The 144,179-nt window shown below is 34.7% G+C and overlaps 1 protein-coding gene across 3 annotated transcripts; it reads left to right on the forward strand.

Moving 5' to 3' along the window:
- The first annotated feature begins 34,618 nt into the window (after positions 1-34,618).
- Positions 34,619-100,782, forward strand: LOC129750960 (chondroitin sulfate synthase 1-like). Of its 3 annotated transcripts, none has more exons than XM_055746200.1 (9): positions 34,619-35,709; positions 70,168-70,836; positions 95,455-95,643; positions 95,697-96,011; positions 96,080-96,192; positions 98,607-98,919; positions 99,021-99,166; positions 99,225-99,543; positions 99,603-100,782. In XM_055746200.1, exons 2-9 carry the CDS (start codon positions 70,701-70,703, stop codon positions 100,667-100,669), a joined length of 2,598 nt encoding a protein of 865 aa, XP_055602175.1. In that variant the 5' UTR covers positions 34,619-35,709; positions 70,168-70,700; the 3' UTR covers positions 100,670-100,782. The 3 variants fall into 3 exon arrangements, with proteins under 3 accessions (XP_055602175.1, XP_055602158.1, XP_055602167.1); XM_055746183.1 differs by having other exon boundaries at positions 34,620-35,709; positions 99,009-99,166; XM_055746192.1 differs by lacking the exon at positions 34,619-35,709 and adding an exon at positions 56,356-57,093 and having other exon boundaries at positions 99,009-99,166.
- The last annotated feature ends 43,397 nt before the right edge of the window (positions 100,783-144,179 follow it).

Here is a 144,179-nt window from a genome sequence, read left to right on the forward strand (position 1 = left end):
GAGTTCAAAAAGGTTTTTTTTTTTCTTCTAAATAGATCGTGAACATTATTGATTACAAGATTACGATTATTTATCAAATAACTGATGTTTATACGATAATTGTCTGGCAAAACGAGCTAAGGAAGTTGATTTTTCCCATGAATTCAATGAAACTAGGGTTGCGACATAGTTTTGAAATTTTCTTCTTCTGACATTTATAAATTTCAAAATGAGAAAAAACATGACCAAAATAGTCAGTTGGCATTCTTTTTTTAAAATTGGTTTGATTTTTCCCAAGGACTAGGGCCCACGGAATGAAAGATCAAGTCAGTCTTAACTTCAAAAATTTCAGGTTCATCTATCGTTCCTTCTTGTGGAGCATATAAACTTGAAATTACAGGCTGTCAGAAAATGCAAAAAACGGTCTGTTGCTAAATTTTTCTAAAAAATGATGAATGATAAAAAATTAGAAAAGCGTTTAAAGTATCCCTATTGTCCCTTATATTTCTCACTTTCATCACTTGCATACTTGAAGTAATATTAAATATTTTTATATTTTCATCAAATTCAATTCAATCAATAATTTCATCATCATCAACACATTTCAAATCGTATTTTTTTATCAAGTTCAAATTACACAGTTGCATTTTGAAATCAACCTTTAAATTGGAAATAAAGTAAAGAAATGTAAATCAAGATAAATATTCAATGACATTTTACAGTTCTTTAAATTCTTCGTGCTCGTGAATCAGTTTTCATGAAAATGGTGTTCAAGTTGCTCGAGTTTTGTCCCGTTTCCAGTAGATTTTGTATAGGAGCCCCCTTTCCATAAAAAGTAATAATCTCTAAACTATTATACAAACCATCACTGGCCCGAAAAACCCTCGGATACCAAATTTCACTTAATTCCGACCGACCATTCATACGTGAAGGTGTTACAAAGAAAACGCCTCCATTTTTATTTATTAGATACGTACTACCACTTTTTCTATACAATAGCTGACGGTTGAGTTATTTCAGTTAAACTAAAGTTTGTTAAACTTAACCAAAAAAAGCCTATTGTAGTCCAAAATACTTTAAAATTTAAAGTTTTGTGTTGATTGAATGTATATACATAGTAAACTTATGAAAAAACAATTTTTTAATTGGTAAGAAAAAATAATTGGTTTTTCAATTAAGCCATTTGAGAGTCTTTGACGATTTTAGATAAAAACAAGGTATTATAAATTAAAAATTAAACTGATACACGCCAAATTAACTTATACACAAATCGATCGATTACTATTGCTTGTGTCTTATAGTAAATAAACTTTGCTGAATTAATCGGTGCCATATAAGATTTTTGTGCTGACTAATAAAAGTTATAAATAAAATAGATTCCTCAATTTTTTTTAAATATTGTACGTAAACGAAAAAAAAAGTGATGAAATTTAATTTGCACGACATCCTTGATCAGCACTTTTTGCGAATGTCCAACAGAGTTTCCAGACGGTTTGGTAAAAAAAAACAGGATTGGTTTTATTTTTCGGCACCTCACTAGATTGCATAAACAAACCATAAACTGATGATCTAGACGCCTTAATATGAGCAAAAAAAGTGAGCATCTTCTTGACTAGACTGCAGTTCATATCGAAAAACACTTTTAAAATATCATCTGAACCAAGCATTAGTATTGGTTCGACTATTTTATGGCAGATTCGTTTGATATTCTCATAACTTAACAACAAAATCCTTTTCGACTTTTTTTTTCAAAATCAGGACAATTCATGACATCCGGCCGAGAGTTCGATTCGAGAGTTTTCGATACAGTCCATGAAAACAAGAACGAATCCTGAAGAATCTGGTCACCTGGCATCTCCGGCAAGCTCCGAAAAAATCCTGTAATACTGTAAAAAAAATTTGTATTACTTTTTTTTCTGTCAACAGATAGCGCTATTCGTTTCTCCCGTTTTCTCGTTAAGTGATGTACATATATCGGTTTAAGTATAACGGGTTTTTCTAAGTATGGCTGAAAGAAGTAAGCCGAAACGTTAAAGACATTTTTTTATTTCGATTAACAACTCACCGAAAATAATAAACTCGAAAAGTCAACAACTCCAACCTAACACATTTTTTTTTTGCTCGTGTCATCTTTCGGATATGAGACCAATTTTATAAATTTCCAACTTTAAAACATCAAACTTTATTCACTTTCCCTTTCGTTTGTTTTTCTTTTTAAAATTTCCTAATAAACCTAAATAATAGCTTTGGCAAGCTCCAAATATAACATTTAACAAAATTTTTGGTGTAATAAAACAAGTTTTTTTAAGAATCGTTTTTCGGAGGCTCCGTCAGTTTTGAAAGGATATCAGCTTTTTCATATAATCTAATCGTTATAGAGTTAGTTGCCCTACTTTGGATCCTTGGAGCGGTGGTTTTTAAATAAACATGTTTTTCTCATAAATGGACCGGAGTTTTATATCTTTCAGGTAATTGATTTATATTTTATATAGGTTTGACGTCATTTAAGGATTTGCAATTATATGGATGATCAAAATTTCTATATTTTATCCTAATGTTCCTATTCTAGAAGTAAATTGATACTTTCCATTGGATCATAAACTAAAACTCCTATAAAAGTATGACTTTTCGAAAATAAATAATTAAATTCATTAAAAAATTAAATCCTCTATCAAATATTGCTGTAAAAAACTATAACAGCTTTTTAACGTTTAAAACACATAAATCTTTTTTTTTCAGAACATTCACCCTTAAGGATGATTAAACCCCTTTTAAAACCCAACACATAAATCTCTGTAATGAATATTTTAAACACTCTCACTTTCCATCAGCTCTATGAGCAGAAAAATAGTTGAAACTTTTTTTATGTTTACATACTTGTAGTTTATTTGTGTAAAGCTGACAAAAAATGTAAAGAAGGTTCTATGTTGGTTCTGAATTAAGTCCCAATTAAAAATTCGCACCTTTGTTGATTTTTATGATTGAAACAAAGTTTTGGTAATGTACGGTCTAAAAATGGAAAATCAAAGCCGAAAGCCTCCTATTTTTGGAATTTTACAAATTTTCCAGGTTTCTCATTAATTTTGATTTATTTTAGGAAAAATATGTAATTTGTTTCATATTCTTCACAGTTAAAGTAATTTCGCTTTAAACTTTGGTTTGGGCATTGAAAAAACGTAATGTTTCCCTTTTCACTCTGACTTCTCAAAACGCGCCCCACTAATTGAGCTGTCTAATTTACCAAAGATGAGAAAGTACTTTTTGAAAAAACGTTGAAAATTTTAAAAGGAATACTTTTTATGAAAAAAAACGGTAAAGTACAATTCAGAAAGTATAAGAGTTCATTGTGTGCATACGAGTGTCTGTAAACTATGGTACCGTAATCCGGGATAATATTGATCACTTTTTTTCAATATATATATCGATTATTTTTTCTGTTAAGGAGAATGTGGCATGTTTTATATTTTTAAAACCAGTACTGGACTCCTATGAACGTAAAACATGCATGAAGAAATTTTTTAGACCTCTTTAAATTTGATTTTAAAATATTTTTCGTCTCTGTTCAGAATTTAATGTTTTGGGGTGACATTGATCAGTCTCTATTTTGACGGTATTAACGAGTTTTCTTGATCATAAAGGATACAATACACCTTCATAATATTTACAAATGCTAGTTTATCAATAAAACCTTGATTTTTAACGTTTTATTTTAAAAATATGTATAATGGAAAAAAGAACTATGATGCTGCCTACATTTAGGGGCAATAAAAAATTATATTTGCTAAATAGTTTGAACTTCGAAATACAAATGAAATTTTTACTTCACGCATTCCCCTAGGCCCTCCCACTATTTCCATTTTAATTTTTTCTTCAAATTTAACGATGTGATAGGGTTCCTATCCATTTTTCCACTACGGGCTTACTCTTGGAAAATGTCCTTAATTTTTAAATATCAAAAATTTATCATAAATGACTATAAAAATAGCACTATAACTGTTTATATACAAAGAAAATAAGTTGTTCTTTCACATTAAACAACCCGTTTGCTTCGAAATGCTTTTAAAAATCATCAGGAAAGCTGTTTGTTTGCGAGCCTTGGAAAAATAGATATTTTAAGATTTTGAGATTAGATTTTTTTACTAACAGATAAAAATGTCAAATGCAAACCAAATTTTGCCAATTTGATACTCAACAAATAGGCTTTCAAATGTAGAAAACAGTTTTTAAAAATTCAAACTATAGACTGAGTTATTGATGATAATGTGGAAGAGTTTATTGTTGGTCAAATTTACCCCGGTGATCAAAGTTACCCCGTTTTACGGTACCAAATTGAATGATATACAATTTTCAGCAATTTAGGGCTAAATAAGGCTTAAGGTCCAAAGTAGAAGCAATTACCCTATGTACATTTGTATTATGAGCGATTTGTCATGTAAATTTCTTAAATATTGAAAATTATCACTTCACTTCATTAGCAAAACATCAAAGGTTTCAAAGTTTATAATTTCAATATTTACAAAGAAAGCTTAAAGATAAATCTTTTAGAAATGGGACACTTTCTTTTGCAAACATCTCGTTTTATAATAATCGGACATGAAAAATTTTGAAAGCGTTTTGCTAAATATGAAAAGCTAACAGACCTATTTTTGTCAAAATTTTAAAATTACGCGTTTTTGAGATATTTAAGATGTAAGAGAAAAAGAAAAAAAACATATTTTGCACAGTTTCCTTCAAGACCTGTCATTATCAAATTGATAGCTGTACTAGATAGAATTACTGTGTGTGAGTGGTAGTTGTATACTTTTCCACCACTCACACACAGTAATTCTTAATCGAAAATAATCAAGTTTTGTTAATTTCGAAACAGCTGTATCCACTAAATTGCTCTCAGTTTCTTTTAAATTAAGAATTTTGTACCAAAAGTAGCAGAAATTGAAGGACGAGGATTCAGCCATCTAAAAAACAAATTAGACGAAGTATAAGTTTGGAAAACTGATCAATTTCATGACTGAAAAAAGTGTGCGCCCGGCCGATGGGAGGTACCAAGAATAAAGTAGAAATTCATATTACAAAAAATGATAAAAAAAAAATTCAAACTTTTACATAAATTCCCAAGCAACCAAAAGTCTCGTTAAAAAGGTCGAACACAGCTTAATCAGCATAATCAATGAGCTGAAGTTCCTTTTATTCAGCCCAAAATTTAAGTTCTTATTGAAACTTTGAAGTTCCATTACAAATTTGAACGGCCTTCTATTCAGCCCACAAGTAAACGTTCAATCAGCGAAAACAAAAAAAAAATTCTCCTCTCCTCTCTTACTTTGGCCACCACCATGAACATTGGCCATGTGGTGCTGCCGGTTTCTCGGCATCCATCTTTATTCCTCCCATCACCTCCCTCAATTGATCTTACTTAATTGCTTTGTATTTAACTTAGTTCGATACCTGTCAGCACGCAAGCCAGTTCCTGCTACACAATTATTCGATTCGCTTACTCAAGCAATCAAACAACCTAATGGAAAAAATTAGTCCTGGTACCAGATTTGAACCCGATCCTCCGAGATGATAGCCAAACACGCTGCCACGACGCCACGCCTAGATGTTGCCTTGCCGGCAGCTAAAATTCGAAGTGGTTATAAGCTTCCTAGAATACCCGCAAGGGCAGCCAGCCACCAGCAGCAAAGACGCCTGTTGATTATTACTAAGAAACATTACGAAACGGCATATCAATCAATCATCGGTTGAAATAATATCGGTTTAAAAAAATGAAATTCCATGTTTATAACTGTGAAGCATAAAATTATACAAATTCTTGAGTTTATCTTGATATTTAATTAATGAATTGCTTCAACTGACTTTCTATGTGTAATAAATTCGTGGAAAGTAAATTTTTAAAAAGTCAAAATATTTACTCTTTTCAAAAACAATCATTTGCGAGTAAGCTTCAAGTTGTTCTGAGTTGATGTTTCAAAATAAATTATACATTTCAACAATTTCCAAGCTCCAAAAAATGATTTATTTATTATATGGCCTTTTGTTATGTTCGTTCAAATTTCATATTCATAAAATGGTGGACATGTCTCAAAAAAGGCTATTAGAGGAACTTTTTGGAACTTCGAGTCCATAGAATGCTATTTGAGACCCAATTTGTAACTTTTATTCTGAATGATGCGATTGACATGTCACAGAAAAGGCTACTTGAGGAACTTCTTGGAACTTGAAGTTCACAGAAGGCTATTTGAGAAACTTCTTGGAGCATAAAGTTCACAGAATTTGTAACTTTTATACTGTGTGGGTGCGATTGACATGTCACAAAAAAGGCTATTTGAGGAACTTCTTGGAACTTGAAGTCCACAGAAGGCTATTTGAAACCTGATTTGTTACTTTTATACTGTGTGGATGCGATTGACATGTCACAAAAAAGCTATTTGAGGAACTTTTTGAAACTTCAAGTCCATAGAAGGCTATTTGAGGAACCTTTTGTAACTTTTATGCTCACATTCGAGAAAATTCGGTACCAATTCTCTTTGAAACCTTTGTTCAGCGAAATTCGAACTTAGGAGGAACGAGCTCAAGTAGATATGAGACTTTTGGTTGCATGGGTTATTATAACATTACCTTCATTTGCTTCATACAGAGTATTTCGATCAAACGAATAGTTTTTGAGATACACGCATTCGTAACTGTCCCATTTCTTAAAGAACTTTCAAAAACATAAAAAAAATTCACTTCATGTGTATATGATAACCATATGATAACAGCAACGAAAGCTTATTATTTTTCATTCTTTATCGAGAGGTGGATCCATCAGATAAATGTTGAAAATTTGAAAGTTGATGATTTTAATGTTAACAAAGCTGAGACGCTAGAAACACGTTGTGTAAAAGGTATTGATCAATGAAAAATTAAGGATGACCGACTCAAGAGTTGAAAATTTTCCTGGCTTCAAAAATGATTTTATTTTGTAAAGATTCTTAGAAATTGGTTCCATCACTAAGCCTTAAACCTACACCTTTGATGATCTTTTTTCCTGATGATCATCCTCATCAGTAAAGTTTTAAATGAGTATTATATCAAACAACGCTCCTCTACGGTAACCACCTCTCGGGAACACGTGGGCCAATTTTGATAGGTTATGGTACCGTGGTGCGTGGCTTTGTCACCACAAGAGATCACTATTTAATATCATTATCCACAGCATGACTCTCGGGCAGTAAACAGTAAACACCGCGGGAAATCAACAGAGAAACACAAAAAACAAAAGCAGGAGTGAATGAAAAAACAACAACTGTACCCAAACACAGCCAAACTAAACAAAAAAAAAAAGGCATAACTCATAACAAAGTGATCAGAAAGAAAGGACATTGGTCCCTGGACGTATTTTTCGATGGGTGCTGTCGTGTCAAAAATTCGGTCATAAAAACCAACTCATCGAATCACCACTTGGGCTTCGTGATGGTGCAGATTTTTTTTCTATTTTTTTGGTTCTTTGTTTTCGAATTAATACTCCCCCCTCTTTTTTGGTTTTGGTTTTTTCCTGGGTGCTGTACCGAGACCAAGGGCCTAATGATGATGAACACCTGGCAGTTGTTTCAACTTTTTTTCCTCCCCTGTTTCATCCTGCACAAGGGCGAATTGCAATGTAAACACGCATCCGGTTGGTGTTATTTTTATTTTCCATTCGAAAAACATACACTTTTCGAAGGAGGGAATTCGGTTTGGTTGCTCACAGCAAGATGCCAAAAGTCGAGAGACATATTTGGGCTATTAGATGGAACTTTTCAGATTCCGATCTCAATCGGATAAAGTTAACTACATATCATAGAGTCCTTTTTACCCAAGTTTGTAGTCAGTGTCAACCGTATGGAGTTCGATTCTAAACTTTTGATGTAATTAAGATATGTTTTAGGGTGACATTTTTTTGTCCTTCCGTGTATGATTTTTTCTCCATAGGGTGACAACAGGATTCCACTTCTTTTCGGTTTGATTATAGTCTGAAAAAACAGCTTGGCTCGTTACCATCGATAAAAGCTGTTTTTTTACTATCTTGAACTGAGGGTGTCCTTTCGACAAATGGAAGGGCTGATCGAAATCACCACGGTTCGGACAAAGCTTTAATGGATTTTTATTGTGATTAAATAGCAGTGAATTTATCATTGCATCCATTAATGGGACAACTGGGATCATTGTGACAGCTTAGATCAATCAGAAGTGCTTTTGGATTCGTGATTACGAATCCAGTTTACAACTATGGTTTTTGAACAATCATAAAATTTCTAACAATCTTATATACAATATATTTCAAAAACAAAGTTTTTGTTACAACTCAGACAAAATTCAATCGGCCACCAGGGCCAAAAACCGCGCAGTAACGTGCTCTTGTCTCCATCGAAAACATTTTCTGTTTACTTTCGAAACAAAAAAAAACCACCACCCACCCAAACATAAGCAGCTTTCACATTTCTGAACAATACCAAACACTGGAATGCAACAATGTATGAATGACAGAAGGGCGAGAATGAATTCACCACCCGAAAAAATATTGCTGCTGTCGGAAATTGGAACAGCCAAGGGGTTAGCGGCTGCAGCTTTCCAGCAAGTGCAGTTTTTCCATTCATTCATTCATTCAGTCTCCAAATTCTGGAAATGCTACGTGCGGTTATGAAAGTATTCGGAGAGTTTTGTGGTTTATCTCGTTCCATGGGTTCAGGATGAGTCCTGGACCGAGCAGCCATTCACAACAGTGTAAAGTGGATCGCATACTGTTCGACAAAATTTGAAAATCGAAATTTTTTAACAATTTAATTTAAATCCCAAGTGTGTAATGAACGGATATTTTAAAAGACTTGCAAAATTAATAGTAAAAACTTACCCACAAGTTAAGGGAAAGCTTCTCAGATGCTACAAACCGAAACTCACCATGCCTACCCAAGTAACAATTTTTGCTTTATTATAGTCAGCAAAATTACGTTTGAAAAAATCAGGCTATTTGGCCCTATCCTAGAAACGTCATAATAACCAATTATTATGGTATAACATTTTGGACACCAAAGCCTTTAAAAAGCTATTATTAAACATGTTAGTAAATTTTGTATTTTTCGAATTGAAATCTCGGAGTTATTTTTTATTTTTTCCAGCAACCTTGATGGTTGATGAACAAAAATTTCATTATTGAGATAAGATCTGGTAAAATTAATAGCCAAAATACCAATGTTTTAACCATATTATAAGCATCTACTGCCAGTCAAGATTTGAGGTAAAATGTGTTTGAAACAGAATTCAAAATAAATGCGCTTTGTCTAATTTGATGGTCAATCATGATGGGATTGAAGGAAAGTAGGCCTGAAAAAATATTTTCAACTGCTTGCATTGTGAATCCATCAACACTGCGTCATTTTATGCCCTTCGATTTTGCAACCAACATGACGTTAGTCAATTCAATGCTCATTAGATTTTTATGGTCAGATAAATGGCTAATTAGTTTTATTATGGTTTAATGATGGCCACATGAAAAGCTTAAATTTGACACAGGGCCGTGGGAAGAACCGCCTCTGGGGGGGGGGGGGGGGGGGGGTGGGTTTTTGGATCTGACTTTTAATATTTATTTTTTGCCTCAACAATGCTTTTATAAAAAATAAGTTTTTAGCATTTTTTAGTTCCTACATGATTATTCATTTTTAACTATTTTAAATTAATAGTTTTTTGTATAAAATCATAACTTAAGAAAATAAATCATCAAAACTTTTAAATGGTAAGCTGATTTTTTTAATGAAACCTTAAGTAACAAAATATGGAATGCACATCATTGAATTTGTTTAAGAGTTTGGTAGATCCAGGTTATTTGATTTAAGCATAAAATAAGTTTTTTATTCAATTTCCTTGTAAAAAACTGATTCTACACTGTAAATTTTTGACTCAATTTCCAGCAAAACGTTCAGCAATCCAAATTTTTGCTGGAAATGAGCAATCGGTTTCCGAATTGCTGGATTTTTCATCATTCGGTTGTGTTCTTGTCATTTTAGCTGAAAAATCAGCAATCGCTTTTCATATTGCTGGACTTTCCAGCAATTGATCTAGTTTGCTGGAAAATCAGCAATCGAATTGTCAATTTGGAGTTTGTTTTTGTTTCGTACGCTGAAGCAAGGTGAGATTCTATTTTACGAATTTTGGTTAAATTTATATAATTATTTTATTTTCCTCAATATTCTAGCAACCAGAAAACAAGTCAATGGTGAGTTTTTTTGGTTAGATAGATATTCTCTAAAATATTCTAATCAAAACTTTTTTTAAAGGTGGCAGATGATCAACACTTTTGCACAAAGCTGCCAGCCCAGAGCCGGTGTTATAGAATATTGGAAAAAAATATCGTGTTTCTGAATATAAATATATCCTTTTATTGAAAAAAGGAAGGAAATAATTGTTTTTATTGCTTATCATATGCACAGCCAAATCAAAATTTAATTTTGAATTAAAATATAAATTAGATACTAAATACAGCCTGTTGTGTTGAAAGAAATAGCTGGTTTCCAGCAAGCTGGACTGCTGATTTTCCAGCAATTTAAATTGCTGGAAACCAGCATTTACGTTCGCTATCTTTTCCAGCAATTTAAATTGCTGAAAATTTTGCTGGAAAGTCAGTGGGACAAAAAACAGCACAATTTTGCTGGTTTCCAGCAAAAAAATTGCTGTGTAGGCATTCCAGATATCACGGTTTTACCTTGGCCCAGCCCGTATATTCAGTGAAAAATTCGACAGAAGTTCTGTCCGGCTCGGACGTTTCCGGGGTAAGTTTTGATTTTTGGAGCCAAAAATGTTATCTCTTGATCTCCTCAACGAAATATTCAATATAATATTTTAATCTTGATTATTAAACCCATTTACGAGCAAATTTTTATTCTGAATTAAAAATCTGCATTACGAATCTGAATTTTGAACCTTAATTGAATAATTGAATTTTGAATCTGTTTCCGAATTTAATTTTGAAGCCTTGTCATGATTGAAATTTGTATGAGAATTAATTTTAAGAGCTGCAAACCTGGATAAGAAACAAAAATTTTCGTTTTTTTTTTCAAATCCGGAAAAATACTATCAAAATATTGAAAATGTATTTGATTTTCAAAAACTATGAATCAAATTCGAGAGGACTAATGACCTGGTTGGTTAAAATCCTCAACGAATATCAAAATAATAGAATAAAATAGGTGTAAATTTAAATGAAATGAAAACCAAATTTGAACCAAGATTTTAAAGCAGCTTTTCATTTCTTATCTTTTATGATTATTTGAATTGAAAACCAAGAATCCATAACTGGATTCGAAATACGAAAATAGAAATACAAGTTTTTACTATTAATTTTACAAGTCTTTTAAAATATTCGTTCATTACACACTTTGGATTTAAATTAAATTGTTAAGAAATGTTGATTTACAAATTTTGTAGAACAGTATGCATTCTATTTTACACTGTTGTGAATGAAAAACAAGATTATAAAGCAGCTTTTCATTTCTTATCTTTTATGATTATTTGAATTGAAAACCAAAAATCCATAACTGGATTCGAAATACGAAAAAAAAATACAATTTTTGTAATAGTAATATGGAACTAGAACCTCCTAAGTGAGTTGATTTAATTTGAAATTAATTATTCAGGAATCAATTCCTATTAGAAGTGAGAAATTTTTGAAAAACTGTAGCAAAATTCTGAACTTGGAATGCGGTTTCGAGGTTTAGGCATTAGTATTTTTAGTCTAGATTGTTATTCTTGAATAACCTTACTCTATCATAAAAATTTGATAACGAATTGAAAACTTTGAGTGGTAGAGTAAAATACATCGCTTGCTTTCCTGGAAACTCATGGGGGGGTTTAACCCCCAACCCCCCCCCCCCCCCCCCAGTTCCTACGGCCATGGTTTGACATTTCCCTCGCAAGCCAATCAATTACACGCTTAGGATGAGTTCCTCATTTCTGAGTTGTTAAACATTAATACGATAAATGAGGACAGATTTTATGAATAAAAAGGGATTGGTTGTGAATGAACCGTGGAATAAACCATGAGTTGAAACCCAATTTCGTTGTCTGACGCCATCTTAAAATTCAAGATGGCGGCTTTCGATGAATTTGAAAATGTTGTAAATAGCTTAAACTCGTATGAAACGACCACAATACTGATATTTGGTGAAAGGGCTAAACGAGTAGAAGTCGAATTTTTTTTTTCCGACGCCATCTTGAAATCCAAGATGGGGGCTTCCACTGAACTTTAAAATACTGTTAATCACTAAAAATCGCATTCTCACAAAATGTGGGTATTGGGTGAAAAGGCTAAAGTCTGCTTCATTTAATATTGGAACAAATTCTTTTGCTCATTGTGGCGCTCCTAGTGGACGGATTTGGAAACTTTTTTCATCCACGTGTCGGGAAATTCATTACCTTTCACCATGTATTTAAATATGTCATAACACCAAACGATAGCATTTTGTAAACAACCGCCATGGAAGCCGAACGGAGAGATCAAATTGTGCACAGTTTACTTGAAAATCCATTGTTGTCGGCATCGAAGCTAGCTAAACAGCTTAAAATGCCCAGAAATACCGTATGGCGTGTTATCAAGCAGTACAAGGAAACATTGACGACGGCTCGGAAGCCGCATTCGAAGCGTCGGAGTGGAACTGTCGACCGGAAACTGCGTGGGAAAGTCATCAAGGCCGTCAAGAGGAATCCCAATCTTTCAGACCGCGATTTGGCCAATAAGTTCCAGGCCGCTCACAGTACGGTGCGACGAATTCGTCTCCGGGAAGGAATAAGGTCATTCCGAGCCAGCAAACAGCCAAATCGGACGCTGAAGCAGAACAATGTGGCCAGAATCCGTGCTCGAAAGCTGTACGACCAAGTGCTGACCAAGTTCGACGGATGTATTCTGATGGACGATGAGACCTACGTGAAGGCGGACTTTGGGCAAATCCCAGGTCAAAAATTTTATTTGACGACGGCTCGGGGGGTGTACCTGCAAAATTTAAGTTCGTGTTTGCGGATAAATTCGCCCGCAAGTACATGATTTGGCAGGGGATATGCAGTTGTGGACAGAAAACCAAAGTCTTTCTCACTGACAAGACAATGACATCAGAAGTCTACAAAAAGAGTGCCTACAGAAACGGATTCTGCCGTTTATTCGTGCCCACGACCGTCCAGTAATGTTTTGGCCGGACCTCGCAAGCTGCCATTACAGCAAAATGGAAATGGTACGCAACGAACGGGGTCAGCGTAATACCGAAGGACCTCAACCCCTCAAACTGCCCCCAGTTCCGGCCGATAGAGAAATACTGGGCAATCACGAAGCGGAGGCTTAAGGCAAAGGGAAAACTTGTTAGGAACATGACTCAAATGAAGAACTGGTGGAATCAAATCGCCAAAACGGTGGACGAAAAGGGTGTGCGCCGCCTAATGTGCCGTAATACGGGAAAAGTACGAGAATTTCTTCGAAACAGCAATGAATAATTTTTTTAATTTTTTTTTATGAAAGAGTAAAGAAAATGCTACATTTGTATGAAAAACAAATTATGAATTCGTTGATAAATGACTGAACTACACGCAATTGTTTGTGTTCCAATATTAAATGAAGCAGACTTTAAACGAGTAGAAGTGTAATCCAAGATGGCGGCTTCCAGTGAACTCTAATATTCTGCAAATGACTAAAAACCGAACGAAAGCTTTATATTAGTATTATTTGGTATTAGTTGATATTAGTTGAAAAGGTTAAACTAGAAGAACCAGATGCACGAACATTTTCTGTTGTCAATATCGAACGATGTTTTACTCAACATTGTTTTTACTTAGTAATACATTTTTTATCTTGTTTCTGATGCATTTAGCACTTTTCGTGTTTTGTTTAAAGTTTTGTTTTTTTTGTCATATTTGCTATTTATGTCATGATATTATGTCTATTATGCTATTATGTCTAAATTGTATTGGTCCTTTTCTAGCAAAAACTTTAAGGTAACGATGTTTCTGTTATTCGTTCGATTTAGGCCCATTTGCCAAAATCGGATGTTGCCAAAATCGAATGTTGCCAAAAACGAACGGGCTGTATTGTGATTGTTTAATGTGATTTTGAGTCACTTACAGCATTTCAGAGTAAAGCGATAAGAGAAATTCGACTACTACACGTTTAACCCTTTCACCCAATACCCATATTTTGGGGGTTTGATGCTATTTTCAATCATTTACAGCATTTTTGAGTTCAGCTGAACCGCCATCTTGGATTTCAAGATGGCGTTGAAAACGAAAAATTCGATTTCTTCTTGTTTAGCCCTTTCCCCCAATACCCATATAGTGGCGGTTTAGTGCGATTTTTTTGTCATTTACAGCATTTAAAATAGCGAAATTCAACTTCCACTCGTTAAGCCCTTTCACCCCATATCAATACCGTAGAGGTTTCATAAGATTTTAAGTCATTTGTAACATTTTAAAGTTCGGTGGAAGCCGCCATCTTGGATTTTAAGATGGCGTCAGATTACAAAATTCGACTTCTACTGGTTCATCTCTTTCAACTATACCCATATGGTAAGGGTTGTATGCGATTTTCAGTCATTTACAATATTGTCAAGTTGAGTGGTAGCCACCATCTTTGAATTTAAAATGGCAACGGAAAGCGAAATTCAACTTCTACTCGTTCATCACTTTCACCCAATCATCATATTATGAAGATTTCATGATATTTTTGTAATTTGAAAGTTTCAAAATAAAAGCGGAAGGGGATTAATGATAGCGTCAAGCTACAAATTTTTTTCCTACTATTTGCGCCCTTTCACTCAGTACTCATATTGTAGGGATATTATACCCCTTCCGGTAATTTGAAGTTTTCAATTATTTTCATACTTTTTTTTTATTTAAATTCAAAACCAACACACATAACTTACCAAAAATGTGTAAAAATGAGAATTCCAATTCAAATATGTGCTATCCATCCTGAGCGTGTCCTGTGTTGACATCTTGATCGAGAACTGTCACTAAGTTCTATGGCGGTTTAATAATCAAGCACTGGGTGCTATCTTAGAACATGCAAAACGAAGCATGGAGCAAACTTCTATTATAGTTTAAACAGAGCATTCATAACTCTTCCAAAAGAACTAAAACCGTATGTTTAATAAAACCTCTATGAGCGTTTTCAAAACTATCTGTAAACATACATATGGTCGATTCAAGAATATAAGCATTCTGCACGACCATATCGACCAGCATCATTGAAAGGTCATGGGCATTCGTGACTTGCATCCCTCTCTGAGACGCGTCGATGTTATCAATAGTTGGTACAACGAAATTTTTCAGTATCCACTCATTCGTAAAGTCAGTTGTGCTCCAGAATGAACCCTTGTCCGGTTCTTAATTGAAACTCCAAAGCAAATTTATTGTTCTGTCGATTTAAATTCAATTATATGCAAAAAAAACATTCAGTAAAAAAGAATAAGATTCAGAACAGTGTAACTCCAGAATATTTGAATCAGTTTAGCTCGTCATAGTAAAGCTTTTCTTGCTGCCACCCATATTTAGGAAGCTCTGAAAAGCTGCTGGCAAGATAGGAAAATACATTGGTCACATGGGAAAACCGAATACTCTGGAAAGTCTGTCTTCCAGAATGATTGTTGCTGCTGTGGCCTGGCGGTGCGATATTCCGTTGTTTGCGATTCGGCTTTGGCCATGTTGCGGGCTCTCTCCGGATACCTTCCATCCAATGATGCTGCGCCATTCACAGGATTCGAAATCGACTCCCGGTCGGATTACCGGCCATCAAGTGGAAGTAAATTGAAATCAACAACATGCATTGGCAATGTTTTGCGTGGGTGGACTCTTCCCATATCTATTTATGTGTGTACAGGCTGCTGCCTGCAGCCGGGTGAAATCTTTTACGTACACTCTGCTTCTACAAGTTCCATAGAAGACGGCAAGACGAATGTCCTCCGGGGAGAAATCCCTGATTCCCTGTTCCGAAGCCAAACGTCCTCCAGAACGAAAGTTGCTTTGTTTTAGACTTCTTCAACAACATCCAGGCGTAATTCGTGTGATTGTACCTTACTTGTGTTCGGGAAAGGTGTTTGCGCACCGATGCATGCCAAGAAATCTGACAGATTTATTTGAATCTTGATAAAAGATGTCGACAGCCTTCGGTTTGAGGCGTGCTACGCGTTCGGAATCGTTAGTTACGGATTAGCAGCAAGGCTAGTTGATATCAACCGGAGTCGATTCGAAGAAATAACCTTGCAGTGTTTGAGGGAACTTGGAACAAGATGTTACCATTCCATCCAATGGCTCCGGAAAGCTAGGATTCGATTTACACCCCTCGGGGCTACACTATCAGACGTATCACAATTTCACACATCAGGATTAACGAGGAATTACTCAGTCCCCGAGTACGTAAGAGAAACGCAAAGGCGTCAAACAAATAATTAAGGATTATATTAATGCATCTTTTACGGTCGTTTGTGACCGACATAATCAAAATCCAAACAGCCATCCGTCAAACGAAAAGGAAAGGAACGGGAAGGAGGCGACTCGGGATTGGACCTTCCGGTCAGAAAACAGTTGGTGGAAAAAATAAATATGCGAGGGAGTGTGTGATATCCTAATTTTCCCGGTTAGTTCCTGGTGGATGGGAAAAACTTTGCTGTGCTGCTATCGGAATCATAATTCATAACCATAAAAATGTCCAAACGTGGACTCCCAAGTCTGGGCGTTGACTTTTGTTTTATTTACCTTTTTGCCTTTGTGAGTGACTTTTATTGTTTTTGCTTTTTCTCACCAGGGCATCGTGTCACAGAGTGATTGTGAATGATTCGTATACGATATTTATTGCCACCGTAAATAAATACGTTTTTTGGGCGTTATTTGCAATCACATTTTTAGTTTGGAGCCGCTTTCAATAAAGGATGTTTTGTCATTCTTAAGCCTTAAAAAATTATGGTAATATCGGGTTTGAGGTTGAAGTCAAAATTGGTGGTCATTCTTCTCAAAGCTTAACAATTGTAAAAAAAATAGCAAAATAGCAAACCTTCTTTTCGAATTTTTTTAGAATTCTCAACTTTCTGTTCATTGCCGGAGAAATAACCGTTAAAAAACCAAGAAATGCGCTAAATTTAGTTCAAAAAATGGGACTTGGTTTTTTGCTATCTTCAAACTGAGTTTTGAGTTCAATTGACCGTGCAGCTACACGACAAATTTCGCCGCAACCCATTTCTTGTTCGTAAAATTTAGTAAACAGCTGGGGGAGGAAGTCTGAAATTTTCTGTATCGTTGTCTGTATCGTTTTTTTACTGTTCGGCAAAAAGTCAGCAATTGTTGAAAAGATTTGTAATCGTTCAAATTTTAACTTTAGATGATCAGTTTCGTGTAGCGAGTCATGTAACTCAGTTGTTTAGGTGCTAAATTTAGATTTAGCTAATTTTAGAACAACCAATCATCAAACCATTTTTATGAATCAGCTTCAAAACTTAAACGAAATTTGAGCGACTCATAACGCCTAATCATGCAAGAATTTATCAGAGCAAAACAAGATCTAATTAAATCATTGTTTTATGCAAATCAAGTGCTTTTCAGTATCAAACAAGTTTTACTAAAAATCACTAAATAAGAAAGTAAAATGTTGAACCTTTTGAACAGGTCGGTAGATTGATGAGAGAAATTTGACGTTTGAAATATTTTTTTTCTTTTTTTTCAGTCTTCCTCCCCCAGGTAAACAGGATGTGCGAACTGTCACCACAAAAGGGAATTACGTCATTGTGAATCGACCCATGATGATGACCATGGCCGTAGGAACGGGGGGGGGGGGGTTGGGGGGTTAAACCCCTCCTCCATGAGTGTCCAAAAAAGTAAGCAAGGTATTCTACTCTACACTCAAAATTTTAAATTCCTAATAAAATTATGACAATAGAGCAAAGATATTCAAGAGTAACTATCTGAACTTAAAACTAATAAAAAAAACCTCAAAAAACCATTTCAAGTTCAAAATTCTGCTACAGTTTTTTTTTAAATTTTCTAAATTGTTCATAGAATAAGGTTGTCAATTTTTTTCAGCTCGCATCCAGGCCAGACAATTCCCGGCTGTTTTATATAAAAACCTGGCAAAATACAGGTATTTGATTTCAATATTGTCAACCAAATCTAGGCAAAACCGGGCAATTTGGTAACACAACTTGTTTCCCTTTAAGTTTGATTCAAGAATGAGAATGAGAACAAACCCGGGCACAATCCGGACTTTTCCAATAAAATCTGGGCAACTGGGTCTGACTGGACTTTTCCCAAATTTTATATTAAATATCCGGGCCAATCCGGTTGGCAATTAGGCAACCTTATCAAAGAAATTCAGGTTTGAATATCAAATTTTAAATAAAACCCCTTTTGGAGGCTCTGGTTCCATGTTCTTAAAACCAAAATTTTATGTTTACATATTTTCGCATTTCTCATTTTGTTTCAAGCTTAGGATTCTTGATTTTCAGTTTGAATAATCATAAGAAATTAGGAATGAAAAGCTGCTTTGAAATCGTTGTTCGAATTCGGTTTTGCAATTCATGTAAAAATTGAATCATGTATTTCGGAAATTAAATGTATTTTCAATATTTTGATAATAGTTTTCCGAATATGGAAAAAGAAGAAATTTGTTTTCTATACAAAATTCGAAGTTCTTAAACTTTATTCGAACACAAAATATAAATATTTAAAGCTTCTAAGTGGCGATCCAAAATTGAAAATTCATCCTTCGAAATTCACATTTTGAATCGGATTCACAAAACAGATTTAAAATAAACAATTAAAATAATGAATTGAGATTAAACCAGCACTACAGAATTTAAGTAACAGATTCATGAATGAGGCTCATGGAATTCTGATCTGGAATTAATATTTGAAAATCATATTTTTTGTACATTTCGGAAATCGTATAGAAATTCGGAAACAGATTGAAAGTTCAATTTTTGAATTCAGGTTAAGAATTCAGGTTTAAAATTCAGAAAAACATTTAGCTTGTGAATGACTTTTTCAATCAACATAAAATTGCTGAGAAATCCGAGAGAACATAAACTTAAAATTTTGCTTGTCAATTTAATTTCCAGGTTTCAAAGTTTTTAAACAGAATAAGTTTGTACACACAATTCAGATGAAAATCACAAATGAAAAGTAGAATTTGAGTTAATTTTCTATGTTTTGATTCATGCATAATATCCCAAATTATATCATTTACACGATTTTTAGTATGGAATTGATTCTTTATGAAAAATATTTCCTATTTAAAAAACAGGTACGTGATCTTCACCTAAAAAATCTGCACATTTTTTTTCGGTATGTTGTTTAACATTATTGATATTGCTGCTTGTTTAAAGCCCTCCTAAATTTATTTCAAGTTCGCATCAAGCAATTTTTTTCTGGAAAATTTTATTTATTTTCATCAAATGTTAGAATCTTGGAATTTACAAAAGAGTTTGGAGAATTGGGCTTGTTTGATTTGAGTTTGTAATAAGCTTTTTTTCAAGAAATTGAAGGCTACCCCCCAGCAAACATTTAGAGAGGTATATCGCAGGAACAACAGATTGTATTAAACTTACCAAAATAGCATATAGCTACAAAAGTGGAGGCGATATATCTACAATGACAAGCCCCACAAAATGCAAAATAAACGATTTTTAGTAATTTAAGAACCGGCCAAAGGAAGAAAGGGAGAGATCGGATAGAGTTTCAATCGATGGACCGCCCATTTATCGTAAATCAGTCCACTCAAATCGTAAATGTCGAATTAACATATTTCCAACTTTTTGGAAACATATTTACGAATTGACTAAACTGCTATCCGACTCAACTATTTTTGGGCAAAGCTTGTCGCAAATGAATGGTAGAAAATCACTTAATACCAACTTGTTCACGATGGTTATTGAAAATGTCTTAATATTCGATTTGGATTATCATTTCTATTACGATTTCATGTTAGCTGGGCCTAACAAGAAAAATTTAACCATCTATGAAAGCAAATTTCATTTTTTGTTTCTTGAGGTTTCATTAAAAAAATAAGCTCACCCTTTAGGCTAAGGACAACTTTTCTAATGTTACTTTTCCAAGGTTGTATTAATGTCACTTTACGATCCTTGTGGCATTCGTGTCTTCTCTTAAATTACAATCTCATACAAAAACTTTTCATGAGTACTCAAAAATGAATGATCATATAGCTTCAAACATAATTTGTTTTAATTTTTTCGTGTGTTGTTAGACAAAAAATCATAGGTAAAAATTATTCACCAAATCCCCCATGAGTCGGTTCTTCCTACGGCCCTGATGGTGACAACAATATATCATAGTGCTGGCTGTTTATTCTGGGTGGTTAGCCCAGAATATGATAGAATTTAAGGAATAAATCAGAGTTGAGAACAGGTTATCGTTTTGTCAAAAATCAGTACATCGCGATGAAAAAAATCAGGATTTTTCAGGACACCATTAAATTGGTGAAAATAACATGCAGTTCTGCTTAAATTGCATAACTTGAGGCAAAATATAGGCGCTAAAGACGCCTCGAGCTATGCAACTGAATGCAACTGCGAGAATAACGTTGGCTGGCCTGCAATTTATATCGAAAAATATCATATAAATATCATTTGAACCGAAAATTATCATTGGTTAAACCAGTTAAACTGGTTTATGAAAGATTATTTTTTATGTTCTCATCATTTAACAATAAATTTAGTTATAATTTAGATATTTTTAAAAAATCAGGACAAATCAGGACATTTTAAGGGCCATTTTAAAAAAATCAGGACAATCTAAGCGTTTTTGAAAAATCAGGACGGCTTCGCGAAAATGAGGACAAACCCTGAAAAATCAGGGCACCTGGCACCACTGGTTGAGAATAACTTAGGATAAGCGACCAGATTGTAATTGCCATAGTTCTAGGCTAGCTTATAAGGACTTGACAAACTGAAATGAATAAACCATATCTCATTTTCAAACCAAATCGTCGTTTTTAAGTCATTGAGTTCAACACTAATAAAATTTGCAGTAAAACATCAAGACTTGGTTCGACCTATTCCACCATCATCTTATAAGCAGGAACTCTTCCAACGTTTCAAAATACAAAAATATTTGAGAATACACAGCTTGCTTAAGCGCGCAAAGGCTAGCTACTATATGTGAACTTTTCAATTGATTTTTGAAGGACAAATGTGTGGTTTTCTATTGACTACTAGCAGTAAAAGTTTCTCAAAGGTCAAAAAGGCCTTCAGATCCAAAGAGATTTATGTGCAAACTTTATCAATCCGAATTTAAAATGCCACACGAATGAAATCACTTTTTCAGGCTATGAAATTTATCAAAAACGAATGATGAGAAATCACTGAACAAGAAAAATTAAACGGAGGAGTTGATATTCAGTTTTTCATGGATATTTTAATAAGCCAAACAATGTCATGTTTTGCACCAAATTGCACAATTATTTTTCTGACAATAACACATTAGAATAGTTTAAAAGAATAAAAAATTTTTGAAAATGAGTGAAAAAGATTCTGAACTTTATTCTAAAGGGAAGAAATCACTGTAAATTTCTTTTTGATCTATAATTTTAAATCAATAATATTCACCGATAAAGTCACTTTCAATTTCCAAAAACCATATTCTGAAATTTTGGCGTCCTGAACTCGTATCATTTGCTAGATTTTACTTATCAGCACATGTTTTAGTGATATGATGTGTGAAAATCATGACATTGATCGATCTTAGGTTAAATCGATAACTGATTAACCAACAATCCTACAAAACTAATGAAAACTGAATTTGAATATTTATTATCCTCCATTTAATCGAGTATTAAATTTTTTCCTAGATATTAAAGATTGCCAAAGATGCCGAAGACCATTAAGTTGAAAAAAAAAAATCAAATGAAATTTACCTTACAGAAGAGCTGTTATCAAATTTTCTAAAACTAAAATTTTTCTAATGTTCAAAATGTAATAGATCGTTTCAAATCTAGATTCAACTTTTAAATTTTAAACAAAATTAACAGGCAACATGCAAATTATACATTCCAAGCACTTGCCTCCTGAGAGTCGAAATTTTCAAACGACTCCTACACCTCAAATTTGTTGGTCATATTGAAGGGAATGATTAAACGCTTTTGAAAATGTAAACTGTAAACATTTAATAAATTAAATTCGCTTCATATATTTCTTTTATTTATCAAGCTTTCAAAAATTTAAAAAAAAACTTACATAATTAAACAAGCACGCGCTAATTGCATCGAAAAATATGCTCATACGTTTATGGTCTTGTTTCTGTCCTGTTCTTTCACGTGGAAAAGGATTTTTTGATGAAACATCAATAAGTCACACAAACGCAACCAATTTGCAAATCTTAGCTTGTGGGGAATCGTGTGCCACCTATATTTTGGTGTTTTTAAACACATTCAGAACTAAAAATACGTTTTTTTGCAGCTGTTAATAATTCTTTTGCCAAATGAAGAGTAATGAACAATATTTTGTACATTCTATACTAGGAATTTTTCAGAAACGTTCACAAGCCAGGTTTTCGAAACTATTCGATCATACACAATTCTCTTTTTTAATTTCATCATCTGAATTTACTTGAAAACAACTTAATGAATTATGAAATTACAGTTTTCGGTCAGCTTATAAACTTTGCATGTTTTATTGGTCTATTTGGATTTGGTGACCCACAGTTCTCCAAGATTTTTCAAAATCCTACAAATAATTGCTTTTTTTAAACAGTCAGAACTCGGGGTAAATAACTTATTTAAAATGAAAAAATGCCTATGATTTTTAAGAAATATTGAAAACTATACCATTATTTTTTTTTCATGTTATCTTTTATAACCAACAAGTTATGGAGCATGGGAAAGTGGCCCATGATTCCGCACTCTCCCATATATTTAGCTATTTTATATGTGCATGAAATAAGTTTTTATTTTCAAGGAAACGCAAGATTCAAAAAAAAAACTTTCTCTTGCTCAAATCAAAAACCCTAGTCTACCAGATTCTTGAGCAAATTCAAAGCCTTTAACCATCGATGAAAGTTGATGTCCTTTTTTGTCACTTATTGCTCCAGTATACAAATATAGCTTACCGTTTTTAAGAATCTAGGACGTATTTTTACAAACTTTTTTTTTTTTTCATTCATGCATTGTTAAGGCAAAAACATCATTTAAAAAAATAAGTAGCCAAAACCCCCTTTGACCCGAAAACATCAAAAAAAATTAGGTCCTATCAAAGAATTTCAGACTATTCTTTAATGTCTTCTAGTTTATTCAGATCATGCCATGAATGTTAAGCTCTTAATGATAGGAAGCAATGTTTTAAAGACTATTCTTATGCATTTTTAATTTAATTTGCAGCCCGAGTAATCTTAAAAATCTTTGATGCCGAGAAAAAAAAAATTATTGGAATAAAGTTTTATAATTGTTATGACTTGAGCAAACCTTTTCACGAACCAACCTATGAATAATTCCTACATAAATAATCTTAATTTTTATTGATTAAATATTTGATCTATATCTTTAAGAACAATATTTCCCATTCAATATTGAAGTAATTCTACATAAATGCTATTCCCTTTAAATGAATTCAAGTTTCAAAATGATTTTAAGTTTTTAGAAATAAATTCCAACAAATTACCATGCATTGTTCGCTTAAAATTGCCTATGATTTTCTATACCAGAGTCTTATACCAGACAAAGCTTTCGCATTCATATTCTTGATTGAAATATATAAACTGTTCGCCAGTTAAGCAAAATCGTGACATAGGAATAAAATTCACGATTGAAAAACAAATGAAATTTTATTTTCTTCTTGGTAACCTCATTTGCAATCTGATTGAAATCGATCATGTCACAGTTGACTTGTACTGGAAGAACACGTGTGACTCGGTCGTGTTTCATATTCCTTTCTGTTGTCTACATTAAGGCGATTTTTTTTCCGACTGAATGGCTACGGTAGAGAGAGCTATGGCATTGACCAAATTGGAAGATGTAAAAGCAGATAAATGAAACAAGTGCTTGGAAAGTGAAGTAATAATAATATTTAAGTATTTTACAAACTTTAAAATCAGATGGATTGCTTGAAGTTAATATTTTCGAAAAGGTCGATCTCGCAAATGAATTTGGAAATCTGTAAATTGAATTTCGCTTATTTTTGGGTTTGAAATGAAAATATTGGTTTTAAATTCTCAAAATTTTATATTCAACTCTCTGTTCCTGTTTTTTTTATTTATTTTATTCCGATAGCCCAAAAACAGTCACGCTCGGTGTCGGTCGTAAAAACTAGGTCACACACATTTCGGAAACGGAATCAATTTAATTATCACACATTATTTCCCTGCTTACATCCTGCAGGAAAATCACACATGTCCAGTCCCTATCAGCGAACCTTTTCGATTTGGGAAAAGAAATCATAATGATTTTCAGGAAAAACGGCTGTAACTTGGTCAGTTCAAATCGTACTACGCCACGGTGATGAGGCAAGTGTTAAAGTCGTAAAACTCACCGATAAAGGGAAAGAAAATCAAATTTAGGATCCTTTCGTATGTTTTTTTCTAAGCTGTCAGGAAGCAGAAAAATTTGGTGGCAACAAGCTTGTCGAAAGTGTGGCGGAACATGCGGAAATTGTGTGTTTATTACCTTCGGATGGCGAAAATGAAAGATTTCTCACTTGTTTATTTTTTTTTTGGGCTCCCACCCAAATGTTCCACATGTGAAGGCTGTCGGATAACACATATGGTTGGACTTGAATTGATCTTAAATCAGGGACGTTTTACGATCTTGGCAACACGCGATGTTTCGTGATTGGAAAAGTAATTTAAGTTTTTTTTGCTAGCCTTAAATTTAATGTCTTACTTCAATGTGCGTGTTAGGTGTGTACTTTAGGGTGTTTAGCAATTGGATTTGGAGCGAATGTTCATTGAGTTTTGAGAGAGGAGGGTTGAATTTGTCACTCACTTCTTCACTTCTTCACTTCTTCACTTCTTCACTTCTTCACTTCTCCACTTCTTCACTTCTTCACTTCTTCACTTCTTCACTTCTTCACTTCTTCACTTCTTCACTTCTTCACTTCTTCACTTCTTCACTTCTTCACTTCTTCACTTCTTCACTTCTTCACTTCTTCACTTCTTCACTTCTTCACTTCTTCACTTCTTCACTTCTTCACTTCTTCACTTCTTCACTTCTTCACTTCTTCACTTCTTCACTTCTTCACTTCTTCACTTCTTCACTTCTTCACTTCTTCACTTCTTCACTTCTTCACTTCTTCACTTCTTCACTTCTTCACTTCTTCACTTCTTCACTTCTTCACTTCTTCACTTCTTCACTTCTTCACTTCTTCACTTCTTCACTTCTTCACTTCTTCACTTCTTCACTTCTTCACTTCTTCACTTCTTCACTTCTTCACTTCTTCACTTCTTCACTTCTTCACTTCTTCACTTCTTCACTTCTTCACTTCTTCATTTCTTCATTTCTTCACTTCTTCACTTCTTCACTTCTTCACTTCTTCACTTCTTCATTTCTTCACTTCTTCACTTCTTCAATTCTTCACTTCTTCACTTCTTCACTTCTCCTCTTGGGACAAATTGAAGATTTTCTCTTAACTACAATTTCAAACGCTAAGTTCCATAAACCGATTCAAAAATGACCAGCGCACAACTTTTACGATTCCTACACATGTTTCCCTTCTTTTTCGTTGAAGCAACAAACGGTCAACCCAACAATCCGAGTCAACATCAACAGCAAAAAAAAAGGACACATCACTTGAACGGGAGACATCAACTTTGTAACTTCGAAACATATTTGCTTCCCTGATTTGGACTGGCAGATGTAGAGAAACAAACGAAAAAAAACAAGTGGTGTACAACAAAATAAGCTATACGTTCCTACTTATGATAATAAAACCTAACTTTACCATACACGGATGGTTCCCGTTTTATGACTCAACTCTTTACTCTAGAGCTACATCAAAGTGACTCCATGAAGTCCGTGGGACAAAGTTCTGGACTCTGGTGAGGAGTAAGTTTCGATGTTTTTACCCAAAGGTACACTTTAGTCACGATTTCAAGCACAGTTGTGTATTCAATACAAGGAAGGATAATATGATAAGGGAAACTTTCTAGCTGTTCCGACTCTTCTATAGCATAAAATATTAGTTTAACATGACCAGTATTTGAACCATTTTCCCCTTTTCATTCAAAATGTTTAAAAATGGAAAATCAAAATGGCACGCTTTAAAAAATAAAACTCTAAATTATTTTGAACCCCATAAAAAAGGGGAAAATGGGAAAATAGACAACTTTAGGCAAATTGGGATATAACATTAAAGTTCATTATAATTTTTGCCAATATGCACATTCGAAAACATTGTAAATGTACAGCCAATATTTATATAGGGTGTCTTATTATGTCTTGGCACGATTTTAAACGAACAGTATAAGCTCAATGTGAGAGCATTTTAATTTCACTTCTATATTCAAATTTTCTTTGCCTGATTCATAAGTGCAAGCATAAGTTCTGTGTATAAAATAAAAAGATGATCGTTCTCAGTGAATCGAAACGGGAAAGTTCAATATCCAAAAAGCTTCTAAGGATTTGTGAGGAATATACATATGTTGTGATATCAAATAAAACAGAGTACTCTTTGTATCGGAAACTAATAATACAATCACATTTTTCTCGTCAAGTCATGATTAGAGATCTGGTTACAATAGTGATTGATATATGCTTGTGTTATCCATCCGTCATATTGGCAACACTAATGATTTCCAATCTGTTTAGCTGGCAACAATTCCAATGAACACTACGAATTCGGTCTACGTCAATTCGAGAACAATAGCAAATTGACCTTGTTGTGGCGGACCATTTCGGAGGAACAGAAAAAAACACTTGTTGTTTCGCGAACAGCTTGCCAGAAAGAGGAATTTTATTTCGTCATTATTTAAAATTACAGCTTTTCCCGCGAATTTAAACAATAAAAAAAAATACAATAAAACTAACATCTTGGCAACATTATAGCGGCGGTTGAATTGTTCCGTTTGATAGTATACTTTCAGGCGTTTGAGAAGTATATCAGGGTGACCAATAGTCGTGAGATCGATCAAACATTCTCTCTCACTTGCGGCTCTCTGCGTTTACATTTCCCACTCGGTTCGTTAGTCCGGATCAATCGCCTTAGTGATCAATTCGCACGTTCAGTAACTCGAACAGCTTGCGATGCTGTTCCTTGGGAAGCCCCTTGGTGAATGCATCGGCAGGTTGGTCCTCCGAACGGATGTGTTTGATTTGGACCTTCCGAAGCTTGGCCAGCTCGCGAATGAACATGTCCAAATGCTTCAGCCGTTGATGGCTCCTAGGTTCTCCTGTGAATTTAATATTGTTTTCTATGATAAGAAAAGAGTCGGTGTTACAAACACCTAGTTCGCCAAGGAAGTTTGTTAACCACACTACTTCCTTTATTGCCATACAGAGTAAAACTAGTTAAGCTTCTAAAGATGACCGTCTGTTGACGTTTCGTTTCCCACAAAACCAGATTACCGAATACCTTGACTTTCTGTCAGCGACATCGTTTGTGAAGTCTGCATCGGCGTATCTGTTGTGCAGCACTTGGGCAGTGGAAAGGAGGGACTTGTCTAGTTGGTGGTAGTACTATTAGAATACTTTATTTCTATCTAATTCTCTACCTTTAATACTAAACCATTTCCATGGTTACGATTACTTATTGTTTATTCATTATAAACAAACATCATGCGTATGTTGCTATTCATCTCATCGATTGCTTCGATGAGACGAATCTTAACAATGTCCCATTAAATTAGGGTTATTTATCCCCTTAGTGTAGACCAGCTTTGTCTCCGTCGTACCCCGCAGATATCGTAAAATCCGCTTTAGTCTCGCTCAATGTGCATCGGAAGTATCAAGTATTCATAAATACCTCCGTTCCTGTAAGTGTTACCGTTGCTTGCGATCAGATTCCAATTGTATGCCTTACAGTTGCCGTTCCGAGGTTCACTTATGCCGAGAGTTTTATTTTAGCAGGTAGATATGCACTTTATTTTTGTTGTTGATATTCGCTTGGAAAAAGATGATTCGATCCAACAATCCAGTGCTGCCACTGTTTGTAGATTGAACAAGATCATTTTGAATTCTATCTCTACTGTGCGTGAAGACTTGTTGTTTAACCTGTGGCCATTGTTTGCGAAACCCGCAAAGATAAGTCTCTTTTTCTTTAGATCCAATTTCTGCCTATTCTCTTTAGGTACTCGTGCATACGCATTGCAGCCAAAAAGTCCGGCTTCTTGTCAAACCACATTTCGAATGGCGTCTCGTTATCTACAAGAGCTCGTATCGGCGATTGATTTGTGAGATAAACAGAACACAGCTTCTCCCTATAACGATTTCGAAGATCGCATTTGTAGAGCATTGCTCGTACTTTCTCTATCAACCTTCTGTTGATTTTTCCGCTCATGTCATTTTGCAGAGGAGTATACGGTACTGTTGAAACCAAAATTCTTTAAACACTCGTCCAACGTACTCACGACCATTATCGCATCTCAGCTTAGCAATCTGTTGATTAAAACGAGCCGTTGCCATCGCTTAAAACTCCGCGAACTTCTAAAAAACATCGATGTTCCGTATCGTTAGGTAGATTACTTTGAATTGTGAGTAGTCATCCGTGAACTTTACGAAATATCGATGACATGAAACGTGGTTCTTCCATGTATCCGCAAACGTCAGAGTACACTAATTCAAGTGGCCTACTCGACTTCGGTATTTGCAGACTCTTGAACGTTTTGCTTGACTGTTGTCTAGCTAAACATCTTTCGCAAACTTCGTTTTTGTTGGAAGTCTCGACGCAAAAATCTACTACTTCTACCATCATCTGTGCCATAAGTGTTGGAGTTTTCAATATCTGAAAACAATTCCAGGGAATACAAGCCATCAATTACTGGCCCTTGAGAAATGACCTCCTCCAAGTCTGTTATTGTGACCTTATCATCAGAAAACATGATTCTTTTTCCCTTTGTGGAAGCCTTTCTAATCGAAAAGAGATTTGTCGCTGGTTCAGGAATAATAAGAATTTTTTTAAATAGCTTTATTATACAGATTTTCAGCTTTCAGCTGGTATGATTTAGCGGAATAATAAGAACATTAATCAGTTTAATTTTCTTTATTTAAACATTAACCAAGGTTTTTAACGGTGCTGTGCCTTTTTATTAGCCTTTATTAACTCACCAGTCTTGGCTGTGGACAGCTCGATCGGTGTGCCCAGCTTCAGAGTGTCCTCCACCAATCTTTCGTCACAGACCGCTGCGGAATCCACCACGAAACGAACACCTTATGCCAATCGTAGTGACCTTGGTGGGAACCTTTGCCAGACCGAAGACCTTTTTTCGGGTTCCACCAACCTGCGGAGGAGCCTACCTCAGAATTCCGCCAGCCTACGGAGGTGCGACCTACGATGTTGTGCTTGCCTTCGAGATTCTGCTCAGCTGCCATCGTAACTTCCAGCTGCTTGTGACCTGCACCAGCTGCCTCGCCAGGAATGTCGACGACGATCTAAATAGTCTCTTCTCCGCGTTGGGCAGCTGCACTTGAGGGACCAAGAGTGCTCACCGCCCGTACGCACGCCTCTTCTGAATGCATGCGCTTCACGTGGGTGAAAATTGCGTGAGCGCTCTCTTTGTCACGCCTGCACCCGTTCTTCTTGGCCGCCTTCAGCTTGGGAAAGCGTGACTTGAAATTCTCCTTCTTGCCGCACCCTAAGCTCCAACTGTCTCCTTTCTTCGGCGCAGTCTGCAAAGCGTGGTTTGCTACCACTGGCTCATCTCGATGTTGGCTTAATGACGTGCTGGTGTTTTGGAGAAGCTCGGAATTTAGGAACAACCGCTTGATGTCGAAGATTGACCTTGAGTTCAGCTCCTCTGGCAGCAGCACCCTAGATTTTGCTTTAACCTGGTAGTATTGCTAGTTGCAACGAGTGTACCTTCTCGCTTCTGCTCAGATTTGCTCCCATCCGATCCATCTCTCATAAGATAACATAAAAAAGTGACGACAATGAGTCAAACTTCTTCATAGAAAGATTGTTCAGTCACCCTTACATACCCTTTTCAAGATAGGAGTCGCAGAGTATGTCCATGGCGTCTGACCCAAACTGACCCAAAAAATTTGTTCAGGACATCTTTGTTGATGGCCATCACAAGCCCGTCCATCGCAGCGACCGCATGTTCCATCCACCTCTGGAACCTTACAGCTCTGGTTACTTCCTCCTAAATGCTCTTCAACGGCAGCGAGTCCACCTCCTCCGTCTGAATTCAGAGAGCTTCAGCCTGGTCAGACGCATCTTCCAGGCTCCGAAGATCTCCGCTCGACCGTCGAACAGCAGTTATTTCGAGAACCAGGCTGCCGTGTGCGGTAGCGCCAAACCAGCCTCGGCCTAAGGTTAATGCTGGCCTCCAAGGGTCGGTTAACCGCCAACAGCTGGTTGACCTTAAGCCATCGCAATGCATAAATCAATTTTATATGAAAACTGAAACAAAGCTACAGCTAGTTAACTACCGGGTTCATAATTGGTTGTGAAATCGAATATAGCAGAGTACTATTTGTATCGGAAACTGATAATACAATCACATTTATTCTCGTCCAGTAATGTTTAGAGATCAGGTTACAATACTGATTCAAATATGCATGCATTATCCGTCATATTGGCAACACTTCACTAATGATTTCCAACCTATTCAACTAGCAACAATTCTAGTGTGCACTACGATTTCAATCTTTGTCGATTCCAGAATACTAGTGAATTGACGTTCTCTTTCACTAGCTACTTTCTGTTATTGTTTATATTTGCCTCGCGGTTCGTCAGTTCGGATCAATCGCCGCGGTGAAACGTTCTGTCGTCGCGAGTATCATTCAACAATATAAAATCGATTGTACCACTACCGTCAAGCGATGAAGCTGTTCAAGATTGTTCGGAAAATGACTTTTTTAGTGCGACGTCAAGTATTCGGGGAATTCAAAGAAATTCTGAAAAATCCTGGTTTTTATCAACGAAAAATCAAGTCTCTATTTCATCTAGAAATATTTCGAAGTGCAAAGCTTGGGTGAATGATGAGGACATCATCAAACACGAATTTTTATGATGATCCGAACTTGTTGAGGATTCCCTCAGTCTATCGGAAGTTATGGAAGAGGCTACAAAATTTGCTGTTTTTCGTACTAAAGCTGGAAATCGTTTCCGGGAAATATTCGGTCCAAGAATGTCTTTCTATTTTGCACCTTGCTCTGTTCAATCAAAGGGATGTCCGTGATAGAGATGCTCGTTCTACACTATCGTGGTCGTCGTTTGCTGCAACTGGAAGCTCTCAAAGCCAAAGCGAGCACATAGTCGATTGCTCCGGTTTGCTGCTACACAGCAAAAAATAAATAAATTCACATGCAACGTAATTGCATAAACGATGCGAACATTTGAAACAATAAGTTTTGGCTGCCATAAATTTGCATCGAAAAGCATTTAAAATTAAAAGGAATCAGAAAGATTTTATTTTCAGTGTGGTTCGATGTTTATTTTACATCGCCACGCTTAAAATTACATCGCCTCGCTATATTCGCTCAGCTGTCCTGTCACCTTCACATCAACACAACAAAAACAAAATTAAAAAAATAACTCGCATTCCACCTACTGCAGTGAATTCGGCCGTGTCTCTAGGAATGAAATCACCAATGTATCCGAAAATTGTTTTAGAAATGCAGGAAAGGTTCATCACAGTTATTCAGCTTTTGTGTAAGTATTTTGATAGTTTTTTGCTACACTTATCACTTATATTTTAACATCCATTTTAGGAGAAACAGGACATGATGCGCTGGCAGTACAGCAAGATGACCAAATTCGACCGGGCCCGAGGCCAATCTCCTCGGACTAAGTCTGTCATCTCCCCTACAAGGCCTAGCAGGTCTTCTTGATCTGGGTGCGCCGGAAGTCATAAGCAAACCGAAGAGCGATGCAGTCTATCTGAAGAAGCCGATTCCGTGCCTGCTATTGACTTGGGGCTCCCGGGAGCTGAGCTTCATCTTCCAAGATGCCACCTTCAAGAACTAAGATGAGATCATGGTAAATATAGTGTACAATAGCATCCGACGTAGACCCAAGGTCAATGGATAGTCAGTGCAATTTAAAAGGACCGTGAGTTGTGCGGTCTGGACTCTGCCGGCAAGAGCGGAAGCGACCTTGGAAAAAGCTATCCCAACGGACTGGCATCGTCTTAACCATCCGCACATGATATGTTCCCGTGAGGCAGCCGGCCATGGTCGCTGGTTTCTCCTTAGGATTCAATGATAGGGCAACAGTTTTTACTGGAAATTGATGTTTTTTTTTTCTAAAGAATCTTAAAATTGGAAGAAACAGAATGTATAGAAACTTATGTTCATTGTATCCGTTCATTCCGTTGTCTAAATAAAAAAAGTGAGAATGAATTTCAAGTCGCTATTTTTACATTCAAAGAGACACCAACTTACAAAACAAGAAACAAAAAATAAATGTAAATTTAAATTAATTCGTTTTCATCAGTAATTGTAATTTCACAACTAGTGATGTAAATTCAAAAACAGAACCTAAATTTGCGTAAAAAGCGATGGTCCAATAATTTGCATCGTATTCGATGTAAATTTACCCGATTGAATTTTTGCTGTGTACTTACGGTCATATGAAGAAGCAATCAGTGCTGCTAAAGGTTTCGAGTAGACCAGTCACACAGGAACGTGTTGCTCTGTTGAAATCAAATCTTATAATTTTAATTTCTCTTGGTACATTTTTGTACCTGAAAATGATCGCCATGTGCTCGCTAGGCTAAAATCCCGAAACGCTGGGTGGTGATAGAGAAACAACAGAGAGATCAATAGTGAGCGAAGAACACGTGCGAGATGTACATCGATAACTTCCCAAGCAACCAAAAGTCTCATAAAACAGGTACAAAAACGCTAACTCAGCCCCATCATTGATATGAAGTACGTTCTATGGAGCTCAAAATTTAAGTTCTTATCGATACTGTCAAGTTCCAAAACAAGTCTTAATGATCTTCTATCCAGCCTTTTTATTCAGCTTCCAAAAAATCGCAAAATGAACAAAAAATCTCTCTATAACTCAACTGCACCCTTGGCTTCGGTTCATATCATCTTCTTTTGATTATTTACTATGTTCTGTACATGGTGCCGCCATGATGCCACGCGCCGGATTCAAACTCGACAAATTGCTCAATTGCTTCTTTCCTACATTTCCTACATATATCGCATCAGAATTATTTACCAAATTACTTATCGACAAAAAAACTTGCCCGGCTTCGGGATCGAACGCCGACCTTCGTGGTGAGAATCGAACACGCTACCACAAGACCACGCCTAGATGTTGTTCTAACTGAAACTAACACTCGAATTGGTGATGCACTTTTTGTGACTTACCAAATCCCGTTTTGAGCACTTTTGTGCCCTTTATGTGACTTAAGTCCCGTATAACGTACGTATGCACCACTTTTGCAACTTTCAAGTTCGTTAATGAGTACATATAGATCACTCATGGGAATTGGGCAAAATAAGTCACAAACAAAGTACATATTGAACACTTTTGCAACTTTCAAGTTCATTAATAAGTACATAAAGCTCACTAAAGGGAATTGGCAGTTGAATCTCTTTGTCAGCCAATATGTAACTTTTAATGCCTTCTTTCAAGTAAATATGTGACTTTTGGTTGCTTGGGTTGATTTAAAGTCTCTGAAAAAAAAGATAAAAATATACATCCATAGAAGATCCAGCTTATGACCGAAGGAGCTTGACCTGTACTCATATTGTAGCCTATTTCGTCACGTTCACCGTAGTGTAATTGGCTAACGCGCCGTAGTACTGAAACGAAAATTGCGGGTTCAAGTCCTGCAGATGAGCGTTGTACATTTTTCGAGAAGTTTATGATATTTACGGCTACTGTTCTTTTTTTTTTTGATATCTCATGTTTCTTTATTACTTCTCATCACCTTTGAAAATGTTATCATTTTTAGGTAGAATGATGTACCAAGACGAATTAAAAACATTAGATTTGATTATAATTTGATATTTTTCTCTGAAAAAAAAACCTGCTCAGTATTTGGTAGTCTTTCTCTCACTGTGCTTTCCTGACTAAGACCTTACTTATACATGGTCGGAAAACATTTGCATATTCAATTTGTCCTGTACTGTACCCAGAGAGAGAAAAAAAAAATGAAGACGATCCACTTCACAGGCGCGGGTCATGAACGGTGTAACTACCCAACCCAGCGGTGATAAGTGTCTCCCAGTGAGCAAAGTCGTTCCCGTCGCCGGTCGATGTGAGTCGGTTGCTGTTGTCTGGTGCGCGTCGCGTTAAGCTTGATTTTCCTCGCCCGGAGAAGAGGAAACAAGAACCGGTTTGCTCACGTCGTCGTCGTCGCCGTCGGCTTAACCAAAAAGATGTTCGCCCGCTCCCTCTGGTTGTAGTCGCTCTCTTCTACATTTGCGTACCATCCAAGGCGACGACGCTCTCTGGTTCCGGCTCAGGAAAGGCGGCGGTACGACTTAAATCGCTCCCGCCGGGGTTTTTATTTTTTCCCATTCCGTAGCTTAAGCCGTCGCTGCCGGTCGCGCGTAATTATCCACTCACGACGGGTTTTTTCGGATCAGTGGAGAATTTTTCTTTGAGGCTGAGTCGCTCCGGCGAAGATGCTGCAGCGATCAGTACGTCTCTAGATACGAAACCGATCGCGCGGGCCGCCTCCAAGATAACGTGACGTCGCGAGAGTGTTCGCAAATTTCGGAAGAGTGCTGGGCCCATGGTCGTCAAATAAGCCGAAATGCTTGAGTCCGGTGAAATTAAGTGAATAATTGAACGAGTAATTGTAGAAATTGCGTGCGGAGATTCAGTTGGCGATTCGTACCGAAATCGGGCTAATCGTGTGCTGCTTTCCGAGTTTGAACGAGAGACTTCAGTGTGGGATGTTTTTCTTTCTGTATTCGGAGCATCTCTTGCACCTTTTGAGGTCGATTTTCTTCGGGGGAGGTCGAGTTGCGGTAGAAAATTAACCGCGTGTGCTTGCACTTTTCGCCTGTTTATTCTCCCGGTGCGTAGTGGCCTTCATCTGCCAAGCCAAGGGTGTACGCCGAAGATGCAACAGGCCTAACTATACCGGTTTGTTTTTTTACAGTTTTTTTGTTCCGTCGTTTCGCGTTTCCCAAGTTCAATAAACATGTAATGTACCCCGGCGAAGAATCGGGTCTTCTCCCCTCTGCTTCTTCGAAGATTTCTCTCTTTCGCTTAGACAATCGTGACACTCACCGGTGCTGTAGCAGAACTCGGTCATCGTCATGTGTTTGTTGAATGTGCGTCACCTGGATGGAGGTTACCTGAGCAAAGCGAAGAAGAAATAAGGCCGAAGCCAGAAGCCGGCAAACGGAAGAAAAAAAACAACGTACCAAATTCCAAGATCCATCCGCGATCAACAACAACAACAAGTCGAAGCAAAAACTGAATACTTACATTTAAAGTGCGCAAAGATGCCTTTTAAAGAAGAGTTCCCGCGAAGCCAAATGAGGCATCTTGTCTACCAGAACCAGAAATGAAGCTTGCATTTGATGCATTGATGGTTGACTGCATCGATCAATCAGCAAAAGAAAAGTAAATCGATGGGAACAAAATGCAATTATGAATCGAGCTGCATCTATCGGAGAGCACGGTAAGTTTTAAATCAAAGAACATGACGATACAATCACATTAAATTTGGAATTGAAAAATTATTCCAAAATATTACTGTACGCACAACAGAGAGCATTCCATATGGTATGAATGACTTCGCAGTTGACTGCCAACAGCAGCAGCCTCTTTGAGTGCTTTCGGTACCACATCATTGATGCCCCCTATGAAGAAAGCTGAAGATGCATATCATCACTTGAATCGTTTGGATTTCTTTCCTTCCAGAAAGTATCAGTTGTTGTAGGCAAGTTTTTGAAGGTACCTTGCATTATTTTTCATTTCGCAGCTGTGTGTTTCTGTCTTCATCAAATCAGATTTGGCATTGAACTGTTATTTATATGAGACTGAAGTGTTTAGCTTTCAGTATAACATGCATTATTTAAAACACTGTTTTTGAAGCAGCATATTTTTTTGTTCAAAACTATAGAAAAGTTGCTAGTCGGAACCTTTATACGAATATTCCTAACTAATCGCCAGTGTAGAGTGTAGTTTCGTAAGGACCTTACTGAGATAGCAAAATAAGATCAATTATATTCCACACTGTGGAACAATTCTATCCATTTTCATGCATCAAAAATTTAGGTAACTACTAAATATAAGACCTGAAAATTGTTTAAAAAATTGATCACATTTCTTACACTATTTAAAACTATTAAAAAAACAATATGTATTTTTGGCATAGATTGTTTAGTAAGAGGTAGTAAGTAAGAGCTTACTTACTACCTCTTACTTACTACCTCTTACTAAACAATCTATGCAAAAATACATATTGTTTTTTTAATAGTTTGAAATAGTGTAAGAAATGTAATCATTTTTTTAAACAATTTTCAGGTCTTATATTTAGTAGTTACCTAAATTTTTGATGCATGAAAATGGATAGAATTGTTCCACAGTGTGGAATATAATTGATCTTATTTTGCTATCTCAGTAAGGTCCTTACGAAACTACACTCTACACTAGCGATTGCTAGCTAAACCAACGATCGTCAGTACATCGACTGTCGAGCTCTCCCACAACATCAAAAACATCCAGCCATTGGTGTAGTGAGCATCTCATTCCAATCTCGATCCCCGGCAGAAGTCGTCGTCCAGCTTTGCTCTGGACGCGACAATAAGGTGAGGGTGGAAACTGACTGTCGTATCTTCTGGCCCACGTTATTTTTTCTCAAGACAACCTATACCGCTTTTACTTAACGCGTCCATGTCGTCCAAAATTGCTCGATAAACTGCCGTGTTGAGCTCAATCATTCGTTTGCTCAAGCCGAGTTTCTCTCGCTGTTTCGCTCACTCTAGTTCGTTCATTTTTCCTCTCATCTGGTCGTGTCAAAGCCTACTACGACAATTTTTGCTGATATTCCATCCAGTCCAGAAACTGAGCAACTCACTTAAATGTGCTTACGATGCACTCTGATGAATACGCATCTAATTTCCTCAATCATTTTCATTCAATTATATTTCACATGCCTATACTCTACACTGACCATCGCCTAAACAACCTTCACCAAAGTGCCAGAATGCCCTTCCAGCAGTTGCATGCGAGCTCACGCATGCTGACCGCAACGTAACACCACACCACGAGAGTTACCCTCTCGGTGATAAGCTGCATCCAAATTTCTTTCTGGACCTTTTGACCTCTGCGCTGGCCAATGTTGATTTCGAATAACGAGAGTCCTCCTTCCAGCCGTGGAAAATGAACTCACCCTGCTAATCGAAACATTGAGAGTAACCTTTTCGGGCCCCAGCTTCCCGGTCTAGAATTCCAGCGGCACCTTCATGCTGAGCTGAAGCATCTCGTAGCCTCTTCACTGTTTTGTCTCTTTGATGGCTGGCTTCTGTACGCAGGTTGGCTCCTGTGGCGGGCTTACTCTGCCCTTGCTAACCACAAATATCTGCACTGGTTGCCTCCTCTAAGCTGGTATCAGGCTCACTTGCTTTCCGCAAGTCTGGAACTTGAAAGTACCCCTTTCACCAACTCTTTCTTCCTTCCAGACGTGTCTGGGCCCATAACCTGCTGAAATGAGTTATTCAACGCAGGATTCAGTGGTGGCATAGAGTAAATCTTTATTTGTTATCTCAGTAAGGTCATAACAAAACTACACTCCACATAAGTGATTGCTAGTTCCACCTACGATCATTCAACTCATAGTTATATTAGATACTTGTTTCAATAAACACACTCTTTATTTCTTATAGATGTGCCGTATAATCAAATCTCCCAAAACAGTAAACTAACTTACAGATGTAAAAACCTCAACACCATCTTCGTCTATGTATTGAATATCTTACACAAAAATAATTAAAGAAAATAAACCGACAAAACCTCACAAATATCGATAGCCACAAAACACCGGAAACAACGCATCATAAAGCTGAAGGGTGTCCCATGATGAAATTGCCACACACAAAATTGATTCCCAAAATTCGAGATTTCATCTGATTGCCATCAAAATTTCAGGGATTGAAAAATAACTATTATCCTTTATTCTACCATTTTACCAGTCCATACACAAATGCCCGCACCCTGGCCTTAACCCCGGCTATAAGATTCTGCACAACCTGTGAATAAACCGTTTTTTGTAAGTAAACCCATACTTTCTTCAGTTCCTCGACTGTTTTAACTACCTTAGGTCGTTTAGGAAGGTGCTGCTTCATAATCACCCAGTACTTCTCGATGGAGTGTTAGGAGGGTTTAACATTTTCGGCACGAAATTGACCTTTTTGTCCGCGTACCACTTCAGCACGTCCTTGGAGTAGTGGCATGAGGCCTAAATCCAGCCAGAAGATTAAGATTGTTGGGACGTTATGGGCCTTCAGGAGAGGAAGCAGCCGCTTCTGGAGGCACTCTTTCATGTACACCTTCATGTCCGTTCATCGTGTCCTGGGTCACGAAAGGTACACTCCATTTCCCGCACGTGCAGATGGCTTGCCAAACCAGGAATTTATTCGCAAATTTTGACATCTTCTGAGTGCGGACGTGCTCCGTATCGCTGAACTTATTCTTGGCCGTGAAAAACAGGCTGCCGGGGATTTGTTTGAAGTCGGCCTTCACACCTGTTTCGTCGTCCATGATGAAGCATTCAATTTTCGACAGCATGTGAGGTACAACTTCCTATTATGGCTTTTGGCGGATTTTATCTGCTTCTCGTCGTGGTTAGGAGCTTTTTGTACCTCGAACGTTCGAAGCCTAGCCTTAGTTTTGACCTTGTGGACAAAACGTCGGCTTAGGTGCAGCTTCTTAGCCACAGGCTTGCAATTTCTCTAACGAGAATCACCGACGTGCTCGGTTTTCGATTCACGGTAGAGATTCTCTGAAACGCACCGCAGAGATTTTTAGCCAAACCTCTGTAGAGAATCTGTAAATCAACACGACACAGCAAACACACACTACGGTGAAAAATGTTTTCACCACGGAAAACGACAGCGACGGCAGCTGGATTGGCTTGTTGCGTTAACCAGCACATACGAAGCTGAACCACTCGCATGAAACGCCTGAAACAGGACCCGGCAACTTTACACGTTTTGTCTATGTATCGTGTGACCAACATCTTTTAAATTATTTGCTCGTGAATCTCGCTCAAATCTGAGGAAAAAAGCTTAAATCTGTCAAGAAATGGGGAAATCTAAGAGATGTGCTCTATACGGTTTGAATAAAATTGCCGGGATGTGCCTGAAACATTCATCGTTTGTTGATGCTGTTATTATGCACACCGTAGTGTTCGTTTTTGTCTTTGTTTTTTCGTGGCTTGAACCAGTCGGTCTTGTGTTGGAGCCAAGGTTGCCAACTGTTTTTCGAAAAAGTCTGGAAGATTTTAAAAAAATGTCTGGAAATATCTGGAAAAGTCTGGATAGCTAAGTTTTGGGAATGTGGTGACCTTTTTTTTGGTCCCAGTTCCCAATGTTGCAGATAGCCACTAATCGTTTGTTTCTGACACTATCACTTATGTGTTCTGTTTTACTCTCAATTTAACGCACAACTTCAATCATTTGCCATTATTCCTAGCTTTCATCCACTTCTGCATTCAAAATTCATTAATTCTAATCATTTACTGCCATATTTTATCATGACCATTTAGAATTTTCATAGTTTCATAGAACAATTTACGCCCTAAGCGAAAAGTCTGGAATTGTCTGGAAGAAATATCAAAAGTCTGGAATTGTCTGGAAGAAATATCAAAAGTCTGGAAGTCTGGAAACCTGAAAAAATGTCTGGCAAAAGTCCAAAAAGTCTGGAAGATCCAGACAAAATCTGGAAGGATGACATCACTGGTTGGAGCACCCCGATGACAAATTGTCGCACGCCGGAGCTATGGGAATTAGGTGTATGTGGCTTTCGAAACCGGGGTGCGAATAATGTGTGGAGAGGAACAAAAAATCTCACTCGGGTGATTTGCAGCTATCGCACGGGGGTGTTTTATTCTCCGTTCTCCGTCTTTCTCGATAGAGAATGGCATCTCTGCTTAGCCACATCTCGAATGACGGCGTTGAGGTTTCGGTTGAAGGCCACAACTACGCGGTTGTGATTTTTGGTCACTTACTTTAAAACTTGCAGGCAGTAAGCAAAACACAGTTCTCATTCAATTGGTTTCCCGTTTCCTTCACTCCCGTTCAAAGGACTCCATTAAAAGGCGGCCAAACGCCAGGAAGCCACCGTTGAGCGTTTTTTTTGTAATTGATCGGTAGATGAGAGAGAAAGCCTATGACAAATTACCCTCATCCTGCATGAAGCTCAAATAATACACTGGTTAAGATGTCAGACTGGCAAGACGATATTCATAGTTGGTGATGTGAGTTCGACTCTCCCTACGGCGGTTAAAAAGTTAGAGTTATTTCATAGTGTGGCAATTTCATCGTGGACACTAGAGTGCCCCAAATGACCCGACTTTTGAAAAAGTTATGCGCTGCAGGCTGAAATAGATCCTAGGCCTTGTACAAGATCTCATGCCAAATTTGGGCCAGATCGGATCACGGGAAGGGGTCGGGATGATGAAATATTTGTCATAAATTGGGCTTTAAGAAATCTCGTTTTCAAAAGAAATTGGCCGAATGGAATCAAAGTTATTGTATAACGGATATTAAATAAAAAACGAGAATTTTTTAAATCACATATAAAAAAATTGTTTTTTTTTTCATCGATTTCATTTTTTTTTTTAATAACATAATGTATTTTCTTCAAAAAAAAATGTCAGTGAATGTTTGAGTAAGGGCCGTGGTCTGATGTTTGACGCAACTTTGTCGCGATGCTCTCACAAGAACGTTGTACGGCACTTACGTCCATTTTCCGGATACAATTCCGAATTCTTGTAGTCAGTTGCTTCGTGTCCTTGGCCCTCTAATTGTTTTTATACACTAGGGCACTGAGTGACCCAAAGAAATCCTCTATTGAGCGGCACTGGGGCTAGTTTGTTGGATTACGATCTTTCGGCACGAACGGTGTCTTTTTCTCCTCAAGGTACGCCAGCCAGCCAGAACGAATGACGTCCCGCGGTATTTTTCGGTCATCCACCGACACTGTGATTTAACCGTCTCAATCTGCTCCTCCGTGTACTCTGGCGACCTCGTCTTCTTCCTGCAGACGATTTCTTCCATCTTGAGGGTACGATAGATCAATACGTGGGAGCAGCCATATTTCCGACCGGCGTCACACCGGCTGGTTGCGTCCTTGTTGTCAAACAGCTTCTTTAACGATGTCTTCCTCTGCTTCGTCATTATCGTCATCGGACGACCACTTCCGACCTTCCGCTCTACGTTCAAGGAACCTAGGATACGATATACCGTACTGACAGGTAGATTCCTTAAAATGTGCCACCGTGAACTTTTTTCCTTGCTGGAAATGCATTTCGTAGAACCGTACAATGCGTTCGCGGAGCATGTGCTGTTTTGACGCCATCTTGGCTTTGACTAAATTAAAACTAGCAAAACCAAACACGCCGAGAAAGAAAATTTTACGCTCTTTTTTTTGAGTTACTGAAAGATATTAAAAACATTCTCATTTTTTATTTAACACCCGTTAGTCATTGTATTATCACAAAATCCCATACAAACCTTGGGCTCGTTGAGCGACCCCTTCCCGTGATCCGATCTGGCCCAAATTCAGCATGAGATCTTGTACTAGACCTAGGATCAATTTCAGCCTGCAGCGAGCCGGATGAAAACTATCGAACCAAAACAATGTGTTGACTTCGAGGAACAGCAGATGTCCTCTGATGGAGTTGAGGAATATTCCAGACCTATCCGAAACCATAAGTATCAACATAAGTAAATCATTAGGCCAGGTTCAAATATGCGTAACACTTGTCAATTGTTAACTGTTTACTGCTTAATAAATTCCGTGAGTTCATTCCATGAGTTAGATTTCGGGAAAAACATGTGCCATTTTAATGAAAATAATCCAAATTGAAGTAATCGTACCAAATATTATCCTTATTAATGCCTACTTTGAATATCTGAGCTCTCAATCAAGGTTAGCTTTTTTTTTGCTAGTGAAACCTTGCCACAAAAAAAAACTAAATAAAACAACGGATCACGCCACCAATTTCGTGTTGCAGCGATTTTTGATTGTTTTCAAGTTCTATGAACCGATTGGTTTCGAATTACCAAAAATAAATTGAAACATATTTCACTCCACGACCGTTCCCCGGTGCTACACGATTTATTTTGTTTTGGTTATAGCATATCCAGTCCACTCTTTGGGCAACACTAAAAGTTCGACAATCGATACGCCCGATGGTTTCTATCTGAACCTACCGAAACCGCAAAACCTCTACATCCTTTTTCTTTCAACTATCTAGCACTTCTCCGCCGTTTTGCTCTCCGTGTTCATTGCCCTGCAAAATTTCTGACCTTCTTCGAAACAAACAAACTGCTGCTCCTAGTTTCTATTTTCTCTAGATCACCTATTTTTCAGCACCTTGCCACTGAACTTACACAACGCTGCCCTCATTTTCAGCAGAGCTCCTCGTCCGTTTGCCAATGTTTATTTTTTCAACTTTCGTCTCTGTTTATTCGTAGTTTCGAGAATTTCACCTAACAAGTCGGTCATGTACCTTTAGCCCGACTTGTTAGGTGAAATTCTCGATTTTGGTTTAAGATAGTCTCTCTAATCTTAAGCGTTATTCTCAAGTTATATGAAGAGAATTACCGTAATTTTCGTTTGTAACTTCATTTGTCGGCTTTATCTGTGTGAAATGAAATCCTTTTTACGAAGAACTTCTTAAGATTTTTGAAATTTTATAGAAGGTTAAATGATATTGAAGATGGTGAAATTAAGCGGGTAGAATTTATTAGAAGCATTGAAATCACATACCAAATTTTTGTTTCTTTTTTATCCTCAAGTTGTGAAATATTCAGTTATGAAATGTAATTCAAACTTAAATTGAAAGAAGCAAGTTTCATTAATTGATTTTGTTTTTTTTTTTCATTTTAGACATAAAATGCTTCGTTACCCCTTCTGAAATGTCGATTCAACTTTATAGTTCAGCAGTTTTTCTATGCGCTGTCCGTAGTTGATTTGCAACCACGAGTAGAAGAAAAACGCTGCCAAGAGATACTTACAGTACCGTTCATAATTGTATAGAAATTGGAAGCAAGCGCACTGTCACTTCGACTTTGAACTTCCATAACTTTTTACTCTAATGATATTTTTTGATCAAACTTTTTGCGTTAGATGGATCAACTATCACACTATTATCACACAAAATTTGAGCTTTCTCGAGTTTGTGTGGCCTGAGAAACAGTAGTTTTACGAAAATCGGACTTTTTGGACTTTTCTCATTCAAACTACAATATCTCTGGAACTACGTAGTTCATACTGAGTTACAAGCTTACATGAGTGGCATTTTATGGGGAAACAAATGAGCTATCTCTCTTATGGATACAAAAAACGAAAGCCTGCTCCTCAAATTTGATTGGAACTGTTATTTGGCAATCATAAAGCAAGAATATTGGTGAAATCAATCAATCATGTTCAGGATGTTTTAAATTTAAAAGACTGCAAGAAAGACAAAACATAAAAAAAACAAAAATGACAAAACCGATAAAAAATTACAAAAAAAACAAAAATGACAAATGTAAGAAAAATGACAAATGTGACAAAAATGACACAAATCTGTTTTAAAAATGACTCAAAAATGACACAAAACATAAACAAAAATGACACCAAAATGACACAGAATGAAACAAAAATTACATGAAAATGGCACAAAATAGAAACAAAAATGACACAAAAATGGCACAAAACATTAAACAAAAACTACAAAAATGACAAAAATGACAAAAATGACAAAAATGACAAAAATGACAAAAATGACAAAAATGACAAAAATGACAAAAATGACAAAAATGACTCAAATGACAAAAATGACAAAAATGACAAAAATGACAAAAATGACAAAAATGACAAAAATGACAAAAATTACAAAAATTACAAAAATTACAAAAATTACAAAAATTACAAAAATGACATAAATGACAAAAATTACAAAAATGACAAAAATGACAAAAATGACAAAAATGACAAAAATGACAAAAATGAAAAAAATGACAAAGATAAAGAAAATGGCAAAAATGACAAAAATGACAAAAATGACAAAAATGACAAAAATGACAAAAATGACAAAAATGACAAAAATGACAAAAATGACAAAAATGACAAAAATGACAAAAATGACAAAAATGACAAAAATGACAAAAATGACAAAAATGACAAAAATGACAAAAATGACAAAAATGACAAAAATGACAAAAATGACAAAAATGACAAAAATGACAAAAATGACAAAAATGACAAAAATGACAAAAATGACAAAAATGACAAAAATGACAAAAATGACAAAAATGACAAAAATGACAAAAATGACAAAAATGACAAAAATGACAAAAATGACAAAAATGACAAAAATGACAAAAATGACAAAAATGACAAAAATGGCAAAAATGGCAAAAATGGCAAAAATGACAAAAATGACAAAAATGACAAAAATGACAAAAATGACAAAAATGACAAAAATGACAAAAATGACAAAAATGACAAAAATGACAAAAATGACAAAAATGACAAAAATGACAAAAATGACAAAAATGACAAAAATGACAAAAATGACAAAAATGACAAAAATGACAAAAATGACAAAAATGACAAAAATGACAAAAATGACAAAAATGACAAAAATGACAAAAATGACAAAAATGACAAAAATGACAAAAATGACAAAAATGACAAAAATGACAAAAATGACAAAAATGACAAAAATGACAAAAATGACAAAAATGACAAAAATGACTAAAATGACTAAAATGTCAAAAATGACAAAAGTGACAAAAATGACAAAAATTTAAAAATGACAAAAATGACAAAAATGACAAAAATGACAAAAATGACAAAAATGACAAAAATGACAAAAATGACAAAAATGACAAAAATGACAAAAATGACAAAAATGACAAAAATGACAAAAATGACAAAAATGACAAAAATGACAAAAATGACAAAAATGACAAAAATGACAAAAATGACAAAAATGACAAAAATGACAAAAATGACAAAAATGACAAAAATGACAAAAATGACAAAAATGACAAAAATGACAAAAATGACAAAAATGACAAAAATGACAAAAATGACAAAAATGACAAAAATGACAAAAATGACAAAAATGACAAAAATGGCAAAAATGACAAAAATGATAAAAATGACAAAATTGACAAAAATGACAAAATTGACAAAAATGACAAAAAATGACAAAAATGACAAAAAAGACAAAAATTACAAAAATGACAAAAATTACAAATAATAAAAATTACAAAAATTACAAAAAATGTCAGAAATGAAAAAAATTAAAAAAAAAATAACAAAATATAGAAAAAAATATCAAAAATTAACAAACAATTTATTCAAATATTTACCACAATGGATCCAACCTTTAAAAGAAGGGTGCCTGTTTCAACCCACCTTGGGATGCTCATGTCATTTTTAGTCGGTAAGTTTAAAATAAAAAAAAATAAATAAACGCAAATCATCCAATTTTTTTATGAAGGTGAAATTTCATTAACAATGATGGGTTCTTATCGAAAATTTATTTTTTTTTTAAATAAAGCTACTCTTGGAAATTGTTTCAAGAAAATGCGTATTCGTAGAAAACAAGAGAACTTCTGCAAATTTAACCACTCCGTATGGTATATTTCCTAATCAAATCCGAAGGCAAATCCACACAGTATAATTACCCAAGCAGCAACGTCTGGTTTCAGTGAATTTACTACCCATTCCAACTTAAACAAAACTCATCAACGGTACACAAGAAATGGTGGAAGGAAGAGACAAATAAACAACATTTATTGAAAATTTCTTCAGCTTCCAAATGCACTTACTCAATTTGTTTGGGTGAACCCTGCAAATTCCACCTCCAGGCCTGGTGGCCGAAATTCGGCGCGAAATTTCCTTTTCCCGCAAGTTTCGTAGTAATTTTGCCTTTTTTATGACCCGGATTTCTCCTGACTGACTGAACTCCTCCATCGGATCTGAAAATTTTGCGTTTATGGGGTTTCATCTTTCTGGAATCCTCAGCTTCGATAGACATTTGCCGGCACATTTTGTTTTCCGGAGGCCAATAAATTGGCTTTTTGGGGGCCAAACATTCCATCATTTTTGGGTTTGTTTTTCTTGGAACGAGTGATTTTCTACGAAGGAAGTCTCCGAGATCAGGCGACCTCGAAACGGGATAGCAATTTTCGAGGAACTTTTCCCAGTGATCAAAGCAAAAATGTTTGATCTTTCCTCGATTAATCGATCTTTGCGATTGGGCACTAGGGGTGATCAAAATTGTTTCTAATGAAAAATTTGGCTAAGAAAAAAACTAGTGTGACCTGAAAAAAATTCAAATCAATTTTTATAATGGTTGGTTCAAAATGTTGGCTTCAGTCTGACGGAGAGCAAATAAACAATTTCAAGATAACACAAGATTGAGTGGGTGACAATTTTGGGTCAGAGGTGTGTACGATTATACTGCGGAAACTTCAAATCGGTCACAATCATCCGCATTCTACCTTCAATGACGTACTAAAACAACGGCATTCGTGTTCAAAGGTCATCAAAATAGGACTATGATTGCCCAATCTCAATCGATTCGTAACCAATAAAGGAAAAATAACCGAAACAAATGCACCAATCAATCACCCTTAAAACACCAGAAGACTTCCGTTCAAAGTGAAAAAAAAACTGGAACGAACAATAATTACAATCGCTGGACTGGACAAATGTCGTGGAAGATTAAAGTCGACCGTATCAACAAAACGAGCAGCTGGCGACGTCCTGTTCAGGCTGATGCGCTTCAATCATAATGACAACAGATTGTAATTTTGCACTTTTTGCTAGATTTCGTCTCGTGCCCGGTCAATCAAGGGAACGGTCACTTGACGGGGGACGTCCAAAAATAACGTAAAAAATAACATTACCAAAAAAAAACTGTATTAAACTGTACAAAGTTTTTACATGAATTAGTTTAATGTCAAGCGAGAAACCCCCTCAAAATTTAAATCTTTCTAAGTCAATGCAGGCGATCCTCATCATCTCAAATAAACGTAGCAAATTAATCTTACTCAAGTGTCCGGACTCTAATGGCCGGATGTTTCGATTATCATTTTTTTACTGCCCCGGTGATCTTCTGTCAGTTGCATTTTGGCTTTAATTTTTCAGCAACTTCAGCTGTGTCAGGAGGATGCGTGGGTGGGTGAGTGCCAGTGTATCATCGTTTGAGGTTCAGAATTGAGTGTCTAGGCGGCCGCGTGAATGAATTGGAAAGGTCGTCTCGCCAATCACGCATCACGCATGCAACAATGTATGAATGGTATGGGTTTAGATTCCCTGCGAGGAAAGTAGAGAGCGCCAGCTCAAGTAAGATAACCTTCGGTAACCTGGAAGCTTAGCGAATTAAATGAAAAAAAAAAAAACAAATTAGGCGATAATGATAATTGGTCTTTTTTCAGCAATGCATTTTGCTGATAACATAGCAATGGCTTTCGCTAAAATTTCAGAAATGAATACCCCCGTTAGGGCACTGCTAACTTATGTTCTCTAAAATTCTGCATGAGACCTGAACATAAAAAGTTCATGGAATAATTCAAAAACCTTTTAATCAATGTTATCTACACAAATTTTATTAAAAAAAATCGAGTTCAAACAAACAAGCTTAATAGAGAACAAAATTCAACATGAAGATCGAAAAATCGTAATAAAAATTTGTACAATACTTGCTCGTTAACCTGAAGCTGCTTCAACCAAAAGGTACGTATCTTCAAATTGGTAAACAAATTCGCTAATAGGATGATTGCCTCAGTTCCGGATGTTACAAAAAAAAGTGAGATACTGCCATAGCATCGTCCATCATACCAAGGTAAGATTGGATGAAAAATGCAGAAGACACCGAAGCGGAGTCAAAAACATGTTGATCTTGCCAAACCAAGAGAACGCATACTTATTGTATGATCAACTGCAGTGTTCGGCACAAAGGGTACAGTATTGGGTGAAAGAGAGTATCAAATAGGTAAAATTTGGTTTTTATTTGCAATTATTTTCTGTTAGTAAAAATGTAATTTCAAAATCTTACAAAATCTATTTTTTCCAAGGCTTGCAAACAAACAGCTCTCCTGATGATACTAAAAGGCATTTAGAAGCAAACGGATTGTTGAATGTGGAAGAACAACTTTTTTTCATTGTGTATGTATAATTATAGTGCTATTTTTATAGTCATTTAATATACATTTTTGATGTTTAAAAAATAAAGACATTTTCTAAGAATAAGCCCGTATCGAACAAATGGATAGAAACCCTATCAAATGGTTAACTTTGAATAAAAAATTAAAATGGAAATAATGGGAGGGCCTAATCGAAAAATAATGATAAAAGTGATCAATCTTACCCCGGATTAATTGATTGATTCTCGACAAAGTATAAATCTGAAGACTTCAACTATATTTAATAGATTATCCAACTGATGTTATGCATTCAACAATACATGTAATAGATTTAACTATAGTTGTATGGATGATTTGATGCATTCAACTATTAACACTATAGATTCAACAATAATCGTATGATTGATGTTTTGCATTCAAGAATAAATAGAGTAAATTAAACTTTACTTGTATAGTTGATTTAACTGTAAATATGACGGATTCAATCATATTTCTATGATCAATTTTATGAGATCAACTAAAGATATTGTTTATTCAACAAATGTTCATTTTAGAAGTTATCATATTTATTGTTGAATACTTTTTTATAGTTGGTAGAAATTATTCATTTATTTTTTATTTTTGAATTTCAAATTGATTATTCCAACTCTCTACTATTAACACTCGTTCCAAGACTTCACTTCCTCCAGAAACTGTCTATTGCCACCATAAGCAGGGGTCCGATTAGAATGCACAGTAACGTCTTCTAAATGCCGAACACTCACTTCTATGTGATCGATCGGATTGATAAGAAACGTATCTTGCAGACGAAAATCTGATTATAATTTCAGAAAAAATTAAATGGGACATAATTCACCATACTTGGAAGAGTGCCATCGTTGGGCAATTGTCGAAAATACTCATCATTATCTTAGAATATTGTTCGTTGAAAAGAAAAAGTCAAGTCTCTCACAATCAATCATTGATATATAGTTTAATTTACTATGTTTATAGTTCAATGCCTAGAATCAATCATACATTCATTGTTGAATCTACCATAAATACAGTTGAAAAAATTATACCATTACAGTTAAATATATCATAATTTTACTGAAATGTAAAGGCCAGCTTGCAGTATATAGTTGATTTTGATTTGAAATTCGTTTATTTGAAAGGGTTCCGTCCACTATTCTGATTAAGCACCCTAAATGGATAGTTGAATCTATTATATTTATTGTTGAATGCCTAAAATCAATAACCGTTATAGTTGAATCTATCAAATTCATACTTGATTGCGCAAAGTCAATCAGCAGTTTGTAGTTGAATCTTTAATATGTATAGTTGAATGCCTACAATAAATCATACAATTGTTGTTGAAGCTATCATATTTACAGTTGAATCAATTTAATAATTACAATTGAATCCATTATATTCATAACGCAAAGCCAATCAAAGAACCGACTCGTGCTCGCAAAGCAATCCAGAGCTCATCCGGACATACAGTAAAAATATTCTCTCAGGTATTTTCCATCGCAAATCATAATTTCTTAAAAAATCGTTTTTCGAAAGTTTGATTATGATGGCTATAAAACATGCGCGATATTTTTAACACAGTTTTCGCATATAACGCGGTATCAGCCTTTTGAAATGAAAAAAAAATGGATTTGGCAATAAACGACCGGTGGCATGAACCCCTCACAGTATGTATTAACCCTATAGAGGCTTAACGAATAAAAGTTGAAATTCGTTGTCCGACGCCATCTTGAAATCCAAGATTGTGGCACTTGAATTCAAAATAATGTAATTAACTAAAAATCTCATGAACCCCTCACAATATGGGTATTGAGTGAAACGGCTCAATAAAAAATGACTGTCTGACAAAATTTAACAAAAAATGTAAAAAATTTGAAAAAGCACAAAAGAATTAACAAAAATAAGACCAATGATAGAAAAACAAGACAAAATAATGACAGAAATATAACAGAACTGTGGCTATAATGTGCAAAAAACTATGACTAAAATTTGACAATCAAATGACAAAAATCTGTAAGAACTATGAAGAACTAATAAGTGTCAAATGACAGAGCTTTGAATGAATAATAAAATATATGATAAAAAAAATTATGAAAAATATATGAAAAATTTATCACAAAAATGACAAAACTTTGGCAAATGTGATAAAATTATGACAAATTTTTGAAAAAATAAAACTAGGACAAATATTTGACAAAAAAATACAAACATGAAAAAAAATTAAATAAAATCACAAAAATCTGACAAACACATGATGTAACAATGAAAAAATTATGACAAAGGTGGTAAAAAATTGGCAAAAATATGACAAATGTGACAAAGTATGAGTTTGACAAAGTCTGATAAAAATCTGACAAAATTTAAAAAAATGGGATGAAAATGTAACAAAATTCGGACTAAAAATTGTCAAGGAATGACAATAAGACAAGTACGACATGACAAAAATTTCACAAAAAAAGTAAAAAATATAAAAAAAAATGCTACAAGTAATTACAAAAATTGACGAATAATGACAAAAAATGTCAAAAATCTGACAGAACTATAGCAAAGCTTTGTCATTTTTAGTCATAACTTTGTTTTTTTTGTTTTAATTTTGTCATATCTTTTTGGTCATAATTTTTTCATTGTTTTATCATTTTTTATTCATAATTGTATTATTTTTTTGTTCAAGTTTTCTTGGGTTTTTTATTCGTTTGCAATATTGCACCCTATACCCATATTGTGGGTGTTTCATGCAATTTTCAGTCATTAATTGCATTTTGAAATTAGTCAAAAATCTATTTCCCTACGTCCTCCCTAAGGCCCTAGCACTATGTTCACATTTCCTTATCATTCCTCTTCATGAACCCTGCGGTTTTGTTTTAACAGTTCTGGAATTCGCATGGTCTTTTTAACGCGGTTTTCCGTAATTATCATGGATTTTCGGCATCAACGCGGATTGTTTTTTTTTTGCACGGTACGAAGGTTTTTTCAGTGTTGATCCGGCAAAAGAACATTTCGATTCGCATTTTGCTTCGCGCTCACTGTGTTTGAACCCTAATACGTTTCAATCACGTAAATTTGAAAAAGGTGAAAACTGTTTGAAGATTTAGCATTGCACTGGACACAACAAAAATCTGGACTACGTAAAGTGTTTGAAGCAAAGTAAACAACATGCAACCATTATTCATTCTACTGAACCTCAAAAATACTTTAACTTGAGAACTTCTACCCCCCAAACCTCAGTTCAATATTGTGATTTTTTATAAAAAGTTTAGAATCGTCGCTGGTGAACTGACAACAAAACACATCCGGCAATCTAGTCTTCAATTTTTTTGTCGGAAGTCGGGAGTCTGGATTTCCGAAGTAAAATTTAGTGTTGGCGCGTTAATATTGATAACTCGAGTTTGTGAGAAAAAACAAAGCTCACTGAAAATCAAAACTACCCAAAATTGAGAACTCCCACCCCCCAAACCTGAGTTCTATATTGACAACTCAAGCTTGTGAAAAAATCACAGCTTGTCAATGCGTCGAACTTTCCCTTCAGGAAAAGAAATGTATTTTAGGGGGATTTTTTATGTTGGCAAATCTGACTCTACTACCTCCATCTTGGCAGATCTACGTTTGAGGGGTTAGGTCAAAGCGAAAAACTGTACACTAACCCTCAAAAATACCCAAACTTGAGAACTTTTGCCACCAATCTGAATGAAACTCTCTCCCTACTGGTTTGGCTATTGAGAGCTTAGCCCAAAGTTAAGCTTTTTAAGAGAACTCATACCCCAAAATCTGATACCGCAAAAAAAAAAAATGGAAACAAAAATAACAAAAAAATCACTGGGTTTGATTCTCATACCCGCAGTGATTTTTTGGTTTTGGTTTCCATTTCATTGCAGTATCAGATTTTGGGGGATTAGTTCTCTTAATAAAGCCTAACTTTGGGCTAAGCCGTCAATAGTCAAATCTGTAGAGATTCATTCGTGTTGGTGGGGAAAGTTCTCAGGTTTAGGTAGTTTTGAGGTTCAGTGTGATATTTTTGTGTTGTTGTTTGAACTTTTTATAAACTATATTCGTATTTTCCGATGTCATATGTTTGATGTATGTATGTATGTATGTATGGTTCCCCCATCGGTAGCAAGGTCCTGCTTATGGCTGAGTGGCTTGGCCTTCGAATTTTTTCTAGGGCTTCCCCGGTTCGATGGTTCGTCGATGGTTCGTCGAAGGAAAGCATACAACCCTCAGAAACCTACTATGGCCGACTACCCGTGCCGCTTGCAATAGTCTCTTCAGATTAACCCCAGATGTATTCCCTCTGAAAAATATATTTATTTATACAATGAAACACATCTTATTTAGGGTTTGTTGCCCTTCTTTGGACCCATTTAGCGGTGGTTTTTGAATAATCATGTTTTTCTCATAAATGGACGGGAGGTTTATATCTTTCAGGAAATTTATTCGTAGTTTGAACCTTTTGTTCCTATGTTGGTACTAAACTGGTCCCTTTGATTAGACCTCAAACTAGAATTCATATAAAAAGTTTGATTTTTTGAAAATAAATTAACGAATTCATAAATAATGTAATCTTCAATGAAATATTATCATAATAATGTATTACAACTTTTTAACGATTAAAAACGCCCTAATTTCTGTTTTGATTATCTCAAACGCTTTCACTCCCCGCCAGCTGAGAGCTGAAATTTTTTAATGTATGTACACTTACTTTAATTAACTTACGCAAAGCTGGCAAAAAATGTTAAAAATGTTCAATATTGGTTCTGAATTTCGACCCAACTAAAAATTCACACTCTTATTGATTTGTTGGTATTCACTCAAAGTTTCGGTGAAGTTAGGTCTAAAAATGGAACATCAAAGTCGAAAATTCCCTATTTTTAGACTCTTCACAAATTTTCCGCGTTTTCCATTGATTTTCTTTAATTTTAGGAAAAATAGGTAGGTAGTATGGTTCATATTCTTCACAGTGAAAGTATTTTTGCTTTAAACTTTGTCTGAGCAGTAAGATAACGAGATTTTTCCTTATTCACGCTAATTTCTCAAAACACGCCCCACTAATTAAGCTAAATGATTTACCACTGATTAGAAAGTACATTTTTCAAAACGTAAAAAAAATTATCAGAATGACTTTTTGTATCAAAAAAACTGTTTGGTAGGATTTAGGAAGAATAAAAATTCATTGTGTGCATAGGAGTATCTTTATCATATGCCATCAAAATGAATAATTTACAATTTTCGTCAATTTAGGACTAAAGTAGGCTTTAGGTCCAAAGTAGGAGCACTCACCCTACCTGTCGGCAAATTATGGGATTCGAACCCAAAAGTTTTCTTGCCGATACCGGGAATCGAACCCAGTACGCCTGGGCTACCAGACTCGTGCCAGCCTATCCACTACACCATATCAGCGCTCCCAATGTTATATGTTTGATGTAAGCCTAAAAAATTTGTAAGCGTCAGATAACACTTCCGTCGAGGTTTCTGAGACTTGTCGCGAGTAGCAGTAGGTTTCAGCATTATATCGCAGTGATTGTGGCTATGTACAAAGTTTTTCCCCAAAAAAGCCTTCAATGCGCCGACAGCGCCACAAGCCACAAGCCTCCGCACACATCAAGCTTCAGCACTCCACAATCAGAGGGCCAACCGTAGTAGCCGAAGCTGTTGGTAACCAAGCCGAACGACAGCGACACCCCGACGCAAAGACGAGCGCAAAGAGAGCAACGACCTGACCGCTCGGGTCAAGGCCGGTCAAAGGCGGCTTCCTGGTGTTGGCTCACTTCTGTATTAACCACAGACGTGTGGAAAGCTAAAACGCTGTACTTAGCTAAGAACCCAGTATCAGTTAGTGTGAAAAGCCAGACACCAGGTAAGCCAAGAAGCCGCCGAACCGCCATTTTGGGTATCGCTAGAATATGCCCGCTTATGAATCCGTTGTTCCATCATTGGACCCCTTGGTTTTCGGCAAGAATTCCGGAACTGCTACGTGGCCGCGGAAACAAGACGGACGAAGGTGTTTGGTCGATTCCGATTCCCGAACCCATCGGATCGACAACCTCCCCGTTGAAGCAGCAGACGTCCTACAAGCCCGTGGTCCACAAGCTTCCAACCCGGCTGACCTACTACTAACCCAAGGAAGCCAACAGCCTTCAGCTTAGCAGCAACAATGAGTAATTTGTCGGTGTACGTTTTTTGGTCAACAGTTAGCACTTTGAGTTTAAGCGATTAATTTTCCAGCATATATAGCTGGTTTATTTAGCTTTCGTTCACTTTGACTGGATTAGCGATGTCGAACACTGATCAAATGCTGTGTTGAATATCGGTGTGATACAGATGAACAGAGATACAAGCTAAGCCTTGAAACGTGTGTACAGCCCCAACGACCATTTTGAATCAATGTTAAGCATTTTGGTTGGGCTATCAGATGCCTCCAAGGACACCGGTCAGAACTGTCAAAATGAAAATTCAGTGTAAACATAACAAAACAACAAAAATCTTGTCAACTTTGAAGAGGTTATACTTTTTGAAGAGTTTTGATAGTTACTATGTTACTATTAAATAAACCTCTGGTCAACCCTTGTTTTCCATCAGAAATAATACAAATCAAAGTGTATTTCTCAAATTTTTCTGGAGACTTTAAATAATTGCGAAAGAAAACACTTTCCTGTTTTAATTTTTTTCCAAAAATTTACCACACCGTGGCATTCTTCTCTTACATTTTCCTGTGTTATCTGATGACTTTTGTTTCTATAAATTTTCGGGGTTTCTCAAAGAAATCCTTGTTCGCCTTTTCTTGTATTTTTTGGCATAATGTGTGCTTCTCACACAATATGGTTATCACTATACTGTAGAATGGCTTCCTCTAAAGAATCGAGCTTCTAAACTCTTGAAGTGTGAATAATTTCATTGGGGAATCAATCTTTTTCTTCAATTATTTAAAATTAGTCTCTCTTAGCTTGTTTTCAGGATGATTCAAATACCCTTTAGTTTGTGAGCACCCAAGCTCATTTGAAATGCCAGAAAACCCCTTTCACTTGAATTCGAATGAGCAACTGCAAATAAACAAAACAGATAGATAAGTATTACGTATGGGAGGTGAATACCTACTAAACGTCATCAGCTGTTGTTGACAATGCGCCATCAACACACATATCACAAGGTACTTGGCGTCATCTAAAATTCACGCCAAGTACCTTGGGTACCTGTTTTGAATCGCATATCTCAAACTCTCATTCATAAACCAACCGCACGAGTGAGGTAAGCTTCAGGGTAGTGTGCAATTATTTGATCTAGGCTCTTGCTATTTAGTAGACACTTGTTGGGGTTGATCGATGTGTGGTTGGATCTGAGATCAAATCTTGGCCCCAATAACCCCCTCGGGAGGTGTTGTTAAGTAATAGGTAGGTAAGCGTAAAAGTTATAGGGAATAAGTTTTTTTTTACTGATGGCGCTCGTTAGAGTTTCCGGAGGATTTGTGGTTGGCTCCAGTTTATGCTATGCTAATCGCTTGCTGATATTCGACACTTACTTACACACTGTTTGGAACCGATAAAAACTCACCAACACATAGGAAAGTGGTTCATAACAATCAGCCTACAACCGCAACTTTCGGGGGTTATCAATGGGCTACTTTCGATGCTTCTTATCGAAAAATTCGTAATTATAGCAAAAGCCCACCGAAACCCAGCCGAAGAGAGATAACGCACCGGAGACATCAGTATGAGTATGTCCGTATGCCGATAACGGCAGCAAAAGTAGACGAAAAAAGGCAAAATTCGCCGAAGGCTAGGAAAAAAAAGATGCCGGCCGGGGCCGAAATACGTCAGCAAATCTACAGGCCAGCCTATCTGTGCGCCACATGGCCAAAACAAAATTACTATACGCTTAAAGCTAACTACGGCGGTCTTGCGGTACGATTTTGTATGGTTTCTCGGGCCAGTTCTTACAGCGGAGCCTCGCAAGAGAGAAGTGTCCACACATTAGACTGCATTACTACGTCCTCGTTTGTGGATCGCAAATCATCGACCTGTGTGTATTTACCGGCGCGTTTAATTTTTGTTGTTTTTTTTTAATCATTCGTCCATCGAGTCTCTTGTGTAATTTACCCCTCGCAGTTTACAAAACGCGTCAAATTCGCAAAAAAAAAATCGCATAATCGTGCAAAAAAGCAATTCCCGGGAAATTACCCACCTCGATCGTTTGTGGCGTTAAATGTCAAGTTGGTAACTGATTCAGAGAGTGTTGCAGAGCCGCAGCAGGCCAAGAATTATGAGAGAGTGTAATTAAAATTAGAAGAAACGCGCCACAAGGCGACGCGACGTGAGGCGTCATCGTTTGGTGAACTGTTTTGTCGTCAAGAAGCAATAAAAACATCAGCGAAAAAAAAACAAAAAACAAAATCGCCGTTGATCGGCAAATCGGGATCGAAGTTTAATTGATTCCCGCTACTTCTTAGTAATACCTACTAAATGTTTAAGTGTCAGTGGCGTGGCGGCAATTCCCGGTTATCGCCGCCTGGCGATATACTTGTTTGCAAAATCGAGCGCGATTAGTGATTTCTGAGAGCAGCTCAGTGGACAGTCGTCTCGCGTGATTGGAATTGAACTTTAGCCGTACGAGATAAGTGATTAGTGGCTTTGGTGTTATTTTTTTTTTTCGTTTCTGGCGTTACAGCACTGTTGATACTGTGGGTAAGTTTCGGCGGAACGAGACCTTGAGTGTGATTCTGGGAAAATTTTAAAGTGGCTTGGGATTGATCGGTAATTGCTGGAGCGGGCCATGTTCATCAAACAAGCTGTTTTCATATGAATTGTTCTGATTATTTCACAAATTGGAAATTTATTCATCAATTAAACGGAATACAATGAAGCACTTGAAAACAACCAAAAATTTCCACAAGTAAACGTGTTTTATTATTACTTACGTATTCATGAAACGATGATAGTTCAACCAATAACTAAAAAATGCAAACATTTCTAAGCAAGCATTCTTGCCTTTGTTGAGGAATTTGGTATTAAAATTAAACATACACACATAAAGTGTTCACAGAACAAGTGCAACCATTTAAAATTGTCAGTAAAAGAACTTTTGATTGTGCGTTTACTTTCCAAGTTTCAAGTAAATGTGGCTTGAAATTCATGTTTTATTTGAGTTCAATAGAAATTTGACTTCTTTCATTGTTTTGAATCACTCTACGAAGAACGTCTAGCAGGATTTTAACCCTCAAGTCGACTTATATTGGATTTGCAGAGTTTGCCGCTAAATGAAGATTATATATGAGGCCCTTGGAGCCGAAAGGGTATAAGTGATAAAATGGAAAAAATCGAGATAACCATCTAGAACGAATCTTGACTATCAAACATCATATGCTATTTTAATCAGAATTTTATTTCTCCATTTTCTTATATTTTGATCTCCTAGAAAAAATCCTGCTTACAGAAAATTACTTTTTGTTTGGAGCCAAAGGGGTATAAGTGCAGCACTTATACCCCTTTTCCACCAAGTAATTTTTTTACACCGCTTTGCCACCAAATGTCATTTTCAGTATGAAGTGTTCGTTTCATCGAGACGAAAAATTAAAAAAAAAAGTGTAATTTAATTTGCATTTCAAAAGTAAATTGTGTTTGAAAATGTACCATCAACAGTGAATCATTTCATTGCATTTAGTGATTATTCAGGTGGACAAAATATTACCAAATTTTTCATTTTTTCTATTCCAATAAACGAATTCCAAATTCCTGATTTCTGGTCGTTATTATATGGAGTATGCTACAAATTTCGGGCTATGCTCAATATGTATTTGTATGAGATGATTGGGTGAGCGTTGAAGCGCTAGTCGTAAATGTGGGAGAATCAGGATACTTGATCCCTGGGGATACTTGATTCTTTAACTATATCTCGAAACTGGAATGTCGTACGAAGATCAAATGTTCTAAAAAAATGTGCCAAATGGAGCAAAACAACAATAGTTGAAGCTCAAAAAATTTGAACAAAATAAGTTTTTGTGTTAATGAACTTTGATTGAAAAATTTCACAAAATGTGACTTGAAGATCTTTTTTCATCACTTAAAAATGTCCCCAACATGGAAAAATTATAACAAAAATGTTTATTCCAATATATCTATCGTTCGAGGGTAATACGAACATCAAAATATCATATTTTCAAAGCAAGGATAACTCTCGAGTTTTTTTTTTAATTGTTGTTGTTGTTGTTGTTAATGTTGATTATGGGTAGCATTGATCCCCAATATATGGGTACAAAAGATCCCAATATATTCTTCTTCTCAATGGATCGTGCTCATTGTTGATAACGAGATTACTAATATTTATCCAATAGCTAATATTCATCCACCAATTATCTGAAGAAAAGGGCTAAAATAATTGATTTGCGCCCTTAAGTATGCAATGTTATTAGCGTTGAGAATAAAATATAGATTTTTTTTTCAGACAATTATAGATTGTGATTGAGAACAAACATGACCAAAATAGTCTATTAACATTCTATCTTGGGGTTTTGTTTGATTTTTATCAAGGATTTGGGCTTCCTGAATAAAAGTTCAAGTCCCCTTCAATATAGGATCTTGTCTCCCTTAACTTCAAAAATATCGCATTTTTTTACTCCCACGAAAATGCTTCTAGTTCATCTACGGGTTCTAGTATCGTTCTAATTTTAGGAGCATAGAAATTTAAAGTTATACGCTGTCAGAAAATGTAAAAGGGTGCAAGTTGCTAAATTTTTTCCAAAAACATATGGTGAAAATAAGAAAAGGGGATCCAGTATCCCCACTCTGTTCTACTATTAAACATCAACTCATAATGGGCGGAAGTCCATTTCTAATGTCCAATTTATCAGGAAAAGGCGCAGGAAACATGTAATAATGGAGAATTCATAGAGAAATAACTTTCACGAATTTTTCTTATAATTAACCTAATGAAAAATTGTTGTTTGAAGAGATTTACTCCAACTGACAAGACAAGGTTTATCTTTAGACATTAAATCTCTCGATTAACTGTACCAGGGTTCATTTCCCATCATAACAGTAAAAAAAGAATTTGATCATGAATTTTTCGACAATCACATAATTAAACCCCATTGTTTCCTGAATCATATCAACAAGAAAAAATCATTTTATAATTGAAATTTGTTGGTGGCAAAGGGGTATAAGTGCAAAAATCAAAAATCACGTGTCGTCTCAATCAACGTAAAATAAACGTTGTTTTTATAAAAAATTGTGTCAAATGATTTGTTATTTTATTTTAGAAGATTGAACTAATTGAAAAATTTCATAAAAAAATATCCACGGAATTTATTGGAACACTACGAACTTTAACTGCTTTTTTCTCGAAATCAGCTTTTATGCACTTATATGTACCCCTTTGGCTAGAAGAGCCTCATATAACATTTTTAAACTACGACCCAGAGATGGGTCTTGACTCAAACATTCAGTCAGCGAAACTTTTTTGTAGAGAAATGAATCCAACTGTGTGAGTTGAAATTTCAGGGACTTGCTAAGATGAAAATTGATGTTGAAAAACATGCAAAAAAAATTCGTCTTGTCCCTCGGTAGGACTTGAACCCACATCTTGCGTTTTTCCGGGGCCCATGAAATGATGGGAACCGAAATAGACCACGCAAATGATGATGAGCACATGGGAGAACAATTCCCTTCATTCCAATAGACATCAACACTCAACCAGTATAATATTCATACGCCAGGTTGTCTCCTGTACTAGAATCACTGATAAACTGATGTAATTCCCTAAGCAAACGAAAGAATATTTTATCGCCCAGAAATTTTGGGCGACATCTAGCTCATCATTCCCGAACCATAGGCTCCTGTGTGAGCATTTCCTATTCTACTAGCGCCATCACTATCAACGGTATAATCACTAACTATTGAAATGATGGTTGATGAAAAGGGAGCCCAGAGTTACATCAGCTTATCAGTGCTAGAATGTTAATGCATGGGCCCCGGAAAGGCGCAAGATGTGGGTTCAAGTCCTACCGGGAGATAAGGCGAATTTTTTTTCGCATGTTTGTCGACATCGATTTTCATCTTATCTAGTCCCTGAAATTTCATCTATCATAGTTGGATTCATTCCCCTACAAAAAAAATCAGACAGTTTTCGAGAAAATCGAGAAAAACGAATTGCCAAAAGTGCGATTTCAACGCCAAAGTGACGCATATCCATGCGTTTTTGAAAGTGATAATGAACAATTTCACTAACCCGTATAATTTACAAGCAACATTTCTCAGTTTCGAAAAAAAAAATTTTTCAACATGACGCTCTGTTTAAAAAAAATAGAGAAGCCCCTTCCCCCCCTTTCTTAGAATAAGGGGTCTCAAACATAAAAGTTGTCGAGCCAGTTTGGTAAGTTATTTGAATGAAAATGTCAACTTCTACATATATTCAAAAACAAGAGCAATAATTTAAAATTTGTAGAAATTATATTTCTGTTAAATTTTACGTTGTTTTTATTACAAATAAGCTGGTTTGTGTGGTGAAATCAATAAAATTTATTATTTTTAATGCTGTGTACTCGAACTTTATCAACAAGAAAAATTCCAGTTCAAAAAATCAGAAGAAGTTTTTTAAAAGTTCGAAACAAGAACGAAAACGATAATTATAAATTAAAACTCCTCCAAAACTATTTTTCATAGATCTTTTCTAAAAAAAATTTTCTTATCATCTGGCATAAGTGAACAAATTTTCTCTAACTCGTTTTTTTCTCTCATCCTCTATTCCTCTGTTTCATTTCATCCCTGTTTATTCCTCTGTTTCATTTCTAAGATGAAGCGAAGATTTAAGGTCAAAGTCCGGAGCAGGGAAGCAAATCCAACTGATCTGATACTGATAACTGATTTATCCCTTGTGTTACACTTAGCGATAAATATGAGAAAGCGATTGCTTCTCATCTGTTTCCATTGACGATAAAGATAACTCGCTACACGTTATTTTGTCTCCGACGGTCCACCAACAGATGAAAAAAATTTCAAAATGCTCACACTGAAGCAAACCGACTGAATCGATTATAACATCAGCAGAAAAGGCTAACTGAAATAGTTAAATAGATAAGTGGTAAATTTTGAAATTCTCGGGCGTAACGTCTAAAGAAAGCGCTCGTCGCGATGATTAATCAATGTTTGAGGGTTCTGGTAACTAGTAATAGTTAAAACAAATTAGTGATGATTAACGGCACAAGTACCGCGAGAAATTAGTTTAGCTCCGATTAAGACTTGCGACCCCTCTAGTGAAAGGGTTTGACTTGTAGGTGACGAAAAATAGTGTCGCGAGATCGCTCGTACAAGGTACTAGTGTTAGTACCGCGAGAAATCAGTTTAGCTTCGATTTCAACTTTCGACCGGTCAAGTGAAAGGGTTTGACTTGTAGATGACGAAAAAAAGTGTCGCGAGATCGCTAGTACAAGCTACTAGTTTTAGTACCGCGAGAAATTAGTTTAGCTCCGATTTCAACCTGCGACCCCTCTAGTGAAAGGGTTTGACTTAAAGGTGACGAAAAAAGTGTCGCGAGATCGCTAGTACAAGCTACTAGTGTTAGTACCGCGAGAAATTAGTTTAGCTTCGATTTAAACTTTCGACCGGTCAAGTGAAAGGGTTTGACTTGTATATGACGAAAAATAGTGTCGCGAGATTGCTAGTACAAGCTACCAGTGTTAGTACCGCGAGAAATCAGTTTAGCTCCGATTTCAACTTGCGACCTTTTTAGTGAAAGGGTTTGACTTGTAGATGACGAAAAAAAGTGTCGCGAGATCGCTAGTACAAGCTACTAGAGTTAGTACCGCGAGAAATTAGTTTAGCTCCGATTTCAATTTCCGACCGGTCAAGTGGAAGGGTTTGACTTGTAAATGACGAGAAATAGTTCCGCGAGTTCGCTAGTACAAGCTACTAGTGTTAGTACCGCGAGAAGTTTCTCGTTGTAATCGGAGTTAGTTTAAACTAGTTAGTTTACCTTCGATTTCAACTTTCAACCGGTCAAGTGAAAGACTTTGCCTTCTAGGTGACGAAAATTTGAAACGTGAGTTCGCTTGACCAAGTTACTAGTGTCATTACTGGTAGAAATCATCTACTAGTACTTAGTTGTACAAGCTTGTATCAAGAAACTGCTTAAATAAATTCTCATCAATTTCTTCCCTTTTAATAATCGGGTCGCAAGTTGAAATCGAGCTAACCTATTTTCTGTCGGTTTTAACTCTAGTGGCTTGTACTAGTGGATTCACGACACTAGTTGTCTTCCCTACAAGTCAAATCCTTTCACGAGAGGGGTCAAAAGTTGAGATCGGAGCTAAACTAATTTCTCGCGGTGCTATCAAAAGTAGCTTGTACTAGCGAACTTGCGACACTTGTTTTTGTCACCTACAAGTAAAACCCTTTCACTAGAGGGGTCGCAAGTTGAATTCGGAGCTTATCGGATTGATCGCGGAACTGACACTAGTAGCTTGTACTAGCGATCTCGCGACACTTTTTTTCGTCACCTGCAAGTCAAACTCTTTCACTTGACCGGTCGAAAGTTGAAATCGAAGCTAAACTAATTTCTCGCGGTACTAACACTAGTAGCTTGTACTAGCAATCTCGCGACACTTTTTTTCGTCACCTACAAGTAAAACCCTTTCACTAGAGGGGTCGCAAGTTGAAATCGGAGCTGAACTGATTTCTCGCGGTACTAACTCTAGTAGCTTGTACTAGCGATCTCGCGACACTATTTTTTGTCGCCTATAAGTCAAACCCTTTCAGTTGACCGGTCGAAAGTTGAAATCGAAGCTAAACTATTTTCTCGCGGTACTAACACTAGTAGCTTGTACTAGCAATCTCGCGACACTTTTTTTCCTCACCTACAAATCAAACCCTTTCACTAGAGGGGTCGCAAGTTGAAATCGGAGCTGAACTGATTTCTCGCGGTACTAACACTAGTAGCTTGTACTAGCGATCTCGCGACACTATTTTTCGTTACCTACAAGTCAAACCCTTTCACAAGAGGGGTCGCAAGTTGAAATCGGGGCTAATCTAATATCTCGCGGTACTAGCACTAGAAACTTGTACTAGTGATCTGCTAACACTAATTTTGTCACCTCCAAGTCAAACCCTTTCACTAGACGGGTCGCAAATTACAATCGGAGGTTAAATAAACGAAACCATCTATTGAATTAAACAAATAAATCTGAATGCAAAAAATGACCAATCTTTTCTTGTTACTACTTGCAAGGAAGGGAGAACTTATCCTTAACGTTACACTTACCGATAAGTTTGAATCGGAATGCAAAACTAATCGAGAGCAAATTTGTTAATGATGAGTATGAGTACAGTACACTGGTGGATGAAAATCTCCTTCACGGGTGTTTTCATCGGCAAGTTCTAACGAAAGATAACGATTTTTTGATTCCCTGGTCCGGAGACGATACTTCTACGAGTTGTTTTACTGTGAATGATAAAAATCATTTCCAATCTTCTTTAAATAAGGTTTATAACTAAACGAAAACGATCCTCTGACAAATTTCCCCTTCCCCTTCCCCACCGAATATAATTAAAGACGAACGAAATTTGTTTTATTTGCTTGACAAAACTATGGATAAACTTCACTCCAAACTAACGCACATCCCATTGAAGCAATTGTACGAATTTTACGCAGAATGAAGAATTTTGTTTCAAAAGGCTGCATTTGTCATCTATCTTTCAATGAATTCAACGGATCACATTTTATGAAATGTCCCAGATTAACGCATAAAGAGGAAAAAGATAAAATCGCTTTAATTACTCAAAACAAATATGGTTTATGCGTCATACGACATCATCAAAGCTCACGAGATTTCTTCATTTCAACACATTAGTCAATTTCAAATCTCAGTTTTGGCTTCAAAAATTTGTGAATTTTTATTTCAATAAAAATTCACAAAAAAAATCAATTTGACACCAAAAATTATAGAAACTGACCCTAACTGATTCTTTTGGTTTTGCAAAGAAGTGAATAAATCAGGGTAAAATAGGGTTTTTTCACGATCTTCGATTTCGAGCTGGAAAGGAACTTTCCCAAATGATGATTTAAATATCCAACAAGTCCGGGTAAAACCGGGAAATATGCCAAGATTAGTTATACCTAATACAACACACTCATCGAACAGATCCTCCAAAATTTATACTTCAAAAAATATCCTTCATTACAGGGTATTTCAAAAGAATAAATGATAACCACATAGAAAAGCACACATTAAAAATTGTACCGACAAATAAAAAGGTTCAACAAAATATACTAGTATGTTTACATTTTTTTTAAACAATGTCTATTTACTCCTGTACGATTTTTTTTATCTTTAGTATATAACGAAATGCTAGTGGAAATACCATAAAAATAATAAGGATAATAAGGATACCTTACCCCTAAGCTGTATATCGTAGCTTGAATCTCTAATCAGAATCGAATGTTCAAGAAAGTTGAGCCAAATGGAGCAAAACAGCAATGCTTACTTACTTACTTTGAAAAATTTGAAAAATATTTTTTTCTGATTTATTGAACTTTAGATGAGAAATTTAACAGAATGTGATTTAAAGACCTTTTCTATCCTTTTCAAGTGTTCCTGAGTTGAACAAAATTTATCAAAAGTATGAATTTCAACATGTCAATCGTTGAGGAATAATAAGAACTTCCTTATGCCTTAATTTTAGAGCGAAGATTAACTTTTCTAATTTTTTTTTTTAGTTTTTTTAGGTAAGTTTAAAGAGAAATGGTTTGAAACTTAATTAATCGTGGCCACAATTTAGCACAGTATAACTTAAATTTAACTTAAAACTATTGTTTATTCAATGATTGCCTGAAAACACTTTAAAGATTAATTTAGACTCAAAATTCAAATTTTCGCCTGAAAGTAAGCTAAAAAACTGGGGTTTTCAAGGAATATTTAAATAAGGTAGTTCCGAGAGCCATATTGGATTTTTTTTTGCGACGTCATAAAAACGATTGTATCGAAAATTTATACGAGAATGGTAGGAATTTCTAAGGAAAAAACCTTTTAGAACGATAATGAATTCCAATTCCATTTGATTATGTTGTAAGGCCTCTATTTCACTATGTTATGGAGTTTTTAGGTACCGTAATCCTTGCCCCCTTGATCACTTGTTTCAATATATTTCGATTATTTATTCTGTTAAGGGGAATGTGGCAAGTTTCATATTTTTAAAACCAGTACTGGACTCCTATGAACGTAAAACATGGATGCAGATATTTATTAGACTTCTTTTAATTTGATTTAAAAATCGTTTTCGTATTCGTTCAGAATAAGATGCTTTTGGGTGACATTGATCAGTCTCTATTCTGACGGTTTTTATGAGTTTTCTTAATCATAAGGGACACAAAATAACTATATAATATTAACATATACTAGTTTACCAATTTAACCTTGGTTTTTATCGTTTTATTTTAAAAATATTTATAATCGAAAAAAGAATTATGATGCTGCCAACATTTAGCGGCAAAATTATAATCATTGCTAAATAGTTTGAGCTTCAAAATTTAAATGAAGTTTTACCTTTACACATTCCCCAAGGCCCTTCCACTGTTTTCATTTTCATTTTTCTTAAAAGTTAACGATTTGATAAGGTTATTATCCATTTTTCCAACACGGGCTTACTTTTGTAAAATGTCCTTATTTTTTTAATAAAAAAACATATCATGAAATGACTATAAAAATAGAACTACTCCTACGCTTAAAAATGCTTTATGGCAAGCATGTCAAACAGGGGGTTCGCGGGCCGCATGCGGCCAGCCGCCTTTGTCAATGCGGCCCACGTAGCTCCGTCTTAAATTATCACAAAGTTCCCTACTACACAGAAGTACACTGGCTTTACTGCCACAAAATATTAAAAAGATTTTTTTTGCTACGAGAGGAAATAATATCATTTTTGGAAATGAAAGATTTTTAATGCGGCCCGCACACTTAAACGAGTTTGACATGCCTGCTTTATGGTATTATCAGGAGAGCTATTTGTTTGCGAGCCTTGGGAAAATATATATTTTGAGATTTTGAATTAGATTTTTACTTTCAGAAAAATAAATTCAAATACAAACCAAATTTTGCCTATTTATTACCCAATTATTAGGCTTTCAAACGTAGAAAACAGTTTTCAAAAATTCAAACTGTAGAGTGAGTAACTGACGATAATGTGAAAAAGTTTATTGTTGGTCAAATTTACCCCGGTTATCAAAAGTACACCGTTTTACGGTATGAATAAAATGAAAAATTGAATTTTATTTCTTGAAGGGCACAATGTTTTCAATTTTATAAAAAGATTTCCTAATAATAATTTATATAAATTGAAATAAAAAATCACATTGGTGCAACAAAATTTAAGTTTTTTAATTTTTTTGAAAAAAATGTAGAATGTTACAAAGACATTGTAAATAAAAGTTTTGATCAAATGATCGAATTTTTACTTCTGAGAGAAAGCTTTAAAATATTTCTCTTCGTTTTATAGTTTTACGAAAATAAAGGAATTTGACAAAATTTCTAAAAAAATTTAAATAGAACTCATAATACAAAAAAACAGGTTCAGTCTTTTACAAACATAGATGCTAAATGAATGAAAATCGTAAATATCAAAAGATTGAAAACGTTCTTTAGAGATGTCTGAACTATAAACGGTACCCCTATCATTTTCAATTGCATTTTCTGAAATAGGTCGAATTCTTTATTTTCTATCTAAAGCATTGTAAATTTGAAATTTAATAATCTCGTCACATCTTCATCCTTCATTAAATAAATGATAATAAATTGATTCAAAATCAGTTTTTAGTTTAAATGTTGGTTTATTATTTCAATCAGCTGTAATTCAGTAAAAATTGCAGTAAAAATTGCATTTTCTTTCTAATCTCCATGGTCAACAAAAATTTGTAATACGACGAATTTCATTCAAAAACAATCACAGCAGCAGCACACAAGAGTCAAAATCACTGAAAACAACAGCAGCAGCCTTACCAATCTGCACTTTCCCTGCTTTTTCAACTCAAACACCGGAGCCGAATCCACCAAAATTCATATAAACAGCCTTCAAAATATGTTCGAAGGTCGATTTCAAAACAAACATTCAGCGGCAGCAGTATGAAAATCTGCGCTTTCTAAGCAAATCCGACTATTTTCACCGGAAGGCCGAATCAAAACACACAAGAAGCAGCTTTAGCTATAATAATCTGAACTTTCTAGGCCGGCCATCCATCGAAAGACCAAATCAGATTAAACAACCCTAAGAACAATCAATCAGCAGTAGCAACCTTAACAATCTGCGATTTTCAGGCCTCTCCGTCTTTTTTACCGGAGGAACGCAGCAGTAGTCTTAAACGTAGGCGCTTCCTTAGCCAATCCGTCTATTTCCATTGGAAGGCCAAATAAAAACAAATAATCAGCAGCAGCAGAAGCCTTAACAATCTGCGCTTCCTAAGTCGACCCGCCTTATTCCATCGGAAGGCCATATCAAAACAAACAATCAGCAACAGCAGCATTAAAAATATGCGTTTCCTAAGTCTTTCTTCACCAGAAGACTAAATCAAAACAAACAAATTGAATCAATAATCTTCAAAATCTGCGCTTCCTAAGCCGATTCTGTCTTTTTTCCACCGAAAGGGAAAATCAAAACATACATTCAGCATCTGCAGCCTTAAAAGTCTGCGTTTCCTAAGACAGTCCGGCTATTCCACCAGTTCTACCACCTTTCCTAGCAACAGTCTTTAAATCCGCGCTTCCTAAGCCAATTTCGTCTTTTTCCACCAGAAAGCCAAATCAACTAAAAACAACCCTACCAGCAGCAGTCTTAACAAGCTGCGCTTTACCAGCATCTCCGTCTAATTTACCGGAGTCGAACCATTTCTCAACAATCTGACCACCAGCCTTGCAATGTGCTCATCTTACCGACTACGTCATTGTCGTGATTTCACGATTCTTATGAATCTCAAATCAGAGATTCACTCAGATACGTCTGTCACTCACAACAATAAGTTGATTAATGACTGACTTATATTGTTGTTTACATTCACAAATTTTCATTTCTTCGTCCTGACTCCAGAAAATGCTTCAGGAAAGAAATGTGTCTATCGATGAGCTCTGAAGACCAATAGCAGCTCATACGAACGAAAATTTCGTAGAGACGGTGAGACGGTAATTGATGATCCACTGATGGCATGGGTTCGATTCCTATCTTGGTAGGGGGTGTTGAATGATAATCTTATGTTGTCAACGTCATTTATACAGTCTGTGAAGTCCTTAATCAGCTAAGACGGTGAAAGTCTTTATTTAGGCCAGAAATACGACATGAAATTTCATAAGTCACGTTACTCGAGTCGTAGAATAATCCCCAAAGTGTAAAAAAAAACACAAATTAGTCATTAATATACTTATTCTTGTAAGTGTCAGACGTATCTTAGTGAATCTCTGAGTTGAAATTCTCTTACAGTGATGCCGGAAGGGTCCTATTATGAGCTCAATGTAACATTAAAAAATCCCTGCAATTCACAATTGGTTATTTTTGACAGAAATTTTATCCATTGACTGTCCTGTTATGTCAGGTGTTGAAAACACAGAATGAAATCGTCCCCGACCACAGGTTGAAGTTGAATAGTGTTGTAACACCAAGTAACATAATAATTTCAAATATGTTCCAGCTTCAATTTCATTTGTTAACTTTCAGTTAACAATTGTGATTTAAGTTTGACCGGAGATTTTTTTATGATTAAAAAAATTTGTTTTAGTTCTTTTATTTTATTTTCAGCGAAACTCAAATGCATTTTAAATTCTCTCTGGCTTATTAAAATTTTCAATGCCCATGCGTTTCGGTCAGTTAAAACAAAAAAAAATTGCACACATCAACCAATTTCGTTTTTTGTTTCAACTCTTTCCACGTTGCGTTATCGTTTGCAATTTTGCGTACATCATTGCTAATTTGAGCGCTCGCAACGCTACGTCGGGAAACCTTTGCGGAACTCTGCGAAAAGAAGCAACAAAAATGTGTCTACAATGTCTTTCGATTTTCTTCAATCGTCTATCGTACGATATGGCCTTACTAGGTCATCAACGTGGATATCACTTTGCTTTGATTGCATTTCATGGAACAGAAATAAAAATGGTTGAAAAAAAATTGAAGGTACATACAACTGAAAAATAAAAAAAACAACTTCAATTAGGGGAAACATAAGTGCTTGTCCGCTTTCCTCTAATTTTGCACATCCACCTTTACCCAACGACTGTAAATAGAGGGAAAAAAAAATCTCAAACCCGGAGATGAATTCAATCAACCAAAAAACAAGTGGGTACCCAACCCAAGCAAGAAAAAAAACGGCGGAAGATTTTTGGGGCCACTAAAACTGTCAGTGGCTAAAAACAAAACATAATTATGAAAAATAGTCTTAATTACACAGTCCCGGTGAGTCAGCAAACTGACGGATGATGGCTAAGACGAATGATCGAAGATGAACTTGAAGCTTCGAGACCATTTTGGGTGCTTAGAGGGAATCTTGGAACTGGAACTAGCCCCCATGATTAGTTAGTTGAAGATGTTAGCTTGAAGTTTCTCTCTCAGTCGGGGGTTTTCTCGCAAATACCTGTTTTATTTTTTCGAGTTCGCGGATGGTTATCTCAAAGTTTGCGATTGAAGTTTCGCCTTGGAGGGCTTCTGTGTGTTTGAATTAATCAGAATCAACAATTTTATTTTCTTGTCTTTTATGTCAAAAAAAAAAATCTTCTAAAAATTTTGTTTTTTATTCGTTTTCAGAAAATTTCAGCTCAGCAATGACGTCTAATCGGAACCTTCTCGGAATTCAGCGACGGCACCAATTTAGGGTCATCAAATCGGCACCCGGCAGCACCTAATAACAGTCATCTTCCAGTGTTTTATCAATCCGGTCGGCATCTTGCTTACTGTTAGGGTTGAGGGTTAAGGTTAAGGTGAGAAATTTTTAGTGGGAGCTTACCTTGTCCGGCACAAATGGAAGCAGAGGCTGAGCAGCTGCAATCATCGTCGGCGTTTAGTGAAAAGTTCGAACCGGAAGTCCTTCTGGAATCGGTGCCACGATATGATGGTTCCTGGGAAGTTCACCGAAGGACAGAAAATTTGCCTCAAGTGATATCGAATGAATATTGTTTAGAAAATCGGGGGAAAAGTTTTGTGTAAATTTCAACCGTGCCAATAAGAGAGAAGTAATGCATTAAAACGAGTGAGAACGAGATTAGTCAAATCTGTGTCGTGTTAAGTGTTAAGTGTCTAGGTTAGGTTGCCAGTTCCAGAATCCCCTCCCTCATCAAATAATGTCACAGAGGAAGAAGATCCTGTACGGACTGTTCGGGATCATCATCGGGCTGTGTGTTGGCGCTCTCTTCCGGAACTATCGCACCCTGGAGATCGTGAGCATGTGCAACTCCATCAACAGTATGAAACAAAAGTGTAAGTATTTAGTATTTTTTCTACATTGTTCTGTTTTACAAAAATTAAGAAATCTTGTATATAACACGTAGGCTTTTTCTATGTGTCACCATCAAGTTAAAACGGATTGTGAAATGACGTCAAATTAAGTACCCAAAGTTTTTTTTGGGACAAAAATCGTTTGAAGGTAGAAATGAAAAAAAATCCCATATGGATAAAAATTAAAATATGACACAAGACGGATTCCACGCCAAATGGACACGAAGTTGGCACGACCATCTCAGAATTCAATGGAACTTTGTGGGCATAAAGACCTTACCTTGTAAGGCAACTTGGCATATCTAGTTTTCTCAAAAACTATCTAGACTTACAAAAGGCCAACTATTCAGACAAAAATTAAAAAAAAAAATAAGCTAAAAAACTATAATGCCTACACAAATATGGTTCATGGAACAGTTTTGAGAAAAACAATGGCTTTGATGGTCAAAAATGGTCAAAATGGTCAAAATTGTCAAAATTGTCAAAATTGTCAAAATTGTCAAAATTGTCAAAATTGTCAAAATTGTCAAAATTGTCAAAATTGTCAAAATTGTCAAAATTGTCAAAATTGTCAAAATTGTCAAAATTGTCAAAATTGTCAAAATTGTCAAAATGGCAAAATTGTCAAAATTGTCAAAATTGACAAAATTGTGAAAATTGTCAATATTGCCAAAATTGTCAAAATTGTCAAAAATTGTCAAAATTGTCAAAATTGTCAAAATTGTCAAAATTGTCAAAATTGTCGAAATTGTCAAAATTGTCAAAATTGTCAAATTGTCAAAATTGTCAAAATTGTCAAAATTGTCAAAATTGTCAAAATTATCAAAATTGTCAAAATTGTCAAAATTGTCAAAATTGTCAAAATTGTCCAAATTGTCCAAATTGTCAAAATTGTCATAATTGTCAAAATTGACAAAATTGTCAAAATTGTCAAAATTCTCAAAATTGTCAAAATTCTCAAAATTGTCAAAATTGTCAAAAATGTCGAAATTGTCAAAATTGTCAAAATTGTCAAAATTGTCAAAATTGTCAAAATTGTCAAAATTGTCAAAATTGTCAAAATTGTCAAAATTGTCAAAATTGTCAAAATTGTCAAAATTGTCAAAATTGTCAAAATTGTCAAAATTGTCAAAATTGTCAAAATTGTCAAAATTGTCAAAATTGTCAAAATTGTCAAAATTGTCAAAATTGTCAAAATTGTCAAAATTGTCAAAATGGCAAAATTGTCAAAATTGTCAAAATTGACAAAATTGTGAAAATTGTCAATATTGCCAAAATTGTCAAAATTGTCAAAAATTGTCAAAATTGTCAAAATTGTCAAAATTGTCAAAATTGTCAAAATTGTCGAAATTGTCAAAATTGTCAAAATTGTCAAATTGTCAAAATTGTCAAAATTGTCAAAATTGTCAAAATTGTCAAAATTATCAAAATTGTCAAAATTGTCAAAATTGTCAAAATTGTCAAAATTGTCAAAATTGTCCAAATTGTCCAAATTGTCAAAATTGTCATAATTGTCAAAATTGACAAAATTGTCAAAATTGTCAAAATTCTCAAAATTGTCAAAATTCTCAAAATTGTCAAAATTGTCAAAAATGTCGAAATTGTCAAAATTGTCAAAATTGTCAAAATTGTCAAAATTGTCAAAATTGTCAAAATTGTCAAAATTGTCAAAATTGTCAAAATTGTCAAAATTGTCAAAATTGTCAAAATTGTCAAAATTGTCAAAATTGTCAAAATTGTCAAAATTGCCAAAATTGTCAAAATTGTCAAAATTGTCAAAATTGTCAAAATTGTCAAAATTGTCAAAATTGTCAAAATTGTCAAAATTGTCAAAATTGTCAAAATTGTCAAAATTGTCAAAATGGCAAAATTGTCAAAATTGTCAAAATTGACAAAATTGTGAAAATTGTCAATATTGCCAAAATTGTCAAAATTGTCAAAAATTGTCAAAATTGTCAAAATTGTCAAAATTGTCAAAATTGTCAAAATTGTCAAAATTGTCAAAATTGTCGAAATTGTCAAAATTGTCAAAATTGTCAAAATTGTCAAATTGTCAAAATTGTCAAAATTGTCAAAATTGTCAAAATTGTCAAAATTATCAAAATTGTCAAAATTGTCAAAATTGTCAAAATTGTCAAAATTGTCCAAATTGTCCAAATTGTCAAAATTGTCATAATTGTCAAAATTGACAAAATTGTCAAAATTGTCAAAATTCTAAAAATTGTCAAAATTCTCAAAATTGTCAAAATTGTCAAAAATGTCGAAATTGTCAAAATTGTCAAAATTGTCAAAATTGTCAAAATTGTCAAAATTGTCAAAATTGTCAAAATTGTCAAAATTGTCAAAATTGTCAAAATTGTCAAAATTGTCAAAATTGTCAAAATTGTCAAAATTGTCAAAATTGTCAAAATTGTCAAAATTGTCCAAATTGTCAAAATGGTCAAAATTGTCAAAATTGTCAAAATTGTCAAAATTGTCAAAATTGTCAAAATTGTCAAAATTTTCAAAATTGTCAAAATTGTCAAAATTGTCAAAATTGTCAAAATTGTCAAAATTGTCAAAATTGTCAAATTGTCAAATTGTCAAAATTGTCAAAATTGTCAAAATTGTCAAAATTGTCAAAATTGTCAAAATTGTCGAAATTGTCAAAATTGTCAAAATTGTCAAAATTGTCAAAATTGTCAAAATTGTCAAAATTGTCAAAATTGTCAAAATTGTCAAAATTGTCATAATTGTCAAAATTGTCAAAATTGTCAAAATTGTCAAAATTGTCAAAATTGTCAAAATTGTCAAATTGTCAAAATTGTCAAAATTGTCAAAATTGTCAAAATTGTCAAAATTGTCAAATTGTCAAATTGTCAAAATTGTCAAAATTGTCAAAATTGTCAAAATTGTCAAAATTGTCGAAATTGTCAAAATTGTCAAAATTGTCAAAATTGTCAAAATTGTCAAAATTGTCAAAATTGTCAAAATTGTCAAAATTGTCAAAATTGTCAAAATTGTCAAAATTGTCAAAATTGTCAAAATTGTCAAAATTGTCAAAATTCTTATCAAAATGTTATAAATAGGAAAGTTTGCAAAGATGATTTTTTAAATATTGGGGGAAATTCCTTTTTTTGCAAGATGATCATACATTAACGATTCGATCACTCAGTGTCAATTCAAAGGACACTGTTTGAACTTTGTTGAATATTTGAATCTCGTCGGGTGCGAATTGACAAGTGCAAAGGTTTAACGCCATTGAAACGCTGTCTCACATTTTTTTTCTTCTGATACAACAATGTTCAAGTGCATGTCGCTTTGCGATTCAAAATAGAACCGAAAAAAATTCGCCACAATTGGTTCGAGAAATTCTTGAAATTCTCCCGAGCAAACATGCACAGACATAACAGTTTGGGCGGCAGGCATCATTACTTTTTGCTTTTTTGCCTTCCCATCAACCGCTTAGAAAATCAAATACAAACAGTCATAATTTGCCCGCCCGAATGAAAGGGAAAATCGACCATTGAGCTCACGTTAATCGCTTCTACTGACAGCAGAACCAACGTTGTAATCTAGCCAGAGAAATGGTCAGTTTGGATTTGAAGAAAGGAAAAAAAACGCAAAACATCCGAACTTCCGAGGATTAACAGCCGAACGGTCATAAATTAGACGGCTAATTATTCAACGAGCGAAAATTTACGAGCCCATTGTCTTGACTTTAGAACAAGTTGCCGAACATGAGGTCCATTATTTTTTATGTGTGTGGTTGCTGGAATGCGCTGCATAGTATGAGGGAAAAGAAGGAGGAAAAATGAAAAAAAAAAAATTACACTCGATATGGATCCGTGTTTTACAACTGAAATGCACTTTTGGGAAATATGTTTTGGAGGAGGGGCTAAGAGTGGATTTGTTTGTATGGCTTCGGGAACAAATCTTTTAGACCTCCCAGATGGACTGAGCTGCCAGATTTGGTTGCCAAAATTTGAAAAAAAAAAATATCTTGCATACAAAATACTCTTCTATCATTTTTATTTTTTAAAAAAGGAAACAAAAGTGAACAGAAATGTTGAATGTCATATTTGGTCCGGTGAACTAAAGTTTTTGTTGTTTTCATTTCCAGTATTTTTAAACACTGTATTCCAAAAATGTCGTCATGCATCTATATCAACATAAAATGGTATTTCGTCTTAAAAACTTGATTGGTGACTAAAATAAAGTCTAGGCCTCGCCTAGGCTTAAACATGCTTAGGTCGAAAATCATAAGCATAAGACATAAATGCCTTTTAAAAAAGTTAGGCGCCGCAGGCAAAAATTAATTCTAGTCCTAGTACAAAATCTCATGTCGCAGTAAATACGTTTAACAAACCCCTTATGTTAATCTAAACAAATTCATAAGAAAAAAAATCATCATTTAATATTTATAATTCAACAGCATTTTGGGTGGTTATAGTTAAAAAAAATCACTAAATAAGATTTTCGCGTCCTGAATTCAAATCATTCATCAGATTTTGTCTACCAACTCTAGTTTTGATGATTTTGCCAGTGATATTTTTAACTTAATCAGTTTTAAGTAAAATTGAACTTTAAAAAGGAATAGATATGTTAAAAAACTGATTTTGAGAAAAGCCGCTTTTAAATTGTTGAGTTTGGCCATTTTCCATACAATTTTCGAAAATTTGCAATTTTCTTTTGAACGTAAAAGTACATGAATAAAATTTAAAAAAATCTGAGATAGGTAAGTTGCACCTTCCTGGTCTTAGCCGTTAAACCACAAATAAATAGAAATATCTTTACACAGCATTTAAGTGAAATCAAGTTTTAATATTGAGGACTTTGGGAAGCCTCAGAAAGATAGAAAGATCGTATCAAAATCTTAAAAAATCACCGAATCATATCAACATTATAAACTTTAATAATGTAAATAATGTAAAATATCGAAATTATGATATGTATATTCTTCATTTGTTTTTATTTATTGCTAAGCTTTTACAGAAAAATGAAAATTATACCATATCCAAATATCTTTCTATTGGCAACGTGCTTTGTATTTTTGTACATCAATTATTAAAACAAAACAGAATTTACAGATGGGTAGTAGAATTCAACTTGAACCGGAATAACTATATTCAGCAAATTTTTTCCATGAGTATGAATAAATCAATTGCGTATTCATCCTGTTTAAATATGGGCTTCCTCAATATGCTTGCCAAATCGAGATACTGGAAAACTTGAAAAGAGTTGGAATGAGTTGAAGTTGAAGCCCGTACTTTAAAAAATTAATATATTTACGATATAACTTAAGTTTGTTGAAAAAATTATTCTTTCAAATGTTAAAATCTTGTAAACATTTTTTTTCAATAATTCCATTTTGCAGTTTTTTTAAATTTCAAATGCTTTTCTTTCAAACATGTTTTTGGAGAACGGTGAACTTAAAAACTTTGGAAAATGGGCTGAATTTTTTTTTATTTGAAGACCATGGAATTGACTGAATGTCCATTGTGAGTCACGGTATTCTGAGATGAATTAACCGAGGAGTTTTTCAATACTTTGAAAAGATTGACGTAGATACATAATTTGGGAGGGATAATTCATTTCGTTTATGTAAAACTTCTACTATTTTTCAAATGGAGCAAAATTTGTGAAAGTATGCAAGTACAGTAGTTTTACGGCTTTATCGTTGTTTGATTTTTTCAATACTCGCCAAATTGACCCTTGATTTTAACACGGTTATTGTTTAGATTTTATCACGCTTTTTTAAGAATCATTCAGAAGCCGTTTCCAGGAACTAGATATTCATTCAAAGGCGCCTTTGTCCATGATATTTTTCATGTTTTATGTTATCTATAATCATTAAAATGGATTTCTGTCTGTCTGTCTGTTCCCTATAGATTCAGAAACTACTGAACCGGTTTTGAGGCTGGGGAAGGTTCCTTTCATAGTTTGAGACTTCCCCGTCTTAATGGAAGGGCGAAAGGGGTCTCCAAAGCAAAAAAAGAAATATTTGCATAAGGGAGAGGCTTTGGTTACGAGAAATATTTCTGTGAATGTTTGATATCCTTCCTTTTTCCAGAGGAGAAATAAGAAGCGAAAGGGGGGCACTCTTATAATTCTTAACTTAACTCGAGAATTAGTCAAGCAATGGATTCACATGGAAAGATTGAAAGGGGGAGGGGGTTTCTATACAATTTTTATTGAATAATTCGATAGCTATCCGAGCAAATGGAACCAAATTGGCTTTGGAAGATATTTGGATACGGGAGAAGGTTCAATATTTGTTTGAATCTCCTTTTGATTTGCATTGTGAGAATAGGAAGAGGGGAGGAGGTCCATACAATTTTTTTTGCGATACCCTATAACTGATCAAGCGAGGGGAATCAAATTTGGCATGCAAAAGTATTTGGGTAAACAAAACATTCCCAAGATGGTTTGAAGCTCCTCCCACTTTTCATTAGAGGAACATAAAAGGGGAGAGGGCTTCCATACAACTTTTTGCATGACTGGTGAAGTAATTGATCCAATGGAACTGAATTTAGCATCGGGGAATATTGGGATGCGGAAAAAGATTCTATGGTTGTTTAAGACCCATCCCAGATCCCAGTAAACATATAGAAAATGATGAGGGAGACCACAGTTTTTTTTAAAGATGTCGAGAGTTAATCAGTCAAAAGGCACCAAATTTTGTATAGGATTGTTTTTTTAATACGAGTAGTGTTTCTACAATTATAAGGGACTCTTCCCTTCTTCCATTGAGTGAGTTAGGAAGAGGAGACGAGAGCCTCATACATTTTTGTTGCATATCTATAGAGTGGGAGAATGAATAAGAGAGAGGGAAGCTCTCATAAACTATTTTTCTAACTCAATAACATTTTAAGCAAATGAGATCAAATTTGTCATAGGAAAGTATATGGATATAAGCACTGATTACTCATCCTTTCTCTTCAGTGGAGAGCTTGAAAAGGGAGAGTAGTGAACTGATTTTTTTTTAAAACTCGAGAAATATTTTCTTGATTGTCAAACAAGAGGACCATCTTTGTTTTTAATTTTAAATGACCCTGAAAGTGGTCTATAAAATGGACCAAATTTGTCTCGGGAGAGAAATTCGAGACAAGTTAAATATTTATTGTGACCGAATATAGGAACTTATGAATAAATAATAACAGAGACTTAATTAAGATACAAAATAATGATTGGAAAACATATTTTAGGACAGGTTTTGAAAACAGAAAAAAATATTTAGGAAAACAAGAATAAATCTTTTTTGTTAAACTTTCATCAATTTCAGGCGGTGTAGCAAAGCACGCCGAGTCTGTTAGTGGTATATAAGTTTTTAATAGTATAAAATTGTCATTGAACTGCTTATTTTTTCTGTAAAGTGTTTTAAATCGTCAATTTGATTTTAAAAACGGTTGTAATAACCGACATAAGTATTTTACCGTCACACTGTTGCTAGTGTTGGTATTTGTACTTGGTAAGCCGCTCTAACTAACAATAAACTTTGTTGATTATGCGAATCATATAAAAATGTGGGTAAATTTAGACGTTTTTGAACATTAATTAATTTTAACTAATTTGTTTTAAATTTGTTTATTTAAAAGGGTGTTATGTACAATCCCGTTTGGACAGCCTTTAGTATTGTCTGAATGGATTATTTTTCTGATGAAGATGAAATTCTCAAGCTTTGCCACAAAATTTGCAAAAGGGACTCAGATTTCTTTCTACATATGAAAAAGAAAAGATTGTCTGACCATAAGCAAATTTCGAGAAACACACTTTAACCTTTTAATGCATAGTGTTCTTTTAAAACAACACTAATCAAATTCCATTTATCTCGAAAACGCTCGAATATTTTTGAATTATTTGTTCACAAAAAATATTTAAGAGATTAAAAGGAATTAGACCATGCTATATTTATTACGATATTCTAATGTATGAGTAAGATATAGACCAAAGTATGCGAAAAATTGCAAAAATCAAATTTATTATTTTTGCTGAAAAAAGTAGTTTTTGGAAAAACGGTGTTATTTCTTCAGATTTGCAAATCTATAAACTTTTTTAATCTCAATCAATCATAAACACTTCCCTGCACCCAATTAACAAGGTTTGGAAGAAATTTGCAAAATTGTATAGAAATGAATAGGAAATTTCAAAAATTATTTTTCAACTTTGATGGGCCATAACTTTTATAAAACTCAAAATAACGACTTCAAACCTACTGAGTTGTGTTATTCGAATTAAAATATTACTTTTTCACTGCTGTTTTTCTCATTTTAAAAATTATCATACATTAAAGGCTTAAAAGTCTAAGTTGGGCAAATTTAATTTTTCGAAAAAGTCATCTTTTCAGTTAGTAAAAGATGTGAAGATTTATACATTGAAATATGAAATAGGCCGAAGATATTTTTTTAGCACAGATTTCTTAAATTATTTTTCAAAATCGACATAAGAGAAATTAACATCGAAACTAAACAATTCACTTAAATAGGATGAACACAATCAAATTGATACTTTACATGCTTTAATTTTAAGAAAAATCTAAAAATCGCTATTGAGAAGCATAATTTAAACTGAAATCGATCCTAAGTGTTTAGTAAACTTTGAAAAATATGTACATCTAATGATCAAAATGGATTGAAACAAATCATTAATCATTTAAGACAATAAAAATACATTTTTCCACAATAATTTAAGTTTCGCCAAATTTACCGTTCCCGCATTTTCACGGTGATTAATTTCAAATCCTTAAATTTTTACACCACCCACAATTTTTGTTTGATGGTTTTTGCTGCCAGAAATAGCAATAAATTTTTGGGAGCGATCCATCCAGTCCTGAATTAGCACAACGAGTTTTAACTTTGTATGGAAACTTGTATGGGAAAACAAAATTTTTCGCTCAAAAATCGCCAGAGATTTCCAAAGATTTCCAAAAATTATATATTATTTGGATGAAAAATATTCCATGATTCTTGCACTACAATTTATGTGAACATTGCACAAACTCAATTTTTACCCCAGAAAAGATATTTGATGTTCTGCAAAAAAAAAAGTTTTCAAAATTATTTTTTTACAATTTTGCGTTTTTAACTGCTTATTTGAAAGCTGTGTTACCGTAGGATGAGAATAAAAAACCTCAAAAATCTGTTTTGCATAATTGGAAAATTTCTTCATTTATATGACCTTTGCAAAAACATTCCATCAAATTATTACAAGCTCTAGCAAGCAAAGTCTGCCATTTTTAAATACTTTCATTCGATTCGGATATTTTTATTTTGAAATAGTTATAACTTTACTCGTGAAATGCTAAGCTGCTTGTCATGTTTACGAAAAATAAAGTTTGAGAATTGTCAAAACCAAAAATTAAAGACCAACTTCATTTCAAGCTAATTTTAATTTTCTGGGTGATTTAATGTGCAAAAATGTCTTCTTCCTTACTATATTTCCATACAAAATTAAAACACGTTGCCCTAAATCAGAAATCAACCAAAGCATCTTAAATTTTACACTGATGCTTGGTGACCCAAAAGGCATCAGAATATCACACGGGAGAAAAAAGTCATTTTTTGCAGCGGTTTAATGGACCTATACTTGATCTGACCGAGACATATGTTTTATAATGTTTTAAAAATTTGTTATTTTTTTGTTTTCAATGGACATTCCTGAACAATTTGTTTTTTTTTGCCCGCCTGTTGAAAAAGTTGGACTCTCAAGATGTAGAAGATTCTAAAATGGTATAATTTATGAAAATCAGTAGTTTTGAAGATACAGCCAAAATAGTAATCCGAGTGTTTAACCCCATCCGGCTTATTTTCCTTTTTTTTTAACAGTAAAGGAAGGTTAAGACTGCAAAACTGTTTTACTTATGCATTGAAAAAAAAGAATGATTCCATATGTTTAAAATACTCTTTGAAATTTCGTCAACATTCCATAATCTATTTTCTTAGAAAACAAAATTACTCGTGGTATTCAAGAATGTGGATTGTTGAGTTGTTACCTTTTTTTAAATTCTTTGTAAGATATGTTCTATAGTTCTGTCAAAATAGAGCAAAATTTTATGAAATGGTTTTTTTCCTATTTTCAAGAGGCTTCTCGGAAACAAGGTGAATATTTAGGAAAAAAAATCAGTATATGGAATGAGTGCTCCCGAATAAGTCAAACTCAGCTCTTAAATTCGGTGCACCTTAGAAAAAAGTGCCTTTTGCCCATTTTCGAAAAAAATAAGCTTCAAATTGGAACTGTTGTAGAATTTGGTAGAAAAAAAACAACGCACCAAATTGGCCAAATATTGTCTAATATTTCTAAAATCTTAAACTGATGATTACTAACTGAACTTAATTTTTTAATATTGGCAAAATATAGGGGAGGATGGGGAAACGTGGCCACTCTAAATATTTAAGCTGTGTGTTGAAATAAAAATCTCAATCTAACTGTCATCGTCGTCGCTTTGCGTAAGCATGTTTTTCTTTATGTTGTTAACTTATGTACGCATCATATGCTTCTTTGATTTAACTAGCCTAGAAAAATGTATTTACTCAATTAAACAAACTCCCGCAAAATTGCATCCAAGAAAGACTTAAAGTACATAACAAAAATATGCTCATACGCTTATTATCTTTGTTTTTCACGTGAAAAGGATTTTTTTAGGAAACATCAATAAATAAGTCACACAAACGCAACCAATTTGCAAATCATTTCTTGTGGGGAATCGTGGGCCACATTTTGTGGGGTCTCTTGGGTCACCTTTATTTTGGTGTTTTTTATACACATTAAGAACTTGAAATACGTTATTACTGTATGTAAAGTTTTCTAATGCCAAATTAGGAGTTATGAAAAATGTTTTGTCCATCTTTTCTGATGCGATAGAGATGAACATAAATCCTTTATATGTTATCTTGCCGAAACGTACGCGATCCAGGTTTTAAGAACTTTTCGGAATGCACAACTTTCTTTTTTTCCCATCATTTTCCAAAATCCAAAAAAAAAAAAATTTAAAGCTGCCAGAACTCGGGAAATTGATGTAAAAAGTAATTAAAAATTGTCTAATGATACTTAAAAAAATGAAAAAAATTGATTTTCGACGATTTCAGTCACCAAAAAAATCTTAAAGCGATTTTTACTGATTCTTTAAAAATGATGAAAACCATTCCTTTTATTTTTTTTTTCTTTTTATCTTTTATAATAAAAAAAGGTATGAACCAAAGAAAAAAGTGGCCCATGGCCCACTCTCACCTACTCAATATTTTTTAGCAGGAAGGTTCACTCATATTGTTAGATTTCTGATCAGTCTTGAAATGAATTGGATACAGTGTTCAGATAGAAGGCACTTATTTATTATCTAGTAAGTTAAGTTTTGTTTAGACCAGTAATGTAACGTGTTATTCACAAACGCAATATTATAAGAAAAAAGAAAAATTCCATCACTGTTCCTCGTGTGGTTTAAGTAATCTGATCTCTTGGGAATTTTCCACACTATACTTTTAATTCCCGGGACGGAGTCCGAAAGCATAATGCATCAAACGAACAACAGAAAGAAAAAAAAACAGTTCTTCCAGGAAGTCTCGAAGCGCAGCACATGTGGCGTTTATGAGTTAATGCGTTGCCGTGCACTTGAGACTGCATCAGATTTAGGGCCAAACTAAAGTCGGCTTTAGTTGGCAGCTTGTCTGGCTGTTGAGCCAGATTGAACGATCAATCCCGCTTTCCGTCTCAAGAGATCCGCTTGATTGCCATGTTCTCGCAGTTATTTTTTTTTTGTATGTCGTCTTCCATATGATGGCCAAGATTGGAAAGTATGCAAACCGGACTGTAGTAGTCGTTGACATCGAGATCGCTATCTTGAGACGCATGACAATATTCCACTTGCACTTTCTGAACTTGCCCCAGCTACGGGTCTCTCTTGGAAGATACAAGAAATCTCGGCTCTCGGCTTGGCTGGCCTCGTTGATTGAATAAATCGGATGCACTCAATTCTTGTGTGACTCAAGCGAATCCGATCCGTTCCAATTCTGGCCCTCTAGCCGGACATTGTAGTGGAATTAGCCGTTCCATTCACGAACGATTTCAGAATAGCACAAGACATGCTTAGAAGGTTTGAAAGTATTCGCCCCTTCACTTATTTCCAGAATCGAGTAGTATCTAGTACAGTTGAACTAGGCTGAGCATTCAAGATGTTACATCACAACTACATAAGTGGAGACGTTCCAGATGTCTAGGTTGTAGTCGATTAACTTATCTGCTAATGCCGGAAAACCTTCACAGCAGCACAGTTAGTCAAAATACGCAGCATTCTTCCGTTAGCTAACCCTTTTTTGAGAACCCAGCTCAGATTAAATGACGAAATCCCCCCTAAAATTCCAACGCACAAGGCATGCCCATTAATCCCCGGGATAAGAAGTCCATCCAATCTTTAATCTTCGGTATGAAGCAAAAAATAACTGGTGAACTTAACACTAAACTATCCCGGTTTAAAAAAATACATACCTAAACAGCAAGCAAAACGGAGCAAATCAAAGCTGAAACCAATCCGGGCGGACGCATCAGACTTGATGAGAAAATTGGCCCCTGGACTGCAAATCAAGCGTTTAGTCGTCGCGGAATCGTCTCCTGGATACGGACACATACCTACCTACTGATGTTCCTCCTAAGTCGTAAGGAATCGTCGAGCTTGCTTCTAGTTCCAGCTTCGCAAACGACAGCGATCTTCTTGTTTGGGGTGGTTTAAATTGTAGCTGATGAGAAAATTGCCCGGACTGGACTCGAATCCGTCTTGCTTCTTGATTCCTCCTCTTCTCGGTAGGTATAGATTATTCGAAGCGCTTCAAGGTAAAAACTAATCGGACCATGTGGGTTTGATTTTCGTTCCTCAAAGGAAACGACGAACAATAAATAAATTAATACAGTGTGACAATTAAATTCCTGTGCTTTTTGAAAAAAATGGGATTTGTTTTATTTTGTTTCTTTCAGACATATCCCAAGCAGCCAAAGTCACATATTTACTTGAATGAAGGATTTAAAAGTTACATATTGGCTGACAAAAAGAATCAACTGCCCAATTCCCTTGAGTGAACTTTTTGTACTTGTTAATGAACTTGAAAGTTGCAAAAGTGATTTATATGTACGTTATTTGTGACTTATTTTGCCTAATTCCCATTTTTCAACTAAATGTACTCATTAATGAACTTGAAAATTGCAAAAGTTATTAATATGTACGTTGTAAGGGACTTAATTCACATAAAGGGCACAAAAGTGCTCAAAAGGGGATTTTCTAAGTCACAAAAGTGCATTGAGGTGCTTTCAAAACCAAATCACCACATCGAGTTTAAGTTTCAGTAAGGGCAACATCCTTGGTCTTGTGGTAGCGTGTTCGATTCTCACCACGAAGATTGGGATTCGATCTCCAAGCCGGGCAGGTTTTTTCAATAAGTTATTTGGTACTTTGGTGACCATTCTGATGCGATATACATAGGAAATGTAAGAAAAGCAATTGAGCAAATTGTTGAGTTTGGAATCCCTGAATCGGATACTAAGGGTGCAGTTGAGATAGAGAGAGATTTTGTGCTCATTTTGCGAATTTTTGGAAGCTGAATTTGAAGACCGCTGGAAGCTGAATAGAAGATCATTAAGACGTGTTTTGGAACTTGACTTGGAAATTTGAATAAGAGTTTAAATTTAGAGCTGCATAGAACGTAATTCATATCATGGGGCTGAGTCAGCGATTGTGCACCTGTTTTAAGGAACATTTTATTGCTTTGGATGCTGTGCCGTTGCACTAGGAGGATAATGGCAGTTATTAGAAGGCTTGTTAATGCCGGTCCGGCTTACAATCATATACTGATAATTCAACCTCCAAGGAAGTTCATTATTGGAGTAGAGTCTGATTTGTGGGTGTAAACACCGGCACGAATCCTCAAAACAGTTGCTTATGATATGATTTTTAATAATTAAGCTTTTGAAGCGGATAAATTGGATTAAGTAAATAAAAGTTAACGACATTTGTAGAAAACAGTTTTCCTCAACCTCGAAATTTTTGAGGAATACAAGGCAAATTGACGATAAGCTCAGATGGGGCATAATCGAGCATTTCCCCCTACATTGTAATTCCGCGTTTAATACGAATGTCAATTCAGAGATTCGCTCAAACACGTCTGTTTCTCACAAGAATCGATCAATGGCTGAGTTTGTTTTGCCTCGTGTTGCCAAAATAACAAACGTTTCTATACAATTTTTTTTCTTTAACTTCTGTGTTGCTGAATACAAATATTATTTTATTTTAATTTTATTAAATTTTTTTTATTTTCTGAATATCCTTCTGATACATTCCATCGAGACGTGAAATCGCTTTTCCGGAGTTTTCTGCACTGTTGTCGTTCTTAAAGTCAACCAATTTACTTGAAAAGGAAAAAAAATGTAAGAAACGGTCACAAATTGAATTTCCTTGAAAATGAACATAATTTTGTCATTAAAATTTTTTAGTTGTTTTTGTAGTGGCACTTGAATAGCAACATATTGAGGGATCATACGTTAAAATTATTACTGTTTCTCACAGTCTTCATTTGAAGATTCACCAAAAAAAATTATTTAAAATAACGAATTTATAAAAAAAAAGAAAAAAAAAGAAAAAAAAATCAATTAAAATATGTTCCATTTGTTAAAATCCGACCGTCTGGATGGTCGAAAAAGCTTTCAGAGCATATTCTCCATATTAAATCTTACAAAAAATCAAATTTTGTGACGTGAATTCACTCAATCGCGCTTTTGAAAATTCAGCTAGATACCATCCGATTGTTATAAAATTTAGTGTTTTAAAATTGTCTTATAATATTTAAAGAAGATCGAATTTTTGTTTGTCAGAAAATGGCAAAGTTTTCTCGTAAAAATTCAAAAGTTCCCTTTTTTGTGACGTGAGTTCACTCATGTGCGACTGTTTTCGTTCGCTTATCAAAATGAAAATTTCAAGAAAGTATCAATTCATCACAACAAACAAATTGCTGTTAATGATTTTTTTTTATTTTGATTTCAGTTTATTCTAAAGCGATTTTTGTTGCGCCATTTTTTTTTAAACACGGTTTTGCAAAACATTGTGACGTTTTATGTTCAGCTACATAAAATAAATCAAAGTATGATCTTCGTATTAATACTCAATTACTATAAAAAGCATTGAAACTTAACAAATCTTTTGATTTGTTGATGAAATAGATCCATTAATTCCAAAAGAACTAAGTTTATTAAATGGAAAAAGGCCCACGTGAATATTATCTAAAAAAAAAACCAAAACTAGGTAAACCTTTTTCGTAAAAGCCTTTGAATGTGTTTCTGAATCTTTTCAATTTCAATGGAAAAGGAAAAAAACGATTATATCGAAAGTACACAATCTATTAAAAGTTTGTTAATTAACACTAGAGTGCTTCAATCAACCGATTTATGAAAAAAAAAATCAAACTGCAAGCATATACTGATCCTGCAAGCATATAGGATCCTAGGATCCTAGTGAAATGTTAAGTTTGGGTTATGAAGAACCACGAAAAATTTGTAAGGAATTATGAGAAGTTTTGTGTGGAAGGAATTTCACCAACTTCTTAAGTCTCTATCTGCTGATTTTTTATTATTATATTTTTTCACGAAGCTTTCATTGTGACAAATATATCATCCCATTTCCCAAATATATTGGGTTTCAAAAATTTGCTTTTGAAGGGTAAATCAACGAAAAATGCATGAATACCTTGTCATTAATCGACGTCTATGAACCCGTTTTTAAAATCTCTACGATCATCGACTCGAGGGAGAAAGCTTTCTTGAAATATATCGACATTCTATTAACGACTTTTGGCTTGAACGGCTCTTTGGAGCTTGTTTTAGTTTCATTAAAAATCATACTAAAAATCACAATGAAATTCATTAGAATAAGTCCTAAAACATTCCAAAATATTTGGAGCTTTAAAAAAATCAAACAAAGGATCGTGAAGACTTCATTTGAAAGACAAACTTTGGTGAAAACGTATCAAATATTTATGGATGAACGTAGAAGGTTAGGTTTGGGCTTAAATCAGAATGATTTTAACTCTTGTTAACATTCAGATTTTGATCTAAACCTTTGTTTTTGAACTATTTCTCGTGATTTTACGATTCTTTTGAATCAGAATTCAAAGCTGCACTTGACATCTGTTAAAATAACAAACGTTGCCATAGACATTTATTTAATTTCATTTATCTTCAGTGATGCCGAATACTACTTTTATTTTATTTTATTTTTAATTAAATTTGGTTTATATTCTCTTTGATTTATATTATCTTGCATCTAATCCCTACATTCTTTCTTCACTCTATTCTAAATTAATTTACGCGTATACTTTTGTTTTTTTTTTCTCATATAAAAAATTTTATTTACCAATAATTATCCTTCATTTATTCTTCATATTCCACATCTTTATTCTCCATCCTACAAATTTTATTTAATTTCTGCATATCCTTCATCTCATCTCTACATTCCTTCTCAACTCTATTCTCAATAGAGACAGACATTTACAGACATTTGTTTTATTTATTTACAGACATTTGTTTTCCTAAAAAAAAAAACAAAGTTTTATAGAACAAATATCCCTCATCTCAATTCTACATTTCATTCCATGTAAACGCTTTTAAAATCTTAAAATTTTAATTATTTTGTGCATATTCTTCATCCTTTATGAAAATACTCTTCACAAAGTCTTCCCAATCTGTGCTTTTCCTGTCGCTCTATTTTTGTTTACCAAAGCCGGAAGAATCCGAAAACATTCTTAGCAACAGCTTTCCTAAACTGTGCTTTTCTTGTCACTCTGTCTTTGTTAGCGAGAGCCGGAACAATTCAATTATATTCTCAGAGACAGCCTTTCCCAACTAGAAGGCCAATTCAAAACAAACAATCAGTAGCAGTAGCCTTAAAAATCCAAATAAGTTAAAAAATCAGAAGCAGCAGCCTTAAAAATCTGCGCTTCCAAAGCCAATTCCGTGTTTTTCCACCGGAAGGCCAAATCAAAGTAAACAATCAGCAGATGCTGCCTGAATATTTGCGCTTCATAATCCATTCCGTCTTTTCCACCGGGAAGCCAAACCAAAACAAACAAGCAGCAGCAACATTCTTAAAAATCTGCGCTTCCTAAGCCATTCCGTCTTTTTCTACACAGCAAAAAAAAATGTAACGCTGGATGATGTAATTTGTGGAGACGACGTAGTTTTAGGGCTTTCTGTTGTTATAATACATCTAAACGATGTACCCGTATGCGAAAATGTCGTGTAGTTTTATATCACAACCTTCTATGTGATATTGGATCAAGTAATCAATGTTTCTTCAATTGACGTTCAAATGTTATTCATTTCAAATAGTAAGAAACGGATTACGGACCTCAGCTATATTTGTTTGGCTTGTAAGTACAACCAAAATTTTAAATAAATGTAAGCAAACCCATAGCTTCAAATATAATTTGATTATTTTTTATTTTTGGGCAGATTCGGCAGGTTTGGATTTGCGGTACAAAAATAATTTAATAATTATCAAACAGCCGGGTACATCAAGAAAATGTAATATTAGGTACCATTTGCGACTCAAGTTATGTGCAGGTATTTGATGTAATATCACAACACTTTTTTTTGCTGTGTACCGGAAAGCAAAATCATAACAAAGAATCAGTAACAGTAGCCTTAAAAATCTGCGCTTCATATGCCATTTCGTCTTTTTTCAGAGGACGAATCAGAAACAATAGTAGCGGCAGTTTTTAAAATCGGTGCTCCCTGTGCCAATCCGTCTTTCTTTCGGAGGCCGAATCAAAAACTTTTTACCGTAGCAGCAGCCTTTAAAATCTGCAATATTGCAGTCTTGACAATCTGCGCGTTCTCTCCTTATTCTACCAACCGCGCCATTGACATGATTTTACGATTCTTATGAATCACATTTCAGAGATCCACTTAGACACGTCTGTAACTCACAAAGATAGATCAATGACTGACTTTGTTTTGTTTGTTTTGCCTTGTGTTTTATTTTATTTATTTTCAGTGTTGCAAAATACTATTATTATTTTATTTTATTTTGAATAAATTTTGATTTATATACTTCATTTCTTTACTCTCATCCCTACACCGTCTTCAAAATATATAATGTAAAACAACAAACCAATGAAATATATCTCCAGCTGAATTATTTTATCAACAAAAAGCTATCTATAATAATTTATTTTATTATTATAACTCCGTGAAAAAAAATTAAATTTAAATTTAAATTTTTCAAAAAACGCAATTTTGAAAATAAATTCAGATCTGTTTGTATAATCATAGTTTTTAATTCCGAATCTGAATTCTTAATTTTTAACCTGAACCAAAATTTTGAATTCCGATTTGAAATCGATTTATGAATCTAAATTCCCAATTCTTTTGCACTTGCACTTTCAATTATTTATTTGAATCCAACTAGTGAATCTGAAAGAAATTTCAATATAATAGAACTTTGATACTTCAATCTTGGATCACCATTATGACACTTTTTCAGGTTTCAATTTTGCATAAGAATTTAGAGTAGAACTTTCAAATCCATATCTTTAAAATGGTTTGCAATTTTAAATACTCTCTTTCAAAATTCCGGTATGATGAGTTTTAATTATGCAACGTGAGTTTTATTTAAGTTTCTAATGGAACACCAAGATTGGAATCAGGATATGGTCTCAATGATGGATCGAACAGAACATCCGGATTAATAAACTGGGTACAGATTTCAGAATCCGATAACAAGCAACAAAGTTTGATTTTCTTTAAAAAAAATTGTAACCAAAACATCGGAAATTATTCAAACCTAAGCTTACCAGATATTTTTCTGCATTAACAGGGCAGGCAGGACAAATCCGAGCTGGTTTATCGTTAAACCTTGTGAAATCCGGGCATCCAATTTCAAAGTTACAACCCAAAATCTGGGCATCATCCAAATTTGTGAATTCTTCATTCAAAAACAAAAAAAAAACTCGAAATATATTTTTTTTGTTGAAAAAGTCTCTCGGCGATTTCAGTCTCAAGAAAAAAAAAAAAAACGATGTTTATTTACTACATCCGACGTTTCGTCATGTTTATTTTGCCTTTATCAAAGTAGAAGTAAAAGCTTGCACGCAATTTAAAAGCTCATTCAATATTATATGTTTTCATACCACAGACAACGGGACGACTTTTTTCTTCACGACAGTTTCATAGATTCAAAAAACAAAACTATTAGTAGAATTACGTTTTAAACGTACACAAATGTCGTTTTCGTTTTCTCTACAAGCGCGGGGCAAAACTTTTTCTGAATAAACAAACAGAATCTTTACTTGGGACGATGCAAATTTATGGTTGCTATACTCACACTTTTTTTTCCCCTAAACACTGACAACTTTACGGGGTGCAACCGCCTGCTTGAAGTTCAAATCTCGGGCAAAACTAGTGGACTTCTGAATTAATAAACAAACATAATAACAGCAGCTAGGGCAAAACCCGTGGGTAACTAGGTTGGCACTGGCAATAAACGAAAACACTAATAGATTTATATTATACTAGCTGACCCGGTGTGTTTTTCTACCCCTTTCAAAATCGAATAATATTTTCAGATTTTTTTCAAATTTTTATTGTTTTGTTTGCATCATTTTGAGTCAAACTATAACATAATTCATAAGCAACCGCTAAAAAATGAGAGCTGCAGCAGAAGTTTCGGATTGCAACACAAAAATAACTTAAACTAATATTCTGAATCTTGATCTATAAATTTGGGTTAAAGATCTGATAATTTTCATCTGTTTCTTTAAACTTCGCCCTTAAAAAGGAGGATCGCAAATTAATCGTACGCAAACAATGTAACTTATAAAATATGTTTGTTTTTGCTTGACATGTTCTAGATTTATGCTAAAAAAAATTATAAGAGAGCCCACCCCCCTGCCCTTCTCTTCACCCTATGTTGAATGGAGGTCGTGATCTTTATAATACCAATTTTTTTTCGTTCCCAAAAATCCTATTATATCAAATATAGTTTCATTGGTTGATAAGTTTTAAAGCTTTACAACAAAATTTCTATGGAACCCCCTACTTTCTTCCCCTCTCTACAATGTAAAGCGTAAGGGTCTATAACAATCGTAGAAACATATCTCGTAATAAAGTACCTTTCCATGCCATATTTGTTTCCATTTGTTGGCTTCGTTAGCATAAATTGAGAACTTATGCTAACAAAATTGTATTGGGCTCTCCTCCCTCCTCCTAAGTATGTACCTACTCACTGAAAGGAGGATGGTGTGTCAGATAATCATAGAATCATACCAAAATGATTTTCCATGTTAAGTTTTGTCCATTTCAAGGATTTTGTAAAAAAAAAGTTAAATGTAAGCTTTCCTCTTCCCTTACTTTATTCCCAATTCTATCATCCCACTGCAAGAAAGGAATTGTTTGACATAAAAAAAATTCTCGTATTGAAATACCATCCCGTGCCAAATTTGGATTTATTTGCGATGTAAATTCTTATGTTATGCATAAACTTGAAAGGAAGTAGTATCCCCCTTCCGTTCTCCCCATTGAATGGAGGGGTGAGAACTTAATATTCATAAAAGTATTTTTTGTACTCAAATTCTTCTTGATACCTAATTTTATTTCATTTGCTCTATTAATTCTCGAGTAATGTAAAAAAAATTGTTTGGAGGCCCCCTTTCCCCCTTTATATCTTTCCGCTGAAAAAAGGTGGGGCTTCAATTTATAACAGAAACATTTCTCGTATCCAAATACCCTCACATGCCAAATATGGTTCAATTTGCTCGATCAGCTCTCCAGTTATACTGGAAATTGTAAGGGAGACCTCTTTTCCCTCTTTTCATCCACCATTTTGAAGGAGTAAGGGATACCAAATATTCATAGAAGCATTTCTCGTACCCAAATATCGTTCCATGCCAAATTTGGTTCCATTTACTGTTGCAGTTCTTGAGTTATGCAATAAAAATTGTATGAAACTTCCCTCCCTCTTTCTTTTCTCCCCGCTGGAAGAAGTAAGGGGTCTCAAACAATCATTAGAACATGTCACGTTGCCAAATATCCGCCCATGCCAAATTTAATTCCATTTGCTTGATTAGTTTTTGAGTTATGTAAAAAATTAAAAAGAGGGCCCCTCCCCCTTTATACCTCCCTACTGGAGAGAGGGGGGGTCTCAAATAATCATAGAAATATTTTCGTATCCAATTACCTTCCCATGCCAAATTTTGTTCCATTTGCTTTTTTAGTTTTTGAGTTACGTAAAAAAATATGAAAGAGGCCTTTCCCCCTTTCAACTGCAAAGAGGGAGGGGTCTCAAATAATCATTGAAATATTGTTCGTATCAAAATACCTTCACATGCCAAATTTGATACCAATATCTTGATTAGTTTTCGAGTTATATGAAAAATTGTATGGTAGCCCCCCTCCCCCCTTCCTATCACCCCACTGAGAGGATGGAGGGGTACCTAATATTCATTGAAATATTTCCCGTTCCCAAATACCACCCCATGCCAAATTTCATACCATTTGCTTGATTATTTCTCGAGTTATGCTAAAAATTGTATTTTGTTTGAAAGGCCCCTCCCCCCCTTCCTGTTAGGGGAAGGGGTCCCAAACCACAATAGGAACCTTCCCCGGCCTCCAATACCCCCACCTGTCAAGTTTCACGTAAATCGGTTCAGTAGTCTCTGAGTCTATAGGGAACAGACAGAAAGACAGACAGACAGACAGAAATTCATTTTTATATATATAGATAATTTTTTACTCTTTTGATTTGTTTGGTCCTCATAATTTAATTTTATAATATTTATTTTGTCTGATCTTCATAATATTAAAACAGTTAGAAGTAAGGAATCAGATTAGCTGATACAAGAATTAATCGAAACATTTTGTAAACTTTTTTCCAACTCGCCCGATTCCTTGATAAAGTCAAAATTAACATGCCGAAACGTCAGATGTAGTAAATAAACATCGCTTTATGATTTTTCGAGACTGAAATTGCTTAGAAACTTTTTCAACATTACTGGATAAGTCGATAGAAAATTAGAAGATTGTTTTTTTTTCATCGAAGCACAGCAGCCAGTTTATTTGGATAAAATTGTTTGCATTAAAAAAGGTAGTGACTTAGTGAGGTAGTGATGTTATAATCTAAATTTCCAACAATTTAACAAATAAGCATACTTAAAATTTTCCTCCTGTGCTTTTTTTTTAAGTGAAACTGCTAGATTATTATTGCTCTAAACCTGTAACTTTTTCTTAACTCAATTTTATTCGCTTATTCAGCCTTATCTTATAAAAAGTTCGAAAGGCACATCAGAATAATTAAATTTTAATTAAAAATACCGTTATTGAGGAAACTTAAAGATGTTAATAAGTTCATAATTACGTTATAGATGAAGCATTTAAATTTTTACGCAAATTTCCCGAACAAATTCTTGAAATGTTCACCAAGATGCTAGAGGGAGCTAAACGAACGAATAAGTGTTTTAGACTCTTCAAAAAACTTACGTAACATCTGCAACAGTCCTTCCGACTTACAAAATGATTTTTTTTATGTTCAATCAAAACATTTTTTGATAAATTCAACATTTGACCGATTGATTTTTCTCAGGAGAAACGTTATTACCTTAAGGATTCGGAGCATTTTTTCTTTTTCGGATAATTTCTTTAACCGAAGTTCATCGATGGCAACTTAAATTTTCTGGACCATTGTAACACTAAATAAACCAAATTCAATCTGTCCAGTTACAAAAATATACTAAACAGTGTACGATACATATCAGTTTGATAAGTCTGAAATTGTTGTCGAATTGAATTCGATCCACGTTGTTTCACTATGTCCTGTCTTGATAGATAATTTAGTAACTAAAACTCTCCATCAAATAAAAAAAAAATGATGAAAAATTTGATGTAAAAAATTCGCGTCTAAGTTCCCAACTATTTGCGGATTATTCCATCTAAACTCATGAATACTCTTTTGAAAAATAAACAAATTTCCATTTGGGAAATTCTTACACAATATGCTAAATAATGAACTACTAACCATATTTCCGCTTTTGGAGGGGATCTTCATCATCATGGTGATATCACAGAAGATAAGTGATCAGTTAAATTTCTTTGTAGATTCAATTTCAGGGCAGTTTCTCAGATGTTGTGTTTAAGAAATCCATTCTATCTCGTTTCTAGTCAATCTTCCAAGATTATTGAATCCCAGTTAGTAGGTATTCATTGGAAAGGGGAAATAAAAGATTTCTCATAAACATCGCTTTGTATTTTTCATCTGGATCTACCAACCCTAAACCGCCACGATCTATATCTAAATAAAGCTGTTTTCTTTCTACTCGAAACGTATTATTTCCCAAATGAATTGTCCAATTATTTACTTGTTTATTTTTGGGAGGATAAATCTGTGCTAATACCAAAGCTTCGAAAGGACAAATGTATTAACATAACAAACTTTTTCCAATTAACTCAAAATTCTGCAACTGTTTTATGATATCCTATATTCTATGACAGAAATAAGCCTTCCATAATTACGCTCTACACTGTAACCCCATGCTTTACTAAAGAAAACTCCAATTTTTTTATATCTGTACTTTCTGAGATAAGAAATGAACCACCTGGATTTCGTTCAAATGAAATTTTACATTTTTTCTGTCAAAAATGTTTTCAAAGAAAAAGCATAAGAACGACGCATACATTTAGGGATTAAAAAATACTACAAAAATTCTACTAGCTGAAATAATAAAAACTAGTTATTGGATGGATGAAATTTTGAAGTTAGTATACGCGTGATGCAAAAAAATCATATTCCAGCATATGGAAACGAGATTAAAAAGGTCAATTTTTAATTTTTATTCCGATGTATTTTAGCCCAGACTGGTAATTGAATCATAAAAATATTTCCTAACAATATTTTTAAACCAACAGTATTGGTTAAGGATAACAAAAGCAATATAAAGTTTGTAGATGATATCATAAAGTCAATCTGTCTTACTGGGTAAAGTTTTATACGGCATCAAAAAATGTAAAAATGTATAGGTATGTACATCTAATGCTCGATTTGTAAAATACTCTTTGTGAATCAAAAACTTTTAAAAACTATCTCACGATGTGAGAAACTATGTCATCATCATTTTCTGAACCTTAGATGATTTTTTTTTTGTATTTTATTGAATTTAAAATTGAATTAGTGTTGTGGTATACAAAAGTTGCATCTAACCCTGCTGTTGCATGATATCCTGGTTGACGGTAGATGATTTTCAAATTTTCATTTTTGGTAACCAAACACATTCGTGTCATGAAATGCAATCGTTGATTGAAATCCAGCTGGGTGTCATTTTGAAGAAATATAAACAATGCACCAGAAACTATATGTAACGCATACAGATTGTTTACTTTCAATGCATCGCAAAATTATGCTGCGCCATTCGTTACTTCCCTTGGAAGTCGTCATCGTCATCATCCGATCAGTCCTGCGCGTGGCTCCCAATTACCACGCGATTTCTCATGTTACAAACAAACCATTTTAATGCAGCTTGTTTTCTCTATCACTTTCATGCTCACAAATGTTATCAACACAAATAAATTTACGTTGTTTTTCGAATATTTATTCTTTCCTCTCAACAGCCGCGCTCGAAATCATCGGCCTGCATCCGTCCGAGATGCCGGACAACTCGCAGCACAACCTAGTATTCGTGGGCGTCATGACTGCCAAAGAGTTCCTCGGGAGCCGTGCCAAGGCCGTGTACGACACCTGGGGCAGGAACATTCCCGGCCGGATTGCCTTCTTCAGCTCCGAGGAATCGGTCGCCGACAGTAAGGATGCACTAATATTGGTTTTGATTGATTCTTAATACATTTGATTTCAGATCTACCTCTGGTGGCTCTCAAGGGAGTGGATGATCGTTATCCACCGCAGAAGAAGAGCTTCATGATGCTTCACTACATGTACGAGCATTACATCGACAGATTCGAGTGGTTTGCTCGAGCGGATGATGACGTCTTCATCCGGACTGACAAGTTGGAGCTGTTTTTGAGATCGATCGATAGCTCGAAGCCCCAGTTTATTGGGCAAGCTGGCCGAGGAAACAGTGAAGAGTTTGGGCTACTCTCGTTGGAGTTCGATGAGAATTTCTGCATGGGTGGCCCTGGGGTTATTATGAGCCGCGAAACTTTAAGGAGGGGTAAATTGAACAGTTCATTAATCAGACCTAAAACATGATTGATTTACATTTGTTTTTTTTCTCAACAGTGGCTCCTCACATTCCAACTTGCCTCAAGAACCTCTACAGCACTCATGAAGATGTAGAAGTGGGTCGATGTGTTCAAAAATTTGCCGGTATCCCGTGTACCTGGAATTATGAGGTAGGTAACCGATTGTAGCTGTTTTAAAAAGAGTTAATTTTAACGAACTTATATCCTCATTTCTCCATCCCCCTGGATCCTCGAATAAATTCCTGAATCTACATCCAGAATCCTGAAACTGAAATTAATTTAAAACAGATCCTGAGACCTGGAAGAGAGTTTGTACATATCTTAAGTACTGCCCCTTTTAGGGGTTTGTACTATTCTTCGAGACAGGCACATCTCAGGGGGTTTTTTTTATCATTTTTCAAGTACTGCCCCTCTCAGGAGGTTTGTACCTATCTCAGGCACTTCCCCTCTCAGGGGTTTGTACTTTCCTTCAAATAATGCCCCTCTCAGGAGGTTTGTACTTTCCTTCAAGTACTGCCCCTCTCAGGGAGTTTGTTCATATTGCTAGTACTACCCCTCACTGGGGGTTGTACATATCTCATAAATATGTTGCGCTTCTCAGGGGGTTTGTATTATCCCCCAAGTACTGCCTAGCTCAGGGGGTTTGAAAATATCTCAAATACAACTCTTCACAGGGGGTTTGTACGTATTTCTAGTACTGCCCCTCTCAGAGGGCTTGTACTTTCCTTCAAGTACTGCCCCTCTCAAGTGGTTTGTACATATCTTCAGTACTGCCACACTTAGGGGATTTGTACTTACATTCAGTACTGCCCATCTAAAGGCCATTGTACATATCACAAATACTGCCCTACCCAGCAAAAATAAAATCGCAATAGAAATGATGATCCAAAACGAATATTGAGACATTTTCAGTACGATCGTAAACACGTTGGTATTGAGTGATTTTCTATCATTTATTTACGACAAGCTTTGCCCAAAAAAAGGTGAATCGGGTAGCAGTTGAGTCAACTCGTAATTATGCCTCCAAAAAGTTGGGAATATGCTTATTCGACATTAACGATTTGAGTGAACTAATTTACGATAAATGGGCGGTCCTTCAATGGACACTCTATTCGGTCTCTCCCTTTCTTCCTTTGTCCGGTTCGTGAAAAGCAAATCCCAGCTATAGAGCTATAGCGAGACCGATATCAACTCATGTGTTGGCATCGTGGTAAGGTATAGGGCGGCGGACTCGGAGGACTGGAGTTCAAATCTCGTCGGGGATTTTTTTTTAATTTTAGATAAATCGCCTTTACTTTTGAAGCTATATGCAATTTTGGTAAGTTGAATACAATCTTTTCATCTGGTATATTTTTTGAAAAATTCTGTTGTTCCTGCGATAAACCTTCTTAAATTTTGGCTGGGTCCAAGGGGGTTTGTACATATCTTCAGTACTGCCCCTTCCAGGGAGTTTGTATCTATCTCAAGTACTGCCTCTCTCAGGGGGTTTGTACATATCTCATGTACTGCCCCTCATAGGTATGTTGTATCTATCTCAAGTACTGCCTCTTTCACGGGGTTTGTACTTACACTCAAGTGCTGCCCCTCTACGAGGGTTTGTGCTTAAACTCAAGAACTACCTCTCTCAGGGGGGTTGAGCATATTGCAAATACTGCCCCTCACAGGGAGTTTGTACACATCTCAGGTACTGCCCCTCTCAGGGAGTTTGTTCCTATCTTAAGTACTGCCCCTCACAGAAGGTTTGTACATATCTTAAGTACTGCCCCTCTCAGGGGGTTTGTACATATCTCAAGTACTGCCCCGCATAGGGGATTTGTATATATCTTAAGTGCTGCCCCTCTCAGAGGGAATGTACTTACACTTAAATACTGCCCCTCTCAGGGGGTTTGTACATATCTCAAATGCTGCCCCTCACAGGGGGTGTAAATATCGTCAATACTGCCCCTCTCTGGGGGTTTGTTCCTATCTCAAATACAGCCCCTCTCAGGGGGTTTGTACTTTCCTTCAAGTACTACCCATCTCAGGGGGTTTGTACATATCTCTCGTACTGCCCCTTACAGGGAGTTTGTACATATCTCAAGTACTGCCCCTCTCAGGGTGTTTGTACCTATCTCAAGAACTGCCCTTCTAAAGAAGTTTGTGCTTTCCTTCAAGTACTGCTCATCTCAGGTGGTTTGTACATTTCTCAAGTACTGCCCCTCTGGAGGGGTTTGTACTTACTTTCAAGAATTGCTGCTCCACTAATGGAAGATTCGTTCTCTATTATCGCAATGAGCATGGCTCACCGAAGTGAATTTGGTCAGCTAGCATGAGCAGAATCATTAAGAACTTTTTTTTATAGCAATTTGTCTTTGTCGAAGTTGTTGACACAAACACACATTATTTTAGCTTGCTTTTGTTTTGCTTCTGTTTCACCATCCTTTATTTTATTGGAAGGCTGAAAAAAAATAACAATTACCCTTTTTCATAATTATCCCCCTTAGCCCAACATATCATAAAATAATATTGAAATAAAAATAACGAAAATAAATTTTAATTCCCTCGGAAATGTTCCAACATTCCAGATGCAATCAATCCTGCACCACAACTCCAGCGGCAGCCGAGCGTTTTCGGGCAACCTTAAGAACAAGGAAGTCCACAGTGCCATCACCCTGCATCCGGTGAAGAAACCGGCCTTCATGTACCGGCTGCACGCCTACACGCTGGGACTCAAGGCCCAAGAGCTCCGGCAGCACTCGCTGCTCCTGCATCGGGACATCGCCCAGATGACGTCGCTGCTGCAGATCCCCAAAATCAACAAAAACCTCGCCCCCGGGGTCCCAATTTTCCCCCTGGACGCTAGCAGCCCCGACTATCTAGGGGATCATAACGTTCTAGGTAATGTACAAACAGTCGGAGAAGTACTCTCCGGATTATGTTCGGTGTCTTTTCCGCCATGCCAACAACGTTGACTGCTCTACTTGCAGGTTCGACGCCAGATCTCAACCGGCAGAGGCCGTCCCATCTAGACGAGGTGATTGAGTGGGACTTCATAGCCAAGAGCCTGTATTCGGGCCGTCATCCTAACCCGAAGCGAAGGATCGAGTCCAGCCTGAAGGAGGGCTTAAACGATGTGGTTCGGGAGGTATGTTTTGAATCTTTGGAGGATTTCTAGAGTTTTTGAAGTAATGTTTTCATTCTAGATCATGGAACACATCAACAACTTCTCCCGGCAGCGAGGTCGGGTTATCGAGTTCCGGGAGCTCCTCTACGGGTACATGAGGGTCAACAGTTTGTATGGGCAGGATCTGATTCTAGACCTGTTGCTAGTATACAAAAAGTATCGGGGGAAGAAGATGACTGTCCCCGTTCGGAGGCATCTGTACATTCAGCGATCCTTCACGGATATTCGGGTCCGGGAGATCTCTGACGGAGTCATACCTGCCCATGCCGTGACGCTCGATCGACGGTTAGGTCTCGAAGGGAATGTCACAGTATCGTGGAACAGTACCACAGGATTGAGTATGTCTTGTTTTGAGTCCCTCAAAAGTTATGTCTAACTCTTTCTTTCCTATTCACAGATCGCATGAGATCCTTCCTGAACAACGGCTTGCAGAAGCTGACCGACACCTTTGCCATCAACAACCTGCCTCAGCCAGAGGCTCGAAAAGATAGAATTGTATTTGTTATACCGCTCGCTGGTCGATCGGAAACCTTCATGAGATTCCTTAGAAACTTTGAGCTGGTAGCTCTACAGCACGATCGTCGGACCGATCTGCTGGTCTCGATGTACGTTGATCCCTCTGAGTCCCCTCTGATAGCGGGACTCCTTGACAAACTGGGTCAAAGATACCCCAACAACAGGATTAACTACCTCCAGCTGTACGGGAACTTCTCTCGGGGAGTCGCTCTAGATCGTGCCATCAAAAGTCCGTTCTGTAAACAGAACGATATCCTGTTCTTCATCGATGTAGATATGATTTTCAATCAGCAAACACTGGACCGGATACGGGCCAACGTGATCCGGAACCGGCAGGTTTACATGCCTATCGTATTCAGCGAGTACGATCCCCATCCAAATCCTCTCGGACAAAGCTCTCAAACCAAACCCATTACGACCGAGTACTTCAATCGAAGCCACTCAAGTCAGGACTTCACCACCAGCTACTCGGTCACAAACTCCAATGGATACTTCCGCCAATTTGGCTACGGCCTGGCCGGAATCTACAAATCCGACATCCTCCGGCCGGATATCGGTGGCTTCAACACCGACATAAACGGCTGGGGTCTCGAGGATGTCAAATTTCTCGAAAACATTATCGCTGCCAACCTCAAACGCACCAGCCAACGGTTGCTGGATGTGGCCGATGGGAAAATCGATCCGTTTCAGGATCACCATAACCCTCCAAACCAACCCCAAGATCCACCAATACAACAGGAGCTGGTGGTATTCCGGGCACCGGATCCCTCGCTGGTGCACATCTTCCATCCGATTCACTGTGATAGAAATCTGGAAGAGTCCCAGTATAAAATGTGTCTCGGAACGAAGGCCAACACCCTCGGGAGCTTCCGCAGCCTGGAGAGTAGATTCGTGCAGAACCGGGAGCTGCTACTCTACGGAAAACGGCGGGGAAAAGGCAACCGGTAGCCAGGCTTGCCGGCTGGCAGGAGCAAACATCAACGGCGATATTCAAGACAATTTCAGTTACAACTAAGCTTGCATGTAAGATGTTAGATTCGAATAAAATTGACTGATATGAATTGTGTCTCGATTATTGCCGGATATCCGAAACTAAAATTCACTAACCTCGAGTATTTTGTTCTAGAATGACCCTGGGAATATTGTGATTCTAATGAACTTTTTTCTACTTGATTCCAAAAAGTTATTTGAAAATAAGTGTTAACCAACATGTCGGAAAATTGACTCGCTGGTGGAATTGAGTATAAGGATATTTCATTTTTGGAAACTTTTTTACGTTTCGAATTGCATTCCACAAAACTTCGGTTTAAAAACTTAAATCTGGACTCACAAAATCCCTACCCCATCTATAGAATAGGTTTTCTTTTAAAAAATGTATCTAAATAAGTTCATAATTTTTAACCAACCATGTTAACCTCAAAATTGATTCATCAAATACTAAAATAACACATCTACAAGCTGGTAACTATGCACTGTACCCAAATTCACTCTTAAAATACACATGATTTTTCACTTAAAAGCAAGGATCCAGTGATTTTCTTCCATTCAAGTGCGACATATACATTTCACTTGGCAGTCACTTAAATTTCAAGTGAATTCATCCACATTCACTTCAGTCGTCACTTGAATTTGAAGTGAGACAAAATATTCACTACCCCATCACTTGAATTTCAAGTGAATGTCGGGTTGTAATTGTGTTTATTTTCAGAATTCAAAATGGCAAATTCTAAAGAGCAGCGTTTAAAGCTTATGCTGGATTTGGATTTTCCCAACTCTTTACTAGGCGATTTTGGCGGTAGTTTGTGTTAAACGTGATGTAAGAAAAAGTTATTTAAAGGTGTTATTATGTTTCAGCTTGTGGATTGAACTGGACAGATTTTCTGGTTTGCTGCAGGGAAGATTTAGAAGTCGAACTATCTGCAGTAACCGATCTACCTTGGGATCATGATGGAATTTTCCAATCAATAAATTTATGGCGAAAGCGTAATGTAAGTATTTGAAATCGAAGTGGTTTTCTATAAATGTTCTTTTATTTAAAAACGCGAGAGATAATTAATTAGAAACTTACTTAGAAATTCAGATAAATTTCACTCGAACGTCATAGTGTAATTCACTTGACCGGTCACTTAAATGAATTCACTTGACCCATCACTTAAAATTCAAATGAAATTACGTATGGCGAGAATTCACTACAGATCTCACTTATTTTTCAAGTGAAAATTATTTTGGGTGTGAGACAGGCCATTACTACCAAAGATAGTCAACAGAATGAGCAAAAAAATTATTAAATATCCATTGCATTATCACTAATAACTTTAATCCTTCATTTCATGATTTTTTATTTTTCGTCAAGAATCATTTTATTCAGTCGGAAATTATGTGTACATTAAAAAAAAATTAAAATAAAAAACGATTTTTCACTTTTTCCATACATTAATTGTTGCAAATTTGTTACTTTATGAAACGAAGGGTTAATTATGAAAAATGTTAGTGACATTACAAATTTTTTGAAAGCTTTTTAACACACAATTTCAGATTTTTGATTAATTGCACTATGCAACAAAACTGATATTTTTCCGAGGTACAAAAAGTTTATGAGCTTATATTGATTGATTTGGGTGCCCTGATTCCAAGTATTCAATTTGTTAAATTAGATTTTATTTTGAAACTAGCTGACCTGGTGTGCTTTGCTACCCCATCCATGGAAAAGAAAACAGGTTGATTAAAATAATTTGAATATATTTTCTTCTTTTTAAATTAAATTTCAACATTAATTAAAGTGAACTTCTTTTCGTGTCTGAGCTTTGAAATTGATTTAAGTGTAAACATAACTTTATATTTTGAAGGTTGAAGGAGCAACACTTAGGGGCCGTCCATTAATGATGTCACGCGTTAGGGGGGGAGAGGGGGTTTCGATTTTTGTGACAATTTGTGACATGGGAGGGAGGGGGGGTCAGCTTGAGCGTGACATCACTTATCGTTACAAAAAAAAACACAGCAAAACTATAACAAATAATTTTATTCTTAATTCAATAAAACTATACTTGCACCATTCATTTAATGAATAATAATACTCACGTTATCACTTTTGGTAAATTTTATTAGCATAAGAAAGTTTACAAGAACACTTTCACTGCAACACTCAGGAAAGTCCTTCCCACTTAAATTGTGGCAAAACGTGAACAGGATTGCTTGGCTATTCTAACCTGTAGAGAAGATTTCTTAAAGTTGAAAATTTTACTCCAGGAGGCGGGGGGGAGTTAGGAAAACGTGACGTAATACAAAAGGGAGGTTACGGAATTTGTGACAATATGTGACGGAGGGGGGAGGGGGGGTAAATTTTTCCAAAATTTTGCGTGACATCATTAATGGACAGCCCCTTAAGAAAAATTGGCGGGCTCTACACTTCTATTTTATACTAAGACACTAAACACTAAAACTCTCAAATATGTTTTTATTAGTAATATTTTTGTAACATTTATTGAATAGCAGGTTCTTTTTTCATAAAAATGGGAATCATCTATCAATACAATAAATCATCCAATTTGGTTAAACTTGGTCAATTCTAAAGATCGTCTCATTAAGTCAAAACTCTTACGTTTATCAATTTTTAACAATAATCCTTCGAGGGTTGTAAAAATTTTGTCAAATTTTTCATTTATTTTGTAAGAGAGCCCTCCATTTTTGATTTGAAGAGGTTTGAAACTATTATAAAAAACCATTCTCGGTCCCGGAAACGGCTACACATGAAATTTCACGTTGACCGGTTGAGTAGCTTACGAAAATGGTTTAAATTGTGTAAAAGTTTAGTTATTTTGTATATGAATCCCCCTTTTTGGATTCGGAGGGGTTTGAAAGTATTTTGAAAATCATTCCCAGTCTTGAAAACGGCTACACACCAAGTTTTAAGTTAATCGGTTAAGTTGTTTTTGAAAATTGTTCGAAGTCTGTCATATTTTTATTAATTTGGTATGGGAGCCCCCTTCCTTTAAATCGGAGCCGTTTGGAAACCGGAACCATATTTAATCTTTCATATCTCGAAAACAAGAAATATTATATCGGGATTCTGGTTGGTTCTTTCTCAAAAAACAATAAAATCATTAAATTTAAGAAAAAAAATATCTTTGAGAAAAATAATGTTTTATTTTTAGACCTGTGTTTTGACGTTTTCAAAAAATTAATAACATCAATCGATAGATTTTTTATCAAAATCTACACAAAGCATATTTTGTCATTTGGTAGGATTTTTCAGTGCGGAGATATTGAATTTTAAAAATCATGATTTTTTCATAATCTTGACAAATAGAAGGAAGGGCCCTGGAAGGAGGGGTGGGCGGATCCTTTTTCAAATATTGAGGATATGTTTTGTAGGCCTCAGAAAGTCTTTCGGCCAGGTTTCGCGAACTTTTGATAAGATTTTTTTCTTCGCTGTGCTCACTTGACATGGAATGACCCATATCTATATAGATAGATTAATTTTGAGAATAGGTAAAAATCATTTACGAAATTTCGAAGCTGTTTTGACAAAACTGCAATACAATACAAATACTTTAAAAACATAGGTATTCCGCAAGTAATTTTGACTGCTGCGAAAAAAACTTATAGTGGTATTTTTGTACTTCTCGCCATTTTGTAAAATGTGAGAATTTTGATGAATTTTTAAAAAAGTTTCAAATCAAACTGAATTTTGATGTTTTTTTTTTAAAGCAAAAGTCAAATCGTTTGGTCATCCTCAACAAATTTTCTTTAATGAGTTTAAACCAAGTTTTTTAACTAGAGAAAGTGTGCTTTAGTGATGTCAAAAAACTTTTTCCTAGTTATATTTTTTTCAATTTTCTAAATATTGTAAAATTTTACCTTTTAAAATCAACATAAGAATATTTTAGCTTGAAAACTATTCTTCGATTAAAAGAATGAAAATCAAATTCAGAAGCAGTTTTGGTTTTCATGTAGGTTTTTTTTTTCCTTCAGTTATCAATGGTTGATTTCGTTCAATTTAGATTCATGTTTAAACTTTTGAACGCTTTATCAAAAAAAACTAGTGATGATCGACAAATTCTGACAAAAGATTCAAATTCAGTGTCAACAAAATGTAGAAATAATTTTTTTTCAAATTTATTTTTTTCGCAAATGTTATTCAACTTATTTTTGTCAATTTTTTTTTCTCAAAAACAAAATCTTCTTCAAAATTTTCAATATGAAAAATATTTATGTATCTTTTATCCTTTACAGGACACATGTTTTCAATTGACGGTTAAAAAGTATTTAGAGCTTGAAGTTATTTAAGTTTGAAATATGCGCTTGAAAATTTGTAACGTTGCTCTTATATTTGTCTTATTAAATCAACTTTTTTAATCGATAATGATTTTTTTAAATCTATAAAAAGTTCTCATAATTATTCAACGAAGCAACATCAAAGTTAAAATTCTATGCGCAATTTTAAAACTCATATATATTTGTTTTGTACATTCAATATTTATTAAAAATCTTGAAATTTCTCATTTTTATCTTCGTCAGCTTTTTTTTGTGATCAATCAACGTACGCCTTGATTGACCAATGTGAACTTAAAAAATGAGCATTGTTTGCCTTTTATTTTGAAATCTTGGAGAGAACGAATACATATAAAAAAATACTCTCTTCTTTAATCAAAATTAAAATCAATTTTTATTCAATAGTATTTTGAATAAATTTACTGAAGTTCAAAATAGATTTTTATTATTTTCCCAATCGAGAATTCACATTGCAGATCGTGATTTAATATTTTTTCATATTCAATTTATGACCGCGGAATTTTTTAATCAATCCGCCCTTTGAAAATGATGATAAGAGATGTTTATCAAGACGATACAAAAAAATTGTGATAGAATAGTTGACTGGCAATATGTTTTTCGGGAAGTTACACCGCAGAACTATGCAAAATCGGCATTTTTCTGTTCAAAAAACCATAAATTGTCATAAGCAGAACCAACTTAATAAACAATTTTTTTAGTTAAATTCTTCAGTCCAAGAAGAAAAACTAATAGGGTCGAGATGTTGGAAGCGTAAATCAAAACGTCGTTTTTTTTTGCTGAAACAAAACTGCAAGCCGAAAAAATATGTTAAAAAATTAACAATTATTATCTTAACAATTTCAAACCATGGGTTCTTGATGATTTGATCTGAAATTTATATAAGAACTCAGATTTTTAAACTCTTTTTGTTTGCAATTATTCTTGTGTCCGAAGGTTCATATTCTTTTTTTATTCGAAATTTCAATTCTTAATTGTTTCCAGGTGCTTCGGAAATCATAATTATTAAAAATTCCAAAAATGGACTACTACAAGTTTTTTTAGTTTTATTCAGAGTAAGAAACAAATTTTAAATAATTGATTATCAACCGGCAAAAGCATCGATTTGAAACTCTGTATCTGTTATCATACAAATAAATAGATTATTTGTTCAAATTGGTGTGATTTTTTTTTTTTTTGTTTCGATTATAGTCGTTTTACCATCTTTATGGCATTCGCGACTTTATCAACGTTACAGTTGGCGGATCGTTATTGAAAAACTTATCCGGTACAACTGTGTTCGATGTTTGCTCTTGGGCTCGAACTCGCGGACATCGGCTCAGGAGACAACCGACTTGCCAACTGAGCTATATCACAAGCCCAAAAATTGGTGTGATGGATTCAAGAAAGAAAATAGATTAAAATTAAATTTTCTTACTTGAAGCTTATTTTTGGTATTGTAATTGTTTGAAATTCGTTTAATTTAAGTTTAAATTTAAAATATGGATATTTAACAAAATAATATACACTAGAATATTAAGTCAGATCCTTATTGGTAATTATCTATTGAGCTCCATTTTGAAAGCATAATTCTTATTTTCACTGATTCTATTTGATAAAAGGAAAATATTTAACATTGGGTATATGTTATTTAAAAATAAAATTTTTAAATCCTAAACTTTTCTATTTTTTTTATAAATTTCTGTAGCCTGATTGTTCTCAAACTGATCTGTTATCCTTGTCAAAACGATTGAAAAAATGTTAATGTTATTTTAATCTGATTTTTGTCCAACGTTTGTTAAATATCTAAACATCAGAATTAAGAATTGAAATTGAAAAAAGGTCTCGAAATGCACACTTCCAGAAAAATCTGAAAAATTACATCACATATAATATAAATAAAAAGAAGCATCCTATATGACGGAATTTTCAGTGCGAGTTGAATATTACACGCCTGTAAAATTATGCAACGTGTAACATGAAAGTGATGTAAATTTAATGCCACTGAATTTAGGAAAAACTTCCTATTGGAATTTGTTTTGTTTAGTTTTTATTGATCCGATTCAATGGAGGTTTTTTTTCATCTTTCATATCAAAAACAATCTTTAAATAATGAATTTCATTTATTTGTAAAATTTTTTAAATTTTTTGTCTTACACAATAATTATTTTAAAATTCACTTTCACTATCTTCCAAAGTAGAGTTAAGCAGAGTAGCGTGGGGCCGCTTCCAGAACAGCTTCCGCTGCCGCTGCTTTTCGGAGCTATCCAGAACCAACGATATCGATGGAATTAGAAGCTAATTGCTTCAACAAATTGCTTTGGTTCACAACTTGACTGACCACTACATTTGTGTATTCCTGTTTTTGACAGTTTTTATTTTTACATGACGTTATCGCGTTCAGTGTAATGTAATATTAATTTAACTCCCTGTCGATATTAAATTCCGTGTCGTGTTATTTTCAGAAATTTCAAATTCAGTGCTGTTGAGAATTTTGTATGACTAAAAAAAATTGTAAAATTACATCATATATGATGTAACGAAGAAGCTGCATCACATATGATGGAGTTTTCAGTGCGAGTTGAATATTACACGTCTGTAAACTTCTAAAGACGGGTAAAATTTGACAACATGTAGAATATTTAAGACGTGTAATATTTAATTCGCACTAAAAATTCCGTCATATGTGACGCTTCTTTTTATTAACATCATATGTGATGTAAATTTACAGCAAATAATCGCGTTCTGTGTCAAATAATATTCGTGTCATTAGAATTCCGTGCTTTTAAGGATTCAATTTTTTTTTAGTCTGTTAATTTACATTAATAAATTGCGTTCTACGTCTTGTAATATTAAAGGTTTTCAATTTCAGTGTAGTTAAGGATTCAGATTTTTTTGCTGTGTGTACCAAATCCAACTGGAATAAGAAACCTATACAACACATGTCAACACTCTATAAACCATAATCCATAATCATCTTAATAGGTGGATCAAGAAAATAATTTTGGTCAACTTTCAAATTTAATTTCAACTATTTTTCATTGAATACTGACATTTTGAACCTGTTCCTGTTTCAATAATTCTTATTTTTTCGATTAATATATAAAAAAAATTAATCTTAAATTTAAATGGCTCACAACTTGATTGATATGTTGAGTAAATGCTCTTATGCATAAAAATGGAGGCGTATGTTTTGTGACACCATCACTTATAAGTGAGTGTTAAAAATTGCATTAAATTTCATTATAAGTTTCAAGATCTTCACATTATATGGATTAGGGGCCCCCATTTGCATTCAAATAAAACAAAACGTTACTTGAACAATTTTCAGAAGATTTTCTTAAAATTTGGTTTAGAAGCATAACATAGAATTATTAAACAAAAGGACTCCTATCGTTTTTGAACCGGGGATCTTCCTTATAAATTCCTGGAAAAAGCGACAGAACTTACATAATTTTCAATTGATGTCCATGGAATTTGTGTAGTTTTGACAAGACAAAATGAAATGAATAATGTTTACAATTTTAAAAACAGAAAACTCCCATTCAAAATCGAGATTAAATTTTATACATAAAAGTTTGTTAGAAACAAGTATGAGTATCCAGAAAAAGTGGATTTATTTTACTCAATGACCCCTCCTTATTAGTGTACGGAGAGTCCCAAACTAAATAAATGTGAAACATGACCCAACACAAACAAATTTCAAGTGATTTTTAACAAATTAAGAACACACGAAAATTACGCGACAGTATAATATATTGTAGGTACTGATTTTTTTTTTACTTTTACCGGGGTCTCACAAACAAAACCAATAGGAAATTGAAAAATGCGAACTGTTTGACTTAATGTCCCTCAGTCTTTTAAAATAAGAGGTTCCCAAGTAAGGATGTACAAACGGGGGGAGGGGGAGAGAGAGTAAGGGGTTTAACCTCCCCCCCCCCCCCTTGGAAAATATTTCCAAGTAATATTTTCAGAACAAGAAATGAACATGCTGGGAAATCATTGGAACCCAAAAGGTGTTTATAAAAAGGTGTTATCGAACATGTCAGAAAATTGGCTCACTTCCGGTGGAACTTTGTTTTAAATCACTCTAGGCCTAAGACATGTCATTTCACGACTCTATATGATGTTCACGAATTGAAACTAATTTTAAATTGTAGATTTTGATTGCAATTCAGTTCACCTTTTGTGCTGAAACTGTAATCTTGATACACCAAAACCCCACCTCGTGTTTAAAATGTTTTTTTTTTTACTAGGAACTGTAACTAATAAAGCTTCTCATTCTTCTGAATGCTAAACTCCATATTGAAAAGGGTTTAAATAAATTACATAAGGCCGCAAACCTCACATTTTTCCGAGGGGGAACTTGAAATCGATTTATAAATTCCATATCACCAAAACAAAAAATGTATTTTTTAAATCTTCTTATTTCGTCATAATATTCACATAAATTTATCGAGTTTTACAGTTTTTTTTACTTTTAAATAAATTCACCGAATTTCTGAAGTCAAAGCAATCATCTTGCAAGAAAATAAATCTTTATTCTACCTTCTAAATCTTAGGTTCTACCTTTTGTCCTTTTCAGGACACAGTATTTTGTCGGCGACAAAATTAACAAAGCTTGAAATTTAAACTATACAACCTGCCCTTGAAAATTCATAATTGTTCCACTTATTTTTATTTTTTAAATAACCTTTTTTGAATTGTTTTTTTTTTCATTTCAGCAACATTAAAGCTTAATTTTTACACGCAACTTTTATACAATTTGTATTTTCTTTGTGCTTTCAATATTTTCAACAAATCTTCGATTTCCTTATTTTTATTTTTATCAGTTTCTGACTGATCGTTCAATAAATCATCCTTCAAACGAATATGTTGTTTTATAGATATTTGAAGTTGTTATTGTGAAATGATTTTTAGCCTTTAAATTTGACAACTAGAAGAATTTGAATATAAAAAATTATGTTATCTTTGATTTTTTATCACTGGCCCTCTTGAACTAAAATTTGTTGGTTTATTTGTATGAAATTTTATTTGGTCTTCAAATACAGTAAGTGTTTAGAATGAATTCTCTCAAGTGCAAAATGGATTTTTTTTTTCAATCAAAATTTCAAATTTTCTTGTTTAATTTTTTTTTTTCAAAAACAAAATAAAAGCGCTTTTTCTATCCCGCGTACAATTGAAAATAAAGGAATGGAATGCAAATTATGAAGATTACTTCACAACAATTATAATCATTTTGCTCAATATTTTTTAACCGTAGATAATTTCTTACCTGATTTGGGATTTATTTATTTTTTTTACGTCCGATGCTTTTAGTTCTGCATTTTTTCAAAATTTCAATTCAATTTCGATTTCTAAGGTTTCGAAAATATTGATGTAAAAATTTGTAAACTGAGCTGTTTTAGGTATATTCTAACAAGTGTCCAGTTCAAAATAAGCAATATAATTTAAAATTATTTATTGATAATTTGCCGGAAACTTTATTTTTTAATTTATTTTGAATCGTATCAGTAAAATTTATTATGTTTAAAAAAATGTAAAATGTTATTATGTTAGATGGTCAGATGAAAGAAGATTGTTTTAAAAATGAATTTGCTTATTACTGTACACATTTGTTATTGCCATTATTTCTAGCTAAATTTCGATTTTCAGAATCTGGATCGGACATATTTTTTTGAAGTTTTTTAAAGATCATGACCATTAAAAATGGAAAAATGGTGTGAAAACTGGGTTTCAAGCATAAAACCGTTAATGTTTTTTAAGTCACACCAGATGAATTTTGAAAAGAGGATTGGAAAGTTGACAAAATTTTGCACGTTTGCATATTTAGATTTTCAAAATACGAATCACACAGATTTTGGCGAATTTTCAAAGGAAGCTGTTTTTAAAATTTTTTGTCAATTTGCAATTTCTCAGATTATACTGCATTTAAAATTTAACTTAGCACTGGATTTTGAGTATATTTACGCACGATTTTCGAAATAAATCTATATCCACCAAAAAAGCAATTCCATACCGATTCCATTGGTGAATTTACATAAGCGCTGCGATACTTATCAAAAATATAACATAAATTTCTAATGTTTATATACTCAAAATCCAGTGCAAAGTTTAATTTATGTGTTTGAAAATCTGGGAAATTGCATATTGATGAAATGTAATAAAGCTATCTTTGAAACTTCGTCAAAAATTATGTGTTTTTTATTTTGAAAATCGAAACATGCGAAAATGTGTCAAAGTACATCAACTTTTCAATCCTCTTTTCAAAATTTATCTGGTGTGATCTTAACAACTATGAAGGTTCATTGATTCAAAATTACGGTTTTAACACCACCTTTTTTTAAATTTTTTTGTCGTCATGATCTTTAAAAAAAATTGAAAAAATATATCCTTATGTGCAACGTATAGTATAGTATAGTATAGTTTCTTACTTTAGCTTTCTTAGAAATAAGGTGAAATTTATTTTTGAGCATTCCGCAAGCTGATAACAGTTTTTTCCGAAGCCTGTTTTTTCTGATTTTTTTTCTAAGACTTTAAATAACGGGAAAAATGTGTTTAAGCTGAATTTTATTTGGAGAAGAATATTTGAGTTACATCACGAGTTTCGAAAGCTGTTAACAAGAGTTAACATTTTCTGAGACGAATGAGGGTTAAATTCTATATTGTCTTGATGATGAAAATACTGCGCAAATTTTAATTAGAAATTATTCAGGAAATTCTTAAATTTCAAGCTGTATTTTCGATCCTTAAAATTTATGAGAAATGTTTTAGCATAGAGAGTTATGTTTTTCAATGCCGTGTATTAAAAGTTATTTACAGGAAACAGAATCTTAAGATCGTCAATTCATCGTCGGAAATCCAGTCATCGAAAGGAGGTTTTTGACTAAAAACTTGAAAGGACATCGAGAGCTAGGATATTTTGCACGCCAAAAATGACGTCCCTTGACATGAAATACAAGCCAGCCCGTATTGCTCTAAAACAGCTTACTAGCTAGCAAAACCAATAAATTTGCCCACAGCAAATCTCACTTTTCAACACTTGAACCCTTGGAACAATGACGGTAACACATTTTCTCGATTGGCAAAAACACGACCCCCTAAATTTACCCCTCACAGGAGAAAAAAAATCGCGACTTGAGCGCCCATTGAGATACAACATAGGTTCAACAGAAGAAAAAACACAAACCCTACAGAAAAAAAACCGAACCCTGAGCATCCATAAATCTTCGATTTTAAATTCACCATCATATTTGGCACACTGTAAGTGTTTTTTTCGCCCTTCGCTGTTAACCCTCCACTAATAATGGGTGAACTGAAACAGCCTGACAGCCAAATAAAAAAAAAACACATCCATAACTTTAAAATGTGCCTAAACTGGGAGCAGATTTTAAAATGGATTGCAATTTTATTGTTTGATTTGTCGATTGGAAACCGGGGTTGCTTTTTCACTTCGACGTTGAGTGCGCGGAAATTAATTGCTATTACTTCGCAAATGTCGCCTCCAGAATTGATCAATTAAGGGGAACATATTCGTGGTACTTTTTAGATGCGGTGTTAAGAAAATTTCAGAGGGGATCATGAATCGAACAAATGTTAAAATGTTGTTGAAAGATGCTTTAGGCTGGAACAAATTCATCATAATTCATTAAAAATATAATAAAATGCTCAGTTTATCTTTATACATAAACTACTCTAAATATCCAAAATCTAAAAATAAAACTTAATTTTTTTTCAGAAATGAATTTGATGTTTATCTTTTTAACATTTCAATTATAAACTTTGAAAATTGACACTTTTCATCGGAATGTTCGGTTTCGAGCGTTAAAAATAATAAATTAGCGGTTTTAGAACATGTGGCCAAACACGAGTTTGTAGTTTCCTGTTTTCACTGAAAAGAAAGACAAATCAAAACTATGAAAGGGTTCCCGTCCAACTGTTGACAACAAAGTCAATGGGTTTTCTGACAAACGAACAACCGAAAAAGGGTGAACGATTTGAGCCATTTTCTAAATTTGATGACACTTTGCTGGGAACGAGCCATGTCAAATTGGACAAATCCTCGACAGAGCACCCTTCATGGTGCCAAAAGTTAGTTCTAACAGAAACTAACTAAAACTAACGAGGCAATTCGGTTGTGGTCAGTTGGCAGTTGGAACTAATGATATCGATATGTGTGGATGGTTAGATTTTCAGGATTTTCGGCACTTCCGAGTCCTGATTTTGAACGGATGGGATGTCAGCTGACAGTTTTCGGTTGGGCTGTCATCAATTTTCGAGAACGGTCCATAGCGCAGGCAGGTGGTGATTATGATCCTGTTACTGGAGGTGGCTAATCAATTACCTCTGGCGATGACAATGGTTGGATGAAAGGATTTTATCGCCTGGATAACATTTTGAAAAGGTAGAAAAAGATTTATTGAATGGTTATGGATTCTAACTGCGTTTTTGAAGATAGAAAAAAAATTGAAGTTTCACAAATAAATTAAAGATTCTGTGGATTTACTTGCGTTGCACTCACTCGGCAGATTGTCAATGTCCTGATGTAGTTCTAATAAGTGTAAGATTGTGCTGATATGATCGCGAGAGTTGATTTGAATCAGTAATTGAAAAGTAAGGAATACTACGAAGATAAATGTAAAACAGGGAGTTAAGAATAGAACGTAGAACTGCTGTTATTTAGCACTTGTGCATTTGTCGAATATATTAACCCTTTAATGCATAGTGTTATGTCGCGCATCTTTATCATCATTTCAATATACTGAAGAACTTGAAATTTTGGCAGACCAAGTATGTTCTATAAAGATAATAATTAAATTAACGACAAAAAAAATTGAAATTTGAGTTTTGAAAATTGGTTCATTGGGGAATGAAATACAGCTAAGCAATCTATCTCCACTTACGTTCCCGAATCTCGATTTCAAGCGCCTATTGATGACACCGGCGATGAAGTTCAACGTTTGAGATCCAGTTGCCAGGCCACCAAGCGTGGATGATGTTCCGCAGGCAGCGATTCACAAAAACTTGCAGTTTTCGTGTCGTCACCGCAAATGTGCACCAAGTTTCACACCCGTACAGCAATACGGATTTGACGTTTGAGTTGAAGATTCGGATCTTAGCTCGTAGAGAGATCTGGCGTGAGCGCCAGATGTTTCGGAGACTCACGTACGCAAATCGGGCTTTTCTGATCCGGGTTTCGCTATCCTTCTTGGTACAATAATCAGGCGTAATCTGGCTACCAAGATACTGGAAGCACTCCACTGTCTCAACCTGTTGTCCAGCTACCACGAAATTGGAACGATTTTCTGTATTGATTTCCATCGACTTGGTCTTTCTGACATTGATTTTGAGACCTGCTGCCTTGGAGCTTTCGGTGAGGTCGTCAAGTTTGCTCTGCATGTCTTGTTGTGTTTGGGCGAGAAAAACAATATCGCCTGCCAGGTCAAGGTCGTTCAGTTGCTCAATCGCTGAAGGATTCCACGGCAATCCTCGGTTTGGTCTACAGTCAATCGATCCAGTTAGAATCTCATCCATTACAATGAGAAAAAATAGCGGTGACAAAATACATCCTTGTCTCACTCCAGCAGTTACCGGGATTGGTTCGGACAAGACACCGTCGTGCAAGACCTTGCACGAAAATGCCTCGTATTGTGCTTCGATGAGATGGATGGTTCGAAGTGCTCAGTCCATCGTTTGAGCTGATCTGTTCGATCGGTCAATATCTGACCTGCTCGGTCTTTTAGCGGCATTCTTGCATTAGCCCTAGCACCACTAAGGCGGCGAGAAATGTCATAAAGTAATCGGATATCTCCATTGACGGCGGCTCTTTCTCCCTCTTCGGCTAGGGAGTTTGTCCAGGCTCTCTTGTCTCGTCTACAAGCTCGTTTAACTGCCTTTCCAGCTCCGCATATCGTAAGCGGGCTGCTGCTTTGGTTGACCCGGTACATGCCTGCTCAATTCCGACTTTCGCCTTTCTCCGATCATCGACCATCCTCCAAGTTTCATCCGACATCCATTCACTTCTTCTTCCACAAACTTTACCGAGAGTACCATGGCTCGTCGTGATAAAGGCATTTTTGATTCTACACCACTGTTCTTCGACTGTTCCATTTGTCGGCATTTCCGAGCTCGGGATTCTAGCTGTTCACCTCTTGATTCTCCAACCGGAGGATTCCTCGAGCTGAAACGCGCAACTCTCAGTCGTATCTCGCCAAGGACGAGGTGATGGTCAGATGCATTGTCTGCGCTTCGCTTGTTGCGGACATCAAGAAGGCTCCTTCTCCATTTTCGGCTGATGCAGATGTGGTCAATAAACTCTTACATAAAAAAAATCACGTCAATCGTTTAAGTGGTTTTCGAGTCTTTAGGGAACAAACAGACAGACAAATATTCATTTTAATATACATAGATTTTTTATGGGAACATCGCTTCTCTAAGGCATCGGGTATTGAATTTATTATACAAACCATCCATTAGCCAAAAAAAATCCACAGATGCATAATTTTATTTCATTCCGACGATTCGATTATCCATGATGTTCTAACACCAAGAAAACCACCAGAAAACGCTTTTAAAATTAAGATATTTCGAAAACTGTTTGAATTCATCGTATTTTAAGTTATTTTGTATAGGAACTTCGTTTTACAACAATGATAAGATAATACTTCAAAAAATTTCATGTCAATCATAACTTCATTTGTGGCAAATTTGATTATAATCGTTTGAAAATCGTTTGAGTTCGGTAACATTTTACAATGAATTTGTAATGGACCCCCCCCCCCCCCCCTGGTAGGCTATGGCCGTCGTTGACGGGTGTGTTTTTTTTTACCGAAAAACTTCAAGAGTTCTGAAAATAAGAAACTTAGCTGAAAATTGGATCTTTAACTTGAAGAATTGGCCGTCGTACCAATTGAGGAGTCGGAATAAGTCTCATCGGTGGAAGAGAGAATTATCTTTAGAGCCGGAGCTAACAGGAGCCACATCAGCCGATAAGAAAGAGAAAATTCTACATGAAATGCCGAAAGTGTTTCAACAATTACAACTCATATCCTTTAAAAATTGGGTTTGATTGTTTATTTAGCAGCACATTTTCTGAAGCACTTATTTTTCCTTTATATATTTTTTTTATTTAATCTTGTTAAAACCTTGTTAATATTGATAATCTTGTTGATTTGTAATATTGTAAAATTTTAGTGATGAAACTAGTGAATCATTTCAGTTAAAAGTGAATTTTTTTTATAGAAATGCTTTTTTTAATAACTATTTGTTCTACTGAAATCAAAATCAACAATGAAAATGTATCTTATGGTGGATGAAACTGGTAATTTTTTTCTATAATATTTTAAAAATCAAATTTACACTGTGCAAAAGCTATTTGTTCTTTGTTTGATTGATAAACCATGCACTGTTTTAAACCATACATATAGTTAATTTTCTATTCAAAGCTACTTTTCAAGAAACATGAGTAACAAAAAAGCTATCAAGTTTTAAACATTATGAATTCGATTGGTTTTATTAGTTATTTTTCAAGTGTAGAAAAAGTGCGGCTTTATAATCTGTTCAAGTAAATTTAGTTTAATGTATTTTTCTGATCATCGAAAGGTAGGTGTTTAACAATTTTTTTTAATTCAATATCAACTTCTCGTTGTATATTATTGGTTTAAGACACCCAATGGAAACAAGCGCGTGGATAACTAATTTCATGTTATTAATGTCAAAGTTTGTGATATCTTGATCTGTATCCTGCTCTCCGGTGCAAATTTTAGATTTCTAAGGATTTCATTTACTACTATTTTAAGCGAAAAATGACTGGATCTTTTGAGAAAAATGTAAGTGGAGAATCACTCATCACGGAAACTTTCATGCGTGTTTTCTCAAAATAGTTTTCATGCGCTTGTACCTTTTTGTCTCTAAAGCTTAAAATACTTATCGCTTACTAATCAATAAAGAATTGTGGGCGAAATTGAATATAACACAAAGCTATTGCTACATTTTTAACAAAATAAGGCACACTTTTCAATGATGAACATAATCAAAGTTTGGATTATTGATTTTCAAATTTAAAATAATCTAATTTTTTTTGATTCTATCATAGCAGTTTGATTATTTAACTGTTATATAAGTTACAGGAGCTTGTTGAATGATGAGTAGTTGGAAGATGAACTTTATGAAGTTCGTTAGAAAACTGTAATTATGTAGTAATGAGATAAGGCTTGTGAGGTTTGTGTAGCTCAACAGCTTCGCGGAAGTAACGGAAAATGCGTTTTTAATGCTTTTCGGGAATCATGCGCCAGAATTGATGGTGTGGTCAATTTCTCATGCATTTTTAGAATCATAGATTTGATTATTTAACAAAGTATTCAAAGAAAAAGTTTCAAATATTTATTGAGTACCAAATACAGTGAAAGGTATGAATAGTCATCAGACATACAGAATAAAAGACAAAATAAAAACTTAAAGTTTGATGTTTGTAATGAATTAAATAATGTAGGAATCAGGAATTGTGCGAGGTGAGTACTTCATGTTAATTGAAATATTGATGGCACGGTTTATATATTGGAAAACTGCGGTCTTCATTTATGCGTTTTTTTAAACGGGTTTTTTCGGAATAAACGGAAACATTTCATTTTGCATAATTTTTTTGGTTGTTGTTTTTTTTATCATTGATTAACTGGTTAATTTTTATCATTAGAGCTGTTAAGAAAATGCTCTATGATCCAGAAACAAACTTTGTGGGGTTTTCAACCCGACTTCAAGTTTTTCTAAAGTAGTTTAGATATTTTTTGTATTAAAGTTAAACGTTAATTGCTTAAGTAGGGATAAACTATGAAATGGAAGCATGATTAAATTTAATAGACACTATGCATTAAAATTTTCACTCGAAATAAGAAACAATAAGAAACAAGAATGTTTAGAGTCCCTTCATAGTTAATTTTTGCCGCTTTTAGTTTAACATACTCAAGCCTTTAAATGAAATGAAAGCTTTCAATAGGAACTAATAAGAGTTAGGAAAATAATTTTTAAGGTTCACCGTAACACTAGTCAAAAGTGTTTCCCAATAAATTCCTTCAACCCTTCTCCCAACCAAAATTGTTTTGCTAGGATGCAGAGGTAACCTCGGTCCTAAAGCACAAAATAGATCTTTCATCCTTTTCTCTTTCTTCCAATCTATCTATTGACTACTAGGACGTGGCCGGCGCCGTTATTGACGTTAAAAGAGAGAGCATCAGTTTTGTGCAGTGTGAATGAGCGCTAATCCCAAGCACCATTCATTTGACCTCTGATCAAAATTGATGGCCTCGGTCAACCACGGAGTAGCAACCATTGGCAATGTGGAACTTGTTCTACTGAGCCACGCCAGCGATCGTGGACCTCGAAGTGATTGTTATCATAATATGTTTTTGGATCAAGCAATGCATACATTTTCTACAACCATGAACTTCGGGTTTTACGGTTTAAGGTGGATGTGAGTAGTTAATCAAGCTAAGCTAAGCTAAGCTAATTTGTAATGGACCCCCCCCCCCTTTTTCAGAAGAAGTATTTATAATACAATTTTTTTTTTTTTTTTAAAAAACGAGCACACACACATAGGATCTCAGTGAAACTTCATATTTCTTTGAAGAGATCTTCTTTCCTTAACTCTAAGCGTACATCTTTCGAAGTTATGATGGCTAGCAACTTACAAATGCTAAAACCACTAGACCACAGAAAGTGCACTACGTATGCCATGACCGGGATTCGATCTCATGAACCTTGGCGTAGAAGACTTGAGCTTTAACCACTACGCCAAAGCCGCTGGCGAAATTATTAATCCACAAACAAAAAAAAACCTTGTAAGGCAATGGCAATGTAAGCTAACATAATGACTCAATTAATTGTGTAAAAATATGTTTGAATAAAAAATTAGATGAAAAACACTTGTTAATTCATCAGATTGTGTCATATTTTAGGTCAATTTTGTATGGCAGTCCCCTCCCTTAAGTTGATGTGGTTTTTAAGTATTATATAAATCATTTCCGGCCCCAAAAATCCTTCGATACCAAGTTTCGCGATGATTGATTCAGTAGTTTTCGAGTCCATAGGGAACGGACAGACGGATAAACTTTAATTGTTGAATATTTAGATCGAAACTAACTTTTATTTATGCTGAAGGAAAAACTCAGCAGGACATCAACCAGATAATCACCTCAAAATATCCTCGGGGTAGTTTGTTAATCCTTCTCCTACGAAACTATTTAATGAGAAGGTTGGTGGAAGGTACGAAGCAAAAGCAATTTTCCACGTTCGAATGCATCCTTCCGGTAATCGAACGCAACACGTTAATGCGTCTTAAATTGCATCCAATTTCCATTTCAATTTCCTACATCGCTCTAAAAGCTAGGCAGCCTGGAAGGTATTCTGGGATCCTTGTCTTGTTGCCTGGAGGCGCTCACAAAAGACTGCATTGCCTCTACGGTCGACGATAGGCTTACCTATCGATGGAATCGATTCGGTGCAGCACAATTTCACCTTCGATTGTAGTGGGTGGCCCCTGACTCTATTGTGTGTGCCACCCCGTAATGTTTACGGAGTTATCTTGACCGGAGCAGAGATTTTCATCGGAGCCATTCATAGGAAAATAGCAAACATGCGTGTCTGTCAGTCAAGAAAAGCCTTCCACCCCCTTTTCTCTCTAGCTAAACATGGTTAAATGACCAATCTCACTTAAAATCCTGGGCCTGAATTGGATTTTCTCAATAAACCTCACACCTTTTTCTGTCGGAAGGACGCTCGAAGCCTTCCTGAACAGGCAACACTCTTCCAGGATGAGGAACAATTACAATAAACCGAGTAAAACACAGGCCTTATACGTTCAATTTTCACACCTTGACCGGTTTGTGAATGGCAACGAAGAAGTGGATGGGGATGCCTCAATCGTTATCCATTCAGGCATCGAAGAATGGCCATTTGAACGAACCGATCCGTTGGAAATCGGACATTTTGGACAATGGACCGAGTGTTCCGAACTGCTCAAACCGTTTCAGTCGAGTGGAAAATATTATAAATGCGGAAAAGATTAGATGTGTCGTTTCTTGTCTTCCGGGATCCGGGATCCGGGAACAAGCTTAGAATGTCTCCCGTAGCTTTTTCCCTCCATTTGTGGGATGGGTTGAATGTGGATGGGAGAAGATTAAACTACGGCCTGCTGAGATAATGCATTCCAGCTCATTGAGGATTTTGTCCGTTTTAATTTAAATATTGGAAGACGAGCCCGGGGATGGTGATGACATGTGCAACGGACAAAATTGCTTTGTCGGTTTTGGAAGTAGCTGGGAAGGTTCGAGAGGAACTATTCGATTTGGTTTATTTTTACAACAGATTTCTATTTGAAATGGATTTAAAATGGAATATTCTTAAAAAACAGTAATTACAGTGAATGTTTTGCGTTTGCGAATTAAATAATAAACAAAACATAAGGTAAATAGGGAAAAGTGAGGAGACTTGGCTTGATTTCTCAGTAACGTCTTGTAATCCGAATGTCTCTCAAAGATCAAACGATCTAGAAAAATGTGCCGAATTGAACTCAACAATCTTGTGGTTGGATTGAATGTTTTTAAATATATATATTTTGAGTTATTGAAGTTTATCAAAGTGTATCTTAAACCAAAAGGTAGGGGAGAGTTGGGTTACGTAAGACCCGTCCGAAGGACCCGTCCATGGGGGGTATAATGTTCAAAATAATGTTTCTTATTTTGAACTAGAAATTTGCTTAAAATAAATTATAAGCAGTCTAGCGCACGAAGTGTAACCTGTATACGACGCTCATTAGACCGGTTGTTCTCTACGGGCACGAGACATGGATATTGCTCGAGGAGGACCTGCGTACACTCGGAGTATTTGAGCGACGAGTTTATGAACCATCTTTGGCGGCGTACAGGAGAACGGAGTGTGGAGGCGAAGGATGAACAACGAGCTCGCGCGACTCTACGGCGAACCCAGTATCCAGAAGGTGGTGAAAGCATGACAACACCAGATTTAAACAAAAATTTGATCTCTTAAATAAATGTCAGATCAGGTTAAAAATTAACCACGATTAAAAATTGTTAGAATAATGACAATGATTGTTATTTATTATTCATCTTGATTCACATTTCTTTTCTTCATTTTCAATTGAAAGATTGATTAAACAATTCTGCTGCAGTATCTTGAATTTGAAAAAAAAATATTATTAAGATTGGAAATGCGAATTCTTGATTGGGAAATAATATCCATTTTGAACTTAGGCGGTTTAAATTTTATTTGATTAAAAAAAATTATATCAAGAGTGCCAGTGATCGAAGTCAACAATTTAACCTTTTTCTAAATCAAAATTCTTCCAGTTATCAAAATAAAAAGCTTAATAAGTTCATTTTTGAAGTTCAAAATGATAACTCAATATATTTATAATGCAACATGTTCAATTATACTGATTTTTGAGAAATGGGTGATCTCGTTAATGATAAATTAATAGAATAGAAATAAAAATAATGAATTCTAAATATTCAATGCACAAAGAAAATACAAATTTAGTTAACATTGCGCATACAATTTTACTTTTAAGTTGCTATTTTAAATCATTTTTCGACCTTTCTAGATATAAATAAAAATCGTGATCGATTCAAAGACATAGTTTCATATAATAAGAATAAATGAAAGGTTTAAAAATTTTCATTCGAAGGTTTTGAAGTTTAAAATTTCAAGCTCTGAATATTTTGTCGTATTCAACTAGAATTTTGGGTCCTGGAAAGGGCAGCAGGGGGAAACTATGTTTTTCTTATTACAAATTTAGTTTCAAAGGCTTTCAAGAAGCTTATGCTTTCAGAACAAAAAAAAAACAGAATTAAAAAATAAAGACAAACTTATTAAAAGTATTCTATAAAATTTGAAAAGTAAAAATTTGAAGTTTGACTTTAAAATTTGGTAAATTAATTTGATAATTAAAATAAAATATGACGATGAAAAACATAAGTTGTTTCTGTTATATTATTTATTAAGACACCACAGGCAGATTTAATATAAATTAATATACAAATATACAAATATACAAGTTAACAAGATAGTTTTAACATTGTACAGGGTTTATTCCAATAAACTCGTCTTCCCATTGTAAAAACCTTTTAAATAGAATTTTATTGATAACTCAAGGCAACAGCATTTTGGCGCCTATGATTTTATGAATAATTTGGTAGATTATGGCGCCCTGAACTCGAATCTTTTGTCGGACTTTCTCTATCACCTTTAGTTTTGGTGATATGGAGTTTGAAATCTTCAAAATGTTTTATTTTCAAGTAAAATTCAATCATTGATAACTGATGAAATGACAACGTTAATGAAAAAAAACTGATTTTGAATTAATTTATTATTTCTTTTTTATTCTATTAAGGAACAATATTTTAAAGTCGATCCAACATCCAAAAAAGTTAAATTCAACAGTTTTTAAATTTTTTGAAAAATATCATTACAAGTATTTCTGAAATTACAGAATAAAGTTTTAATTTTTTTTGACCTATTTTAAAAAAAGTTCAAACCTGCCAAACGATTTTTACTTTACAAATATCTTAAATTCAATTTGGTTAAAAACTTCTTTAAAAATAAGGCAAAGCAAACAAATTGAAAACCTTTTTCACTTTTTTCGCGAACTTAGTTATTTGAATTCTTGGGGAAAGCTGATAATTGAGGTTTTAAACCTTTATTTTAAAATGTTATGTTTTTGTTTTAAAATTTTGTCAAAAATGCATAAATTTGTTTCATGATTTTATAAAATATTTCCAAAAGTTATTTAAAAAACATAAACTGATAGAAAAATGGCAAATTTAGATCCATGGCATTTAAATTAGTCAATACCACCTTTGAAAAGATGCAAATTTTGTGGCTTGGCAAAATTTATCAAAACGCTTTTGAATGTGATTTTGAGCATTTAGAAGAGCATGAGACACAAAATAAAATTGAGACTGAAATTGGTTTCTTAAAGAATATTCCATATCAGCACGTTTTTTTAAATCAAAATTTGCAGTAGGGGAGAGTGAGGATACTTGATCCCCTTTTCTTATTTTCACCATATCTTTCTGGAAAAATTTAGTAACTCGCCGTCTTTGGCATTTTCTGACAGCTTGTAGCTTCAAGTTTCTATGCTCCAAAAATTAGAATGATACTTGAACCCGTTGATGAACTAGAAGCATTTTCGTGGGAGTAAAAAAATTGTGATTTTTCTTAAGTTGGGGGAGACTTGATCCCCTATTGAAGGAGACTTGATCTTTTATTTAGGAAGCCCTAATCCTTGTATAAAAATCAAACAATACCCCAAGATAGAATGTTTATTGACTATTTTGGTCATGTTTATTCTCATATCACAATTTATAGCAGATATAAGAAGAAAATTCTATAACTTTGTCTCAACGCTAATAACATTTCATACTTAAAGGCGCTATTTTTATAATTAAAAGAAAATTAATTATTTTTGCTCTTTTCTTCAGACAGTTGTTTGATAAATATTAGTTTTTGGATAAACATTAGTAATTTCGTAATCAGCAATCATAACGATCAATTCAGAAGAACAATATGCCATTTGGAAGGGGGATCAATTGTATCCAACTCTAGGGGACCAATTGTACCCATAATCAACATTTTAGAAAACTTTTTCTTAAAAAAGTTGAGAGTTTTCCATTGCTTTGAAAATATGGCATTGTGAAGTTCATTTTACGCTCGAACGATTGACATGTTGGAACAAACATTTTTTCCATAATTTTCCCATGTAAGGAACATTTTAAAGTGATGAAAAAAGATCTGCCAGTTACATATTGTGAAATTTTTCAAACAATTCAATTACTCAAACAATTATTTTGATAAAAAATTTTAAACTAAAAGCATTGTTATTTTGCTCATTTTGGCACATTTTTCTAGATCATTTGATATTTGTAAGTCATTCCAGTTTCGAGATATAGCTAAGGAATCAAGTATCCCCAGGGATCAAATATCCTCATTCCGTTCATGTAAACTTTTATGTGTGAATTATTTTTTTTATATGCATCTGACCAAGACGGGGTGTACTTTTCGACGGTCAATCACAATCTTATTTTGAATTTTAGTTTGATAGAGAAGCAAAAAGGTCATTTATAAATGTGATTTACATTTGAAGCAATTATGTCGTGAAAATGCATCCCAATAACCATTTAAATATAAACTCCTCAGTACATATTTAATAATATTAATTTAATATTAATTTAATATTTATCTATTTTAAAGCAAAAAGCAGTTCAAACGGGATCAGCTAGTACACAATAAACATAACAGTCCCCTGAAGGTGTTTCAATTGGAAATATATTACAAAGTAAAACTTCAATTTTAATGTTTCGTTTGTAAATTAGCTCAAAAATGCTTAAAAAATTTAAACATTAATTAATTCATCAGGATACAGGATTATATTTTAAAGTCTTTTTTTTACAGTTGAACAGTTTCAATCTACCGTAAGCATCTAATTTTATTTTAATGAGCGAAGGAATTCTTTGTGTCATCCTTTTCATAATAAGACGTCATTAATCCATCATTTTGAGTTTCTCTTTAAATCCAAAGATTATTATCAAACCCATTTGTCATCGAAGGATCTGATTCTCTCAAATTTGAACTAATAAGGAACAGTCCTGGACCAATGACGTAAATCCGGACCACCCAAAGCGATATCAAATTGGACACCTACCGAGGGTCATTGAGCACGCATTACTTGTCATGAAATCAATCCCGAACGCCCAAATTGATCCCTGATGTTCGGACAAATGACAGAAATGTGATATACCTTCGAGATATGTTTTTTCAGTCTCTGAAAATTCTAAAATATAAACATGTTCCTTGTTTGTTATCTCACTGACAGCATTAACAAACATCAGTTCCAATTTAAAGATTGGAAAAATGATAGGGAAGGCCACTGGTTTTCTTTTTTTTCGAGCTAAATAAGTCAACCGTAGCCAGGAAAGGTAAACCTATATCTGGGCATGAGCCATATCGGAGGGAAGAAAACAGATCGGTAAACGAAAGGATCAATCAAATCAAACAGTTGTAAAACCATCCTAATCAATCGAAAAATGGAACAGCAAACCACACGTGGTTACCACTAATGACCATCTCCTGGTCCCTAAGGAAGATTAATTCGGTCCGATATCGATCCCACACACCGGTCGCTCATCTCATTTGTCAGGATTCTATCAATAGACGGATTCACCCCCTTGATAAAGTGGAAGAAAAAAATCAAAAATAAAACAGGACAAATAGACAACCACCCGCAACAAATCGCAGGCCCATTGGAACTTCGACGTCATCGTCATCGTTCTGACAAGTGATATTACATCATTAAAACCTGTCGAATCAATCATCATCCCTGAGAGGACCAATCACTGTTCTTCTTTTCCTGGAAGATGATCTCCTAGGTGACGATTATCTTTCAACATTCGTCATTTTTCCTCTCGATTATCTTACCTAAGTTGGGAAGATCATTATTTTATTTTCAATCGATTTATTATGTGGTTGATGTGTATCAAATAGTACCTCGTCGTTGGATTTTAAGATTCTTTATCATGAAGTTTCAAACGCTAAAGTTTTGTCATCCTTAGTAGATACCTCATATGGCTTTGATTTTTTTTCTCTAAATGATGACCTTTTTCTGCGCCTCAGAAGTCTTTCATCCTTATCAAACAATTCCGATCGCACTGATATGGCAAATTAATTAAGTGTCACAAAACGTTCCGAAAGTGGCAAATAATTTACTGACGTGCTATTTCATCCCCCCCTACTTTTTGCGTGTTCGGGTTATTTTTAGCAACTCGAAGAGCCTCTCACCCTCTTTTTGAGCTTCAAATTTACATGTTTTGTACCAAAAATGAAAAAGAGAAGAACCAAAATAAACCAACCAATTTTTCCACTTCACATACCGACGGCGAAGTTTTTTGCTTTGTTATGCGAATGGAAGGATTATTTATGAACCTATATGCCGATTTGAGGGTGAAAATATGGGCTAAATGTTTTGCATCTTTCAATGCTGGTGGAGGGGAGTTTGGTTCAAATTTTGCAACATCAAATAAAATTGAGGTCAATGAGCCTAGTTGAGGATGTTTGAAGTTTACTGTGTGCCTCATACATTTTTTTATAATATGAGGCTGCTGCTCTTGCTACACAAATTGAAAAATTCTTTCAATATCTGATTGAATTGTTTTTAAGTAGAAAAATTATTCGGTAAAATAATTTTTTTACAGAAATTAAAGAACATGTGTTTTTTTTATTGAAAACGTTTGAATTTATCTGGTCAGTTTGGTAAAGTTTGATCATCATACCATGAGGTAAAAATTTATAAAGCATAAAAAATTTCTAGTATTTCTTGTGTTTCTTTTTTATTTCATTTATCTGTTAGTCAAGTATGAAAACAAATGAAAAAAAATGACAAAGATTAAAAAAAAAATAGTTTTGGCTATTGCCCAAACAAAGAAAAAAAAGATATATTGGATTATAAATCAAACGCACTAATACCAAAATTATATACCAATTAGACTACGAATGTTTTTTTTTTCAAAATTCACATTTGTATCAGCCACAAACTTTGAAAAAAACGGGTTATTAAGACACCATGTAGATTTAAATCTTTAAACTTTTTTTTGTTAAAAAATATGATTATTCCAAATAAAAAAAAATCATTTGTTATGATTAAAATTTTTTATTTTCAGTCCAATGTTAGATTAATATAAATCGTTCTTGATTCATTTCCCTCTACTTATGACAAATTGAAGATTTTTTCAACTTATATCTGTGCTGCGTAACAAAATTTAGTGCAAGAAGTTTTATTGTCATTAACGACAAACCACAATGATAAATTAAAAAAAAAATCCAATTTGGCTGTAATGTTTGGGAAAACATGAAGAATAATCAAAATAAGTTACACACTGCACTTGAACAGAAAATATATGTATTGTAAATATAATCTGTTCATTGAAATTTTCTGTTCAGGACTAATAGATGTTTGCATTTTTCAACAATAATATTACAATTTGGATCATAAGTAGTTCAATTTTCCAGTTGATGTTTTTGTGATTTAATTGAATAAAACTAAACATCAAAAAACTCTTCCTCATTTTAGTTTTTTAGATTAGTTTCAGCTCCCATTTTTTACCCTTCTTATGATAAATTAACAAATTTGCAATAGCTTTTGAATGGAAAAAGTGCTACATCGTATTTTTTCCCTGATTTTAACGCTATTTTCAACTGTTTCAATTAAAACAGGAAAAAAAAAACTTTATATGAAGGGTTGCAAACGAATTTTTCAACTACCCATATTCTTTTCAACGTCTTTTTACGCAAATTTCCAATTTTGATATAAGTATACATTTTTCTTTCTAAAGTTGGTTTTCCGCACGCAACGAAAAAGAATGTGATACACATATTCTCTACGTCTATTTTATTCAACATGTTACTTTTGCCTTTTTTACATTCTGAAAACGAATATTTTTCAATTCTGTTTATTTTCATCTATCCTTTTTATTCAACATAAATTACACGAGGCAACAAAATCACATTTTTCTTAGGTGCAATAAATCTATGAATAACTTGGGGGCACTGATTCCAAAAATGAAATTAGTTTATTTTCTCTATCAGCTCTTATTTTCGAAATAAGGCTAGAAAAAATATCAATTTCTTCTTTTGTCACCCCCCCCCCCCCTCCTTCGAATTTTCCAAAAAAAAAAAACTAAAGGGGGGAATAAATTAAGTTTCAAGTATTTTATGTAAATTTCGAAAAAAAAAATCAAATACTCGAAAGATTACAAGACCAAAAAACAAATTGTGGACGACGGGAGTTATTTTACATTTTATATTCTTGACTTTATTGAATTTTTCGATAAAAAAAAAATTTGATTCATAGGTTCTGTGATATAGTATGCAATTTTGTTGCAATACAAAGTTTCGAGATTTTTTTTTATGTTTTTTGCATTATTTTGCGGTGTTTCAACTCCGAGGGACAAGTGTGGGATTTGGAATTTGTTCCAGCTTAATTCTTAAAAATTCATGAACAATTGTGCACTATTTTGGCAAAACTATAAAACTTTGCTAAGATAAAAAAAAAACTGTCATTTCGAACTTCAACCTTTCCGAGGTACGCGAATAGTTTAGACTTCATTAACAATTATTGGGGACTAGAAAACAAATTGGGCTAATTTCTTACATTTAAGCCCAAATTTTAAATAATCCACCTGGATTTCGAAACCAAATATCTTTGTTGAAAATCTGTCATCATTTTTGATGATTTCTGTAGGTTTTCATACTTTTCGCTTTTAGTTGATTGTAAAATCTTGGACACGGATAGCACAAGGACTATGAAGTGTCATATATCTAATTTTAAAAAAAACTTATTGATAATGTTAGATTGCATAAATTGGCGTTTGTGGAGAAATTCGTGTATGTTTAAATGCAGCCGAATTTAGGTTTTCAACCCAAAATTCAAGAATGTTCATTTTTGTCAAAATTACACTTACTGAACCTTATGTCTTTCATTGTTTTTTTTTCGCTAAAAAGGAAAAAAAAATTAAAAAATCTCAACATCAGTTTTGTTTTTAGCAATCTTTAGTGGTTGATTTGATGTAATACTATTATCTAAAAATATTCTCTCAATTCACTTTAAGTTTTCAGATATTAGCTCATTAGATTTTTTACGATTTTTTTGTTTCGTTATCTTAAAGTTTTGCATTTGTTCAAATAAATAAATTTTTATTTTCAAAATTCCTAGATAAAAGTAAAAACCTGGGTTTTTATCTGACAGCATGGTACATTGCAAACATTTGTCTGTGGATTTCTGCATTTTTGGTTTTCACTTGGAATGTAATTTCTAACTTCTTTGAAAAAAATGCATCGTGTCATGAACAGAGTTTAAACGCACATTATGCACATATTCAAAATACTACGTTGCTCAAAGTATGAAATGAGTTACAATACTTTAAAGTTAAGCTTGTGCCAAATTTGAAATCCATCTTTTGTCACGTTGAGCTGAAACATAACGAGGAATGGTGGGAGGGGGAGAGGGTGTTTGGTAAATTATAAAAATTAGTTAAATTTTTTAATAAATTAAAAAAATGGACAAAAGCTGGCTTGCAATAAACTTGTATACAATCTACATTGCACAAATAAAAGAATTGAAAAATTTAGATAAAACATTTAAAAAGCAACAGATAATATTACTCCCATCTTCTATTTATATTTCGGCTTCCGCTTTTTCAACTGTTCGAACTTTCGAAGAATGTATCAAATTTTTGTTAATTTAAGCTGTATATTTTCCCCATTTCGGGATTTTTGAAAAATCGGAGTGACTTTTTTTTTCTCGATTTGTATCTCTTTGATGTCTTCTACAAAGTTGTAGCAAGGAAAATTGGGTATTAAATCATGTCATTGACATTTGGAGTTGGATGAACGCTAAAGGTAGGACGAGCGTTTTCACAGTGATAATAATGATTTTGTCTTTAAAAAAAAACAATTAAAATGGTTAAAAAATCTTAAAAAAAATAAATTGTTCTAGACCTCTCGACGCATTATTTCAAATGATGCTGCTGATAATACATCAAAATATAATTCTACTCGCTCATTTTCAGCTTGTATTCTTTATTCAACATAATTAGCAAGCTCAATTTAAATCATTAATTTATTACCGATCATTTTTCTGAGAGATTATTTGTTCAAAGATAATTTAAATTAAAACCAAATATTTCAGAAAATGTGAGAATCAATAGAAAAAGAAGACCATTTCACAGGGTTTTGATTGTAGCCTTTCTCACATCATGTAAATTATATTTGGATTCACATGACTCAAATTAATAAACAAATGATAGATTTATGAAACATAATTTTCATATGATTAACATAATTTAAAACTTATTGGAAATTTTTGAATGACTGAATTCTGGAATATCTTGTTTGTTCTCGGTTCTATGACATTATGATCTTACATCTATAAAATAGAAGAAGAATATATATGAATATAATAGAATACAATTTAAAAAAAGATGCCTAACCATGTGTTTCAAATAATTCAACATCTAAAGTGAACGAGGCGAATATATTGAATAAAAAATTGAGTTAAATTTCAACTGCTAGAGTAAAATACGATAATTGATCAAATCAACTATAGATATAAAAAAAAAATTGAAAACTTTGAAATTTCAATAATTTCAATTTTATCATTTTGCTATTTTTGTCAAATAATGTCAATTTAATCAATTTTGTCAATTTCCTCCATTTTGTCAATTTTATCAGTTTTTTAATTTTGCCAATATTATCAATTTAGATATTTTTCAATTTTGACATATAATAAATTAAGTCAAGTTTGTGATTTTCTTTTACAATTTTGTAAATTTTGTCTATTTGGCCCAAATTATCGATTTGGACAATTTTGGTCAGTTTCATCGAATTTATCAATTGTTTCATCAATTTTGCAAATATTTTATGAAAATTTTGGTAATATATTTTGTCATTTGTGTAATGTTTGAATTTCATGTCATTTTTGTTTTTTTTGTCATTTTTGTCAATTTTGTCATATTTGTGATTTTTGTTAAGTTTGTCAATTTTGTCAATTTTGTTAATTTTGTCAATTTTGTGAATTTTGTCAATTTTGTGAATTTCGTCAACTTTGTCAATTTTTGCGGTTATACATTTTTTGTGCTGGTGATTCTTTTGCAAATCCGGAAAAGCTTTCTGAAGCGTGAACTGCCACAAAACTGTGATGGGAAATTATTTTAAAAGGATGAATATGGGCCTAAATAAATCTGGAAAATCAATATTGAGACTAAATTTGGTTTCAACTGCAATTGGAGGATTGCAGGATTGGGATCGGTTTAGTTGTTTCTGTGAAAATTTGATTGCGTTGTAGTGTTGTGAAAATATAATCGAATGATAAAATCAGTGTTTTGTTTGAGGGTTGTGTATAAATTTTGCCTGGTCAATGAAAAAAACAAAGTCGGGCTTCGCCCCCCGAGTGCCGGTGTACTAAGCAAGCACACACGTGTGGTGGTGATGCTTGAAGCATTCCATGGCCTGCTGTGTTGTTCTGGAATGAACGAATAAGCGATGTTATTAATCGTTTCGTGTTTTGTTTAGGAAGTGATTTGAGAATAAATTTTGATCATTTAGCTTCTTGTGGGAAATAAAGCATCGATTTGTGATTAATTGCTAAGAGGGATTTTAAAAGGTTACAATAAATGGCGCAATATTAGGAAGAAGCATTAGTGACTTCTTTTAAGTTGCAATTTTTGGGAAGTGAGAAGTGTTTGATAGGCAGATTATCCAGGTGTTGTTTCGATTGCATTAGGGGAAAGGTTTCCTAAATGGGCCTATCGGGTTAAATGACCCTACGGCTGTTTGATGAAATGGCTGACTAGACAGCTTATCTGACCAATGCATTTTGTGGGTGATACGCTTAGAACGTAAGGCAAGAAAGAATTTTATGAATTTACAAATTCTAAAAAATTTAAAAAATCGTACAAGGTTTTGAAACATTTTGATGTAATATTTCGACTTTTAAAAATTATTCGTAAAGAAGCTTAAAACAAAAACTAGGATGGTTTTTGTAACTTACTCAAATGATCTTAAGAAATTAAACATATTTCAGCTTTTGTGGAAGTTTAATAATGATTATATAGTGGAATAATAGAGTGTTTTTGTATGCCCCCATCATGTTTGTAAAATGCCTCCATCCTAAAATAACAGGTTAAATAGGATAAATAAATGATTTTTATCATTGAAACTTCAAATCTAAGCTCTGAATAACATCTTAAGAGAGAATTGACGATCTAAAAACAGATTTGATAAAGTTTTTATCATGGATAAACTGCCTCCATAGTATGGCAATCCTAACTTTTGTTTTATTCCATAAAATTTTAATATACATAGATTTTTATGAAACTTTAGCTTTGTCGTACGGAAATTATTACTTTCTAGCAGTTTCAATGAAACTATACGGAAATATTGCCCAAAAAACAGAAATTTTGTCAAAACATAAATAGGCGCATTTAGCCCGCACGGTTTGAGGTTCGGCATTTTAGACAACACTTATAATAAAATCATTTTCTTGGAAACAGAAGGAAATTTTAGTATACAAATTACTCCAATGTGTAGAAAACAGATGCCTGCACACGTGTATATAGTTTTTGTACACATATTCGATGTGATATTTGATTAAATCAGGGTTCTGCTTAATAGGCGCATATAGCCCGCTCCTCCCCTAATAAGGTGGAAGAGGAATGCCCGAACTTGGTTTCTAGAGGATAACGTCATCGGCATCAAAATCTGGTGAGGAAATTCCAACGTAGCGTAGCACTCTCTCAATATCTCTTTTTCTCTCCATGTACATTTATATTCTCTCAAATAAAGCGCATCGTCTATGCTAAATGGTGGGCATGGTCTCTCCGATGTGGTCTAGGCTGTAAATTTGTCTCTGCATCATGGCACTGATTGAGAAATCTAGGACAAAACAAATAGAAGGCAATGCAACTGTTGGACTAAGCTAAATACAGAACTAGTAGTTTTGGGTTCTAATGAAAAATTCAAACAATTTGTTAACTTTCTTCTCAAATATCATCATCCATGAGAATTAAGGAAATAAATTGTTTTTTTTTTCAATTTCTTGGATCCAAGTTTTTTGTCATCTAACCATACATATTAAAAATATTGGTTTCAGCCTATCGACACCAGAGGAACTGTTTAAATCACAATATTGGAAATTGATTAAAAAATTACTGCGTCAAGCATCACTACGCCAGCTCATTGCTATATAATTGAATCTTTTTTTTTAGTAACCGTTTGGTTTATCTTTTCCTAACTGAATGGATATAATTCTTTAAAATAATTTCAGCAATTTAAACTATTCTAGGTATTAGCTAAGGCTAACTTCAACGGAGGGTATGCAAGATATGTACAACCGTGGCGATTTTTAATATGTAATGCAAATTTAATTCCAATTTTTATTCTCATAATCTAGCAGCCCACCATTCAGTATTTCAACATTTCATAAAAAAAAAGAGTTCTTATCTTTGAGATAAGTAGCCACGGTAATTCTTTTAAAGTTTAGCAGTAAATATGGTGATAATTTCCAGGAATTTTATACGCCCAGCAAACATAACATCACATTAGAAATGTCAGCTCAACTCGTTAACAATGTTAATGCGAATCGTAATTCCTACCAAACCAAGTAAATGATCGTAAAAATGGTTAGTTAAAGTCTACCGACTCGGATATGACCAAATTGCGCCATGTTTGCAAATATGTCTCCTGCGTGCGGGATTCAAGTGAGAAAACAACCTTGTTGTTCTCTCTGCGATTAGCAGAGCAACCATATTTCTAAAACCATGTGCTCAGTTAGTGCTCGACTTCCGAACAGTGCGGTCGATATTTCGGTTTAGCTATTCGGGAAGTACTCACGGACTATACAAAGTTTAACTCTACCCTCGTACGATCGGTGTCACCTGTGACCCCTGATCGTAGCGATGGGTCGCCGCGAAAATACGTTTCGCATCGACTATTCTCAGGTGCCAAAAGCGCCTTCTTTTGCCGAAATACATAACTTTATTGGCGATCAACTTGGATTGACTCGCGAAAACGTTCTTGAAATTCAACCCAACCGGCGACAAGCATGTGTGTACGTTGAGGTCACTGACCTCGAGCTTGCACAGCGTATTGTCGACGACCATGACAATAAACACGAAATCGTCGTGGATAACAAGGCCTACAAAGTCCGAATAATTTTGGAGGATGGGGCCGTAGAGGTGAGAATTTTCGACTTGACGAAAGTTGTCACCAACACGCGAGTGTCTGAATTTCTCAGTTCTTACGGAGAGGTATTATCCGTGCGCAATGTTCTGTGGGACGAGAAACTCCGCTTTGGTGGAATACCAACAGGAGTTCACTCGGCCCGAGTAATAATTTCAAAAAACATACCATCAACCGTCATTATTGACGGACAATCCACGGGGGTCAGCTACAAGGGTCAGCGGCAAACCTGTGTATACTGCGAAGAATACTCTCACGCAGGCATTCCCTGTGTCCAGAACAAAAAGCTTCTGGTGCAGAAACTAACAGCTCTATCATACGCGAACGTTGCTAAGCTTCCGTCGCAGCCCAAACCAAATTCAAAGGTCATCAGTGTACCAAACACAACTACAGCCACTACTCAAGGTGCTGCTGGAGAGCAGCCAACGGGAGCTGCATCACAAAACCCACCAACCCTCGGAGAACCGAAGGTAACTAAACACAGACCCACAACATCTTCAACACTAGCCCTCAAATCCACAGAACAAATCTCTATTCCTCCAAAAACAACTGCCGCCAAAACTGCCTCAAACCTGTCCAATGATGATGAGACTGATGACTCTTCTGCACCAAGCATTAACCGCACACGTCTGCGTGAACGTCCACCAACCAAAAAGGTGAAACACACTGTAACCGTTGTGTCGGATCAAGATGAAGAAATGCAATAAATATGGATTTTGTAAGTTGTAATATAGCAACCATTAATATAAACACGATCACCAACACCGCAAAAATAGAAGCTTTAAGAACCTTTATCCGAACTATGAATCTTGATATTGTTTTCCTCCAAGAAGTGGAAAACGAGCAACTTTTCTTGCCAGGCTACAACGTTGTTGCTAATGTAGATATAACTCGTAGAGGAACAGCAATTGCTCTCAAAAACCATATACGCTACTCACACGTTGAAAAAAGTTTGGACGGTCGACTTGTTGCACTCAGAATACACGATACGACGCTCTGCAATGTGTATGCACCTTCGGGTACTGCATTGAGAGCCGAACGAGAACGTTTCTTTAACACTACGTTAGCGTACTATCTGCGACATAGAACTGAACACATCATCCTGGGAGGAGATTTTAATAGCGTTCTTCGCCAATGTGATGCCACGGGATACAACACAAGTCCCGCACTACAAAACACTATTCGACAAATACATTTGCAAGATGTATGGCTGCAACTACGACCTCGGGATCTAGAGTACACCTACAAAACACAAAATTCTTCATCTAGGCTTGACAGAATCTACACAAGTATAGGGCTTCGTGCCCAGCTGAGATCCATCGAAACTCATGTACTTTGTTTCTCAGACCACAAAGCTCTCACTGCAAGAATATGTCTCCCTATCCCGGATCAAACAGATGGCTCTGGTTACTGGTCCCTACGGCCCCACCTCCTAACTCCCGAAAACACCGATGAACTACAAATATCCTGGCAATACTGGACACGACAACGACGAGCTTATGCGTCTTGGATTGAATGGTGGATCGCATATGCTAAACCGAAAATTAAATCCTTCTTCAAGTGGAAGTCTAAAATCGCACTGCAAAAGTTTCACCGAGAACAACAACACCTTTACGCGCAACTGAAACGAGCTTACGATGGATACTACCAGAACCCGAGCATGATACAAACCATTAACCGCCTGAAAGGAGAGATGCTAGTGCATCAGCGCCGCTTTACAAGTGTTTTTGTGAGAATAAATGAGACTCATGTTGATGGAGAGCCGATTTCAACCTTCCAACTGGGAGAGCGAAGAAGAAAGAAAACAGTGATAGTGAAACTAAAAAACGAACGAGACGAAATGATGAATGAGGCCGTAGGAATCCGACAGCCTATGGTACGACACTTTTCGAATTTGTATGAGCAAAGTGAAGTGAATTTTGTTGAAAAAACTGTATTCCGATGTGATCAGATTATTCCAGATAGTGATGAAACCAATCAGGCCTGTATGAATGAAATTGTTACCTCCGAGATATATTCCGCTATAAAGACAAGCCAATCCAGGAAATGTCCTGGACCAGACGGAATTCCTAAAGAGTTTTATTTGTGCTGTTTCGACATAATACACCGTGAGTTAAACCTTGTTTTGAATGAAGCCCTTGCCAAAAACATTCCAGAAGAATTCGTGGAAGGTGTTATTGTTTTGGTTAAAAAACGTGATACAAACAACACAGTTCAATCATACAGGCCTCTATCCATGCTCAACTACGATTACAAACTGCTATCGCGAGTGCTAAAAAAGAGACTGGATTGTGTTCTCAGAGCACATAATATCTTGACTGCATCTCAAAAATGCTCAAACGGAGACCACAACATTTTTCAAGCTACACTCTCACTAAAAGACCGAATTGCGTATTTGAACACTACACGACAACACGGGAAAATGATCTCGTTCGATCTAAAAAGTGCCTTCGACTGTGTAGACTACTCATACTTGTTTCGTACCATGTGCTCTCTCGGGTTAAATCGGGATCTTGTCGAACTGCTGACCTGTATTGCTGATCGATCGAAATCACGACTACTGATCAACGGACATCTCTCTGCATCATTCCCAATAAATCGATCCGTGCGACAAGGAGATCCTCTCTCGATGCACTTATTTGTGCTATACCTGCATCCGCTGCTCCGAGAACTTGAACGTGTTTGCGGAAGAAACTTGGTCGTTGCCTATGCCGATGATATTAGTGTGATTGTAACCAGCGCAGACGAAATTGACGCAATCAAACAGCTGTTCGACGCATTCGGTAGGGTATCTGGTGCAGAATTGAACACTCAGAAAACTACCTCAATCGATGTAGGTTTCATAGATGGAAACAGAATCAACGTAAATTGGTTGAAAACTGAAAACTCAATCAAAGTATTAGGAGTTGTATTTGCCAACTCAATACGAACCATGATCCACATAAACTGGGACTCGATAGTTGCAAAGTTTGGTCAGCATCTTTGGCTCCACACAATGAGGCAGCTCACGATACACCAAAAAGTGACGCTTTTAAACACTTTCGTTAGTTCAAAGATCTGGTACATGTCGGCAATTTTGCCTCCTTACTGTGTTCACATTTCCAAATTAACGAGCCTGATGGGATCATTCATATGGAAAGGGCACCCAACTCGAGTCCCCATCCAGCAGCTAGCGAGAAACATTGAAGACGGTGGTTTGAAACTACAGCTCCCAGGTACAAAGTGCAAGACACTTTTGACAAATCGCCACAGACAGGACATTAGTGCTATGCCATTCTACAGCACTTTTCTGAATACTAACAACATTCCAAGTATTCCTGCCGATCTAGTTTGTTTGAAAACTGTAATCCAAGTGTCAAGGCAGTTACCCGACAATATTCTTAGGGGTCCTACATCGGCAACTATACTGCAGTGGATGTTGCAAAACACAGACCGACCAAAAGTAGAAACAAACAGTCCAACTGTCAACTGGTCTCGCATATGGCGAAGTATAGCTTCTCGCCAACTCTCTCCGTTGCACAAACAACAGCTGTTCATCTTTATAAACGAGAAAACAGCTCATAAACAGCTTTCCTACCGAATGCAGAGAGTAAACGACGACATGTGCGACTTCTGTAGAGCTGCGACAGAAACAATTCAGCATAAATTTTCTGAGTGTCCGCGTGTCGATGCTGGATGGAGAAAACTGAAACAAAAAATAACGAGGATCACAGGGCAGCGACGTCTTTCATTCAACGATATCTTGCAACCAGTGCTGCCAAGACTGAGACTCAGTAGTAGAATACGAGTTCTGGAGTTAGTGGCGAAATATTTGGACTTTGTTAGCAAAAGTAACAGTACAATTACAATAGATGTAAATGAATTGGAATTTTACCTAGGTTTACTTCAAAATAATGTAAATACCACTTAGTCAACAAATAAACAAAAAAAAAAAAAAAAAAAAAAAAAAAAAAACAAGTTTCAAAAAATCAGAGGGCCATTTGGTTAAACTGCCCAATGAGAGAACCCTACCATACCGTTTTTTGACATTAAAAGTCTTTCTGATAAAATTTTCAACGTTTTTGAAAATGTACCTCCTCATCAGTAGTAAATCAGACAGCTCATTTAGTGGGGAGCGTTTTAAGAAATAAGAGTGTTTAAGGAAAACTCACGGTTTTTTACTGTCCAAGCCAAAAATTAAAAGAAAATTACTTTCATTGTGATGAATAAGAACCATCCTACCTATTTTTCCTAAAATTCATGAAAATCACTGGAAAACTCGGAAAATTTGCAAAGGGTCCAAATATAGGAAACTATCGACTTTGATGTTCCATGTTTAGACCTAACATCACCAAAACTTTGTATCAACACCAACGAATCAACAAAGGTGCGATTTTTTTTATTATGGCATAGTTCTGAACCAATATTGAATATTCCTAACAGTTCTTGCCAGCTTTACGGATATAAACTACAAGTAAGTAGACACAAACAAGTTTCAGCAATTGTTCTGCTGATAGAGTTGACGGGGAATGAAAGTGTTTGTGATATTCATAACAGAAATTTTAGTTTTTTTTACTTTTTTATGATAAAAATTTATTGAAGATTATATTTTCAATGAATTTGTTTATTTATTTTCGAAAAATCATACTTTAATATGAATTTTAGTACTAAGTCCATTAAAAGGAACCGGTCCAGTACCAAAATAGGAACAGTAGGTTCAATGTTGGAACTTTGGATCATCCATATCTTTGCAAATCTCTCAATAACGGCGTAACCTATGTTGAAAATTTTCATTGAAACTTTCAGATAAAATCATGAATTATAAATGAATTTCCTAAAGGATATAAAATTCCCGTCCATTTTTGAGAAAATCATGATTATTTAAAAACCACCGCTTAAAGGGTCCAAAGTAGGGCAACTAACCCTATATCGTCCAATTTTTACAACACTTATCGCATATGAAACGTATAGCAAAGTTTGTTGAGAAATATACCTACAAAAATGTTTGCTGGGCGTACAGATTATTGCTGATCCATATTACTATATTACATGTTACTATATGCTTTTTATATGCTCATACATATGAACATCGAACTAAAAATTCATACATATTTCAGTTTTTCATGAATTAAATGATAAAGTTTTGTTTTTTTTTTAATATTTACAGTTGTTTATTCCAGGCCTTTTAACTTATCTCTATAAAACTTTTTTTCTTCCTTTATTGACAAAATATGTACATACATTAAAGGCTCTTGATTCAGGATAATTTTAAGCCAAAGACTTTATACAAACTAAATTTTTATTATTTATAAAAATATTACTGATTAACTTTGAGTTATATGTTTTTCATTTGTTGCTCGAGGATATTCCACGGTATTCCTTCAGTTTCCGAGTATTCCGTCTTCGTGTACATTAGACTAGTTCACTTTTCGGCTTTTTTCGCAAATCAAAGCCGGACTCATATGGATTGTTCCTCATGCATTTTCAAGTAAATATTTCTGCCAAATTTGAGATCTATTGAACTAATTTCTGTTCTGCGCAATGAGTTTTTGTGAAAAAAGTCCATTTTTCTTGAAAATTTTCTTATAAGAGTTCTAGAAAGTCCCTGTTGATATTAAATGATAATTTTAGAATGCATGGTGGTTGATATTGTTAGCTGTTTTATGGATCTGTTTTAGATAATCGTTCAAAACAAACAGAAAAAATTTAAAAAATCATAAACTACCAACTTGTACAGAGATTTTACTTACAAGTTGAAAGTCTAAAATCTACAGTAAATCCGAAAAAAATATTTCTTTCAAAATCTTTTCTTGTTAATGTAGCCCTGTTTATTATCAATCATTTGATGTATAAAGTTTAATTATCGCAAGAATAGGAGTAAAGTTATTCAAATATTAATGCATCAGTTTTTAAATCATAATTATGTTCCTATTCAAGTTTTAGCTTCATGCAACCTGAAAAACGTGGCATCAAGAAAACTTGCATACAACTTGATCAAAGCGCGCGCTTTTTTTACTCCTGGCCCAGTCTTGGGGTACTAGATTGAATAAAATATTTTTGCTTGTGCACAAGTTGGTGAGGAGGAAACTTGAATGAAAAATATTTTATCAATTCAAATTTGTTGCAAACATCTGTAAATAACTTGACCGCTATATATCCAATTTGTATGTTTATTACATCAAAAGAAAGGAAATAAAAAGGGCTAGCTTTACAAGAAGAGCTTTTGCGAAAAATATTTTTTTCTAATTTACTGTAGATTTTTAACATTCAACTTGTAAGTAAAATTTCTATTCAAGTTGGTAGTTTATGATTTTTTAAATTTTTTCGGTTTGTTTTGAACGGTTATCTAAAACAGATCCTTTGAAATGCTAATAATATCAACCACCATACATCCTTAAATTATCATTTTATGTTAAAAGGGGCTTGCTAGAACTCTTATAAGAAAATTTTCAAGAAAAATTGACTTTTTTCACAAAAACTCATTGCGCAGAACAGAAATTAGTTCAATAGATCTCAAATTTGTCAGAAATACTTGAAAATGCATGAGGAACAACCCATATGAGTCCGGCTTTGATCTGCTAAAAAAGCCGAAAAGTGAACTAGTCTAGTGTACATTCTGTCCTTTTTCGTGAGTTTTCCAGGTATTCGTTTGAAAGATTTTGATTTATTTCATAATTTTAAGCCAGCACTCTTTATAAATCCGAATATCAACTTCATTGTTTGCATATCCCTTTGCCCCAGAATATCTCTCTATAAAACTTAATTTAATCGATGTTTAATTAAAATACATGAAAGCGATAAGTGAATAGAATCTCCCAGTTATTAAATCTTTTAACAAAACGGTATAATGGACTCCTCTGTGAGATTTAAAATAAGGAATAATGAAACTGCGGCGTTTTTTTCAGGTTATCTGGCAAGATCTTTCAATTCTTAATACAATTGAAATGATATTTTATTAAAATTGCAGAAGGAGAAAAACTTGCGAAAGCAGTTCAGCTTGAAATTTTGTTTAATTAAAGTGTTGTATTCATATTCACTTTTCAGGTAACACTATTTTTTCTTTTTTTTCTCAAGATGAACGCAGTTCTAAAATAAAGTTCCTTTATCAGCTTGGAAATATTTTCAGATATCATATATTTTGATGGATTTTAAACTTATTTGATATCTGAAAAATAAAAATTAACTATATAGTTAACAGTTTATCATCACCAATCATCAATAAACTATCTTAGCTTGATTAATCATCTCAAAATAATCATAGATCTTCTTAAAGGGGTCCAATAGGATTGTTGCCGTTTTTTTTTCTTCAACATGTTTACATACCGACACATTTTCATTTATTATTTATCTGTATAGTTTTTTCAGCTGATATAAACTTTCCTTGAATTTCATTTTTAACCATACCATCATGCCTTAAAATTTTATTTTATATTGTATCAATTGTATTATTGTATTATATTCTTCTATATTATGTTATATTTTATTAAATTGTACTTTGTTATATTGTATTATTCCATATCATATCGTATGACTCACTTTTTTCATTTAACCATTTATATATTTTTACGACAAGGGTAGGGGCATCTTGGTATTCTCGTTTTACAAAAGGAGCGGTTACCGTGTATGCTAGTTCCCGTTTCGAATACAGGAAGTTCCTCAATTTATGTCAAGGGAATTTGGCATGGTTGAGGAAAAACTAGTTTTTTTTTTATTTTTTGTAAAATAAGGACGCACTCTTTTTTCGGAAGCCTTGAGGGCGGGATTATAATTTGCATGCTGTCTTGATAAGTCAACGTTATGGTTATAGCCTCTCGAGACTTTTACCTTTTAACCCTGGATACCGTAAGTGCCTCTGCTTACGACTCTATTCCCTTGTAAGTCTCATAGAGGGGTTACGACTATTTTGCAAGGTAGCCAAGATAGACGCGTGAGTTATTTTCTTTGCCACAACCGCGGTGCTGCCGTAAACTCAAGGTGGATACAATACATACAATACATACATACTAAATTTGGTTTCAACTGCAAGATAGTGCTGCCATCTACGACTGGAAACTGGGAAAAGTGTAGTTTACTTAACAAAATCAAGGTTTTTAATTTCCAACCTATGTTTTTCTGATTCTAAATTAATCCCGAATGTTTGTTTCATCATTTCATGTCAATTTAATGAAGAAAGTAAGAAGTTTGGTAATGAATTACAGCTCAAATATCAAGTTCCTTAACGCTAGAGGAGTATCTCTCAAAATCCCCTTTTAATACTTTTGAAAACAGCTGGAATTCTGGAAAACTCCTTAAAATGCAGTTATCTATTCAAATAACTCGTAGAGGCATTATTATTCACTTTTGCACAGTAATTTTTTAAAAATAATCTTGTTTTTGTTGAAAAACTCAAGTGGTGCTATTCTTATTTCGCACCCCTTTTTTCACATTTTTGGTCCTCAACGCCAATTGCTACGTCCAAAAAAAGTAAACTTATGCTTGATTTATCCGTTAAGCAATTCAGAACAAACTGTGGAAGAAAATTTTCGTAATTTTCAATCATTTATATTTTAACAAGCAAAACACATAGTGGTGCTAATTTTATTTCGCTCACTGTATTAAATATAAAAAAATGAATAATCAAATAGTTTGCACTATTTTTTTTTAAATTCATGCATGGAAAATTGATGGGAAATATGACGTAAATAGACGTCAACAAAACCACCCCATGAGGCATTTCTTTCTACGGCCCTGATTTTAAGTATATCTATCCAAATTAGAACAAACATTTCTGTGTCAAATTTAATGTCATGAATGGAAGAAGTACCAATTTCATACCTTGGTGCTGGAGATCTTCTTCAGTACAATTCCATGGACAAAGGAGTTCTACTGAAGAAAAGTCATATTTTCTATTTCTTAGAAAGAATTAAATTCTAATTTGACTGATTTTTAAATAGCAACTAACCCAAGAAACTAGTTTTATGCAATTCAGTGCTGAAACGTGATTATTTCAAAACTGAAAACAGTATTAGCAGATTTCTACTTTTCAGCACTGAATTCAGTGTCAAAAAGTACATTTCATGGATCCTACTTGATCTCAAATATTCAGTCGTTGGCATGGTCGTCAATTCGTTGTATTTGTTGAGATGCGGCTCTTGTTATTAAAATAATTAGTTTTCAAGGGTATTTTTCCAATTTGCATAAACATGTTTACGCAACTCGTTGGAAAACTCGAATAAAATAACGAGATCCTTATTCAAAATTTGATGATTCTTGACTTATCACTTGATGGTTAAGAAAATAAAGGATAGGTTCCTAATTTCCCACACCATATGATGCAAATGTGATGTAAGAAAAAGGAAAATTTACGAAGGGTCAAGAAAAGCAATTCTGAAACGTTCCATCTTGAGAAATTAACTATTTGAAGGAAAACTCCTGAAGTAAGCTCCCATAAAAGGTCACTCATTAGGGTTGCAATAATTCCGATGTTTCGTAGCCAGCGTCATCAACGACGTTTCTAGGTTGGCACCCATAAAGCCCAGAAGTGACTTTGGTCCTGGTCCAGAAACTACCACAGGGCAGCTTCTTCAGAAGACCAAAACCTTAGGAAAAAAAGCAAGTTCAGAAGCCTTGCACCAGATGAGATTTATTGCCAACCTTCTCGGTTGATGAGGAAATTCTGAGGAAAATCCGGAAGGCTGGGACACACCGGTCAAAAGGACAAATAACTACCGAGTGCACTTTGCTTTATTGCAAATCACCTTCATTGACATGTGTAGATATGGACTGGACACATTGATGAGATTCTTCCTGAGATGGACGATAGAACGAACGTTTTCGGGTGAGTAAGGGGGGATGATTGGTGTATTGTTGTGGGTTGAATCGAGGTTATCGAGGAGGGCGTGTGAGCGGGTGAGTTTTATTGAGCGAACGGGAAAAGTTGATGCCCCAGACTGGTTTTCCGGACTTTTATGACGAACTTTGGCAAACGATTGATGGACGCACCTGATGTTTGTCGGTTAGATGACGAGTGTTTTTTTGTGTCGGGAAAATTCTGTTCATTGGAGGAGATTGTTTTGGATCTTTGAATAGTGGAACTTCTGTGATGGTACAATTGAAATAAAACATGTCGATTGTTGTTTGCCGTCACTTTTATGAGCCGGAGGTTAATGGAAATTGAGCATTGAATGATGATGAGATTTCCTCAGATGGGATCAACCTCTACAGATGAAGTGCACTTTAAGTGCGAACGTACTTCGGAAAGGGTACCAGAAGGGAGTTACCATTTTCAATTACAATTTACATGAAAGGCAAAATACGACTGAAAAAGTGCTGAACCAATATTGAATTAGGATTACGTGAGTGCATTGAGGAGAAAATAAAACGCGCCATTTCTATAATGATTACCATGTTTAATCTTGAGAGCATGTTCAATAAA

This window comes from Uranotaenia lowii, chromosome 1, assembly GCF_029784155.1.
Source record: "Uranotaenia lowii strain MFRU-FL chromosome 1, ASM2978415v1, whole genome shotgun sequence".
In the NCBI taxonomy this organism is placed as follows: domain Eukaryota; kingdom Metazoa; phylum Arthropoda; class Insecta; order Diptera; family Culicidae; genus Uranotaenia; species Uranotaenia lowii.

Coding starts and splice junctions, on each gene's coding strand:
- LOC129750960 (XM_055746183.1), top strand. CDS start 70,701: ATGTCACAGAGGAAGAAGATCCTGTACGGACTGTTCGGGATCATCATC. Junction 96,012..96,079: donor CCGCGAAACTTTAAGGAGGG/GTAAATTGAACA, acceptor TTTTCTCAACAG/TGGCTCCTCACATTCCAACT. Junction 99,167..99,224: donor TAAACGATGTGGTTCGGGAG/GTATGTTTTGAA, acceptor TTTTCATTCTAG/ATCATGGAACACATCAACAA.